The sequence below is a fragment of the Geotrypetes seraphini genome, chromosome 1, assembly GCF_902459505.1.
Source record: "Geotrypetes seraphini chromosome 1, aGeoSer1.1, whole genome shotgun sequence".
In the NCBI taxonomy this organism is placed as follows: domain Eukaryota; kingdom Metazoa; phylum Chordata; class Amphibia; order Gymnophiona; family Dermophiidae; genus Geotrypetes; species Geotrypetes seraphini.
Genome location: NC_047084.1, coordinates 193,809,222 through 193,912,079, shown reverse-complemented (window position 1 = coordinate 193,912,079; position 102,858 = coordinate 193,809,222). Strand labels below are relative to the sequence as shown.

General features: G+C 45.9%; 2 protein-coding genes across 8 annotated transcripts; both read right to left on the bottom strand.

Moving 5' to 3' along the window:
* Window positions 1-5,103: 5,103 nt before the first annotated feature.
* Window positions 5,104-29,361, bottom strand: ING2 (inhibitor of growth family member 2). 2 transcript variants are annotated; one of them, XM_033943138.1, is made up of 2 exons: window positions 29,277-29,361; window positions 5,104-6,856 (listed from the first exon to the last, which is right to left on the bottom strand). In XM_033943138.1, exons 1-2 carry the CDS (start codon window positions 29,344-29,346, stop codon window positions 6,186-6,188), a joined length of 741 nt encoding a protein of 246 aa, XP_033799029.1. In that variant the 5' UTR covers window positions 29,347-29,361; the 3' UTR covers window positions 5,104-6,185. The 2 variants fall into 2 exon arrangements, with proteins under 2 accessions (XP_033799029.1, XP_033799019.1); XM_033943128.1 differs by lacking the exon at window positions 29,277-29,361 and adding an exon at window positions 12,463-12,878.
* A 6,901-nt stretch (window positions 29,362-36,262) lies between these two features.
* Window positions 36,263-87,706, bottom strand: CDKN2AIP (CDKN2A interacting protein). Of its 6 annotated transcripts, none has more exons than XM_033943084.1 (5): window positions 87,187-87,706; window positions 86,600-86,699; window positions 53,694-53,766; window positions 39,504-40,192; window positions 36,263-39,464 (listed from the first exon to the last, which is right to left on the bottom strand). In XM_033943084.1, the coding sequence occupies exons 1-5, from the start codon at window positions 87,444-87,446 to the stop codon at window positions 37,002-37,004; spliced, it is 3,585 nt and encodes a 1,194-aa protein (XP_033798975.1). In that variant the 5' UTR covers window positions 87,447-87,706; the 3' UTR covers window positions 36,263-37,001. The 6 variants fall into 6 exon arrangements, with proteins under 6 accessions (XP_033798975.1, XP_033798993.1, XP_033798964.1 ...); XM_033943102.1 differs by having other exon boundaries at window positions 36,263-39,425; XM_033943073.1 differs by having other exon boundaries at window positions 36,263-39,478; window positions 39,518-40,192; window positions 87,187-87,705.
* Window positions 87,707-102,858: the final 15,152 nt, after the last annotated feature.

Genomic DNA, 102,858 nt, shown 5'->3' with positions numbered 1-102,858 from the left:
TACCCAGGAACAACAAAAAAAATTTTGTTGTTATGAAGTGATATTTGTAGTCAGCACCAACTACAGAAGTTAGCCAGACTACCCTCCCCCACAGTATGAATAGTGGCCCCCATCGTGAACATTACACTGAAATCCTCAGTTCACTGTAAGCAAGTCAAAAATGCAACGTTGGGTATTATTTATAAAGGAAGAAACCAAAATATCATAACTTCTACATATATTTATATGGTAACTGCACCTGAGTACTACGCAATTCTAATCATCTCATTGCAGATAAATAGAATGTGAGGAATGGTGCTCGTTCGCTGTGTGTGTGTGTGTGTGTGGGGGGGGGGGGGGGCGCTATAATGTGTTACTGGAATGGATAGTGTGCAAGACATGTTTGTGGAGTAAAAACGCCTGCTTTTCGTATGGTTCTGGGTAAAACTAGTTAGAAGTACATATGAAAGTTAAGGCCACGCCCAATAGAAACGTACAGAAAAGTGGATACATGAAAATCTGAATATGGATGTAGCCAAGGCCAGAAAAACACTACAGATTAATATTAAGGAAAAGCATAATAATATTATCTTTATATATTTTGCTGTTAAGCCAGACCATAGAGGAAATCAGGTATAGATATACATAATACACACAAAGAGGTCTTTGTGCAGTTTCCCGCCTTGAGCCTCATGGCCTAATTGATAACAGATGTGCTTGAGCTGGTTAGTTTGGAGCATATTTAATTTCACATTCCAATGTTGGGTATAGAAAGAAAAATCTTTCATAAATAGGCTTTGAATGCAGTATTGGTCAGGAACGAAATATGAAGGTGGCGTGTGTGTGTATGGGTGAAGGGATCCCTATGAATGATGTGTGAGAGAATGATTTGTATTTAATTTCAAATGTTTTACATATATAAGATTCAAGAAACTTTAAGGGAGCCTAAGAGGCAACATCTGGAAAAATGGTTAAGTTAAAGCCAAGGACATTGTTACCATGAAAATACCAGTCTTTGAGAGGCCCAGAGCACGAAAGGTCAGCTAGTTTGACCTCCAGCATAGGAAGGGGTGTGTGTGGGTTTTTCTGTTTGTGTGTGTCAGTGAAACTTGAGACTGTCAGTTTTTCCAAAGCAAGTTTTCGTCTGACACAGAAAGCTGTTTTCGATTCAAAGTTTTCTTTAGGTATGTTATAATGTTTTATGCATATTCAAAAATTAATGTAAACAAAAATATGATTTGTGAAACTTTTTTCTATGTCAAAAGGAATTTCTTTGTTCATAACTAAGGACAGCCTCTGTTGGCTGATTGGTTGACAAGTGTCATACTGGTCAGTGTGAAGATATAAAAGGAACGCACCAGTATAGGTTTTTTGAGAATCATATTTGCAGGAGAGATGTACATTTGACATGCCTGACTTTATATGATATCTCCTGACACAGATGCCTTCTGAAAGTTATTATGATAAAATAAACCCAATATCTGATTTGGTAATATCTGCGTCATTTGTCATTATTCCTAAGCACCTAGAAGCAAGGTTGGCACAGTGCGCAGTGCGTGTGCTAATCAAATGGTACTAGTAAAGGCATTAAGAAGAGCATCTTTATAAAGAAACGTTAGGACTCTTCAACTTGGCGAAAAGACAGCATAGGGGATATAATTTTATAAAAATCATGAGTAGTTTATAAAAATCATGAGTGGTTTGGAACAGGTTTAATTGAAAACTAAAAGAACTCCCCACCTTGTACGGGAATCCCTGCCTACTCCTTCTTACTGTAATCTCCGAACTCAAATGACTTCATTGTTTGTAACTTCTGTTTAAACTGACTTCCGGTCAGCTAACTCTGTTTAACTGACTTCCTAACTTCCCACAACTTCTTCATTTGTAACTTTGTTTAACTGATGTGAACCGCCTAGAACTCTCTGGGTATGGCGGTATACAAAATAAAAGTTATTATTATTATTACTTCTTGAAAGAGGTACAGTTTATTACAAAGTATCTGTTTTCACCCCCCCAACATGTCAATAGCTTGAATTGGGGGTGGCTGGTGGGGTTCTGCTATTTATAATTCAACAATTTTTGGTATTTTAAATTAACCTACCATGCTAGAAGACATGCAGACATGCAGTGGACATGCAAAAGACTTAATTTTTACTTGCTGCTGCAAATTAAGCCCACGCTAAATTTGGTATGGCTCTTTCCTTATCTTGTAGAACTGATTTTTTTTACTACTGAATGGGAGCAAAGGCCATCTGAGGTGAAGTGTGGCAACCCCCTATTTGTCTTAACACCCATTCACTGTAAAGCATTCATGCTCAATTAACTCTTCATCCCCCCTACTTGTCATGTTTGTCTTTTGAGTAGATTGTAAGCTCGTCTGAGGAAGGACCATGTCATGAATGTTGCAATGTACTGTTGTGTTTGTCTAGCAGTGCTATAGAAATGATTAGTAGTATTTATTTAAAAATTTATACCCACCTAAAATCTGTGGTTTCCAATACATAGTTTTTGTACATTACAAATACATATATTAACAGTCTTTTACCTCTCTATTACTCATCCCCTCACTCCCTCACATAAAAGTTCTTACAAACAACTGTGTCTTCAGGAATTGCTGCTCTATCAGCACATAAATGTATTGGCCCCGATAAAGCATTCCAGAGTTCTACTCCATCTGTTGAAAACATTAAGTCACTTATCTTTGCATGAAGTATCCTTGCTTCTTGATCTTCTGACAATCTCATTCTACCTTCTGATCTTAATGCCCTTCTTGGATGATGTACTTCCAACAAATCATGAAAGCATGCAGGAGCTATATGATACACAATCTGATGAGTTATTGACAGAACTTTGCATTGTACTCTCTGTTGGATCGGAAGCCAATGCAGTTGTCTCAAGACAAGTGTAATATGGGCTATCCGTGGAATCCCATTATCAATCTTGCTGCTGAATTCGTCAAAAGTTGTAAAGCTTTTACATTTTAAATTTTGTCACCCTAAATACATCACATTGCAATAATCCAATCTTCCAGTATCATCACTTGTACCACTGTACAGAAGTCATAAGGTGTTAACATTGGCTTTAATTTATACAACATGTGTAGCTGGCCATAACCTATCTGAATAGGTTTTGATATCTGGTGACTCCATCAAAGCTGCATCTAACCAGACCCCTAACACCCATCAAATTCATCTTCTCCAATTCATTCTCATTATCATCATCATTTCTAACTATCATCACTTCGGTTTTGTTAACATTTAACTTCAATCCATGACTTATTGTCCACTCCACAACTTCCTTCATACATTTAGCCGATTCTCAACTTCTAGCTCCGCATATATTCTATACTGTACTCCTAAATTTCAAAACACTACTCCCATATCCAGCCATGTAAACATTAAATAACAAGGCCGATAGACTGTGAACTCCTCTTTCCACCAACGCAGTCTTAGATACTTCTCCATTTTTTATCGGCACCCATGGGGATTGGTAGATGCCTGATAAATGTAGTTTCTGGTTGCTTGAGACTATGGCTGTCCTCCCACTCCAAACTCTGCCCCCCCAGGCTACTGGCGCTGCTACCCTCCACCCTAACCTCTTCCCACCCCCAGGCCACCAGCATTATTATCCTCCACTGCAAACACCCACCCCTCCCCCAAGACCACCTTCACTGCTCTCCTACCTACACGTCCATGATGATTGGCGCTTCTGTCTACCTCCTCCCCAACTGACCTGCAATGTGCTTACCATATGCGTGCCAGTGCTGAAAAGCCCGATGCTGATGTTTTATGCTGGGCCGCTGCGTGGCCTCGAGCATTTGATAAAGCTCAACGCCTTCCAGCTCCCACCCTCTCTGATGTTAAAGGCCCTGCAGTGGCCCAGTGTACAACATCATTAATCAGGCTCTTTCAGCACTGGCATTTGTATGGTAAGCAGTGCCGGTCAATGGTGGGGAGGAGGTAGACAGAAGCGCCAATCATCTTGGCTGTGAAGGGAAGAGAGCAGTGCCGGTGGCCTGGGGGAGGTGGTTTGGTTTGGAGGGTAGCCAGTTGTTTGAGAGTGCTGGTTGCTCAAGTTCTGATTAACAGAGTCTACTGTAGTATGGTTGGGTTTATAAAAGGTTTGGATATGGCGAATCAAAATTCATACTTACCATCCAGATAGACCTGGGACTTACCAATACCTTCATTTAGGAATGACAATGATGAACCATTGGTTTGACTCAGCATTGTATTTCACATGTTCACCAACACTTACCACACTTAACCTTAAGGTAAGCAAGTCTAGCAAATGTAAATTACTTTCCTCTTATGCCTACTTTTATCTGATTTGTAGATCATGACAAAATTGCTACTATATTTTGCAAGTATTACTTGCGTTAAATTTGAGATGGGGGTGGGGAACAAACCAGTTTCACTGCCTGTTGCTAAAAGTGCATCACCACAATTCAGCAGTTCTCAAGAGTCAAGAAGAAAGAAAACATGAAATTTAAGAAAACATCATTAGCCCACAACCTTAGTATAATTCCCCAAATAAAAAAGAATAATGGGAATTTTAAGTCTGAGCTTTCCTCCACTTTAGGGAACAGATTACAGGTTTATTCTCACTTTGGTGTTTTGGGGAAAAATGCTTGGCAAGTTCTTAAAATCAAACTTTCGTGAGCACTTGAGGTTTCCCTAGCAGAGTCATAATCATGTATATGTGAATAATGAAACATGTATAATTTATGTTTTATAAATGATATCTAGCATAAGAGAAAAGTAAATGTGTATTGGACAATAAGAAAATAGTAAAAGAAAAAAACGAGAAAAAGTATTTCTCTAATTCATCAAATCTTTTTATATAAGGGAAGTTTTGTCATTTGACTTTTTCTATAGTAGGTATAGTGATAGCTGCACTTCCATAGAAACATGACGTCAGATAAAGGCCAAATGGCCAATCTAGTCTGTCTATCCATAGTAACCATTATCTCTTTCACTTATAAAAGTTAGCAAGAAAAGGGCAAAGTAATGCCCTGATAAAATCCTAAGAAATACGGTACATGCCTAGTTTAACTAGTTCCACAGTTAGTTATACACTGGATTAAAAACTAGAAGCCCACTAAAGAGAAATGGCTCTTGCATGAAAGGTTTAAAAAAACAATTGCTTTATTGTCTATAATTTTTGTACAGTATTTTGGCTTTTCAATTATAATTACATTTGTACAGGCTGTAAAATATTTTAAGAATGCATGAGAGACACAGATTTGGTTACAGTGTAGCTAATAAGTTAAATGACAGGAAACTGAAAATGGGATCCAGTGTTTTTCCAAGAATTATATACAGGTCAGGCACAGAAGCTGCTAGTGTCCAAATTCAAAAAATTAAGTGCACAGAAATAAATCTGTAGGGAAAAGCATGACTATTCCCAAGCCAGCCCAAATGTGTTTTGCTGCATGATGAAAGCTGGAAACTGTTCAGAAATGACAAGAGACCAGAATAAGCAAAACCTTCCAAAAAACACACACACATAAAACAAACAAACACCCAAAACACACTGGACTTATTGCTTATGAGTTGAAGACTCTTTAAAAATATAAAAATATTTAGCAGTGCACTAAGGGGTCCTTTTACTAAGACGCCCTAGCCGTTTTAGCGCGTGCTAAACGCCAACACGTCCATAGACTATAATGGACGTGTTAGCGTTTAGCGCATGCTAAAACGGCTAGCGTGCCTTAGTAAAAGGACCCCTATGAGTCAATTTCAAATTTTCTTTCCAGTGATTAGTTCCCCTTTCCAATTTGGCATCTGAATATAGCTTGAACTGGAGGGCACACCTGGATTTCTGGTCTCAAGGCAAATAGTCATATTCTTCAGTTCCTCTAGCCAAAGGGCCAGTAAATACTGCTAACTCTTGTTTGCCCGAGAATATATTTCAAAATCTACAAGTAGCATTTTAGAATTTCCAGAAAAAGTTAAAAAACAAACAAACAATTAAAACCAATGAAACCAAATCCTTGAGTATTCTGTGTGTCAGTTTGAAAACATCTCATCATACATTTGAAGTCTTCTAATACAGAAAACAGTCCAGAAAATACAACAGTTTGTAATACTTGATAATGTTAGTTAAAAATTATTGCATAGCCTTATGCATTTATCCTAAAACACCAGTTCCTCCATCACATTGAATATTGCAAAGAAAATGAACACAAACTAATACATGAAGCACTACCTTGACCGCCTTTCTTTTTTCATTTTGTCAGTGCCTCTGTCCATTGTTTTCTCATTATCTCCTCTGCACTTAGGGCAATACCATTTTCCCTTGGGTTTATAAGAAAGTCCAACACAGGAAAAATGAAACCATTCAATGGGACATTGTCCGTTATCACATCCAATCATCTCCCCGTAAGACACTTGATTGCACAAGCAGTATGTGGGTTCATTGGGATCTACCGCAAAGTCTATGGGAGAAAGCTCCCTGTCCTGCTTTGTCTTGGATCGCTTCTTCTTCTTGGCCGATTTGGATCTCTTCTCCTTAGGTTGCGACTCCTCCCCTTCCTCCATTCCATTGGTCAAATGGCACAGGTCACGCCCATCACTGCTACGCTGTCTGCGGGGCCTACGTGAGGCTCGTTCTGGCAGGCTGGAATCCACTTTGCCCTTCTCTTCAGGCTGGTTCACTTCTGATGGATCTTGGAAACATTTATAATGGGCCTCCATTAGTCTAGCTCGGTTCTCCACTAGCTCAACCATCTGAGTGACTATCTGAATCTTCTCATCACCAAGTTCCTGGCTGCTGATCAGTGCTCGCTGAAGATGCTGCTGCAGGCGCTTCTTCTGAGTTTCATCATTTTCATTCTTATGTTTCTCACAGACATCATCAATTTCTCTCAAAACTTCTGTAAGAAGATAAAACCAAATGTAAGCTTTCTAGCAAAAAAGACTAGAATTAGATCTTGTACCTCCTAAGAACCACCTATACACAGTAACATTTTAACAAATTTATTTTAGCTTTCATATGTCTGATTATTATTAGAAGTAGGCAGCCAGAAATTTGTTTGTTTTTAATTTCAAAATTAAGGGGTCCTTTTACTAAGCCTGCTAGCCATTTTAGCACGTGCAAAAATGGCTAGCACGCCTTAGTAAAAGGACCCCTAATGTAGTCAATAGTGTCCATTACTTGTATATAGTGCACACTTAAGAATCCACACTATATGCACATAACTTACACTCTTTCCTGATAGTATACATATATATATATAATGGCTTATATATGTGTACACTATTGTTCAAATTTGGGTATCCAAGACAATTGCTTGCACAAATTAGTTAGCTGACACGGAATCAATCAATAATTGAGAATTAATTGGTAACAATTTGGATTTGCACACACCATTGCTCTAGTCATTATTCTATAACATATGTGTTTAAATGTCATAGCATGCAACTCATAGGGGACATAACTATGGGTGGACAAGGGGGAGTTCCTAGGAGTAAAGCATGATGTTATAGAATAATGTCATGTTATATCTAAGTTGGGCACCTGCATTACACCAGATTTCAACAAATCCAACACCAGTTTGCAGATCCTTTCCAAAATACTAGTTTAGTGCAGATCTTTTTGGTGCCATTTACTGAATCCAGCCCTATAAGTATATATTTTTATCAGCAAACAACATTCATTTAACAGCCAGACTTAGAGCTGAATACATGGAATATAAATACTTTAAGTAAATTACTTCAACCACTCAAATTTTAGTCGAATGACATGCTAGCACTGTTGTGCAGCAAAATGCATCAAAAACTTGTTTTGTTTTGTATCCTTTCTTGCTTCTCCCTCCCTCTCCCAATCAGCTTCTTCTCCTTGCTCAACTTTCATCTTCCCTTAAACCCTTCTTGATTATGGCCTCTACCACTGTACAGAAAAACAAAGAATGTCCACCAAGAAAGTTCCACAAAACCAGAGAAAGAACAGCAAACAAATGATATGTAACTGATGATCTCGATAAGAACTTTAATTTGAATACGGTGCAGTGATTGACAAAATAAATTGTTCAATAATGCAAAAGAACACAATTTATATACTGTGTTCTTTTACATTACTGAACAATTTATTTTGTCAATCTCTGCACCTTATTTAAATTAAAGTTCTTTTCGAGATCATCAGTTCCACATCATTTGTTTTCTGCTCTACCACTGTACAACAGCAACACCTAGCTGCTTAGGGTCCACAATTTCAATAGGTCAGGAGCAACCTAGACCTTTGCTGATGGTTGTTACTATAATGAATGAGTTATGCTGTACCTGCATGGACAAATTACCTGCTCAGCCCTTTTCTTCCATTTCAATGAGATGTTACTAAACAATATTTATTCTTACATTCCACAGAATACCAAGACTGGCCATATCTACAAAATACAACTAAAAACAAGCACATATAAAAATAGTAAGGCCCTAAGTAATTGCAGAGCAGGGCAACTCAAGGAACACCAGAACTAGTGAAGCTGGAAGTATAAGGAACAAAAAAGGAAACTTGTTTGGCCAAAAAAAGATTCTCCTTTTTTCTCATCAGTGATTTACTTGTAGCAAAACCCAATATATACCCATTAATCTTAAGGTCTAACTGAAGTCCAAGTCAATACAGAGTGCTGACCCTGTTTGACTTCTGCTTCCCCTAAGAAATCTGTGCTGCCGTAAATCCCAAGTCACTGAATTTAATACAGCATTGTTGGCATTACTGTTCAATGTTTATATGGCGCCATTGAGCATCCATTATAGACAATATACAGATGATATTTTTGTTTTCAGTTGAAAGACTGGGGAAAGTTCTGAAAAATAAATTACAATCCTGCATGTTGAGTTATGGATTGGATGGATACCCATGATTTGAGTTTGAACATGGGAAAGACTGAAGTAATGCTTGTGGGACAGAGTGGTGAAGAGATGTGGCCAGAGGTTACAGATGTATTGGATGTAGACTTATTGGTCAAAAAGGAAATGACAGTATTAGGGGTAAAACTGGACTCTGGTTTAACATAAAGTGTCAAATTGATAAAACTAATCAGGCCTTGTTTAAAGTCAATGCCAACACCTTTTGATTTTAGAACTGTAGTTCAGGGAATGGTTATCTCCAGACTGTACTAGTTATCTCCAGAATGAACTACTGCTTCTGTTTTAAGGCTTTGTTTGGTTTAGCTCCCAAATATATAATTGAGCTTTTCTCTTTTGCAACCAACAGACATAAGAGAAACTCACATCTGAATTTTGTTTTTCCGCCTGTTAGAGGATGTAAACTTAAAAAACATCATCAAAATATTTTTTCATATCGAGCAGCGTTATGGGGCAAGGATTTAGAACAATTGCTTTTGCTTACTAAAACTTATGGGGAATTCAGGAGACATCTAAAAACATCTGTTTTCGAAGTATTTAGGCAACTAATTCATAAAAATTTCATTAGGCACTATTTTGATCATTTTAGTGTCTCTAATTATTGGCTTTTAACTTTTTTAGTTCTATTCAAGTTCTTTTATTGGTTTTTTTTAAACTACTGTAAACCGCATAGAACTTTACGGCCTTGCGGTATCTAAATTGATTATTATTATTATTAAAACAAAGAGCAGTGCGTTGCTGTTGGTCCAAAATGCAGCAGCATGATTGGTTATGGATGTTGCAAGAAATGAGCACATAACCCCAGTCCTTTAAAGGGAAGTTGCACTAGTTACTAGTAGCAGAGAAAGTCCAATATAAAGTAATTTCGATTGTTCAAAACCTTTAACATCCAATACCTTTATATTTTAAGCAATTGCTGATGTTATACTGTGACGGTAGAACACTGAAGTCAGAAAATACCATGTTACGTGAAACATCAACTAAAGTGCGAAATGCTAGCTGCTTTGTGTGTGGCAGGTGTTAAAATGTGGAACACAATAATGGGGCAATTATGCCTATGTGCTGATAGATTGAAATTTAAAAAACTATTGAAAGCACAGCTATTTGTATCTGCTTTCATGTAAAGAAAGATTTATATTTGTGCAAGCAATGTCATAGAGGGGAGGAATGGAACACTGGAGAGAATGATAGAGAAAGGAAAAAGAGAACAACCAGAAAGTAGAAACAAAACCAAGAAGGAGGGAATGGGAGAGGGAGAGAGAGACCAAAACCAGCATAATTTGGTTCAGGTAGGGGTACGGGAGAGATTTATTCTGTACATGTTTACAGAAATTAAGTCATAGAAAAGGTAAAAATTATAAAAAGGATCACTGTAAACTAAAACACACTGCTTTAAATGTACTACTGAGGGCATAGGATGAAGTTAGGTTTTAGACTCTCAAGCAATCTAATACAGTGGAACCTTGGTTTACGAGCATAATTCATTCCAGAAGCATGCTCGTAAACCAATTTACTCGTATATCAAAGCGAGTTTCCCCATAGGAAGTCAGGGAAACTCGCTTGATTTGTTCCCCATCCCCCGAGGCCACCGGTGCTGTTCCACTTTACTTCCCCCCCCCCCCGCGATCCGGCATCCCCCTCTCACCACCCAAACACAATCGCTTACCCCACTCTGGCACCGGCACCAGCACCAGCACCAGCACCAACGCACAGGACATGCCGGTGCCCGAAGATCCTCCCTGTTGCTTGTGCTGGACCTTGAGCATCTGCGCATGCTCAAGGCCCTCTAGTTCTTGTTCTCTCCGAGATTGAGAGAACGAGAACTAGAAGGCCTTGAGCATGCGCAGATGCTCAAGGCCCAGCACAAGCAACAGGTAGGATCTTCGGGCACCAGCATGTCCTGTGCGTTGGTGCTGGTGCCAGAGCGGGATAAGTGATTGTGTTTGGGTGGGTGAGTGGGGGATGCTGGATCGCAGGGGGATGGGACGCGAGCCGGGAGATGCCAGATCGCAGGTTGTTTTTTTTTTCACAAATCGAGGCAAGCTCGGTTTTCGAGGCTCGGATTTTGCAAAACACTCGCAAACCGAGGTTTGATAGTATACTGAAATGGTGGTGAATATATGTAATGGCTTTCTGGTGAAGGTAACCCTCTCATAAAGTCACTTCATTGGCTTCCCATCCGTTTCCAAATATAATTCAAACTCCTCTTACTGATCTACAAATGCACTCACTCAGCTGCCCCTCACTATCTCTTCACTTATTTCCCCCTATATTCCTCCCCGCAAGTTCCACTCAACTGGTATCTATGCACTTATCTTCCTCTGCCAACTCAACTCCATTTCTTCTGTTTTGCTGCGCTGCATGCTTGGAACAAGCTGCCTGAATCCCTACAGTAGGCTCCGTCTCTGACAGTGTTCAAGGCCCAGTTAAAAGACCACTTCTTCGAGAATGCTTTCAATTCTTAACTTCTCACCTTGGGTTCTGCATTCTGAACCTATATGTCACGTCTGTATGTCAAAGTTAGATTGTAAGCTCTTCTGAGCAAGGACCATCTAGTAAATGTCAAAATGTACTGCACTACGCACGCCTTTCAGTGCTATATAAGTGATAAATAGTAGTAGTAAAGATTATTTGAATTCAAGAACACATGGGATAAGCAGGCATGATGTCTTAGGGAGAGAGAAAGAGTAGATGGTATGGAAGGAAAGACTGGATTTTATCTGCCCTTATGTTTCTAATAACAATAGCTTATTTTTTTTTTCCTTTGGTTGCATGCAGTGCTGTACACTGGGATAACTATTTAGGTACAATCGAAATGAGTGCGAGAAGAGACATCTACTTTGCTTTAGATTCATACAGCTAACACTGTACACTGGGATAACTATTTAGGTACAATCGAAATGAGTGCGAGAAGAGACATCTACTTTGCTTTAGATTCATACAGCTAACACTTCCGTGTTCTGACCCAGAGGAAGTGACAACACAGTTACCCGCCCTCAAGTCCCGACAAGGGGGAAAAAAAAAACCGATAACAGAAAAATGAAGAGTCTTTGCTATGGTAACGCATTGACCGGAAGTGTCCCAGGGTGCAGGGAAGACGCTCGAGACCAGTGACTCCGAGTTTTGAAGTCAGACTTTACGGTAGTGAAGGCTGAAGTGTCCTACCAGGAGTATTGTGCTACCTGTAGTGCTGCAAAAGGAGACAGAACTACAGCTACCACAAGGCGCTGGGCTCGATCCCAGACCCTGCACTACCCGCTCGTGTTCAGCAGCTCTTTTGCGCTTCTGTGAAGTGAAGGCGACAGTTCCGGGGTTTTAGCTATGGCTTCAGCAGCCGTCCTGGGGTGCCAGGGAACTTCCGGTCTGTATTTCTACTCAGATGCGAAAGCACTCGGACTGAAACCCAGATCCCACAAGACGTCCACAAAGACGGAACTATCGATCCCACAGCGCGCGCTACTCGTGGCAGCCTCGCGTCACCATCGCAGCCCAACAAAGTGACATTCTTCCTTCTCTGGGCAATAGCTCTCCCCGCTCCCCTCGAGAGGGAGGGAGGAAGGAAGGTCCTGCCCCACTTTTTTTTTTCTCCCCATCGTAACTGAATAGACCCCGGTACCTCGGTACTTGGTGTCGATCTCTCGCAGTAAGGACACGTTCCTCTGGATATCCAGGGGCAGAGACTCCACGCACTCCAGATATTCCTGTACGTAGTTGACTAGAGAGCTCCCGTCTGCCTCCCCCATGTAGCCACCACCGGGAAGATAACAGTGGTAGTAATAATAACTCTGTTGCTGTCCAAGCATGGTGCCAGTCGCCGCTCCACATCCAGCGGCGCCCAGTGCAATCACCGACAGAAATAAAAAGAAAAAAAAAAAAACAAATAAAAAGCGGTGGGCGCGTACCACCTGCTTCTCTGCACAGGACCAGCGAACCACTTCCAGCTCAACTGGGCCCCACTCTGCGCCTGCGCGCCGTTATTCCTAATTTGGTAATGCACCGGCTGTTCGCTTTTCCCGCACTTCGAGCAAGCAGCGCCTATTTGCTGCCCATCGGGGAAGATGGGGAAAGGGGCGGGGCATCGGAGCACGCGCCCCGCCCACTTTGCTTTTTTAAAGTGAAGCACCGGGGACATACCCAGCTTATTGGCCGCAAGTGGGGGAGGGTGCAAGGTATTTTAAAATAAAATGGGGCTTCATTTTGATGTTAGTGGTAGTTGTTATGATTTTAGGTTATGAAATATGAGCTTGTTTGGAAGTTGTTTTTTTCCAACACTAATTTTGGACACTGTGATACAAAGAGCCGCAAGGTGTAACTTCTCTCCAACCCCTCGCAGGTCTCTGCACCTCTCGTCCCTCCCCTGCCTCTCCCCCAACACATTTCTAAGGTTTTTCTCCCCTCCAGGCCTCGGTCCTTTAATCTCCTTCCCAACCCCACGATTCCCCATCCCCCGGGTCTACCGAGGTACTTGGTAGTCCTGCGGGAGTCTTTGTGGCAGCAACGTGGTCGTCTCGCGGCACTATAGGAAATGCCACTGAGCAGCTGCAAAAGCAGATGTTTTAGAAGGCAACCTCATTCCTGCCACGAAGATCCCTGCTATACCACCAGGTACCTCTGAGGGGGGGAGGGGCCTAGAAGGCTTTAGCCACACGAGGGCCTGAAGGGGGAGGGGCCTAGAGGACTTTAGCCACCCGAAAGAAATGCAAACAAAATAAATCGATCGTGGTAAAATGGTGCACTCCGAGAATGAGCCCCGTGCTGTTCGCGCGACTCGCGCGCTGCCTGCGTATCTGTATTACAGTGACAAATGCCCCGCCCGTGCTCGCTCGCTCGGCCCTGGGGCTTCTTGGCGGTGTATGTGCGGGCATTGGGCGGGGTGTGGGGGGCCCGTGGGACGAGCCCGCGGCACTTTCTGCCTGAGGTCCGGGGACTTTCCCCTAGGCAGCGCTGGACAGCGCGTGAGAAACTACGTCCTCCGTGCGTGGCCTAGACGACAGGTCTTCAGAATGCGTCTGAAAGAACAAAGTACGTGCACAAGCTTATATACACCGTGTCCACATATTAGTTTTAGCTCAGGGTGAGTAACTCACAAAAAATTGAAGGACAAAACAGCGAGATTTCTCCTGCATCTCGTGGGAAAACAAAAGGCGCTATGATCAGAGACTTTTAGATGGTTATTGTGAATAGCATGACTTAAAAGAAAATCATTTATGGAGGCAACAGATTACCTTGGCAGAAATGAATAATTTATGAAAATAAGCTTGAGCTCCTCCCTTGAAGTTCTCTCGTGCCCGATCTACATCTTCGTGTACTTTAAAATGATTATTTCCCTGTGCTAGTAAAATGGTGTGAATAAAGACATAGGCTTTATTTTGGATGACCAGAGAGCACAGCTTACTTCGAGTCAGAACGGGCCCTGCGTCTGACGTTTATTTACTGGCTTTTAAGGAAGATGGAGGACGGAGGCGGGGTGAAATAGCATGCGCCCTGCGTATTCAGGTTTAAGAAGACGCGCCACAGTATCCTAGGGTCTTTTAAGTGTTCAACGGCATGGTTTACTTTTATAATACAACTTTTTGGGCACCGATTAGGAATTTAAGTTGTGGACACGTGCGCTTCCAATTTTGAATACCTGGAGTTCGTGAACATGGCTGTTATGGTGTATTTATAAGTCATAAAAAATGTATAAATCAAAAGGATAACAAATAACACTATAAAAAAAATTGTCAAAACATAAACCAAAGATACTGGAACCACCCCCCCACAATATATGTGGAAGCTCCTAATTTCTTATTCTTTAACATTAAAGAATGAGAAATTAGGAGCATTCATATATATTTTGGGTGGTATTTATAGAGGCAGACAGGTGGAAAGTTGCTGTGGATTGGGGGCTTTGATTAAACACAACTGCCTGGCTGCCCAACCATTAGAATCTTACCTCCAATGCATCTTTTCCTCTTGAATCCACCTGGATTGTGTCTTTTGTTCCCACATTTCCCTTACGTTTTCCACTCTTACTGCTTTGATCTGCCAGGGGACAGGGTAAACACAGACCTCGTGGATCTCAGCTGCATATCCTTAAAAATCTGCTTCCCTCGGTTTCAGTAGTTGTGGTTCTTTGATTTCAGTTTATGTCAGTTCTTCATTTTCACATGGAGACAGTCCGATCTGTCATAGTGACAGTGAGTACCTTGCCTCTCTAGATCTGATGGAGGCCTACTTGCATATTCCCATTTTCCAGGACAACAGGAAGTTTCTCAGGTTTCATGTCTTGGAAAAGCATGAATAGGTCTTGGCTCTGCCTTTCGGCCTAGCGACATCTCCTTGCACCTTCACCAAAGTCATGGTGGTGGTGGCGGCAGCCCACCTGCACAAGATGGAGCTGCAAGTACATCCCTACCTGGATGTCTGGCTGATCCGAGCCACCTTGTTGTCCAAGAGAAGAGTCGGTACATGGTGGATCAGTTGATCTGAGTCCTGGAGGACCTAGATTGGATTGTTAGTTATCACAAGAGCCATTTAATGCCAACTCAATCCCTGGAGTACTTGGGAATCTTGTTCGACATGGCGGCTGGCTGTATCTATCTTTTGGAGGCATGCAGACAGAAGCTTTGCTCACAGATATCATGCCTTCTAGCCAAGTCAGCTCCATCATAGTGGAACTATCTTCAGGATCCTGAAGGGCATAGAAAAATTAGACAGGGACAGATTTTTCAAATTATGGGGAACCACAAGTACAAGGGGGCACTCAGAGAAATTGAAAGGGGAAAGGTTTAGAACAAACGCCAGGAAGTTCTTTTTCACCCAGAGGGTGGTGGATACATGGAACGCGCTTGCAGAGGCTGTGGTAGACAGGAGCACGTTACAGGGCTTCAAAGAAGGTTTGGATAGGTTCCTAAAAGACAAAGGGATTGAGGGGTATAGATATGTGTAGAGGTAGGCTATAGGGATAGGAGAAGAGGCAAGTATAAGGATAGGAGTGTAGATAGGTTATAGAGCTAGTCAGGGACCACTGCTCAGACAATGGGCCTGATGGGCCGCCGCGGGAGTGGACCGCTGGGTGAGATGGACCTCTGGTCTGCCTCAGCGGAGGCAACTTCTTATGTTCTTATGTCCTGGGGTCCATGGTGGTCGCAATAGATGTGGTTCCTTGGGTGAGGCAGGGATCACATGCGTCATCTCCAATATGCGTTGCTCTCATGTTGGTCCCCTCAGTCAGACTCTGCAGAAGTCTCTACTGTGGACGCTGGAAGCTCAGGCAAGCATGGATTGGTGGCTCTGCTCTCGCTCTCTGACCAAAGGCATGCCCCTTCAGATAACTTCTTGGGTGGTTGTAATGACAGATGCCAGTCTCCTGGGCTAGGAGACTCTCAAAAGTGGTTGATCAACACGCTGGAGCTACAAGCCATTCAGCTAACTGGTGAAATTGCAAAAACTTTGGAGGGCCAAGTGGTCAGAGTCTTCTCTGACAATACTACAGCGGTGGCACCAAGAGCACCCATCTGTGTCTGGAAACGTGGGCGGAACATCATTTGCAGGCGCTATTGGCAGCGCATTTAGCAGGAGTAGACAGACAGACCTTAGACCCGGGTGAATAGATGCTGTTAGCAACAGCATTTCAAGCCATTGTTCAACGTTGGGGTCAACCTCGATTCACCCTCATGGCAACACAAAGATAAAAAAGGCAGACAGGCTCTTCAATCAAAGATACAAGCCCAGAAGCGAGGGTCTATTTGCTCTAGTCCAGCCGTGGTCTTAGGGCCTACTCTTGTATGTCTTCCCTCCTTGGCACATGATAAGCCAAGTCATCAGGGAAAGGTCATTCTCCAGAGACAAGCAGGGGAGATGCAGGCATACTTGATGGTGAAGTCCTAAACTGATCCTATGTGCCAGTACTCTCCCCTAGTTTAAGTAAGATTTTGCTTACTGAGCATGTGCAGTGTCTCCCGCCTCTTACAGCTCCTCCCTTGTAAAAACATTTTTTTAGCCGCTCCTAACAAGTCACAGCTCTTCCCTCTCACACACAATATTTAATTTTTTTGGGGAAAAAATAATTAACGGGGCTATTCTTAGATAAGACTGATAGTTCTTCATTTAAAAAAATTGGAGACTTCAGTTTTTTTCCTCAGTAGACAACTTCACAAAAAAAGGAAAAAATCCCCCCCAAAACTTTTTAACAGAAGGCTGGCTCAGACTCTCAAAGGACCCAGTGACTTACTGGCTGTCTCAGCAGCCAGACCGTACCGTGGCTTCCAGTTCAAACAAGCATGGAGGTGAAACATTCTTCAGCTCTGTAAACCTCCTCTCCTCCTGGGCTCTGTATCAGCTTCTCCAGAGGAGGCAAACCACCACTTTCCTTTAAATGTTAAAGCAGCAGGTAATGTCGGTATGTCCCACAGCAGAAAACATGCAGAGACCTCCAACAGAGAAACTCCTTCACCACCAGCCTACATTCTGCCAACGTTTGAGGGGCCCTCAGTACTTATTTCATCCGGCTGACAGAACTCAGAGAAAAAGTTTCCTCAGGCTAGATGTCAGTTTCGAAGTCCTCAATGGCTCAATGTAAGCCCCAACAACTTCAAAATCTCTGTCAAAGGGTTTGTGTGCAGCGCAAGCGGATAAGCATTCAGCAGACCCTTCATCTCCTAAGTGTGCAGCTATGTCAGCTTTAACATCTGAATTACTTCCACAGCCTGCTCCACAACAAATCCCTATTCCCGATTCCAATAGCAGGATTTTTTAGTCTTTTCCAGTGTTTCATGTCAGATAGTACTGCTCTTTTCCAAGCAGCAATTCCTCCTCATCCTCAACAGTTTCCAGAGACACCTCCACTACCAACACAGGAGATTCCTGATCATCTATCTCAGGCTCACTCTACTTTATTTTTGAAGTCGCCTCTATCTCCTATATGGGTTGTTGATGCTTTACCTGGTTCAGCCCCTCCTCTAACTTGTGCACCAACAGAGGTCTGGTCCGATTGAGATGTTCATTTAACATATGTCCAAGACCTACCTCCTCCGCCTCAGCCCATCAATTCATCTCAACCAACACGGAGTATTCTTACCCAAGGGTCCTTCAAAAGGTTTCCACATTCCTCAGCCTCAGCCAATCTACACTACCTGCAAACAGAAAAGATTTTCAAACTATGCTGAAGTCATACTGTGAACACATGAGATCTTTATCTTTCCATACTTGGATGATTGTCAGACAAATCTGATCAATTTGTTTGACTGGGTGACCAGAGAATTGGATAGAGGATGTGGTGTATTTAGATTTTGAGTGCTCTTAGGATGGCTCCCAAAGTGACAGGCTGGGTCAGGAACTGGTTGAGTAGAAGGCGACAGGGTAGTGATCAATGGAGATCGCTCTGAGGAAAGGGATGTTACCAGTAGTGTGCCTCAAGGTTCTGTTCTTGGACTTGTTCTTTTTAACATTTTTATAAATGATATTGCTGAAGGGTTGTCGGGTTAGTGTTGCTGTCTAACTTCTACTATACAGATATAGCTCTCGGCATAGTCCTTAGGTTTTTGTATTGAAGCAAGGACTTCTCTAAGTTACTGGCCACTGTAAGTTTCCTGTTCAGCCAACCCCTAATTCCTTAATCTTTCATGTCTCCAGTCAGACTCTGAATCAATTGAACAGTTCTTTAATAATGAAGAAAACAACTTACAGTCAGATGATAGTTCAAGCCTGTACATTCCTTCTCACTCCACTAACTTATCACTCCAGCTAGGAGTGTCCACACTGTGGAGATGACACCGTTCTCCAGACTTAGAAGTAATCTAATCTGTATTTGATTGTCAGAATTAAAGGGGTGAAAAACCTGGTGGGAGAACACCACTCTCAGACTCTCACTATAGAACAGGGGTAGGGAACTCCGGTCCTCGAGAGCCGTATTCCAGTTGGGTTTTCAGGATTTCCCCAATGAATATGCATTGAAAGCAGTGCATGCAAATAGATCTCATGCATATTCATTGGGGAAATCCTTAAAACCCAACTGGAATACGGCTCTTGAGGGCCGGAGTTCCCTACCCCTGCTATAGAATGTGCTCAACAAATATGGCCACTGCTCTCCTCAGACTGAAAAAGGAGGCAGGCCCATGCTTGGTGAAAGCAGCCCAGACTACTGGAAAGCAAAGCCCTCTGGGAAGTTGAGTCCACAGAGCACCCATAACTACTACACATTTAAACAAACATTAACTGAGCAAAATGCCCATATAACATGGGAGCATAACAGTCAAATTTGTCTCTTTGCGTACGATACCAAAATCTGCAATAGACACACTGGATGATGTGAAAAACATGAAGACCTGGCGAAGCTTGAAGAATGGTTTGAAATTTGGCAGCTAAAATTTAATGCTAAGAAATGCAAGGCCATGCATTTGGGCTGCAAAAACCAAAGGGAACGGTACAGTTTAGGGAGTGAAGAATGTATGTGCACGACGGAAGAGTGGGACTTGGGTGTGACTGTATGTGATGATCTTAAAGTGGCTAAACAGGTTGAAAAGGTGACATTGATGCCTCTGTATAAGACTTTGGTGAGATCTCATTTAGAATATTGTGTACAATTCTGGAGGCCGCACCTTCAAAAAGATATAAAAAGGATGGAGTTGGTCCAGAGGAAGGCTACTAAAATGGTGTGTGGCCTTCGTGATAAGACGTATGGGGACAGACTTAAAGATCGCAATCTATATACTTTGAATGAAAGGTGGGAGGGGAGATATGATACAGAAGTTTAAATACCTACGTAATGTAAATGCGCATGAGTCAAGTCTCTTTAATGTGAAAGGAAACTGCAATGAGAGGGCATAGGATGAAGTTTTACGATAGTTACCCTTTCAAAAATGAAATGCCTCTACTGTACATTTCTTATGCAACGTCATTCCTGGTATCAGCTCAAATTTGATCACGTTATGATCACTGTTTCCCAGCAGAACCAACACAGTTAACTCTTGTAGTCCACTAAGGACCAAAAGCACAGTTACTTACCGTAACAGGTGTTATCCAGGGACAGCAGGCATATATTCTCACATGTGGGGTGACGTCATCTACGGAGCCCCGGCGCGGACAGCTTTTCAAGCAAACTTGATTGAAGTTTCAAGTTTGCACACTGCACCACGCATGTGCGTGCCTTCTCGCCCACTAGAGGGCGCATCCCACCTCGTGGTCCTCAGTTCCATAACTAGCAAGGAAGCCATCCCCGGGGAGGCGGGCGGGTTGTGAGAATATATGCCTGCTGTCCCTGGATAACACCTGTTACGGTAAGTAACTGTGCTTTATCCCAGGACAAGCAGGCATGATATTCTCACATGTGGGTGACCTCCAAGCTAACCAAAAAAGGGCAGGTGGGAGGATGGCAATTTAGGAAAACAGATTTTGCAAAACTGACTGGCCAAACCGGCCGTCACTCCTGGATAAAGTGTCCAGACAGTAATGAGAGGTGAATGTATGAACCGAAGACCAAGTGGCAGCCTTGCATATGTCCTCCATCGGAGTGGATCGGAGGAAAGCTTTCGAAGCTGCCATCGCTCGGACCTTGTGCCCCGTGACTCGACCCGGGGGAGGAAGGCCAGCCTGAGCGTAGCAAAAGGAAATGCAAGCGGCTAACCAGTTAGACAGAGTGCGCTTGGAAACTGGATGCCCTAATCGATTGGGATCGAAGGACAAAAACAATTGAGGAACCTTCCGATGAGGCCTGGTGCGTTGAAGATAAAATGCCAACGCCCTCTTACAGTCAAGCGTGTGAAGCGCCGTCTCGCCAGGATGGGAGTGGGGCTTCGGGAAGAACACAGGAAGGACAATGGACTGATTGAGGTGGAAGTCAGAAACAACTTTAGGTAAAAACTTAGGATGGGTGCGGAGAACCACCTTGTCGTGATGAAAGACAGTGAAAGGGGGGTCCGCAACCAAGGCTTGCAACTCCCCAATCCGCCTGGCGGAGGTGAGGGCAATTAGAAACACCGCCTTCCAAGTCAGAAATTTCAAGAGGGACTTGTTGAGTGGCTCAAACGGGGGTTTCATCAGTTGAGCCAGAACCACATTCAAATTCCACACGACAGACGGAGGCTTAAGAGGGGGACAAACCCTGAGTAACCCTTTCATGAAGCGTGTCACCAAGGGATGGAGTGACAGAGGGCGTCCCTCCAGAGGTTGGTGGAAAGCAGAAATCGCACTGAGATGAACCCGCACCGAAGAGGTTTTCAAGCCGGAGCGCGACAAATGAAACAAATATTCTAAAACCGAGGATACCGGAACTGATACCGGATCCAGGTGAAAAGACGAGCACCAGGTGGAAAACCTGGTCCATTTCTGCGCATAGCAAAGCCTCGTCGAGATCTTGCGGGAGGCTTCCAACACCTCCTTCACCGATTGAGACAGGTCCGGAGGAGTCAGGGAACAAGAAACCAGGCTGTCAGGTGCAATGACTGCAGATTGGGATGTAACATGGATCCTTGACTCTGAGACAGCAGAGAAGGAGAGACAGGCAGGGGAAGAGGCTCTCTGGCACTGAGCTGGAGCAGCAGGGAGAACCAGTGCTGACGCGGCCACCGAGGTGCTATGAGAATCATCGTGGCCGTGGACGATTTTAGGTGTACCAACGTTCGCATGATCAGAGGGAACGGAGGGAATGCATACAGGAACCTCCCTTCCCAGTCGAGTAGGAAGGCATCCGCTTCCAGACGGTCCTGCGAGTACATCCGAGAACAATATAGTGGTAGTTTGTGTGTCTCCGGAGAGGCAAACAGATCCACCTGTGGCGTTCCCCAGCGAGCGAAGACCTCGCGTAGAACTGCTGAGTGTAGAGTCCACTCGTGCGGTTGCAGAAGTCGACTCAGTTTGTCCGCCAGGCAATTCCGTTCTCCTTGGATGTAGACTGCCCGGAGGAAGATGTTCCGGGAGGCCGCCCACTCCCAGAGGCGAAGAGCTTCGGAGCAGAGGGGCCATGACCCTGTTCCTCCCTGCTTGTTCACATAATACATTGCCACCTGATTGTCCGTGCGGACGAGGACCACCTGGTCCTGCAATACGTGAACGAAGGCTCGAAGTGCTAGGAAGATGGCTCGCAGCTCTAGCACGTTGATATGACACTGACGGTCTTCTGACGACCACAGGCCCTGCGTGCGAAGACCGTCGAGATGGGCTCCCCACGCGTACTCCGAGGAGTCCGTGGTCAGGACCTTGCGAAAAGGCGGAGTGCGAAACAATAGCCCCATGGACAGATTTGAAGAGTCTGTCCACCAACGCAGCGATTTCCGCAAGGGCGGAGTTACCGAAATGAGGCGAGACACCGGGTCGCACTCCTGGCGCCACTGGGACGCGAGGGTCCACTGAGGGATCCTCAGGTGTAGCCTCGCAAACGGCGTGACATGTACCGTCGAGGCCATATGGCCCAGCAGCATCATCATGCGCTTGGCCGACACCCTCGATAGTTGGGAGACCTGGCGGCTCATCCGTACCAAGGTTTCCACCCGCTGGGTCGGTAGGTAGGAGCGTAGGCGCACCGTGTCCAGCACCGCACCTATGAATTGAAGAGACTGCGACGGTCTCAACTGAGACTTTGGAAAGTTTATCTCGAACCCGAGAGTTTGCAGGAAGGCAATAGACTGTCGGGTCGCTGAGATAACCCCCTCCCTGGTCGGGGCTTTGATGAGCCAATCGTCCAGGTAAGGGAACACATGGAGTCCACGTGACCTGAGGGCTGCTGCCACCACCACCATGCACTTCGTGAATACTCGTGGGGACGCGGCCAGGCCGAAGGGCAGTACCCTGTACTGGAGGTGGAGGTCCCCCACCTGGAATCGTAAGAATCTTCGACAGGCGGGGTGCACCGGAACATGGGTGTATGCTTCCTTCAGGTCGAGGGAGCACATCCAGTCCCCTTCCCCCAAGAGGGGGTACAAAACCGGGAGAGATAGCATTCGAAACTTCTCCCGGGCCAGGAATTTGTTGAGCTTCCTGAGGTCCAGTATGGGGCGCAGGTCCCCGGTCTTTTTTGGGACCAAAAAGTAGCGGGAGTAAAACCCCGTACCCCACTGGTCCTTGGGGACCGGCTCGACCGCCCGAAGCTTCAAGAGGGCTTTGGCTTCGGTTATAAGGGTCGGTAGCTGCGAACGGTTGCAGGGGACTAAACTTGGGGGACTGTCCGGCGGCGAGGACACAAAGTTGAGCGAGTAGCCCTCGGAGACGATCCGGAGCACCCAAGCGTCTGAGGTAATCCCGGTCCATGCCTCCCGGAAGAACCGAAGACGGCCCCCGATAGGAAGGGGTTCCTGAGAAAGTGCGGAGGGGAACCCGCCCCGTCCGCTCATCCCGTCAAAAGGAAGGCGCTGGCTTAGAAGGGCCCTGCGCCGGGGCTTGGGGTTGTCCCCCTCTGCCTCGCTGAGACGGACGTCTCGGAGGCGGTCTCGAGAAAGCCGGGGTCGACTTCTGAGGGTATCGGCGCGGCGGAGGCCGAAAGGGTTTCTGCGGCGGGGGCCTAGGTTTGGGGCGGACCAGGGATGCTAGAGAGCGCTCCTGTTCCGACAAGCGCTTGGTCGCCGCATCCAATGACTCGTCGAATAACTCGGACCCCACACAAGGCAAGTCTGCCGGGCGTTCCTGCAGGTTTGGGTCCATGTCGAGGGTGCGAAGCCAGGCCAAGCGGCGCATGGCCACCGCGAGGGCCGACACCCTCGAAACCAGCTCAAAGGCGTCGTACACTGCATGGAATAGGTACAACCGCAATTGAGACAGGTTGGACATAAACTTGTCGAATCCTGCTCTTTGGGAGTCCGGTAACGAGTTTCGATATTGAGGAAGGTCCTTCACCATACCCCGCAAAAAGGAGGAAAAGGTGAAGGCGTAGTTTAGAACCCTGGTGGCCATCAGGGAATTTGAATAGAGGCGGCGGCCAAACTTGTCCAGGGTCCGCCCCTCCCTGCCTGGTGGAACCGCTGCAGAAACCCGTGAGGGCTGTGATTTTTTAAGAGCAGACTCCACCAGAAGAGACTGGTGAGAGAGCTGCGCCTTATCGAACCCTTTAGGGGGAATCGTCCTATACTTCGATTCCATTTTTGAAGGCACAGACGTGACTGTAAGAGGGTTTGACAAGTTCTTCAGCCAGGTTTGCAGAAGGACACTGTTCAGAGGGAGTCTAGGCACCTCCCTAGGAAGAATGGGGAGGTCCTGTTCCTCCAAAAATTCTTTGGAATACCGAGAGCCTACCATCAGGTCAATCCCCAGGGCTTGGGCCATGTCCTGAACGAAGGATGAAAATGAGGACGGCCTAGCCTGGGGAGAGGGGGTTCTCGACCGCCCCACCGAGGAGAGGGGGGAGGCCTCATGGGAATAATGAGGATCCCTAACCGATCCCGAATCCCAGGATCCCCTCTCGAGGGCCCTCGAGGGGGAAGGGGAAGTTGTCCTCCTCGCAGAACCCTTGGGTGAGGACCCCGGGGTTCGTGGGACACTCTCCCGTTTCCTCGGCGAGGCGGCCCGGGAAGACTTCCCATGGGGTGAGCGGAGGAGCCTCGGGTTGTCGAGGCGCAACTCCGACACCTGCAACGCCTCGCCCCCGAACGACAAGGAACGGTCGCGCCGAGGCGAGCCTCGGGGCCGCTTAGACTTCCTCGATCGACGCCCCGTCCGAGGTCGCGTCGAGGGCGAGGCGTGTCTGGAAGACCCGGAGGAAGAGGAGGAAAGACGGCGCACTCTGCGCAACTTTTCTTTGGGCCTTACACTCCGCTCAGGGGGTTCCCCCGAGGTCGAGGTCCGGGGCGGGGCCGAGACCGAGGTGAACGGGGTCCCAGTACCCGAGACCGAGGTCGCCGAGGCCGGGGCTCCCGAGGGAGCCGAGGCCGGGGCCTCCGAGACCGAAGGCGTCCAGGCCGAGGTCGAGGCCGCCGGAACCGCAGCACGCTGCAACACTTCCAGGGCTCCCGACAGCTCCGATGAGATCAGAGCTCGGAGGAGATCCTGGAAGGCCGGAATCCCCACGAAGGTGGGGAGTTCCGAGTCCGGGGCACACTCCCTGGAGGGCGACCTCGGTCTCGAGTATTCCCTCGGGGTGTGCGGAGTCGAGGTCCGATGCGGGGCCGGGGTCGACCCACCCGCCTTGGCCTGACTCGAGGATGGCTTCTTTGCTGGAGGGGATGGAACAGAGGACTTACCCGAAGCTTGCTTCACTGACGACGCCTTCGAGGAAGAGGGCCGAGGCGAGGCCGAGGCCCCCGAGGACGCCGAGGCCGAGGTCAAGGCCGGGGCCGAAGCCGAGGCCGACGTCGAGGCCTTAGGCGGTGCGTCGACGGCGAACAATTCGGCCATTCTTGCCTTACGGCGACGGAGGGCCCTGTTTTGGAAGGTAGCACAGCGATCACACGAGTCTGTCGGATGTTCGGGCCCAAGACAGACAATGCACCACCGGTGAGGGTCAGTGATGGAAAGCAACCTCTCACACCGGCTGCACTTTTTGAATCCCGTAACAGGACGGGACATCCACGAAGAAAAAGAAGAAGGCCGGGAACGTACCGACGTCCCGCGGCCACGGCTTCCGGGAGCCCCCGGAACCCGACGAAAAACGAAAGACTTTTTTTTTTTTTTTTTTTTGAAAAGAAACGAAAGGAAAAGAGTACCGCGAACTAATTCGAAGGGAAAAACAAACTAAACGCGGCAGCTAGAAGGCAAAAACACTGGAGCTCAGATCCACAGGGCTTTCTTGCTCCGCGGAAAAATTTGAACTGAGGACCACGAGGTGGGATGCGCCCTCTAGTGGGCGAGAAGGCACGCACATGCGTGGTGCAGTGTGCAAACTTGAAACTTCAATCAAGTTTGCTTGAAAAGCTGTCCGCGCCGGGGCTCCGTAGATGACGTCACCCCACATGTGAGAATATCATGCCTGCTTGTCCTGGGATAATCTAAAATAGCTCCCCCTCGTCGTTTCCTGGACCAGTTACTCCAAGAAGCAGTCATTTATGACATTTAGGAATTTTACCTCCCTAGCACTCCCCGATGGTTGTGGGTTCAAGCCCATGCTGCTCCTTGTAACCCTGGGCAAGACACTTAATCCCCTGATTGCACCAGGTACATCAGATAGATTGTGAGCTTGCCAGGACAGGGAAAATGCTTGAGTACCTGAATTAATAGTAACAGTAGATGACATCAGATAAAGACCCGAATGGTCCATCTAGTCTGCCCAACCTGATTCAATCTAAAAATTTGTTTTATTTTTCTTCTTCTCCTTAGCTATTTCTGGGCAAGAATCCAAAGCTCTGCCCGGCACAGTTCTTAGGTTCCAACTACTGAAGTCTCCGTTAAAGCTCCCTCCAGTCCATCTACACCCAGTACATCTACAGCCATTGAATCCCTCCCCAGCCCATCCTCCCCCAAACAGCCATATACAGACACAGACCATCCAAGTCTGCCCAGTATTGGTCTTAGTTCTTCAATATGTACTATTATTTTCTGATTCTAGATCATCTGTGTTTATCCCACGCTTTTTTGAACTCCGTCACCATTTTCCTCTCCACCACCTCTCTCGGGAACGCATTCCAGGCATCTACCACCCTCTCCATAAAGAATTTCCTTACATTGCTTTTGAGTCTCCCACCCCTCAACCTCAAATTATGTCCTCTGGTTTTACCATTTTCCTTTCTCTGGAAAAGATTTTGTTCTATGTTAATACCTTTCAAGTATTTGAACATCTGAATCATATCTCCTCTGTCCCTCCTTTCCTCTAAGGTATACCTATTCAGGGATTCCAGTCTCTCCTCATACATCTTTTGGCGCAAACCTCCTATCATTTTCGTTGCCCTCCTCTGGATCGCTTCAAGCCTTTTTGTGTCCTTCGTCAGATACGGTCTCCAAAACTGAACACAATACTCCAAGTGGGTTCTCACCAACGACCTGTACAGGGGCATTAACACCTTCGTTCTTCTACTGGTTACGCTTCTCTTTATACAACCCAGCGTCCTTCTGGCAGCAGCCACAGCCTTGTTGCACTGTTTTGTCGCCTTTAGATCTTCGGACACTATCACCCCAAGGTCCCTCTCCCCATCCGTGCATATCAGCCTTTCCCCTCCCAGCACATACGGCTCCTTCCGATTATTAATCCCTAAATACATTACTCTGCATTTCTTTGCATTGAATTTTAGTTGCCAGATTTTAGACCATTCCTCTAACTTTTGTAGATCCTTTTTCAGGTTTTCCACTCCATCCTCGGTGTCTACTCTGTTACAAATCTTGGTATCATCCACAAAAAGGCAAACTTTTCCTTCTAACCCTTCAGCAATATCACTCCCAAACATATTGAACAGGATCGGCCCCAGCACCGAACTCTGATGGACTTCACTACTCATCTTCCTTCCTCCCAGTGACTTCTATTAACCACCACCCTCTGGCGTCTGTCTGTCAACCAGTTTCTAATCCAGTTCTCCACTTTGGGTCCTAACTTCAGCCCTTCAAGTTTGTTCAAGAGCCTCCTATGAGGAACCATGTCAAAAGCTTTGCTGAAATCCAAGTAAATAGCATATGTCCTCGATCCAGTTCTCTGGTCACCCAATCAAAAAATTCAATCAGGTTCGTTTGGCACGATTTACCTTTAGTAAAATCATGTTGCCTCGGATCCTGTAACCCATTAGATTCTAGGAAGTTCACTATTCTTTCTTTCAGCAACACTTCCATTATTTTTACAACACCTGAAGTAAGGCTTACCGGCCTGTAGTTTCCCGCTTCATCCCTGTGACTTTTGTGAAAAGGGACCACATCTGCTCTTCTCCAGTCCCCAGGAACCACTCCCGTCTCCAGAGATTTGTTGAACAAGTCTTTAATAGGATCCACCAGAACCTCTCTGAGCTCCCTCAGTATCCTGGGATGGATTCCGTTCGGTCCCATTGCTTTGTCCACCTTCAGTTTTTCAAGTTGTTCATAAACACTTTTCTGTGTGAACGGCGCAAAATATACTCCATTTTCTTGCGTAACTTTGCCAGACAATCTCAGTCCTTCTCCAGGTTTTTCTTTCATGAACACAGAGCAGAAGTATTTATTTAGCCTGTTTGCTTTTTCCTCCTCACTCTCCACATATCGGTTCCTAGCATCTTCTAGTTTAGCAATTCCATTTTTCATCTTCCTCCTTTCACTGATATGTTAAAAAAATTTTGTCTCCTTTTTTTGACATTTTTAACCATTTGCTCTTCCGCCTGTGCTTTCGCCAGGCGTATCTCCCTCTTGGGCTTCTTTCAGTTTCACCCGGTAGTCCTTTCTGTACTCTTCTTGAGTTTTTTTTAATATTTCAGGAACGCTAACTCTTTTTGCTTTTATTTTCTCTGCCACTAGTTTAGAGAACCATGTTGGTTTTCTTTTCTCTTGTTTTTATTTATTTTCTTCACATAAAGTTCCATAGCCATTTTTATAGTTCCTTTCAGCTTACATCACTGTTTTTCCACTTCTCTTGTGTCCTCCCATCCTAACAGCTTTCTTCAGATACTCTCCAATTTTATTAAAGTCCGTACTGTTGCATGCTAGGCCCCTGCCTAGGTCTGCAGGCAGCGCTAACAGCGACCTTCAAGCTTGGCATGGCTCCCCCTGAAAAATGAGGAGGCCTTCAGGAGTTTCAAAACAGGCAACCGCCTGATATATTCAGCAAATGCCATATAGTGCAAATGAAATATGACTCCCAGGAGACAATGTCCATTCATAAGGTTTGAATTTTATTAGGACCTTCAACTGGTCAATATTCAAAGTAGTCACTTTAGTCAAGCATGAAAATAAGCTGGCAAAACACAAAAAGGTCAACATTCCATTTTGGTAACAAAATAAAGATAATGCCCTTTTCTTTTCCCTGGGCTTTGCAGCTCCTTGGAGAAAATTATCTTCACCAGGGAACCAGGTTAAAGTTCTTTCAGTGCAAAAGGTTTCTCCCTTCATACAGGTGAATGAACTCAAACTTTAATCATGAAAAAAAAAAAAAAAAAAAGCAGCAAAAACTTTCAAGCTTTTAGTCCAAAAAGTCCTGCACTGCAGATTATTTGTGCTACTAGGCTTGAACAGTTTTGAACCAGTAGTAGGAAAATATAATGTTCTTACCACACAGTTCAAGCATACATAAACTGCACTAACTACTAAACCATCTCCAACTTGGGGTTTCAGAAGCCTCGGCCACGTTAGCTGCAGCAGGCAAATAATGGCAAATCTATTCAGCAGATAACACAGTGCAAACATTGAATTTCATTAGGCTTTAACCAACCCTAGAACAAGCAAAGAAAAATCCCCAGGAAAAGAAAGTCAAATGCAAACCAACATGCCTCTTTTTTCCTTGAAAGGAAATCACTACTTTATCTTTCAAGGGGGGACCCCTCCCACAGAGCTTACTTGCAAACAGCCAGTATTTCTTTCTGTTCCTGGTTCAGGATTCAACTTCCATGGAGTCCTGTAGCAGTGGCAGTTGTAATGAAAGTTCACCTGTGTCTATTGGTTTTCCAACCTCTGAGCACTGTATAGCTGGTCCCAACAGCGGTCCCTCTTCAGCCATTTCACAATCCTGCCCATGGCATAGTTCCTGAGGGAATTGCTTCCCCTCAGCTTCCTGTGGCTCTTCCTGACTCTTGTCTTGACTCCCTTGTTGCTTCAAAGCTTTCTCTTTAAGTAGGGGGATGGGCTGTAGCTCTCTGGGAACCAGAGCACGGCTCAACCTGGGCTTCCTGCTTTGGCCTCTTCTTAAAGGAACAGGTTCCATTTTAACACCTGGAACCTTAGCAGGTTTAGCACAAGTTTTACTCTGACAAGAAACATCCTGCCTAGTAATACTAGTCTCATAAGTGTCTTGCTCTGCCTCAGTAACAGAGGGGTAGTCAGCCATTTCTATCTGTGCTGTTTACCTGGTCAGCTCTTCTGATCAGGGACCGTGTTTTATTTCTGCTCTTCCTTGAGACAAAGCCAGGGCTGGCAATGAGTTTGTCACAGTATGTTTGAAATCTAGGATTTTAAGTATCGTGCGGCCGTCCTCCACTTTATTTGTTATATCAAACCAAACTGTTTGAAGATCGCTACTTCCCAGGTGAGCACCCACTTGTACATTTAGATATACTCTCTCCATTTGTGAGGACCAGATCCAAAATCACTTTTTCCCTCGTGGGTTCTGTCACCATTTGTCTGAGCAGAGCCTCTTGAAAGGCATCCAGAATCTCCTTACTTCTTTCCAATTCCGCAGACGGAACTTTCCAGTCCACATCAGGCAGGTTGAAATCTCCCAACCGTAGCACCTCCTCTTTCTTTCCAAACTTTTGGATACCCACAATCACATCTTTATCAATTTGCTGCGATTGAGTCGGAGGTCTGTAGACTACACCCACGTAGATAAAAGTTCCATCTTCTCTTTTCAGAGCGATCCATATCGCTTCTTCCTCTCCCCAAGTCCCTTGCATTTCAGTCGCTTGGATATCAATCCTTACATAGAGAGATACTCCTCCACCTTTTTGACCATCTCTGTCCTTTCTAAAAAGATTATATCCCGGTATGCATCCCATCCATGGGATTCACTGAACCATGTCTCTGTGATAGCAACACTATCCTGGTCTCCCTCTAATATCAGGGCTTGCAGATCATGAACTTTATTGCTTAGACTGCAAGCATTTGTGATCATCGCTTTCCAGTGTGGAGTTGTTGGCTAGGCCATTTGTTCCCAGATGGATAACATCAGCTTTAGACTTTTTAGTTTCTTCCTTAATTATAGACAGTATTTGTTGGGTACTCCTAGTAGCCAAGGATCCTGGGAGCCACTTCACTATTTTAGGCTCCTTGTCTTGTGTTTCAATGTTATGCCTCTGATGATAGAATCCCCTAAAAGCAATAATTTATTGGTTTGAGGTTTCTTACTCTTCCCTTGCAAGTGCTTTTCTTCATCAGTTACCTTCACTGGTTCCAGTTCGATTTCAGTTCTTCCTTGAAAGCTGTAATGGAGCAAAGGAATGTAAACCCTGGGAGAATGGTATAGAAAATAGAATGAACTAGATTTGCATACACTGCCTCTACTGTATGCAAATCTCTCATGCCTATTCATTGTGGATATCCTAAAAACCCAAATTGGCTGGGTATACCCCAGAACTGGATTGAGAAGCACTGGTCTATAGGAATCTCTATCTGCTGCTGGGAAGATACATAGAGAAGGGAGTAAGGATGTCTGTTGTTTTAATCAATAGTTTGCATATTCTAATCTAAAGCTTATTTTTAGTCACCCTTTCCTCCAAATTATCTAAGAGTCTGTTTTTAAGCAGTACTTAAGTTAGTTTTGTGGATGTTTCTTTTCCCAGATGTAGCTGTGACAACACCAGTGTTTATGATGGGGATACATTTTCTTTTAGTCTATTTGCTTCAAGATAAAAAATGTGTATAAGAAGTGATGGGTTAGGTGCATCTATAAACACAGAGGGGCTCATAATCAAAACTTAAACACATCTAAACCCACCCAAGTCAGCACTTGGATGACCTAAAAGACAGGTCATTCAAGTGCCGACAAACCAACTTTCTAGACGTGTCGAGAGACTTTTTATGTCTCTGAATGCCGCTGTGCGCCCAGAGCTGAAAGGGGCGAATCTGGAGGAGTGATTAGGGCGGAATGTGGGTGGGATGGGGGCCGACCTAGACTAAGGCATCCTGCAGGGATAATCAAATGTTTTACTAGACATCCTGGATGAAAATTAAATGTTGTGAGTTAAGACAATGTAAAAACAGGTATTAGTGCCAAAAAGGTATCCAAAATGACCAGATAACCACTGCAGCGACAAAGACCCCAATACACTCCCCCAGTGTTCACTGACCCCCTCACCCCCCAAAGATCAGAATGAAAAAGTACATACCCGTCTTCACATCAGCACCTGGTATAGGAAAGCCTAGTAGAGCTGCACACAGGTGTTTTAAATAGCCTTGGGGTGAGGGGTGGGCTAGTGAACCATAGAGAAGAGGACCCAGGCCCATTAGCCACTCTAACCACTATATTTATGGTGTAACATATGCACCCTAAACCCTACTTCTACTGCCACCTGCAGTCTAGGTGCCACCTGCCGCTATAACAGCTAAGGGGTTGCAGACAGGTGCGTAGAGTGGGCTTGGGGGGGAGGCTCACCATAACCTATAAGGGAGTTCTGGTGCGATGTTTATGTGGCACCCCTTTTGTGAATTTCAAAGCAGTGCCCTGTAAGTTGCCCCACTGCTCCATTGTCATGTTTGGGTGGCCAGGCCATTACAAGATTTGCCACTCCCACGTCCAAATTATCTTGTTCTGGGCATTTGGGACTTGGGACAAAATTTTGGCAGTCTGGACAAATAGCCTGGATTAGTGCTGCCCGATTCACGATTCGAATCGGTTCACTTCGGGTGAATCGATTCAAAATATAAAAAAAATCGGCTTCCCAATTTGGCTGACCCTCCCCCCTAAAACAGGAGTGGCAGCGCTGCTCTAGCTGGCTGGCCGCTGCTGCACCAGCTTTAGAGGACGAGGATCAGTCGGGAAGTGCTGTTGTCCGGCTTCCACCCCTGGCGTCCGGTTTCCCCCCATGGCGTCCCCACACCATTTACCTTATAGGAGCAGCCTGGAGAGAAGATCGCGGTGCTAGCGATCTTTGCAAACTGCTTCAGAGCTGTTTCATCTGCCACGATCCTGCCTCTGACGTCAGAGGAGGGGTGGGACTGCAGCAGAGGAAACAGCTCCAAAGCAGTTTGCAAAGATCGTAAGCACCGCGATCTTCTCTGCAGGCTGCTCCTAAAAGGTAAACAGTGCGGGGAGGCCAGGGGGGAAGCCGGACACCAGTGGGAGGCCAGGTGGAACATGCAGGCCTTCCGGGAGGGGTGTTGGGGGTGGGACAGGCAGGCGTTCAAGGGGGAGACACAGGACTTCAGGGATGGTGGCACAGGCAGGACTTCAGGAGTAGGATGCAGGCCTTTAATGGGGAGACAGGCCTTCAAGTGGGGACAGGCAGGCAGGCCTTTGGGAGGATGCGGGCCTTCAAGGGGGGGGGGACAGGCCTTCAAGGATGGTGGCACAAGCCTTCAGGGGGGACAGGCAGGTCTTCAGGGGTGGGATGCAAGCCTTTAAGGGGGGGACAAGCCTTCAAGGGGGAAACAGGCCCTCAGGGATGGTGGCACAGGCCTTCAGTGGGGACAGGCAGGCCTTCAGGGATGAGGTGCAGGCTTTCACGGGGGACAGACCTTCAGGGGATTGGGGCCCTGGTGTAGAAGTGCACGGAGGAAGGGAAGGGGAGGTTCAAAGAGACGTGCATAATATGTCAGACTTTGGGTGGAAAGAAATAATGGGTCTAAAAATAGAGGAGAGGGAAAGATGATGGACAATGGGATTTAAGGATGGAAGGAACAGAAAGGGAGAGAAGTTGGAAACAAGGGATGGTGTGGAGGGGGGAATAGAGATACTGGATAGGAGGGTAGTTGGGGAAAAGAAAGGGAGAGATGGTGGACCCTGGGGTGGTGGGAAAGGAGGGAGAGATGCTGGATGAAAGGGTAGTTAAGAAAAGGTGGATCTGTGGAGGGAGACAAAAAAAGAAAGATGCCAGACCTCCAGGGGAGAGAAGGGGAGGACAGAGATGGCAGATGGATGGTTAGCACGGAGAAAGAAGAAAGAAGGAGACCCTGGCAAGCAAGTTATCAGAAGACAACCAGAGCCTGGGACCAACAAGATTTGAATGATCAGACAACAAAAGGTAGAAAAACTAATTTTTATTTTCTGTTTTGTGATTACAATATGTCAGATTTGAAACGTGTATCCTGCCAGAGCTGGTGTTAGATCGCAAACGTGAGCTAAGAGAGGAAAAGTCTTTTTTGTTTGTTTATTTTGTTTACACCATAGCTCTAGTGTGGTTAGGAGAAGGCAAAGGGGGTGAAGCGGCTAAAAAATAAACCCACCAGGATGTCTGAAAAAAATACCCAATTGGGCAGGAAAATCGAATCGAAAAACCAATTCAATAGGCTGCATTGAATCAAAATTTTTTTCCTGAATAGGGCAGCACGAGTCTGGTTGTCCAGATAAGGTGATTTTCAGAAAAAATAAAAAATAATAATTCTAGACATATTTTTTTAAACCGGCATTTTCCCACTGCCGACTCTAGGTGTCTAACATCATCCGTCCAAATCAGATTTAGGGCTAGATGCACTAAATATACCGATTGGATTGCTGTTGGCCGATTCTCAAGCAGCGACTGATGCACTATCAAGTTTGCATGCAAACACGACCAATTGCTCAGTGTGTGACACATGCGCAGAGCCCTAACAGTAGTGACAAGGGAAGCAGCCTCTTGTCACTGCTGTTAGGGCTTCTTTTTTGTTTAATGGCACAGATGTGTGTTACACACGCACAATTTGCCCCATAAAAAAAGAAAAAAGCCCCCCCTGCGCCAACTAACCTGAACCAACACCCTCCCCTTCCCCAAAAATAGGCAGGAGGGATGCCTACGCCCTCCTGCCAATCATAACACCCTGCCAGGCACCCCTGAGGCACCATCCCCCCCCAATTGGCAGGAGGGATGCTTAATTCTTCCTCCCGAACCTCTGTGTACCTTTTTTAAAAGATGGAAGCAGGAAACCCGCTAAATGACGGGCCTTAGTCGTCTGAACCAATCAGGGCTTTAGGCTCTTCCCTTAGTAACCTGGATACAGAGGGAGGTGCCTAAGGCCTGATTGACTTGGATGCCTAAGGCCCCTCCCCTTGGGAGAGGCCTTAAGCAACTGAATCAATCAGGGTCTTTGGCCCCTCCCCGTGCATCACATGATGAACCGTGGAGGGGGAAGGTCCATCAATTAGGACTGGTGGCCCAAAGCAGGAGCCTCAGAGCGGGCTTCCTGCTTCCAACTTTTTAAAAAGGTACAGGGGAGGTTTGGGAGGGCATCCAGTGCCAGGAGGAAGTGGGCATCCCTCCTGCCATTTTTAGCGGTTTCAGGGGGCAGTGGCTCGGGGGTGTCTGTCGCAGGGAGTGACAATGGTATGGGGGTGTTCTGAATGGCAGGAGAGAGTGAGCACCCTCCTGCCAATTCTCTTCCATGCCGCATTGGTCAGGGGTAATCGGGGAGGGGGGACTTTTATTCATTTTTTTTATGAGACAGATATTTTGTGTGTTGTTTTTCCTATTACTAAACCCCCTCCCTTATTTATTTATTTATTTTGAATAGTGAAGTGATGTTAGTACATCAATTGCTTGGCTACTTTGCATGGGGTTTAGCTAATTTGCATGGCTGGATTGGAAAATAGGCGATCAAGGGGAAAAATATGCTGTGGGCCGTTTTGTGCAATGGGTCAGTAAAAGCAATTGTTGCTAAAGCTGTGAAAATAGGTTTAGCGACGATTGCTGACTTTAATGCATCTAGCCCTTAGACCAGGGGTAGGGAACTCCGGTTCTTGAGAGCCGTATTCCAGTCGGGTTTTCAGGATTTCCCCAATTAATATGCATGAGATCTATTTGCATGCACTGCTTTCAATGCATATTCATTGAGGAAATTCTGAAAACCCGACTGGAATATGGCTCTTGAGGACCAGAGTTCTCTACCCCTGCCTTAGAGGTATGTTTCAAGATTGTTTCTTTTTGTTTTACGGTTTATTTTTTTCTATTTTCTGGAATTATGCTCTCTCCCTGTACCTGGAATAAGTTTTGGGATGGTTTATATTTGTGTTTTTTTATGTACTGTATTTTCTTGTTGGGATGTTATTGAAATATACTTTCTGCTTTATATTTACTTTGTGTAAATCACTGAAAAATTTCAGAAGAAAAATCCCAATGTGATCACAATTTCAATTAGGCCAGCAGTACGCATACATGCCAGCTTTGCAAAACCACATCACTGGACCCCACTCAGGATCAGGCCTTCATTTCTTGATAAGATATCTGGTCTCTTTTTGGGAAGAAGAGATGACATTTTCTGCTACCATGCTTGTTTTGACCACCACAAATGGTAATCTCTTTAAACAATCATCTACACATATGGTAATCTCTTTAAACAATCATCTACACATACTCCACAAACAACCAAGATAATGAATATTTTATATAAGCTAATAGGAATATGCTTCAAAATAAAAAGGCATTTACTGGTTTATTTGAAAAACAAGGTGTAAATGGTTTTTATTACTTATGTAATACAAAATGCAACTTGTTTTTGAAGGAAAACAAATCAGCATATTGAAAATCACTGCAGTGAATTTTTAATGGTAACCCCCCTCCCATTATTAAATCTGACAACTTGCTCTCTTTAGAGTTATTGAAAATACTTTATACAACTGCATGAAGATACTAAACAGGTCGCAGCCATCATATTTTTATTGATCCACAAATATGAGAACAAATTGTTTCCAAAATTACATTTTTGTATGTTTTCAACTTTATTGTTTTGGTCCTTCACTTATTTTAATGAACATATTTAAAGAAACAGTACAAAAAAATTACATCGGTCTACCTTTTACTTTCTCTATTCTTAATTTTAAATTTTCTTTTTCCCCCCAATATAATTTTGTATGTCTTAGTATCATTTTTAAATTTTTTTTTTTCACGTTTCAAGTAAAACAACCATACTTTTTGCTGTAGAGCCTTCTTTTATTAAAATTTCTTTTTCTTGAATCTCGCTGAAGCAAATAGTGCTATAGTGCTATTTTAACTGAATTTGTGTAGTGCCTGCCTGCATGGGCTTCTGCATGGCATACAGCAGTACCTCATCATGGTGGGATAAGCCAAGCAGATTTAGAAATTCTTCTCCCTCCCCCCTTTCAAATGAAACACAAGAATAGAAAAGGAAAACATCAAGGAGCTAAAGGAGCTCGTTGTTTTAATAATGGACTTAATACATTGGCTAGTACTGCTACTTTAAACTCACTTAAAATATGGTAAAAGCCAGGACATTCTACCAATCCCAAAGGCAGCCTGTTACACTTCTTCATCTTAGTTAAAACAACCACCACACATGAGTGGATTATATAACAAATAAAAAATACACACAAGGATGCAGGGTTAAAGCATAGGTTATCTGTCAGCAAATTATTTCCAGTTGCTAGCAAGTAAAAAGAATCTATTTCCATAAAACAAAGGAATACAAAATACTAAGAAAATTAGCCTTTATGTACAAGATAAAGCCACAAATTAAAGTCCATTCTCATACTGTTTTCACACCACAAACAGTACCCCAAATCTTCTGAGTATTCTAGAATACATCTTGAGGATTTCTTAAAGCAGGAGGTAAATTTGAGGTTCGTGCATCTTCGTCAAGAAGTACCAAATCTTCAATTTCTTTTCCGTTATACTTCCTTTTACATATCTTTACCACTACTTTCTTCTTCAGGAACAATTTTAGGGCTTCTCTTGAAGCAACTGCTTTAGCATTTTCTTGACTTTTTCCACAACCTGTACCCAAATACACAGACTTGCACCTCAGTTCACAAACAATGTTTTCAGAGGAGTTTTTATATTGCGGTATATCTGCCAATTCTTTTAATGGCACAAATACAATATCTAAAGCTGCTTTGAGAGACTCAATGGCTGCTTTTAAAATTTCTGTATGATTCACTGTGGGACTAAAACCTCCAACTGAAACCAGCTTCCAAGCTACTGTTTTGTAGAGCCTGTTGAAGAAAGTCTGCTTTTCCTTAGCATCATCAGCTGTTAGTTTACGAGGCACTCGGACAGAACTTTCTGCTGCCTGAGAGTTGCCTCTGGAAGGTAAATGAGGAAGGCTATCTGACATTGTATTTCTTTCACTACTTCTGGATAAAACAGATTGATTTGGACAGTAATTTGCCTTTACCTCTGTTACAGCAGAATACACAGGAGTGAAACTGGTGTAGTTTTCAGAATTGTCTATCTTTAGCTCTGTTACTTGTGACAACCCTAAAAGCGCATCTCGCTGGTTGCTACTCAAGGATGGTGTCTCTCGTTGGTTGGTACTCAAGGATGGTACCACCCGCAACAGTGCTTCTTGCTGACTGGTGCTCAAGGACAGTGCCACTCTCAATGGTGCCACTTGCTGATTGGTACTCAAGGATGGTAATGCCCCCAACAGTGCTTCTCGTGGATTAGTGCTCGATGTTGCTCCCAGCGGTACCTCTCGGTTGGTACTTGAGGATGGTGCCGCCACCAACAATGCATCTCGTGGGTTGGTGCTTGATGTTGCACCCAGCGGTACCTCTCGGTTAGTACTCGAGGATGGTGCCGCCCTCAACAATGCTTCTCGTGGGTTGGTGCTTGATGATGTTGCTCCCAGCGGTACCTCTCGGTTGGTACTCGAGGATGGTGCCGCCCCCAACAGTGCTTCTCGTGGGCTGGTACTTGATGATGTTGCTCCCAGCGGTACCTCTCGGTTGGTACTCGAGGATGGTGCCGCCCCCAACAGTGCTTCTCGTGGACTGGTACTCGATGATGTTGCTCCCAGCGGTACCTCTCGGTTGGTACTCGAGGATGGTGCCATCCCCAACAGTGTTTCTCGTAGGCTGATGCTTGATGATGTTGCTCCCAGCAGTACCTCTCGGTTGGTACTCGAGGATGATGCCGCCCCCAACAGTGCTTCTCGTGGGTTGGTGCTTGATGATGTTGCTCCCAGCGGTACCTCTCGGTTGGTACTCGAGGATGGTGCCGCCCCCAACAGTGCTTCTCGTGGATTAGTGCTCGATGTTGCTCCCAGCGGTACCTCTCGGTTGGTACTCGAGGATGGTGCCGCCCCCAACAGTGCTTCTCGTGGATTGGTGCTCGATGATGTTGCTCCGAGCGGTACCTCTCGGTTGGTACTCGAGGATGGTGCCGCCCCCAACAGTGCTTCTCGTGGGTTGGTGCTCGATGATGTTGCTCCCAGCGGTACCTCTCGGTTGGTACTCGAGGATGGTGCCGCCCCCAACAGTGCTTCTCGTGGGTTGCTTGATGAGGTTGCTCCCAGCGGTACCTCTCGGTTGGTACTCGAGGATGGTGCTGCCAACAGTGCTTCTCGTGGGTTGGTGCTTGATGATGTTGCTCCCAGTGGTACCTCTCGGTTGGTACTCGAGGATGGTGCTGCCCCCAACAGTGCTTCTCGTGGGTTGGTGCTTGATGATGTTGCTCCCAATGGTACCTCTCGGTTGGTACTCGAGGATGGTGCCGCCCCCAACAGTGCTTCTTGTGGGTTGGTGCTTGATGATGATGCTCCCAGCGGTACCTCTCGGTTGGTACTTGATGATGTTGCTCCCAGCGATACCTCTCGGTTGGTACTCGAGGATGGTGCCATCCCCAACAGTGCTTCTCGTGGGTTGGTACTTGATGATGTTGCTCCCAGCGGTACCTCTCGGTTGGTACTCGAGGATGGTGCCGCCCCCAACAGTGCTTCTCGTGGGTTGGTACTTGATGATATTGCTCCCAACGGTACCTCTTGGTTGTTACTCGAGGATGGTGCCGCCCCCAACAGTGCTTCTCGTGGGTTGGTACTTGATGATGTTGCTCCCAAAGGTACCTCTCGGTTAGTACTTGATGATGTTGCTCCCAAAGGTACCTCTCGGTTGGTACTTGATGATGTTGCTCCCAAAGGTACCTCTCGGTTGGTACTTGATGATGTTGCTCCCAAAGGTACCTCTCGGTTGGTACTTGATGATGTTGCTCCCAAAGGTACCTCTCGGTTGGTACTTGATGATGTTGCTCCCAAAGGTACCTCTCGGTTGGTACTTGATGATGTTGCTCCCAAAGGTACCTCTCGGTTGGTACTTGATGTTGCTCCCAAAGGTACCTCTCGGTTGGTACTTGAGGATAGTGCCATCCCCAATGGAGCTTCTCTCTGGTTGGTACTCAAGAAGGGCACTACTCCCAATCCAGCCTCTTGTTGGTTGGTACTTGAAGATGGCACTGCATCCAATGATGCCTCTTGTGGGTTTGTAATCATGGATGGCACTGCCTCCAAAGGTACCTCTTGTGGGTTTGTACTCGGGGATGGTGCTGCCCCCAATAGTGACTCTTGTGGGTTTGTACTCATTGATGGTGCTGCTCCCAATAGTGCCTCTTGTTGATTTGTACTTGACGATGGCACTGTATCCAATGGTTCCTCTTGCTTATTGGTACTTGACAATGGGATCTTCCCCAAAAGTGCCTCACTTTTGTCGATACTCAATGAAGATGCCAACCCCCAAAATGCTTCTTCCTTAGTACTCATCTGTACTGCCCCTCGCTGACTGGTATTCAACGGTGTTGTCCTCAAATGTGCATCTTGTTGATTGGTACTTGATTGTACTATAGAGTTTGCCCCTTTCTCTTCCTTCCTCTGCATCAGGTTTCCCAACAAGCTTGGTACTTTTGACATTTTAATATCAACATCATCGATGATGATGATTTTAGAGGCCCTGTTGTCTTCGGATACTTTTTTCTTGGAAGGTAGCTCTATCCCTTCTAAATAAAAAATAAAAAAAAAACAAAATTAAAATAATGCAGTGAACTATCATTTTCTTATTCAACTAATTCCTTAGTCCCATCCAAATTATTTGGGAACATTTTCAAGCAATGCAATGAACATCTGGAAAAAAAGTACAAAATTGTAAGTTAAGTGTAACTTATGGACATGCACCAGTGACTGGAAGATGACTGGAATGAACTAGTTAATATTATTATAGCAAAGAACTGACCATATGAATATATTGTATGATTAAGAGAGTAGCAGAAATATCTCCAGGCAAAATGTCATTCTACTATCTCTAGTATACATGGCTTATGGAAGACATTAACAGCAAGTGAACTCTGGGAGCAGGGCATTTCTAAGGGTGTCATTTCACAGCCACACTAACTCACAATTTTACTTACTTCATGAGAGATGTAGACCCATGACTAGGGTTACCATATGGCTCTAGAAAAGGGAGAATGGATCGAGACATCCGGGTTTTACTTCCATTGAAAGCAATGGAAGTGAGGAGGACAGCCTGAGACATCTGGCTTTACTTCTACTAAAAGCAAGGAAGTAAAACCCGGATGTCTTAATCCGTCCTCCTTTTTCTGGAAGCATATGGTAACCCTACCCATGACCTATTTTTAAGGTAAATCAACAAGTCTTATGTGATTCTGATGAACTGTTTCAATTTCACCTAAAAAAGGTACAGAAGTAACTGTCGATGCCTAGGGTAGGCCATTATGAAATGACCATCAGAAATGCAGCCTTTAGATCTGACTATTTACTACCTATTGTGGGAAAGGCTACATTAAATGTCATCCACCTGGCTCCTCTTTGTAAGTGCTATATAACAGTGTTTCTGAACTTCTTCAAGCCAAGTACCCGCTAAATCTAACAAATATCAACCGAGTACCCTAATCCAAGCTCTGCCCCAGACTCCACCTCCATACTCGAAGACCTACCCTGAAAATAAGTCCTAGCATGATTTTCAGGGTAGGTCTTAATATAAGCCCTACCTCCGAAAATAAGCCCTCGTCAACAGCAGCAGCAGCGTTCCCCCTCCCCCTCCGAGACAGAAATAAATACCTTATAACAAACTAGCAGCATCATCAGCAATCCACAGACAGGCTGCTTCACGGCTTTCTATCTTCCGGACGTTCCTCTGCTGCGTTGCTGATGACATCATCAGCAATGCAGCAGAGGAACGCCCGGAAGATAGAAGGCCACGAAGCAGCCTGTCTAGATTGCTGCCAACGATGCCGGTTTGTTACAAGGTATTTACTTCTGTCTTGCGGTTCAGATAGGAGAGATGGGTCAGCGGGGGTGGGGGGGAATAGAAAGATGCAAGGGATGGAAGGGAGGGATAGAAAGATACTACACAAGTGGATGGGTGAGAGGGGGGGAATGATGCTGTACATGTGGGGGAGAGAAAGGAAATAGGAAAAATTGGGGTTGAGGAGTGGAAGGGAGAGATAATCATTGTACATGAAAAAAATAAGACATCCCCGAAAATAAGACCTAATGCTTTTTTGGGGCTCAAAATTAATATAATACAGTGTCTTATTTTCGGGGAAACACGGTAATAGTACATAATACGATTTTTTCCACTTGTTTTTCATACACAGATAATCTTATTAATACATAATGTTAACCACAAAATTAAACTACACAAAGCACAATATATGCAGAGAAAATGTTAATCATCATTGATATTCTGTTTTTTTCAAAGAGGTAAAGCAGATGACTTTAAAATATGCAATGTCACCTAAGTAACAGCTACAGAAAAATAGACAAATATAGTGCAAAATATAGACAGCAGATCTAAATTCTCAAAACTGACACTTTTTGATCACAAAATTGAAAATAAAATCATTTTCTCTACCTTTGTTGTCTGATGATTTTATTTTTTCTATTCATCCTTTCCCAGTCTCTGGTTGCACTTAAGAACATAAGAATGGCCATACTGGGACAGACCAAAGGTCCATCAAGCCCAGAATCCTGTTTCTAACAGTGGCTAACCCAGGTCCCAAGTACCTAGCTAGATATTAAGTAGCAAAACAGATTCTTCCTTCTGACTGTGCTGTTACCTGTGTTTCCAGGGCCTTCAAATCCAGACTGTTTTTCTTTCCTCCTTCACTTTCTGCCCTGCTTTTCTCTCCTTTTTCACTTTTTGCCCTGCATCCATCTTGGCATTAACTTTTTTCCATTTTTCTGCTTTCTTCTCAGAATCTATTTTTACATGTCTTCCCTTCCTCTCACCCTCCCCATTTCCATAGTCTGACATCTCTCTCCTTCCCTCCCCCCAGTGGTCTGACATCTCTCCTTCCTTTCCCCCCTTTCGACAGTTTGGCATATCTCTCCTCTCTTTCCTGCAGTCTGGCATCCCTCTCCTCCCCTTGGTCTGATATTTCTCTCTCCCTTCTTCCATCACCCTTCTCTGGTTCTAACATCTCTTCCTTCCTTGGGTCATATCCTCCCCCCCAGTGTAACATTTCTCCCTCCCTTCCTTTCTGCTCCATGCAGTTCAACATCCCCCTCCCTTCCTCCTTTCTGGCTCCTCTCCCAGTCTAACATTTCTCCTTTCTCTAGCCCAACAATTCTTTCTCTCTGCCTCCTGCACGCTTCCTCTTCTCCAGATCTCATTCTCTCCCCCAGCCAATATTTCTCCCTCCCTCCATGAGTCCAACTTTTCACTCTCTGCCCTCTCCCCGAGTGTGACATCTCTCCTTCCCTCCTTTCTGCCCTCTCCATCCAACATCTCTCCCCCTCTCTCTCCAGAAGTCCAATACTTTCTACCTCCTGCACGCTTTCTTTTTCTCTCTTTGCCCCTTCCCTCAAGTGTGACATTCTTCCTTCCCACCCCTCAACAATTTTCCTTCCTTCCCTCCCCACAACCCCACTCACATCTAATATGCTTTCTCCCCATGCACCATCTCATCCTCCCCTCCATGTCCCATTTTTCGGTCTCACCACTCTCATCCCTCCTGCAACATTTTTACTTCCCTCCCTCTGGGTTTGCGGCAGGCAGTGTGCAGCACCTCTCCCTTCCCTCTCCTTCAAGTCCAGCAGCACCTTTCCCTTCCAAGATTTACAATCCCTCGTAGGTCTCTGCACCTCTCATCCGTCCCTCCCCTCCTCCTCCCCATAGCCATGGTTCTCTCCTCTCTCTCTCCAGGCCTTGGGGGGCAGCCTACCGAGGTACCTAATGGTCCAGCAAGAGTCTTTGTAGCAGGAGCGCAGCCCTCTCGCGCCTGCCTTCTAAAATGGCTGACACAACCTCTCATGGAAGCTTGTGGTACTACAGGAAATGCTGCGAGAGGTTGCAGCAGCCATTTTAGAAGGCATCCATGAGGCAGGAGTGAGAAGACCACGCTCCTGTCACAAAGACTCTCGCTGGACTACCAGGTATCTCAGTAGGCCTGGGGGGGGGGAGGAATCATGGGGTTGGGAGATTAAAGGGTTGGGGCATGGAGAGCCGCAGCCACATGCGAGAAGAGCCTCAAGCCACAAATTGCCAACCCCTGCCCTATCAATAGCTCACTGTCTGTTTTTAACTTCCCCACACAGCTGCCGCTAGTGTTTTTTAGCGATTCCATCAGGCAGCCTCGGGGCCTTTGCTAGATCGGCCACCTCAGAGAAAAGAGGAAGTTGCCGCTGCTAGTCTGGGAGAGTTAGGGAGAGAAGACAATGGTGACAAAAGGGAGAAGACATGTGACAGCAGAAGGAGGGTGGGAGACTTACAGTGCCGCAAACCCTCTGACAATGGTGTATGTGTAATGTGTGTTGAGGACTTCTGCTCTAACACATTACTTAACCATTAAGTTTAAAAAAGCACACTACAGTGAATCTGTATTATTAAGAATGCCTGTCTACTATTGCCTGAGATGATGGCAAGGGATTCACTGCATCAAAGAAAAAGTCTCCCCAGCATCATGCTAGAAAAAATAAGTGTACATATGCATGTATATCTATTTAAGACGCAAAGCTGTGCAATTTGTGCATGTCTAAAAACAGACTATTTATTTCGTTTTATATCCCGCCCTCCCCAGAGTGCTCAGAACGGGTTACAATATAACATACATAACGAAATACAGACAATTAGAGCTATACAGACAATTAATGTATAATAGATGGTTATATAGACAATGTGTGTGATACAGAATATAATTAAAGTTATGGATTTCATAAACCATCTTTCTGTGCTATAACCGAGGCAGTTTACATATATTATATGCAGGTACTTAGATTCTGAGTCCATGAGAAACAGAGAAAGTACCTGCACACATTTATAAAATTACCTTAATGACCTTAGAGGCAACTATTGATGAACAAGAGGTCAACATTAAATGTTGACAATGCTCCTAACTACACTGTTTTAAAAAAATAAATGTATATTTAATAGTCAAATTGTGCCCTAATCTACAGAAATGGATAGCATGCAGATGCAATTATAATTTCAACCCTCTAGTAGATCCTCAAGATGTACAACTCTTGGTAAGGAGCAATATTTTGAAGAACTAGCTTACATCATACTGAGCTAGAATAGTCCCATTGTGCAATCCCTCTGCCAGTTGAATCATTGATTCTCTCAGGGTGTTGACTTTGTGGCATGCCGAGTCATCCCTCTTCCCTCTGCCCCCACCCTGAACCTTAAAATTGAAGATCGACAGGAGGGATGCACACTCCTTCCTGCCGGCAGACCCACCTCTTCAAAATGGTGGGCCTTCCCCTTTCCAGTGCATCCTAGGATGCACTGGGAGAGGCCTAAGGCCCCTCTCCCGGGCAGGGCTTTAGGCACCTGAGTCAATCAGGTATTTAGGACTGTGACCGGTGCATCCTTAGGGGGGAAGGGGTCCTGATCTGTCAAGCCTTACTTTCCTGTCAGTGTTTGAGCCAATCAGCACTCAGGCACTGACAGGAAAGTAAGGCTACAACAGCTTATTGATATCACGGGCATGCCCAGCTGCTATTAATAATTAAAACTGGAAAATAAAAGCATGCAAGGTGATACAAGGAGATTAACTTTGAATTATTTGGGGTAAATGAATGTGGACCATCAGTAAAAGGTTACGGGTCATTCCATGTCAAGTAGACCAATACTGAAAATCGCCCAAGCTCGACCCCCTTGAAATCCAACCAAATTTTATAGGGGTGTTGTCTAGGGTCTCAAATGAAACTCTGCAAAAAATTTTGGATCTATCTCAATTTCGTCAGGAGCTAGGGGTGATTGAACAAAAGCAATCGATCCACTCCCATGCCTCGTGTGACCTTGAAACACCAACTTTGCTTAAGCACTGCGGCAGAAGGAAACTACCTAGGAGTCTGAAATTTTGCAGTTTGGTACAACACCTTGGGGCAAGTTTCTGTGCCAAGTTTGAAATCTTTTACAAAGTTTGAAATTCTACTTTACGGAGAGGGTAGTGGATGCCTGGAATGCGCTCCCGAGAGAGGTTGTGGAGAGTAAAACTGTGACTGAGTTCAAAGAAGCGTGGGATGAACACAGAAGATTTAGAATCAGAAAATAATATTAAATATTGAACTAAGGCCAGTTACTGGGCAGACTTGCACGGTCTGTGTCTGTGTCTGGCCGTTTAGTGAAGGATGGGCAGGGGAGGGCTTCAATGGCTGGGAGGGTGTAGATGGGCTGGAGTAAGTCTTAACAGAGATTTTGGCAGTTGGAACCCAAGCACAGTACCGGGTAAAGCTTTGGATTCTTGCCCAGAAATAGCTAAGAAGAAAAATTAAAAAAATAAAATAAAATAAAAAAAAATAAAATTTTTTTTAAATTGAATCAGGTTGGGCAGACTGGATGGACCATTCGGGTCTTTATCTGCCATCATCTACTATGTTACTATGTGCTTCCATTTCTACAGGTCAGCAAAGTAGGCAAAAAAAGTCACGAATGAAAATTTTTGCCAAAGTCTGGCTCCATACTGCTGCTAGTAGGTAAGTCAGCTGAGGGAACAACTTTACCAGCAGACATGTACCATGAGGTACTTCCAAGATTTGCAATATGAGCTTTTACAGTCCAGTGAAGCTGAAGATATGACCTTCCAAAAAATATGGCTTTATGCAAATTTTCACTGTTTTTCAGATTCAAATCTCTCTAATTTGTAGTTTTTTTTTTTTTTAAATTTGTATATAATTTGAAAGAGCATGTTTTTTGCTACAGAAGCTATCCTGTTTCATCTTGGACCCGATCTGCCTTTGATGAGAATTGATGGTTTAAAGATAAGCATTACTTGCTTGCATAAACATGTTATGTTGAAGGGTCATTGGCACTTCATTGTAAACGTGCAGTGGAACTATATTGATCTGAAAACTCATAACCAAGCTTTGCTAAAAGACACTCTGGACTTTCTACTTTGTCTGTGGAATCTAACATCTGTACTCATCATGAGGCCTTGATTCTGACGAAGTTTGAATTTCTATTGAAAAACTGCCGTAATCCGTTCAGAAAACAGAAGTCACAGCACTATCAAAGGTCTATGCCCAATTGATCTTCCTGCAGCTGATCATTTAAAAGCTATCACAAAGCAAAGGTTTTGCCCAAGATGCAGGCAAGACTTGTGTGTCAAACTGCAAGATCTAAGTAGCCCTAAGTCTGATTCTGACAGTGATGACCCTACCAATGCATCTGAAAACCTCAATGCCAGCTTTTCACCACTAGGAATCTCTCCTCTAAAGATTTAACGGATTAGCAAGCAAAATTCCTACAGTTATGCTAAACGCAAATTCTTTGAAGCCCATAATGCAATTGCAGACCAAATTGCAGTTATTGGTGACTTAACTAGCTGATATCAAAGCAGAACCAGAAAGTGGTCAATGTAAAAAGTGTTCTATGACCTTCTTTTTTTAATTATTTATTAGCATTTCAATATTACATAATCTCAATCATAAACATTATTAAACAAATCAAGCGCTGAAACTTATCTTAGGAAAATTTATTATCCTCAAATTTTGCCTTCTTGAAAGGTTTTCTAACATTTCTAATTTGAAATTGATATTCCCATTTTCTTTCATCACAAGTTGATTTTAAACCCCAACTGTTTCCACTTTTTGTTTCTGTTGTACTAAATCCTTTTCAATCCTCTCCACTTTTTGTTGCAATTTGGTAGATTCTGAAAGTACTCCAGAGCAGTAAGTTGTCAAATTTTGCAATTTAATTCCCAATGAGGATTGTAACTGAGATATGGCATCCCAAATCAAATTAAGGTCTATAACTGGGGGCTTTTTTAAAGGTGCTATAGTAAAGTTGAATTCTACTGGTATTGGTTTCACAGTACCTGAAGCTGAGATTACTCTCAAAAGATTTTGGTGCTCCTCTAGCGTCTCCAGGAGATCACGTGGTAATTGCTGGATCTCAAGAACTTCTGATGCCCACTGTACAGCTGGGTCTTCGACTTCCTGGCTGTTCTCCGGCATCGGAGTCTCACTCCCCTCTCCAGCCGTGCTGCATGCCAACGGCAGTGGGAGTGGCCGCGGTGGTGTTCTCCGCTCCTCCGGAGAAAGACTGGCAACCTTGAAAAAGGTTTGAGGGCTCTTCAACAAGCTCTCTCCTCGCGCTGAGGATAACTCATCCGGTTCCCCTCGGAGTGCACGAGAAACGAGGGAATCCATTGGTCCTAATTGAGGTAACGGCCTAGGTTCAGTAGGAAAAACCCAGGTTTTTGATTTGCGTTTATCCATTAGAGCAGGAAAAAGATGGACGGCAATCTTCCGATCTCATTCAGGGCGCCATCTTAGTTAGGCTCCTCCCTCGACCAGTCTACCGACTATGACTTTCTATTGATTGAACGGAAGCTGAAGTTGGAACTATCTAGTAAAAGGGAAAAAATACAAATTCTCATTCTTGCTCCACACAGCTGGACTATTGAGAAAACTGCTTTGGAATTTGGCGATTCAACAAGAATGGTTAAAAAGGCCAGGAAGCTGAAACAGCAGGGTGGTATTCTTGCTGTTCCAGCAACAAAAAGAGGAAAAGTGCTTGCTCAGCAGATTACACAGAACGTCCTGGATTTTTATGAAGATGATGAAATCTCTAGAATATGCCTAGGCAAAAAAGATTGTCTCTGTTCGGATCAGGGGTGAAAAAGTGCAAAAGCAGAATTGCTATTATGCAATCTGAAGGAACTGTACACTAGAGAATGACACGGTGAAAAAATTGGTCCCCGTCACCGCCCCGTCCCCGTCTCACCATCCCCGTCACCGCCCCGTCCCCGTCTCACCATCCCCGTCACCGCCCCGTCCCCGTCTCACCATCCTCTTCACCGCCCCGTCACCGCCACTGCCACCCCATTCACCGCCCCGTCACCGCCACTGCAATCCCATTCACTTTTCTTTATTTACGTATAAAGGAAACATTCTTTAAAACTTTAAAACTTAGTTACCGGTAAATATTAGTTAATAACTATACAAAAACAAAACACGCAGAGAAAAAATTAATTAATATAAATTCCCTGACTTCCCTGCACTGTCCCCCCTTGAAGGTCTGTCCCCATCCTGAAAGCCTGATGCCCCCCCCCCCGACGTCCGATACATCCCTCCCCCCGAAGGACCGCCGACTCCCCAACAATATCGGGCCAGGAGGGAGCCCAAATCCTCCTGGCCACGGCGACCCCCTAACCCCACCCCGCACTACATTACGGGCAGGAGGGATCCCAGGCCCTCCTGCCCTCGACGCAAACCCCCCTCCCCCCAACGACCGCCCCCCCCAGCTTCAAAATGATGCCTGAAGTTACCTTGGGGGTTCTGAGCACTATTAATTTTAATTTATTACAGCACTCCAGAAATATTTTTCTAATTGTTTTAACTTGGAAAAGCGAACCAGGATTGTCTTAATGAAAGGCTTATGTTCTGCACTGCAGCCCTCCTGCCCTCGACGCAAACCCCCCTCCCCCCAACGACCGCCCCCCCCAGCCGACCCGCGACCCCCCTGGCGAACCCCACGACCCCCCCACCCCCCTTCCCCGTACCTTTGGTAGTTGGCCGGACAGACGGGAGCCAAAACCGCCTGTCCGGCAGGCAGCCAACAAGGAATGAGGCCGGATTGGCCCATCCATCCTAAAGCTCCGCCTACTGGTGGGGCCTAAGGCGCGTGGGCCAATCAGAATAGGCCCTGGAGCCTTAGGTCCCACCTGGGGGCGCGGCCTAAGGCACATGGTCGGGTTGGGCCCATGTGCCTCAGGCCGCGCCCCCAGGTGGGACCTAAGGCTCCAGGGCCTATTCTGATTGGCCCACGCGCCTTAGGCCCCACCAGTAGGCGGAGCTTTAGGATGGATGGGCCAATCCGGCCTCATTCCTTCGTTGGCTGCCTGCCGGACAGGCGGGTTTGGCTCCCGTCTGTCCGGCCAACTACCAAAGGTACGGGGAAGGGGGGTGGGGGGGTCGTGGGGGTCACCAGGGGGGTCGCGGGTCGGCTGGGGGGGCGGTCGGAGGTTCTTGGGGGGGGCGGTCGTTGGGGGGGAGGGGGGTTTGCGTCGAGGGCAGGAGGGCCTGGGATCCCTCCTGCCCGTAATGTAGTGCGGGGTGGGGTTAGGGGGTCGCCGTGGCCAGGAGGGTTTGGGCTCCCTTCTGTCCCGATATTGTCGGGAAGTCGGCGGTCCTTCGGGGTGGGGGTGCGAGTGGTCCTGCCGGGGGGGGGATGTATCGGACGTCGGGGAGTCGGCCGGGCAAGAGGGCTTGGGCTCCCTCTTGCTCCGATCGCGGGTGCGGGTGGGAGCGCGTGCGAGCGGTCGTTCGGGGTGGGGGTGCGAGCGGTCCTGCTGGGGGGGTGAATCGGGCGTCGGGCGGTAAATAGCGGTTCCTAGAAGGGGGTACATTGGCCCGCGGGGACAAACCTGTTCACCGTTTCCGCGGTCGGTGAATGGCCTTGTCCCCGTCACCGCAGCGACTGCTAGTTTTCTTCCCCGTTTTCGGCGGTGACCCGCGGCTTAAATGCGGTGGCCGCGGGTAAACCGTCACCGTGTCATTCTCTACTGTACACCACCTATTGCAGTCAGTATGGGCCTGAAATTGGGTTCTCAAAGTTCTGTGAGCTTCGGCCAAAGTGGTGTGTCACAGTCAGTTCATCATGGACTCATTCAGTCTGTGTCTGCACAATCCACCAGAATGTGAAACTTATGTTTTCAGCAACTGCAGTTCCAGATGACTACAAGATGCTTCTGAATAAAACTCTGTGATATGAGCTCAAAAAACTGCATGTTGCAGCAGTGTGAAATATGTCCTGGGCAGATCCCTCTGGAGGAATATTTTACTGAGTTCTTTGGTGAACATGATCCAGATGATATCATTGAATTTAAGCAGTGGATTCACAGTGATTGGGATACACTGGAAACTCGACAGTTATCCATAGAGGACTTCACTTCCGAATTAATTTGAAAAAAGTCTAATTTGGCCATTTTATTTCCACGTACCAAAGTGCTTATCTAAAGGAACTGAAAGCAAATATAAAGGAGGGGCATGCTATTGTTTTGATGGACTTAACTGAAAATTATTCCTTCATCATTCAGGATACAGTACAGGGGTTTCACTGGGAAAATAGCCAAGCAACATTACACCCCTTCGTTGTCTACTTCTGCGAACATGATATCCAAAGCCTATGCATACGCATGATCAGTGACTTCTTGCATCACAAACACTATTGCTGTTCATGCATTTTTGAGGAAACTTATTCTGCATCTAAAGGAAGTCTTGCCTGTCTTAAGCCATATTCACTACTTTAGTGATGGTTCTGCTGCGCAATATAAAAACTTCAAGAATTTCATTAACCTCTGCAGCCATGTGATGGGATTTGGGGGGGGGGGGGGAAACAGCCAAGCATTTAGCTGCCAATGCCAGCTTACAACGACCTCTCAATAACCAAATTTTGACATCAAGAGATCTATTTGAATTCAGCGATAAATCTGTCTCGGGAATCAATTTTTCTTCATTGCTAAGGAAGATATTGAAGCAATAAGATGTGCTCAGGAGCAAAGGTTTAATATGGGCCACACAGTGGCTGGAACAAGAGAAAATCACCAAATTTAAGCCCATAGGCACTGCTAGACTCTGCATTAGCAAAATTTCAAGTGACACCAGCTCATTTATTGCCATTGTCTTTAGAGTCTGACACTGATCCTGAACATGTCCCTACCTTTCAAGCTTCCAGCTTTCAACCTAGACAATACTTAGCTTGCATATATGACAATTCTTGGTGGATTGGTCATGTATGTGAAATTTCAATGGAAGAATGCGACATCCTGGTTAATTTTTTGCATCCACAAGGTCCTGCATGGTCATTTCACTGGCCTCCCTGCAGAGACATATGCTGGATCCCTGAACAGCATATTATTGCAGGCCTTAATGCACCTATGACCACTAGTGCTGCCCGATTCAGGAAAAAAAAAATTTGATTCGATTCAGCTTTCCTGCCCAATAGAGTGTTTTTTTCAAACATCCCGGTGGGTTTATTTTATAGCCTCTTCACCCTCTTTGCCATCTCCTAACCACACTGGCGCTGTGGTGTAAACAAAATAAACAAACAAAAAAGACTTTTCCTCTCTCTGTTAAATCCTAGCTCACGTTTGCGATCTAACACCAGCTCTGGCAGGATACACGTTTCAAATCTGACATATTGTAATCACAAAACAGAAAATAAAATTATTTTTTCTATCTATTGTTGTCTGGTCATTATTCAAATCTTGTTGGTCCCCGGCTCTGGTTGTCTTCTGATAAACTTACTTGCCAGGGTCTCCTTCTATCTTCGTGCTAACCCTCCATCTTCTATCTCTGTCCTCCTTTTCCCTCCCCCAGAGGTCTGGCATCTTTCCTTTTTTCGTCTTCATCCACCTTTTCTTAACTACCCTTTCATCCAGCATCTCTCTCTCCTTTCCCACCACCCCAGGGTCCACCATCTCTCCCTTTCTTTTCCCAACTACCCTCCTATCCAGTATCTCTATCAGCCCTCCACACCATCTCTTGTGTCCAACTTCTCTCCCTTTCTGTTCCTTCCCTACCTAAATCCCATTGTCCACCATCTCTCTCCCTCTCCTCTGTTTTTAGACCCATTATTTCTTTCCCCCTAAAGTCCGGCATATGCATGTCTCTTTAAACCCCCTCCCCCTTCCCTCCTTGTACTTCTACACCAGGGCCCCTCCCCCCTGAAGGACAGCACCCCCCCAAAAGCCTGTACCACCACACCTGAAAGCCTGTTCCTCCCGAAGGCCTGCACCCCCCTGAAGGCCTGTATCACCCTCCCCTGAAAGCCTGCAAGCTCCTCCCTGGCCTCCCGTGCATCCCTTTACCTAATTCAAGTTTATTAGGATTTTATATACCGCCTATCAAGGTTATCTAAGCGGTTTTTACAATTAGGTACTCAAGCATTTTCCCTCTCTGTCCCAGTGGGCTCACAATCTATCTAACGTACCTGGGGCTATGGAGGATTAAGTGACTTGCCCAGGGTCCAAGGAACAGCACAGGGTTTGAACCCACAACCCTAGGGTGCTGAGGCTGTAGATCCAACCACTGCGCCACACACTCCTCCAGGGAGCAGCCTGCAGAAAGGATCGCAGGTAGTTTAGCTATCCTTGCAGGTTGCCATAGGCCTCAGGAGCTGCGTCCTTCTGCTGCAGTCCTGCCCCTCCTCTGACGTCAGAGGCAGGATTGCGGCAGATTGATGACAGCTCCTGAGGCCAATTTTTTCTGTTTTTGAATCGATTCACCCGAAATGAATCGGTGAATCGATTCAAATCGTGAATCGGGCAGCACTAATGACCACTTCATCAAGCAGACAGTACACTTATCCACAAGCTATTTTGGCAAACATTGACCAGACTTTCAAAACCATGTGCAAGAAACTGAGTTAAAAGTTGAATTTATGCAATTTCCTGATCTCTGTCAGTATGTATGTGCACATTAAATAAGTGTAGTTTTTTGCACTTTTCTTTTTTGTCTTTAATAAAGCTTAGAAATTTATATGGTATTATCTGACTATTGGGAATGTCATTCAGACAATGAATCAATAACTGATATGTGGTCTCAGTATATAATACACTTCTCATGATCTTCACGACCAGTGGCAGTGGGTATATGAAAATGCAGGAAGGGGGATCATAAAACAGTAACAATCTGAACTTAACTGTGAAACTTCATGTATCTTGTTCATTTGCATATATGGTTTGTGTTAAACTTGCCTCTTTTCAATATTAAACATTCGTGCGCATATACAACTAATGCTTATATTTGAAGCTTTAATTCTCACCAAAGAAAGGTTGGGTCCAAGATGAAACAGGATAGCTTCTTTAGCAAAAAACATGCTCTTTCAAATGATATTTAAAAAATCCCCAAAAACCTACACATCAGAGATATTTGAATTTGAAAAACAATGAAAATTTGCATAAATGCATAAAGTCATATTTTTTGAAAGGTCATATCTTCAGCTTCACTTCATTGTAAAGGCTCGTAATGCAAATCTTGGAAGTACCTTATGGTACACGTCTACTGGTAAAGTTGTACCCTCAGCTGACTTACCTACCAGCAGCAGTATGGAGCCAAACTTTGCCAAAAAATTTCGTCCGTGACTTTTTTTGCCTACTTTGCTGACCTGTAGAAATAGAAGCACATTCGTAAAAGATTTCAAACTTGGCACAGAAACTTGCCCCAAGGTGTTGTATTAAACTGCAAAATTTCAGACTCCTAGGTAGTTTCCTTCTGCCGTTGTGCTTAAGCAAGTTGGTGTTTTAGGTCACACGAGGCATGGAAGTGAATCGATTGCTTTTGTTCAACCAGCCCTAGTTCCTGACGAAATTGAGATAGATCCAAAAAATTTTGCAGAGTTTCATTTGAGACCCTAGACAACACCCCTGTAAAATTTGGTTGGATTTCAAGGGGGTTGAGCATGGAATGACCCTGTCAAATCCAGGGAAGCCAGAAATTCCCCTGGTATGAACCCACAATGATTGACTGTACAGGCTCCATGTGGAACCAGTGTTCTCCTCAGAGCCTTTTAGCCGGGCGCTGCGTCCGGCTAATTTAGATGACCACCTGGATGTCATATATTGCGAATACTGCTGCTGCTGCTGCCGCCGCTGAACATAAAACAAAACAAAAACACCTCTCACCGGCTTGGAGACGCAAACTCATACTTCGGGGCTCTAAGGTGTGCGTGCCAGCTTCCCTTCTCTTCCCTCCGAAAACGGAAGTTACGTCCCAGGGGGGGGAGGGGAAGAGAAGGGAAGCTGGCATGCACACCTTAGAGCCCCGAAGCACAAGTTTGCAACGGGCTAAGGCAGGAGACTGGCCAACGACGGAGGGAAGCTTCCAACTTGCTTCGGGCCTTCCTCACTGCCGGGTTCTGCCTTCACGGAAACAAAGTAGGCAGGACCCGGCAACGAGGAAGGCCCGAATCAAGGAAGAGTAGCAAGTTGTAAGCTTCTCTCCGTCGCTGACTCATGGAAGATAGGTCAGCGATGGAAGGAAGCTTACAACTTGCCTAATGACTCTGCCAACGGGTGTGTGAGCTGGGAGGGATGGGAAGAGAAATGCTGCTGCTGTACCCATTTTTTGAAGGGGTGGGGGAAGAGAAATGTTCTGGCTGTTGCACCCAATTTTTTTTTGGGGGGAGGGGGAAGAGAAAAGCTGCTGCACCCAATTGGGAAGGGGAAGAGAAGTGCTGCTGCAGCAGCACCCAATTGGGGAGAGAGAGGGGAGAAGGAGAAGAGAGGAAAGAGATGCCAAGACTATGGAAGGGAGGGAGGGAAAGGAAAGTAGCTGCCAGACTATGGATGGGGGAGGAGAGATGTCAGGGCATATGGGGGGAGGAGGAGGAGGCAGATGCCCGACAGGTGGAAGGAGAGAAAGGAAGGAGAAGAGATACCAGATAATGGAGTGGGAGGGGGAGATGAGAGGAGAGAGATGCCAGGGCATTGGAGGAAGGAAGGGAAACTAAAGGAGACAAAATGCCAGACCAGAGGGAAAGAAAGGAGAGGAGGTGCCAGAGAAGGAGGGAGATGCCAGGGCATGGGGGGAGAGAAGGGAAGGAGATAGAGATGCCAGACCATGGGGTGGAATGGTAAGGAAGGAAAGGAGAAGAGAGAGATACCAGAACATAGGAGAGGGGGTGAAGCTGAAATGAATCATGTACAAAGGAGAGAAAGGGCACAGGATATACAGTTTATTGAAGGGACATAGAAAGAGGGAAGATGCCATATGGAACAGAGAGAGGGCGGACACTGGATGGAAAGGGCAGAGAGGGTGGATTGTGGATGCAAGGGACAGAGAGAGGGTGTACAGTAGATGAGAGAGAGAGAGAGAGAGAAAGAGAGAGGGCAGAAGCTGGATGAAAGGGGAAAAGAGAAAGAACAGATGTTGCATTAATGGAGTGAGGACAAACGCTGAATAGAAATAAAAGAGCGAAGTGAAACATAGAAACATAGCTGCCTGGCTGGCCTGGAACTTCCTCTCCGACGTCAGAATTGACGTCGGAGGTGAAGTCTTGTGAGTCCGGCGCTTGTACGTGCCTGGCCTGGCTCGGGAAAGCAGCAGGGAGAAATTGTCATGGTGGCTTGGGGGATAGGGAAAGAATCGCGGAAGTGAAGAAATTGGCGCGATGGCTTAGGGGGGGCAGGGGGGAGAGAGAGAAAGAAAGGCAGAAATAAAGAGGGGGCAGGGGGAGAGAGAAAGACAGGCGGGGGGAGAGAGAAAGAAAGCGAGACAAAGAAAAGGGGAGGGGCAGAAAGAAAGAAATATTGGATTTACAGTCAGAAGAAGAAGTGCAACCAGAGACTTATGAAATCACCAGACAAAAAGGTAGGAAAAATGATTTTATTTTCAATTTAGTTATTAAAATGTGTCCGTTTTGAGAATTTATTTCTGCTGTCTATATTTTGCACTATGGCCCCCCTTTTACTAAACCGCGATAGTGGATTTTAGGGCAGGAAGCCTATGAGTGTCGAGAGCAGCGTAGGGGGCATTCAGCACAGCTCCCTGTACTAAAAAACGCTGTCGCGGTTTAGTAAAATGGGAGAGGGTATATTTGTCTATTTTGTACAGTTGTTACTGAGGTGACATTGCATATTTTAAAGTCATCTGCCTTGACCTCTGAAAAAAACCCCGAATACAAATGATAATTAACATTTTCTCTGCGTACAGTGTGCTTTGTGTTTTTAAAAATTTTATTGCTGGTAGATCATTTTGTCTTGGTCATTTTAAAAAGTAGCTCACAAGCTAAAAAAGTGTGGGCACCCCTGCTGTACTGTCTTAAAGAAAGATTTGGCCTCTGAAAGCTAATTGAAAAATGGATTATAAAAAAAAAAAAAAGGTTATTTTCTTATTTCTCATTATTTATTTTATTTCTGTTTGTTAATTGTAAAGTGGTGATTGTTATGTAGCAGTTTTTTTTTCAAATTTACATCTACTGTCTTTATATTTTGCACAGTATTAGAGGACGTGTCACCGATTCTGTGGTGTTGCATTGTATGCAGAGTCTGGTTTCTTGGTTCAGTTTAACTTTTGTCTACATAGTTCTATTTTTAGTTTGTGATTATTCCATATTGGGCGAGGGTGTATCTGTCTGTGTGTATGAAAAGGACATGGCTTTCTGTTAGCAATGACTGTACAGGATCAATTGACTGTGCAGGATCTGGCTTGTTTAGTTTTAAAATGCATGTGTTAGTGTTCTAGTGCTCACTGCAGTGTTTAAGATGCTGCCTTTTCCTAGGTGCACCCTTGTTGTGTGACTCATGGATTATTACTAAAAATATATTTTTTATATAGAGGGGGTTGTTAAAAAATGATCAGAACTGGCTGTCCTATTCTATTAATGGCCCTAATCTAACTTTACTGTTGATGCAGGTGTTGTCCCCTCCACCCACTCTATAAAGAATTAAATTAAAGTTGTATTAACATCAATCAGCTTTCAAATGACATTATAAGCAAATAAAAATAAAATATTTTAATACATTGCTAATTATTACCTGCTTCTTTACCTAAACTGTTTTGCCCTAGCTCTCACTTTGCACTACACTTCCCCCTCTGTATTTGCAAATTCCGTATCTATGGATTCGCTTATTCGCGGTTTTAAACCAAAAAATGCATTTTAATTTTCAGGCTATTTTAAGCCCTTAAGCCTTACCTGGTGGTCTAGTGGGTTTTTGGGGCAGGAGCGATCTTCTCATGCTCCTGCTCCATGCAGATCATTCACAGGAAATGGCTTGAGAGACTACGGGAGCTCAAAGCAGCCTTTCCTGTGAGCAATCTGCACGGGGCAGGAGCATGGGAAGATCGCTCCTGCCTGAAAACCCGCTAGACCATCAGGTAAGGCTTAAGGGGGGGCTTTCAGGGCTTAAAATAGCTGGGGGAAGCGGGGGTTAGGGGCAGAACCGGTCTGAATATTATTCACAGGTTTTTAATATTCGCGGGCCAGCTCTGCCCCTAACCCCTGCGAATACGGAGGGGGGAAGTGTACAGCAAAAAAAGTAGCAGATAAAGATCAATCACACAGGTCTCCTTCAAGGCTCAATAACACCTCTCCAGAAATTATATGGAAGAGGTCTGGAAGTGGGGATCGCATTTATTTCATATCCTCAGTGAGACCTCAGGAAGGAACCTAGTGATCAAAACATTATTAGAGGTGATGTAGAGCCATTTCTTGTATGGCTGGATGAGCTATATGTATCTTTTTTTTAGTTGTTTAAATTCATGCAGAAATAAATGACTAGATTGACCCTAATGACTTCATTAACGCATTTCCCTTTTTTAAACCTCTATACCATTTGAAAGAGGGCAAATATCGAATTATTCCCTTCTAGAATTGGATACTTAAATTTAGTAAAAATATTCTGGCACAAGTGTCAACCCTTAAAAAAGGAAATCATATTGAACATTGGAAAAAACACACTTACCGTAACAGGTGTTATCCAGGGACAGCAGGCAGCTATTCTCACATATGGGTGACGTCATCCGACGGAGCCCCGATGTGGACGCCTCACAAGCAGACTTGCTTGAAGAAACTAGAAGTTTCGAGTCGCCCGCACCGCGCATGCATGAGTGCCTTCCCACCCAGTGCACAGGGCGCGTCTCCTCAGTTCAGATAGCTAGCAGAGAAGCCAACCAGGGGAGGTGGGTGGGTTGTGAAAATAGCTGCCTGCTGTCCCTGGATAACACCTGTTACGGAAGTAACTGTGCTTTATCCCAGGACAAGCAGGCAGGTATTCTCACACATGGGTGACCTCCAAGCTAACCAGAATGGGATGGTGGGAGTGTTGGCAATTTAGGAGAATAAATTTTGTAATACTGTTTGGCCAAACTGTCCATCCCGTCTGGAGAAAGTATCCAGACCATAGTGAGAAGTGAAGGTATGAACCGAGGACCAAGTAGCAGTCATGCAAATCTCCTCAATTGGTGTCGATCTGAGGAAAGCTACAGAAGCTGCCATTGCTCTGATTTTATGGGCTGTGACTTTACTATGAAGTGGTAATCCAGCCTGGGCATAGCAGAAAGAGAAACAAGCCGCCATCCAATTAGAGATGGTGCATTTAGAAATTGGATGTCCCAACTTATTTGGATCGAAAGAGACAAAAAGTTGAGGAGTTCTGTGTGGTTTGGTGCGTTCCAAGTAGAAGGCCAAAACATGTTTACAGTCCAGAGTAGGAAGAGCTGATTCTCTAGGGTGAGAATGAGGCTTTAGAAAAAACACTGGAAGGACGATAGATTGATTGAGATGAAATTCTGAGACCACTTTAGGTAGGAATTTCGGATGAGTACGAAGAATCACCTTGTCATGATGGAACATAGTGAATGGTGGATCAGTAACCAAAGCTTGCAGCTCACTGACTCGTCGAGCAGAAGTGAGGGCGATGAGAAACACCACTTTCCAAGTGAGATACTTCAAATGAGCCTTATCAACTGGTTCAAATGGAGGCTTCATGAGGTGAGAAAGGACAACATTGAGGTCCCAAACCACAGGAGGCGGTTTGAGAGGTGGTTTAACAATGAAAAGTCCTTTCACGAATCTGGAAACCACCGGATGAGCAGAGAGGGGTTTCCCTTCAATAGGCTGATGAAAAGCTGCAATTGCACTGAGATGGACTCGAATGGATGTAGACTTGAGTCCAGAGTTGGATAGGTGCAAAAGATAATCCAAAACGGATAATGAAGAATGTTGAGGCTCCTTATGATGAGAGAAACACCATGTAGAAAATCTAGTCCATTTTTGGTGATAGCATTGTCTAGTTGTAAGCTTTCTGGAAGCTTCTAGAACATCTCTGACAGATTGAGAAAACTGAAGAGGAGTTATGTTGAAAGGTACCAGGGGTTTGGAAAATCCTTTGCAGCTGAGAACAATGCTTATATGCTTCTGCCTTCAGCCCTGAAGCAGTGGACTAAAACGCTATATCCACGAAACGTTGGCAGGCAGTGGCAGTAATTTGACAGCATGACAGCACATAAAACTAACGCTGAGATAAGTACTTGGTTGCTAGTTTTTTCAGACTAAGGTAGTGTTGCATCCATAGCAGTAATCTTAAATATTTAAAACTATTTAAAAGTATGTACAGAAATTTATTATAAAAATGATCTGAGTTATTTATTATTAAAAATCTCGGGGGTTTTTAGCCTATGACTGGAACCACGGAGCAAAAAAAAACCACGCTGAAAGCCAAGTCTGTAACAGGACTTAGTGTGGGCTCCTATTCTGAGGCTTTTTCCTGAGTAAATTAGTATAATTCTTGTGAAAAAATTGAAAAAAAGTTTGAAAAATAAGTTCTGGTGGTTGCAGCTTCTTCATAAGTGGTGTTTCCTCACATTTTTTGTAGAATATCTTTCAGAGCCACTTTGAGTGAAAATTTTTGAAAGGTACCAGGCTGTCAGGTGTAGAGACTGCAGGTTGGGATGAAGCAGAGATCCTTGACTCTGCGTAAGCAGAGAAGGAAAAACTGGTAGAAGGTATGGCTTCCTGCTACTGAGTTGAAGTAGAAGGGAGTATCACGGTTGTCTCGGCCACCGAGGAACAATTAGAATCATGGTGGCATGATCGTTCTTCAATTTGACTAGAGTCTTGAGAATGAGAGGGAATGGAGAAAATGCGTAGAGGAATAGATTTGTTCATTGTAGAAGAAAAGCATCTGCCTCGAGGTGGTGAAGAGAGTATATCCTGGAGCAGAACTGAGGGAGTTTAAAGTTGTGGGGAGCTGCAAAGAGGTCTATCTGAGGTGTTCCCCACTGTGAGAAAATGTGATGAAGAGACGAGGAACGGAGAGTCCATTTGTGAAGTTGCAGAAGATGACTCAAGTTGTCCGCCAAGGAATTCTGAGCCCCTTGAATGTAGACAGCTTTGAGGAAGGTGTTGTGACGGATTGCCCAGTCCCAAACTTCCAGAGCTTCTTGACAAAGGGAGGCAGATCCCGTCCCTCCCTGTTTGTTAACATAATACATGGCGACTTGGTTGTCCGTGCGGACGAGGACTACTGTGTCGTGAAGGAGATGTTGAAAAGCATGGAGAGCTTTGAGGATCGCTCTGAGTTCCAATTGATTGATATGACACTGACGATCCGTATTGGTCCAGAGGCCTTGAATATGGAGACCATCGAGATGAGCGCCCCAAGCGTAGGTCGACGAGTCTGTCATGAGGACCTTCTGATGAAGGGGCATGTGAAAAAGCAAGCCTCTGGAAAGATTGGAAGAGAGCATCCACCAATGGAGAGACTTCTTCAAAGAAGGAGCGACTGTGATATGTCGAGAAAGAGGGTCGCAAACCTGCATCCATTGCGATGCCAAGATCCACTGAGGAATTCTGAGGCGAAGTCTGGCAAAAGGAGTCACGTGTACTGTGGAGGCCATGTGACCTAGAAGTACCATCATGTGTCTTGCTGAGATGGAAGAGCGGGAAGACACTGTATGACAGAGCTGAAGAAGAGCTTCCAGAAGTTGTTGTGGAAGGAATGCTCCGAGTTGGACAGTGTCCAGAACAGCTCCAATGAATTGTAGATTCTGAGAGGGTTGAAGTTGAGATTTGGGAAAATTGATTTTGAATCCCAAACTTTGTAGAAACCAGGTAGTTCGTTGGGTCGCTACAATAACCCCTTGAGAGGTGGAATCTTTGATCAGCCAGTCGTTGAGGTAGGGAAATACCTGAAGACCATGATTCCGTAGAGCTGCCACTACCACAACCAGGCACTTGGTGAACACTCCGGGAGACGAGGCCAGGCCGAAGGGTAGTACTCTGTATTGAAAATGCAGATTCCTCACCCGAAATCTGAGGTATTGACGGGAGGCCGGATGAATGGGGTTACGAGTATAAGCCTCCTTGAGATCCAGAGAGCATAACCAATTGTTCTGCTCGAGAAGGGGATAGAGAGATGCCAGGGACAACATTCAAAACTTTTCTTTGACCAAAAATTTGTTGAGAGCCCCGCGATCCAAAATGGGTCGCAGATCGCCCATCTTCTTTGGAACAAGGAAGTAACGGGAGTAAAACCCCCTGCTCTGCTGTTCCAAGGGAACTGGTTCGATGGCATGGAGATGAAGCAGAGCTTGAGCTTCCTGAAGAAGGGCGGTCTGGGAGGAACTGGAAGGATACTCTCTTGAGGAAGCTCTGGTGGAACCTGATTGAAATGAAGAGTATCCTTCTCTGATGATGGAAAGGACCCAGAGGTTGGATGTTATGACCGTCCATCTGTCGTAAAAAAGATAGAGATGACCTCCTATAGGTGGAAAAGGAGTCAGAGACAGAACGAAGGATGTTATGCTCTGGTTAAACAGTCAAAAAGGCTGAGAAGCCTTAGGTGGAGCAGAAGGTTGAGGCTTTTATTGCTTCTGAGGTAGCTGTTTCTTCAAAGGAGAGCGAGTGTAAGGCGCCGGCTTTGGAGGAAAACGCCTCTGGTAGATAACAGGAGGACGTATAGGCCTAGAAGGAGCTGGCTTAGGCTTTGGTCTGACTATGGAGGCAAAAGATTTAGCATGGTCAGACAACTTTTTGGTGGCTGCCTCGATGGACTCATCAAAAAGGTCATTGCCTTCACAAGGGATATTCGCCAGGCGGTCCTGGAGATTAGAGTCCATGTCTATGGTGCGAAGCCAGCCTAGACGATGAATGGCCACAGAGCAAGCCGCTGCTCAGGCAGAGAGCTCAAAGGCATCATAAGATGATTGCAGAAGATGGAGATGTAACTGAGAGAAAGAAGCAATGAATTCTTGAAATTCAAAATGCATGCTATCATCCAAGTAACTTAAAAATTTTGATAGAAGAGACAAAAGAAATTCAAAATAAGTGATAAAATAAAAATTCTAATTGAGGACCCTCGAGGACATCATAGCATTTTGGTAAATGCGACGTCCAAATTTATCCATGGTCTTTCCCTCCCGGCCAGGAGAAACTGTGGCATACACTCTGGAAGGATGGGATCTCTTTAAAGAGAATTCCATGAGCAAGGATTGATGTGACAATTAGGAATTGTCAAAACCTTTATGATGCACCATTTTATATCTGGCATCCAACTTTCCTGGAAGTGCAGGAATGGAAAAAGGAGTCTCCATGCATCAAATAAAAGTCTGATCGAGAAGCTTGTGTAGTGGCAGCTTGAGAGACTCAGCCGGAGGTTGAGGAAGGTGCATGACCTCGAGGTATTCTTTAGAGTACTTGGAGCCAGTGTCCAGTGGAACGCTCAAGTCCATAGCCATCTGTCTCAAAAAAGAGGAAAAAGATAACTGGTCTGCAGTTGCATGGCCTCGAGAAGTACTCGAGGACGTCGAGGCAGCTGGAGTCAAAGAAGTAGAAGCCTCGGCAGGAAACCATGGTACGAAGGAACCTGGAGACTTGGACGAGGCACTGGACATCGGGATATCCTCGAGAGCCGTCATCGGAGACTTGGAACGAGGAGTTGGAGGTCTTGTCGAGGCCGGAGAGGACCGAGGCTTTGAGGTATGATGTCTCGACGAATGCCTCAAAGTAGGCCTCGAGTGATGTCGATAACTGTGTCTCGAGGTGGATCTCAAAGATCGAGCAGAGATTGCCTCGGAAGCAGTAGATCGAAGATCTATAGGTGTGGAGGAGCCCTGAAGGAACTTCGAAGACTGGACCCCCTTGGTAGAATGGGAGGTATCCTGTCGATGCACTCGCACAGACTCTACTCTATGTGTTTTGTGCTTGGAAGCCCGATCAGACACTCGCAGAGACTCTGCTCCCTGCATCGAGTGTGGATGATCAGACCGGGGCACAGGCGGCTTGACCTCGCAGGAGACTTCTGCATGCCCAGGCTGAAGTAGAGTGAGCAGTGTGGGTCCCATGGTAGTAAGGACCTTAATAATCTGCTCCTCCAAAGAGGTCTGGGTACTGCGTCTGAAACCGGCCCAGCTGCCTTGGCTGAAGGGTCCCGCACAGTGATGTGAGAGTGTTTAGACTTGGGAGGCTTCGACACCTTAATCACCACTGGCGGAATCGAGTGCTGAGCTATCTGACCTGAGGAGATAGGAGAAGATATGGCATCCGAAGATGTCGAAGAAAGAGCCGCTCCAAAAGACGAAGGTCTCATGAGGCTCGAGGTGGAAGCAGCAGAAGGGGAGGCTTTGACGGGGGTCGATGCTGAAGACACCTCGAAGAGGCTATCCACCAGGAAGCAACGAGGCTTAAGTGTTTGGCAAGGCAAGCACGAGGTAGGATGATGTTTCGGCCCAAGGCATTTGAGAAAGCGTCCGTGAGGGTCCGTAAGAGATATCGTGCACTTGTACCCGGTAACAGGCCGGAGCATAGACAAAAATACAGCCGACGCAAAGTCGAAGCCCGCAGGCCGCGGCTGAGCGTTCTGTACTGGACAAACGGACGGAAGTAAAAATTTTTTTTTTTGAAAGAAAGAAAAAGACGAATACAGCGATTCGTGAGAAAAACAAAACACAAACCGCGGTGAGAGAAGGCAAAAAGTTCGGTTTCAAATATAATGAGGGGGGTTACAACCCCCCACAACGCCAGCGCGATGTCTGTTAAGTAAAATAGGGGGGTTCCCCACCAACACCCCCCGTCGGAACCCTTTAAAATAGTGCTTTTCTTCGCTCAGTTGTCGGCGCGCCGTTGTCTTGCGCGATTTTGTCTATGAACCGAGAAAACCTGCCTGCTTGTCCTGGGATAATAATAATAATTAATAAAAATAGTACACATTTAGGGCTCCTTTTACTAAGCTGCGATAGCGGTTTTAGCATGCACTTAGCGCATACAGAATTGCCGTATGCACTAGACGCTAACGCCAGCATTGAGCTGACATTAGTTTTCCTGTGTAGTGTGGGGGTTTGCGCGTGCTAAAAACGCCAGTGCACCTTAGTAAAAGAGGGGGGTTAATTTTCCCCACCAAATTTCCCCATCCCGCCCCACCCGGCTACTTTTTCATGCCACCTGGCTGGAAAAAATTTCTGGGGAGAACACTGTGGAACCATGGAATCTTCAATTTTGCACTGAGAGACTTCAGACCCAAAATCTGTCTCCAGTCTTCTGAGTCTTTTTTTGTGGAGCACTACAAAAAATATAGAGTATCTGCCCAAACCAGATTCCACAGGCGGAACGGAGTCTATGGCTTGAATGTCAAACAGCCTGTCTACTGTAACTCAAACTTTGATCGCTTTTTCTGGCTGTCCGGCCAATGAATCCACAAAATGGTCTGCCAGAGGGTAGCCAAATTTGAGTTGGTATCCTTTTTGGATTATGTCCTGTACCCAGCTGTCCGAGCTGATCTGTGCACAAGCCTCCCAGTAGTCCATTAGCCATCCTCCTAACTTTGGGAGTCTGGCTACATCCCTGGCATTATTGGGACTTCTTGGAGGTTGTGATGAAACACAGACCAGAGGACTGGGTATACCTAGATTTACCAAACCTTTGTCTGGAACCCAGAGATGTTCCCGGAGTTGAGGATCCTCTCGAGTACTGTCGAGAATGCCTGGAACCATGAAAAATACTCCAAGTAGACCCTCAAGAATTCCTAGGTCTGCTATCCGGAAGTGTCTTTGGTTGGCAATTGTCCAAACCATTTCCAAAAAGCATATGTCCCTTAAAGAGGAGTCTGCTTAAAGTGGCTTTGGAAGCCAAATTTCCCGCCCACTGTCTAATCTACAGCATTCTATGGGTGAAGATGAAATAAGTGAAACCTTGCTCAATACTCTTGATAATGTCATACAGGGCATCAGTCACATAGTCAATCCCCTCAATGACTAGCTGGGGGCATACTTCCGTCGTCCGTGCTGTGAATCCGACTAGAGAATGACACGGGGAAAAAAAAATTTATCACCGTTCCTGCCCCATCCCCATGAGCTCGTCCCCGTCCCCGCAAGCTCAGTCCCCGTCCTTGCCCTGTCCCCGCAAGCTCAGGCCCCATTCCTGCCCCGTCCCCGCGAGCTCAGTCCCCGTCCTGCAAACTATCAGATCCCATTCGCATAAGCTTCGAAAGCACAGTTACTTACCGTAACAGTTGTTATCCAGGGACAGCAGGCAGATATTCTTACACATGGGTGACATCACCGATGGAGCCCCACAGCGGACAGCCTCGAAAGCAGATTTGCTTGAAGATCTTTATAAGAACTTTCAAGTGCTGCACCACGCATGCGCGCATGCCTTCCCACCCGAACTAGGGGGCGCATCTTCTGTGAGGATCCTCAGTTCAGATACCTAGCCAAGAAGCCAACCAGGGGAGGTGGGAGGGTTGTGAGAATATCTGCCTACTGTCCCTGGATAACAACTGTTACGATAAGTAACTGTGCTTTATACCAGACAAGCAGGCAGCATATTCTCACACATGGGTGACCTCCAAGCTAAGCATAAAGGGTGGAGGGAGAGTTGGCAATTTAAGAAAAAAGATTCTGCAAAACAGATTGGCCGAAATGGCCATCCCTTCTGGAGAAAGTATCCAGACAGTAATGAGAGGTGAATGTATGAACCGAGGACCAAGTGGCAGCCTTGCAGATTTCCTCAATTGGAGTTGATCTGAGGAAAGCTACAGATGCCGCCATAGCTTGAACTTTATGGCCTGTGACTAGACCCTGCATAGGAAGACCAGTCTGAGCATAGCAAAAAGAGATGCAAGCAGCCATCCAGTTGGAGATGGTGCACTTCGAGATAGGTCGTCCCAACTTATTTGACGAAAAGGAGACGAAAAGTTGAGGAGTCGTTCTGTGAGGTTGAGTGTGTTGTAGGTAGAAAGCCAAGGCATGTTTACAGTCCAAAGTATGAAAGCCACTTCTCCAGGGTGAGAATGAGGCTTTGGAAAAAATACTGGCAGAACAATAGATTGACTGAGATGAAATTCTGAAACAACTTTAGGTAAGAATATTGGATGAGTATGGAGGACCACTTTGTCATGGTGAAAAACTGTGAAAGGTGGGTCCGCAACCAAAGCTTGTAACTCACTGACTCGTCGAGCAGATGTGAGGGCAATCAGGAACACTGCTTTCCCAAGTGAGATACTTGAGGTGAGCTTTATCAATTGGTTCAAATGGAGGTTTCATCAGTTGAGCTAAAACAACATTGAGATCCCAGACCACTGGAGGCGGTGTAAGTTGTGGATGAACATTAAAGAGACCTTTCATAAATCGGGAAACCATCAGATGTGCAGAGAGAGGTTTCCCATCAAGAGGCTGATGAAAAGCAGCAATCGCACTGAGATGGACACAAATAGATGTAGACTGAAGTCCAGAGTGCGATAAGGGAAGTAAATAATCCAAAACAGAAGCCAAGGAGGTAGACTGTGGCTGTAATTAACGGGTGGAACACCAGGCAGAAAATCTAGTCCACTTCTGGCCGTAACACTGCCGAGTTGACAGCTTTCTGGAAGCTACCAAAATATCTTGTACAGACTGAGAGAACTGTAAAGAATCGGTTAGGTTGAAAGGAACCAAGCTGTTAAGTGTAGAGACTGCAGGTTGGGATGGAGTAAGGAACCCTGACTCTGAGTAAGCAGAGAGGGAAAAACAGGTAGAAGCAGAGACTCCCTGGTGCTGAGTTGAAGTAGAAGGGAGTACCAGGGTTGTCTGGGCCACCGAGGAGCTATCAGAATCATGGTGGCCCGTGCTGACTTGAGTTGGACAAGAGTCCTGAGAATCAGCGGAAACGGAGGGAAGGCATAAAGAAACTGATCCCTCCAGTCCAGGAGAAAAGCATCTGCCTCGAGACATTGGGGAGAGTATATCCGGGAGCAAAATTGAGGCAGTTTGTAGTTGAGAGGGGACGCAAAGAGATCTATCTGCGGGGTCCCCCAACAAGCAAAAACTTGACGAAGTGTTGGAGAATTGATTGTCCACTCGTGAGGTTGTAGAAGGCGACTCAATTTGTCCACCAGACATTTGTGTTGACCTTGAACGTAGACAGCTCTGAGAAAGATGTTGCGATGAATCGCCCAAGTCCATATCCTCAGAGCCTCCTGACACAGGGAATGAGAACCCGTTCCTCCCTGTTTGTTGACATAACACATGGCCACCTGGTTGTCCGTCCGCACGAGAACCACAGTGTCGTGAAGAAAGTGTTGAAAAGCTTTGAGAGCATTGAAGATCTCTCCGAGTTCCAACAGATTGATATGACGACGGTCCCGCGAAGTCCAGAGACCCTGTGTACAAAGGCCGTCAACATGGGCTCCCCAAGCGTAAGTGGAGGAGTCCGTGGTGAGTACTTTCTGATGAGGCAGAATGTGGAACAGCAACCTCTGGAAAGATTGGAACAGAGCATCCACCAGTGGAGAGACTGCTTGAACAAAGGAGTTACTGTAATCTGTTGAGAAGGCGGATCGATCGCCCATTGCCACTGGGATGCTAGAGTCCACTGAGGAATACGAAGGTGAAGTCTGGCAAAAGGAGTCACGTGAACTGTAGAAGCCATGTGGCCGAGTAGAATCATCATTTGCCTTGCAGAAATAGATGGAAGACGATATACCTGATGACAAAGGCGAATAAGGGTATCTCGACGTGATGGAGGTAGAAACGCTCTGAGGCGGACAGTATCCAGGGTGGCTCCAATGAATTGGAGAGATTGAGATGGGGTCAACTGAGATTTTGGAAAGTTGATTTCGAACCCTAGACTTTGGAGGAATAGGATAGTCTGTTGGGTCGCTGCAATAACCCCTTGTTGAGAGGGGGCTTTGATTAGCCAGTCGTCAAGGTATGGAAAAACTTGAACACCTTGAGTGCGGAGAGCTGCAGCCACGACCACCAGACATTTTGTGAAGACCCTTGGGGAAGAGGCGAGTCCGAAAGGGAGGACTCTGTACTGGAGGTGAAGATCTCCCACCTTGAATCTGAGATATTTTCGAGAGGATGAATGGGAATATGAGTATAAGCTTCTTTGAGATCCAGTGAGCACATCCAATCTCCCTGGTCCATCAGGGAATACAAGGTTGGCAAAGAGAGCATCTGAAACTTTTCCTTGACCAGGAATTTGTTGAGAGCTCTGAGGTCACAGATCCCCCATCTTCTTTGGAACTAGAAAGTAACGAGAGTAGAACCCCAAGTTCCGCTGAGATAGAGGAATCTCCTCGACAGCTCGAAGGCGAAAAGAGCCCGAGCTTCCTGAAGAAGAGGAAGTTGCGACTGATTGGAAGGACACTCTGTTGGAGGGTGATCTGGAGGTACCTGAAGCAAGTGAAGAGAGTATCCCTCTTGCAAAACAAAACGGTGAGAACCCAGAGATCGGAGGTGATCATTTCCCACGGATGATAAAAATGGGAAAGCGACCTCCTATGGGTAGAGGAGAATTGTGATGCAGAAAGATTGGAATGCTCAAGCTGTGATCATCAAAAAGACTGAGCTGGCTTGGTGGCAGCAGGAGTTTGAGACTTCTGTTGACGTTGCTGCTGCTGAGGACGGCGAGGCGGAGGCCAGGAAAAAGTAGGAGTCGTTTTTTGAGGATAACGACGTTGAGTCTGTTTATATACCCGAGCTGGAGGAGTCTTGGCTTTCGGTCTGATCAGAGAAGCAAAAGAGTGTTCATGTTCCGAGAGGCGCTTAGTAGCCGCTTCAGTTGGAATCATCAAATAATTCATTTCCCTGACATGGTAAATTGGCCAATCGGTCTTGATGATTGGGATCCATATCAACAATATGTAGCCAAGCCAGTCTACGCATGGCTACAGCAAAGGCAGATACTCGAGATGAAAGCTCAAAAGTATCATATGTAGCTTGTAGCATGAAGAGTCGTAACTGAGATAGAGACTGGAGGATTTGTTTAAATTCCTGAAGGCGTGGCTTGGAAACATCAGGATAATAGGAAGGCAACAATTTCAAAAAATGGTTGAAATAGGTGGTAAAAGTGTAATTGTAATTCAGAATCCTGTTGGCCATCATAGAATTCTGGTACAAACGGTGTCCAAATTTGTCCATTGTACGACCCTCCCTGCCAGGAGGTACTGCAGCATAAAGTTTGGACGGATGAGCCTTTTTTAAAGAGGATTCCACAACTAAAGACGGATGGGATAGTTAGACTTTTCAAATCCCTTACAGGGGAAAGTACGGTATCGAGATTCCAATTTGGATGGAATAGCTGTAATAGAGTATGGAGTTTGAGAACTGGAGTCATAGGAAGTCTCAAAGTCTCTTTAGGTGGATGAGAGAGCTCCATGTCCGCCAAGTATTCTGGAGTATATTTTGAATCAGAATGAAGATCTAGTTTTAGAGCTTGTCCCATGTCAAAGACAAATTTAGCAAAGGAAGTAGTCTTTGAGGTAGAGACCTCATCTGGAGATGGCGAACGAGACCTTGGAGCCACAGAGTATGAGGGAGAAGCCTCTCTAGAATATTGAGACAAGGGTTCCGACTCGAGACGCATGGTAATTGAAGAAGCTGCACTGTCTACATGAGGCGGAGTCAGCGAGTGTCTGCGTTTCAAGCTCCTCGAAGGAGAGGTCCCCGGGGTTCGAGGCACAGAATGTGTCGAGGCAGGAGGGGAAGAGTCTCGGAAATCTGGATTCGACGGAGAAGTCCTGGATTTTGAGAGGCTTCGAGTCGAGGCATCCGAAGGGCGAGACTTGTGCTTCGATTTAGAAGTCCGAGGCAAAGAAGCTTCTGTGTCTCGAGAAGGAGACTGGACTGTCAACCCCTCACGACGAAGTTTAGAAGCAAGATGCCTCGAGTGCTTCGAGCGATGCTTCGGACGAGGTGGGGGAGACGTTGATGGAGGCTCAGGTGAAGAATCACTGGAAGATAGCCTCTTCAGCTTGCAAGACCTGCCTCGAGGCAATACAACTGGAAGATCAGATTGATGCCCAGACTGGTCTCCAGGAGGCAGGGTCGAGGACGGAACCAGTTGAGCCACGAGAGAGGAGATCTGTGTGGTCAAGATGTTCTTCAACAGGTCCTCAAGCATCGGCACCGAGACAACAGGATCCAATCTCGTAGATGCAGCAGTGCGCTCCAAAGAGGGCGACCTCGAAGATGAGTATTCCTTACTCTTGGAGGCACGCTTAGGAGGAGGTCTCAAAGAGGGCTCTGGTGGATTCTTAGGCACGGTACCTGAAAGAGAGACAGGAGACTTATCCAACGAGGCCTTCAAGACCGAAGTCGAGGGCTTAGCTGTAAGAGCCGGGGCCGAGGTCGAGGCCTTTGAGACCGAGATAGCCGCCGAAGTTAGGGGTGAGGTCTTCGAGACCGAGGCTGTCTTCGAACTCGAGTCCGACCCTGGGGGCAAGGTCGAGGCCTTGTCAGGGACTTGTTCCATGCCGCCAAAAAGTTGCTTAAATTGGTCGCACCGACGGCGAAAGGCCTGAGATTGAAGAGTCCAACAGCAGGAACAATCTTCAGGGTAATGAGAAGGCCCCAAACAACCCAAACACCGAGAATGAGGGTTGGTGATGGAAATTGTCTTTTTACACTGGCGACAGCGTTTAAAGCCGGTAAGGGGCCGGGACATAGAAAAAATAAAGTCCGTGTCGACAATACGAGCAATTGGGCCTAGGCCCAAAGCCCGCTGACCGGACGAAAAAGAAAAAGTCTTTTTTTTCAAGAATAAAAGAAAAGAAACGAAAAGCACAGCGACCGAAAATAAAATAAAATAAAATTCAGCCGCGGTGAGAGAAGGCAACGAAGTTTGCTGTAGAGCAAAGATGATGAGGACTTCTCGGCTCTGCGGAAAATGTTGAACTGAGGATCCTCACAGGAGATGCGCCCCCTAGTTCGGGCAGGAAGGTATGCGCGGTGCAGCACTCGAAAGTTCTTATAAAGATCTTCAAGCAAGTCTGCTTTCGAGGCTGTCCGCTGCGGGGCTCCGTCGGTGACGTCACCCATGTGTGAGAATATGCTGCCTGCTTGTCCTGGGATAATAGTTATGATTTTATACTGAACTTATTTTATTAAAGTATAAAAAGAGACAATATTCTGTACAATTGTCATTTTATAAACACAAATAATACAGAGTATCAACAAAACCCATCTACCCTCCCTTTCATAAATATCCCCTTCACTATTGTGAAAACTGAACAAACCAAATTACTACAGAATGCTACATAGAAAAATCAAGCTAACAGAATACTTTAGTCACACATGGCAAGAATAATGTTAAGGGAGTGCAACTAGGGCAACTGTCCCTTGGTCAGAGAGAGAGCCCTAAGCCAGCTGGAAGCTAAAGAAGCACATCCTGGACTTTGCGGTCCCCAGTTATGTCTAATACCAGCTCTAGCAAGATACATATTTCAAATCTGAAATATTCTAATCACAAAATATAAAATACATTTTTTTTTTTTCTTTTTGTTGTCTGGTAATTTTATTCTTCAAATCATTGTCTCAGGCTTTGGTTTTAGGTTCCTTCTGTCTTCATCGTGGCATGACTAGCTCCTGAAGGTAAAATAGGCACAAGAGGAGCTGGGAAGAAGATGCAGAGTCTGACACGGGCACAATTTTTTTTACCAGAGGTGTAAAATTTTTCACCGCTCCCACAGGGCGGTAAAAGGTCTTGTCCTCATTTCTGTGGTAAACCAGTTGCAAATGTCTCCATTCCTACAGATTTACTGCGGTAAACGGTCCCCATGTCATTTTCTAAATCCGACAGACTCTGGCATGACAGGCACATGCCAAGAAAGAGGCTGCCTTAAACCCTAAGGCTTCAAACTGACATTTAAGGAGTAGTCCACCCTGCGGTCCTGCACATCCTTCAAGACTACACCCCCTCCACTATGCTTGTTAACCTGAGCTATCAGTAAATCCACCTTAGGCTGGATGAATAGCTGCTGAAATTCAGAAGTAATGAGATACAGCTTTGTCATCATTTTAACCCCCCTTAAGGAGCCCTATGGGGACCTCCCAATGCTCCATAATTAAAGCAGTCAGTTCTGAACGCAAGGGAAGAACTTAATTCTGAGCCTGGGAAGCACTCATAATCGAGCACTGCATAGCTACAGTCTGCGAAACCTCTAAGTTTGCCTTAAACAGGTGGCATACTGTTGGGTCCTCTCCCTCAAGTGAGACGGTTTGCTCTGGGCATGGAATCTGACTTCCAGTCACCTCAGTTTTTATCTGACTGGTCCTCTGGTTCCTGCTCAGGAATATCTGCCAGAGAGAGCACACTTGGGAGAGGTAGGTCACCTTGCGGGGCCACCATTGCTCCCTACCCAGTTACAGGAGAAAACTGGCAATTTAAGTAAGTTTTCCAGAGCAAACTCACAATTCCAGGGTAAATACCTGACCAGGGGCCTCTGCAGTGCCCTTCAAGGCTGCTCTTTGCCCTCTCCTCGGCTCCACGCAACTGCATTTCATTTGATCACCCTCCAAAGTCTCCCGCAGCATTCATTTTGCCCAAATAAGGAGTCTTCTGAGATACCCCAGCCTAAAGGGTACCAGAAGGGGCTAAGCCCGAGGCTCCTGCTTCTTCTTCATGTGCCCTGCGGCATTTATCATACAATCGCTGTTCCGTTGGCCATCTATCGTAAATATGGCATAATATAGGGGTATCTCCACTAGAGGAATCCATCTCAACAAAACTGAGGGGTTTTTGAGGCAGATGGAACCTTTTAATCAAAATTGGGAAAATCCAAGATGGCTGACAAAGCAGCATGATCACAATAAAAATGGCTGAGGAAAACCTCCAAAGGTTCAAAATATTCAGAGAAGAGGTTTTTGGAGGTGGGGAACCTTAGATACGGTCCCAGAAATACTTAAAAACCAACAAAATCAGCCCCTCCTTCTCCCCCCCTAATGTCCCCATAGACTTCAATAAGCAGTACTCACTGTCACCAAAAGTGGAACTAGAGAAGACATTGCCTCAATCAGCAAACCAAGTACACTTGCTGGGAGCTCTGCGCTGCCAATCAGATTTAAAGTCCAACCGAGGCCTCAACCCCCACAAATCCACATGTGAGCGGAGGAAGGAATATATGCAGCTGGCACCCGGTAAAGCAGGGCACTGGACTGACCCCGGAGTCAAACAGTCTGTGCTCAAGTACCTGATAAATCAGAATGTGAGCTAGCTTCCAGGGAAACAGACACTGAGCTCCACAAGTCCAAATGCAGGCCAGACAGATGAGGGTTACCTTGACAGCTGAAGACTACTTTCAGAGTCTGCATCCTTTCCCAGGCAGAGCTGCCCCAGAGTCACTGGGGACTTCTCCAGCACCGAAAGACTCAAACTCAAAATAAAAAACCCCAAAATAATAAAAGGACATCAGAGCAGATCAGAATCATACATTCTCAACTTGATTGCAGAAGGAAATAATGAAGGGGCTCTACAGTAGTAGAGAAAGAGACGGAGTTGAAGAATGTACATTTCATCCTTCTGAGATACATATTTTAATTGGTGAGAGCAAATTTTTTCTGGTCAATATACAAAACTATTTAACCAGCCAGAAATGGCCACCGACTAGTTACAACACTTGTTTGGGGCTATCTGCTAATTTTCAGTGGCATTTAACTGGTTATTGTCCCTAAAAATTAGTGGTTAGCACCTAAGTGAAAACCAGCTATTTTGGAGGCAATATAGGGGTTGAGTCAACACTAAATTGGCCAGGTTAGCCACATGCATGGGACTGCATAAAACAGTGCCCTATCTTTATGTGGCAACCCATGGCCAGTTAAAATCTGAATATCAGCTAAATCAGCACCACATAAATTGGATTTTCAATGCATTTGCTATTTGAGAATAATGCCAGCAGTGGTCAACAAAACACTCACTGCGACTGAATATTTGCACCTTTATTTTTTACCTGGCAAACACCCTGGACAGTCTCTCTGATTGCAATTGGTTCACATGTTAATGGGTTAACTCTCCAAGGGGAAAGTTAATATCTCTCGAGATGAAATCAACCTGAGGGTCCCTTTTATAAAGCCACGGTAGCGATTCCTGGCACAGCACATTTGCCATGCCGGAACTTGCTACTGCAGCTTTGTAAAAGATGACGAGTAACACATCTAGTGAAGTTTAATGCACCCTGTGTTTCTCATTTTGTTAATGGAAGATTAGATTTATACCTTTGATAATCTCTGTTAGCCCCTGTAGGATTCCATACCTTAGGTGTTCAATCCTAACTTGCAATCCAGGAGTTGCAGAAATCCACAACTTTTCTGAGCACATGCTCCACCCCCGTAGCCTGAGAGCTAACAAACATATCCAGTTAAGTCCCAAAACCAAGAACCATACCTGAACAAATCCATGACAAGGGGGTATGGGGGAGGATCCCCAGCAACATATGTAATTTTTTAACTGGTTTGCTCTGAAAAATATTAACAAGTGATAAACAGGCATGAATGCATCTCAGAAAAAAAACACTTGAGGAACAGTGTAGAACTAACCTGATGTGTGCAACGAGCACCTCAAGGAAGGCCTTTGGTAATGCGTATACTCACAGAAAATGCTCCACAGAATCTGTCAACTGGCTGGAAAGCATTCAAGCCTGTAAGGAGAATCATCAAGGCAGAAAAAAAGCAGGCTATTCCAAACAACCGAGTGTACACAGAGAGGGCAGGTCATATGGAATCCTATAGGGACTAACAGAAAGAAGATTATTGAAGGTATAAACCCGATCTTCCATTCTGTTATGTTCCTTCTGGATTCCATACGCTAGGTGACGTACCAAAGCAATAGTAACATCTAGGGAGGCACTGTATCGGAAGCCAAGGACAGGCCTCAATGACGAGAGCAACAGACACACAACGGAGGAGTCATGAGGATGAGATGTCAAATAGTCAACCAAGGGTATAGTGTTCAAGTCACAGACCCCAAAACACTTCCAGTGTCGAGTCTATGAGCCCTCGTGGCATAACTATCAATAAAGTGACTTTTGAACACTATACCCCAGGCTGACTATTTAACATCTAGGGAGGGACAGAAGAGCCTGCCCTCAACACCAAGGTCCCAAAAAGCGACATCCAAACGAACCGCCACATCCATTTGGTAAAAATTGGGTAAAAGTATGAAGAGAGGACCAAGTAGCTGCCCTGCAAAGTTCATCAGGATAAAACGTGTAAGACTCCGCCCACGACGCAACCACACTTCCAGTTGAGTGGGCTTTAAGCAAAATTGGCGGCTGCCTGCCATGGGTGATAGAAGTCTCAGAAATGACCATTCAAATCCACTGAGTGAATAAAGCCTTGGCCACCGACTGACCAAGGCAAGGCGCAGCGGTCAGGACAACTATGCGATCAGACAGCCGGAAATCATTAGTCCCCTTCAAACAGTAAAGCAAAACTCTCCTGACAGTCAACTAATGTAAGATCTGATCCTTTCGTTCTGAGCCTGTGGAAGGAAAAGCAGACAATCCAACTTCCTGGTTGACATGGAAGGCAGAAACCACTTTGAGTAGAAAGGAAGCAAGGTACAGTACAGAGAAAACTCCTATGTCCAGAAAAATGGATAATGAACGCCCTGCACGAAAGAGCCTGAAGCACCGAAAAGCACAGTTACTTACCGTAACAGGTGTTATCCAGGGACAGCAGGCATATATTCTCACATGTGGGTGACGTCATCTACGGAGCCCCAGCGCGGACAGCTTTTCAAGCAAACTTGATTGAAGTTTCAAGTTTGCACACTGCACCACGCATGTGCTAGCCTTCTTGCCCACTAGAGGGCGCATCCCCACCTCGTGGTCCTCAGTTCCATATCAAGCAAAGATAAAAGCCATCCCAGGGGAGGAGGGCGGGTTGTGAGAATATATGCCTGCTGTCCCTGGATAACACCTGTTACGGTAAGTAACTGTGCTTTATCCCAGGACAAGCAGGCATGATATTCTCACATGTGGGTGACCTCCAAGCCAACCAAAAATGGGCAGGGGGGAGGATGGCAATTTAAGAAAACAGATTACGTAACACCGACTGGCCAAACCGGCCGTCGTTTCTGGACAAAGTGTCCAGACAGTAATGGGAGGTGAACGTATGAACCGAAGACCAAGTGGCAGCTTTACAAATCTCCTCCATAGGCGTGGATCGGAGGAAAGCCACCGAAGTTGCCATCGCTCGGACCTTATGCCCCGTGACTCGACCCGAAAGCGGGAGATCAGCCTGAGCGTAGCAAAAGGAAATACAAGCAGCTAACCAGTTCGACAAGGTGCGCTTTGAAACTGGGTGTCCTAAACGATTAGGGTCAAAGGACAAAAACAATTGAGGAACCTTCCGATAAGACTTGGAACGTTGAAGATAAAAAGCCAACACCCTCTTACAGTCAAGCGTATGAAGCGCCGCCTCACCAGGATGAGAGTGGGGCTTCGGAAAAAACACCGGAAGGACAATGGACTGATTGAGGTGGAAATCAGACACAACCTTAGGCAAAAATTTAGGATGGGTGCGAAGAACCACCTTATCATGATGAAACACCGTGAAAGGAGGATCCGCCACCAAGGACTGCAGCTCACTAATCCGACGAGCGGACGTGAGCGCAATCAAAAAGACCACTTTCCAAGTTAGAAACTTAAGATGAGACTTGTCGATGGGCTCAAAGGGAGGCTTCATCAGCTGAGCCAAGACTACATTAAGATCTCACACCACCGGAGGAGGTTTCAGAGGAGGATGGACATTCACTAAACCCTTCATGAAACGAGTAACCAGAGGATGAAGAGGTGCCGATGGAAGGCGGCAATGGCACTGAGATGCACCCGAATGGAAGTCGTCTTCAGGCCCGACTCAGACAAATGCAACAAATAATCTAGAACCGAAGACACAGGAACTGAACTAGGTTCCAGATGTTGCAAAGAACACCAGGACGTAAACCTGGTCCACTTCTGGGCATAACAGAGCCGAGTCGAGACCTTGTGCGAGGCCTCCAAAATCTCCCTCACGGCCTGAGACATCGGAATCGAAGTCAGAGGGAGAGGAACCAAGCAGTCAGATGTAAAGACTGAAGATTGGGATGTAACAGCGAACCCCGACTCTGAGACAGCAGAGAGGGAAATACCGGCAGAAGTAGAGGTTCCCTGACACTGAGCTGAAGATGCAGGGAGAACCAGTGCTGTCTGGGCCAACGAGGCGCAATGAGGATCATAGAGGCTCCGGTCGATCTGAGATGAACCAGCGTTCTCAAAATCAGAGGAAAAGGAGGGAACGCATAAAGGAACTTCCCCTCCCAATCGAGAAGGAAGGCATCTGCCTCGAGACGGTCCCGGGAGTACATCCGAGAACAATAGAGGGGTAGTTTGTGAGTCTCCGGGGAGGCAAACAAATCCACCTGAGGAGTCCCCCAGCGGTCGAAGACCTCGCGCAGGACCCGGGAGTTCAGAGACCACTCGTGCGGCTGAAGAAGCCGACTGAGTTTGTCTGCCAGCCGGTTCTGCTCTCCCTGGATGTAAACTGCACGCAGGAACATGTTCTGGGAGACCGCCCATTCCCAAAGACGAAGAGACTCCTGGCACAGAGGCCAAGAGCCCGTACCCCCTTGTTTGTTGACATAGTACATTGCCACTTGGATGTCGGTCCGCACGAGCACCACCTGATCGCGCAGTAGGTGGACAAACGCTCGCGCAGCCAGAAAAATGGCGCGAAGCTCCAGCACGTTGATGTGGCACCGACGGTCCTCGGGCGACCACAGCCCCTGCGTCCGCAGACCATCCAGATGAGCCCCCCACGCGTACTCTGAGGAGTCCGTGGTCAGGACCTTGCTGTATGGCGGAATGAGAAACAGCAAACCCCCGGACAGATTGGAAGAGTTGGTCCACCAACGGAGCGATCGACTCAAAGAAGGAGTCACTGATATCGGGGAAGACACCGGATCGCGATCCTGCCGCCACTGAGAGGCCAGAGTCCACTGAGCGAGTCTCAAGTGCAAGCGGGCGACGGGCGTGACGTGAACCGTCGACGCCATGTGACCCAGCAAAATCATCATGTGCTGGGCTGACACCACCAATTGCTTCCGACAGTGGCGACTCCACCGCAGCAGGGCCTCCCGTCGAAGAGGGGGGAGGAAGGCGCGGAGTCGAACCGTGTCCAGCACGGCTCCAATAAATTGGAGAGACTGCGCCGGGCTCAACTGAGACTTGGGAAAGTTCACTTCGAACCCCAGACCTTGCAGTAAACTGATAGTCTGTTGGGTCGCTAAGATAACCCCCTCCCTGGACGGGGCCTTGATCAGCCAATCGTCCAGGTAGGGAAAGACCTGTAGCCCCCGAGAGCGCAGGGCCGCCGCAACCACCACCATACACTTGGTGAACACCCGAGGGGACGACGCCAGACCGAAGGGAAGAACCCGATACTGCCGGTGCAAATCTCCCACTTGGAACCGCAAGAACTTGCGGAAAGCGGGATGCACCGGAACATGGGTGTATGCTTCCTTCAAGTCCAGGGAGCACATCCAATCCCCTGCTTCCCCTGATATAAAACCGGAAGCGACAACATACGGAACTTCTCCCGGACCAGGCACTTGTTGAGCCTCCGAAGGTCCAAAATGGGGCGCAAGTCCCCTGTCTTTTTCGGGACCAGAAAGTAACGGGAGTAAAACCCCCGCCCCCTCTGATCCGGCGGCACCAGCTCTACGGCGCGGAGGCTCAACAAGGCTCTCGCCTCGATCAAGAGAAGGGACAACTGGCTCCGCGACTGCGGCCAAGCTCTGGGTGGCATGTCCGGAGGCTGCACGGAGAAGTTGAGCGAATAGCCCTCTGAGATGGTCCGGAGCACCCAAGCGTCGGACGTGATCCCAGACCACGCCCCGGTAAATGCGCTGAGGGGACCCCCGATGGGGAGGGGGTTCAGCGAAACCACGGAGGGGGCCCGCCCCCAACCGCACACCCCGTCAAAAAGACGGCGTGGGCTTGGCCGCTCCCTGTGTGGCGGGCTTAGAAGGGCCACCCCTACCCTGCTGGGGAGGACGCCGTGGTGGTGGTCTAGAGAAGGCCGGCGTAGACTTCTGAGGATACCTCCTCGGGGGCTGCCGGAAGGGACGCTGCGGAGGGGCCTTAGGCTTCGGACGCACCAAAGAGGCCAGGGAGCGTTCCTGTTCGGAAAGCCGCTTGGTTGCCGCATCCAATGAGTCGTCAAACAGTTCCGACCCGACGCAAGGCAAGTTAGCCAAGCGCTCTTGTAAATTTGAATCCATCTCGAGGGTACGAAGCCACGCCAGCCGGCGCATGGCCACCGCACAGGCAGATACCCTCGAGGCAAGTTCAAACGCGTCGTAAACTGCGTGGAACAAGTAGAGGCGCAGCTGGGAAAGATTAGAGCTGAAGGTGGCAAACCTGTCTCTATGGGACTCCGGTATCACCTCGCGAAAAGAAGGGAGGTCCTTCACCATCGTACGCAAGAATGACGAGTACGAAAAGGCGTAATTCAGCACCCTCGTCGCCATGAGAGAGTTCGCATAAAGGCGACGGCCGAATTTGTCCAGGGTCCGGCCCTCCCTACCCGGCGGGACCGCTGCCGACACCCTGGAAGGCTGCGTTTTCTTAAGTGCCGACTCTACCAGAAGGGAATTGTGAGAGAGCTGCCCCTTCTCGAACCCCTTGATGGGAAGGGTGCGATATTTTGACTCCATTTTGGAGGGCACCACTGCGACCGTCAAAGGAGCCTCAAGATTCCTAAGGAAGGTCTGATGGAGGACCTTTTTGATGGGAAGGCGAGGGGATTCCCGAGGGGGGGCAGGAAGATCCTGCTCCTCTAAAAACTCCTTGGTATAAGTGGATCCCTCTAACAAGTCCACACCCAAAGCCACCGCCATATCCTGCACAAACCTCGTGAAGGATGACGGTCTAGCAGGAGGAGAGGGTGACCGAGACTTCCCTGCCGAGCCGAAGGGAGAGGCCTCGTGAGAGTACCTCGGCTCCCTCCCCGATCCCGATCCCAAGTAGGCACAGTCCTGTGACCTCGAAGGGGTTGGAGACCGAGTTTGTCGAAAGGAACCCTTGGGGGATCCCCCCGGGGTCCGGGGCACCGAAGCCCGTCCCTTCGGCCCCGGCGAGGACGCTCGGGAACTCTCCCTGGCAGGCGACCTAAACAAGTTGGGATTATCGACCCGCAGGTCCCGTACCCGTAAGGTATCGACCCCGGCCGGCGACGAGCGACCGCGCCGCCGAGGCGAGGCCCGAGACCGCTTGGCCTTCCTCGCACGGTGCCTCGCCCGAGGCTTGCCCGAAGGTGACGAACCTCACGAGGACTCCGAGGACGACGACGAGAGCCGCCGCACCCGGCGCACCTTGTCGCGTGGGCGCACGCTACGCTCCGGCTGTCCCCTCGAAGCTGAGTCCGAGGGCAACGCCGAGGTCGAGGGCGCCTCGGGAGCCGAAGCCCCGGTACCCGAGGCCGAGGTCGCCAACTGCGGGGCCATCGAGGCCGAAGCAGTCGAGGCCGAAGCCTGCTGCAGGTGCTCAATGGCCCCGGTGAGCTCCGAGGCGATCAACGCCCGGAGCAATTCCTGGAACACCGGGATCGACATCCATTGGGGCAATACCTGCCGACGCTCCTCAGAGGGCGACCTCGGTCTCGAGTACTCCCTCGGGGCGATCGACTTGGGCATCTTGGGCTGAGCGGAGGTGGACCCTCCCGCCGTCGAAGAGCCCGAGGATGGCTTTTTTGACGATCCTGGAGCTGAGGAGGGAAGTGGAGACTTACCCGAGGCCTTGGATGCAGCAACCTGCTTAGATGGCATCGCGGGACGAGGCCGAGGTAGAGGCCGAGGCCGAGGCCGAACTCGAGGCCTTCCCAGGCGGGGACTCGACGGAGAAAAGTTCCGCCATGCGGGCCTTACGGCGTGTGAGTGCCCGCTTCTGGAAGGTGGCACACTTGCCACACGCGTCTGTCGGGTGCTGGGGCCCCAAGCACCGTAAACAGCACCGATGAGGGTCTGTTATTGAAAGTAGTCGGTCACAACGACCGCACTTTTTAAACCCCGTAACAGGCCGGGACATGGGCCTACAACGTGGCCGGGAACGAACGAGGTTCCCGGGCCGTGGCTACCGGGAGCCCCCGGAGCAACGGAAAAAGATATATATTTTTTTTTTTTGGGGAAAAAAGAAAAACAAAGAAAGAAAGAAAATCTACACGCAGCGACCGCGTCGAAAAACGTACACAGCCGCGGCGACAGAAGGCAATTAGAGCACACAAATATCCACAGGGCTTCTGGCTCCGCGGATGAATTAGAACTGAGGACCACGAGGTGAGGATGCGCCCTCTAGTGGGCAAGAAGGCTAGCACATGCGTGGTGCAGTGTGCAAACTTGAAACTTCAATCAAGTTTGCTTGAAAAGCTGTCCGCGCTGGGGCTCCGTAGATGACGTCACCCACATGTGAGAATATCATGCCTGCTTGTCCTGGGATAAAACGCCAACCAGAAAGAGTCTGGATTGTCAGATCCAGAAGAGACGCATCATTCAGTGGTTCGAATGGGGCCTCTCCAAGGCCTTGCAGAACGATGTTAAGATTCCATGAAGGGAAAAAGAAGATGCATGGGAGTTTGCAAATGAAATGTCCTCCTAGAAACCTGGACACAGCTGGATGAGCAGTAAGAGAACTAGCACCTCAGCATGCTCTAAACATGAGCAGCCTGCAACCTGATCTTTAAAGGAGGCCACTGCTAAACCTGTTTCTAGGCCCACCTGAAGAAAAACCAGGATCACCGAAAAGGGAGCCCTCTCAGGCTCATAAGAAAAGCATTACTGGATCAGACCAATGGTCCATCAAGCCCAGTAGCCCGTTCTCATGGTGGCCAATCCAGGTCACTAATACCTGGTCAAAACCCAAGAGTAGCAATATTCAACAGGATTCTTAGCACACCACTGTTGAAAAGAATTCCAGGATTTGACATAAGACGCCATAGTAGAAGGTTCCATCAAGCAAAAAAAAAAAAAATAATAGAAAGAATATTATCCAAAAAATTGTACTTCATCAAAGCTGAGCGCTCAAGAGCCATACCATAAAACCAAAGTACTGTGGGTTCTTCATGGCCACCGGCCCCTGACTGAGAAGATATCAATGAAGAGGGGGCCGGAGTCTCTAATCCCACAGAAGATGGACGAGGAAAGTCTGAAGCTACTAGAATCACCGGACCAGAATGCATTGCTATCCAGTGGAAGACATGATCGATCAGAGGTCACAGAGGGAACATCATACAGGAGCTCGTGAGCCAGCCAGGGCCAAAAGAAGGCATCTGGTCCTAGATTCTTTGCCGTTTGTCGATGGAAAAAGCCCCCGGCCTTTGAGTTCTCTGCCAAAGCTAACAAGTCTCTCTGCGCGAGGGACCATGCTCCTGGTTTCCAGGATCTGTCGGCTGAGGAAGTCTGCCTGAACAGTGTTGACTCCGGCCACCGAGAAAGACAGAAGATGTGCTACCGCCCAGTGGCACATATGAGCCATCTGGCCCAAGAAACACAGAAACATGATGGCAGATAAAGAGCAAATGGACCATCTAGTCTGCCCATCCGCAGTAACCATTATCTCTTTCTCTCTCTGAGAGATCCAACCTGCCTATCAAAGGCCCTTTTGAATTCAGATAAAGTCTCTGTCTCTACCACCTCTTCCGGGAGACTGTTCCATGCATCTTCCACCCTTTCTGTAAAAAAGTATTTCCTTAGATTATTCCAGAGCCTTTCAACTCTTAACGTTATCCTATGCCCTCTCATTGCAGTTTCCTTTCAAATGAAGAGACTCGACTCATGCGCATTTATATTACTCAGGTATTTAAACATCTATATCATATCTCCTCTTTCCCACCTTTCCTCCAAAGTATTCAGATTGAAATCTTTAAGTCTGTCCGCATACACCTTATGTTGAAGACCACGTACCATTTTAGTAGCTTTCCTCTGGAGCGACTCCATCCTTTTTATATCTTTTTGAATGTGCGGCTTCCAGAATTGTACACAATATTCTAAACGAGGTCTCGCCAAAGTCTTATGCAGGGGTATCAATACCTCTTTTTTCCTACTGGCCATACTTCTCCCTATGTAACCTAGCATCCTTCTAGCTTTCAGTCACCTTTTCAACCTTTTTTGCCGCCTTAATATCATCAAATACTATCACACCCAAGTCCCATTCTTCTGTCGTGCACGTAAGTTCTTCACCCCCTAGAGCCCCTTCGTGATGTACATACGCCACCACTGTGGTGTTGTTGGAGAAACTTGCACTGCTGGTCCTTTCAGAAGGGGCTGGAGAGCGAGTAGCACCAGCCGAATTGCCCAAAGCTCCAGACGATTGATTAACCAACGTTTCGGACCAGGAGTCTACTACCCCTGAATGGAGCGGGCTCCACAGTGAGCCCGCAACCCAACAGGCTGGCATCCATCAAAAGAGGAATCTACTCAGAAATCCGAAGAAGCAAGCCCTGGCAGACAGTTTCCCCTTGAAGCCAAGTTGCTGCCAGCTGGCATTGTCCAGGTGGGGAACAGCATCTGAAGGGGAAAACTCTGCAGAGACCACTGAGATAAGAGGGACTCCTATAAAGGGTGCATGGGCGCTCTGGCGATACCCCAGAACCCGCAGATAAACCCAGTTCAAGGGAGCTGGACAGTCCAGGAGAATTCTGATCTGTTGTCAAAGGTTCTGGCTACGTGCTTTGAGAAAAAATAAAAGAATTTCCACCAAAAATAAAATTAACTGAAAATAAAAAATAGCAATTTGGGGTCTGGGGAGGTGTGGGACCTGACCCCTATCCTCAGAAACTGTGAAAAATGACTTTAAAATCATTTTACAAGCCACCCCCAAAGTTCCCATAGGAAATAATGGAAGTTTTCTCACAGTTATGCAGTGCCAGATTGTCATCAGCTTTAAACAGCATTAAAATGGAGGAAAATGATTTTCTGCCTCAGAAACAGCTCCAAATGGACCAGACTTGAAATTTTCAGACTGCCAGCTGGCCAGACATCGACTATAACCTCCTCCCCCAATGGATCCTCATCCACGCGGTCGGGGACGGGAAAAGCAGCTTGCATCTTGAAACACATGACAAGGTCACCAGCAATCAGATGAAGGGATTCCAAGTCTAAAAACGGTGGCATACAGCAGGCTGGCTCCACAGATCCACAAGTTTCTCTGTGAAGCAGCAGTCCGGCATCGTGGGACTGCATCCTTTTCTCCAACAGGGCACCACCTGGAAGGGGATCTCAAGACACTGAAGTCAATGAGAAAATGAACTTTAAGTGGGGGGGAAAAAAAAAAAAAAGAAGAAAAGCAACTGCAAAGATTTCTGCACAGATTGCTTGCAGAACTTGTAACTGGATGTTTGCTAGCTCTCAGCTAAGAGAGTGGAGCATGTGCTCAGAAAAGTTGTGGATTTCTGCAACTCCTGGATTGTGGGTTGTAGCATATGGGATCCAGAAAAACATATACATATGTAAACCGCTTTGATTGTAACCACTGAAAGGAGGTATATCAAGAACTATCCCCTAATATTAGCACAAGACAATCAATAAAACAAATACCAAAAAGGCTTTTTCTCGGCTACATAAAAAAATGAGCTTAGCACACGGAGAAGACCCGTGTAAGGGCATACTAAGCCTATTTCTTAATGCATCTTAGTTGAAGAGCCCCTCAGTTATTTAAAGTATGCTCTGGTTAAAAAAAAAAAAAATCCTGTATTAAATTACATTATTGCTTTAACAGCAGCTTAATAACTATACTCCATAAGGTCTAAGTCTTCCAAGGACAGGGCGATACCTACTGTACTGGGCTATAACTTGGCTTGAACTAAACAGGTCTAAGTCCAAAACACTACATATTACAGAGAACAAATCTATGGGCTAGAAGCAAATGCTGAATGGGCCCCAGCAGCACTTCTCCTGTGTGTATTCTGTCGGAAAAAAAAAGTGCCTGAGATAAGGCGGCAGCAGCTCCAGAAGTCAGATGGAAATCTTTTCAATGTCCTTACGTTTCTGCTGGATAGCTGATGCTATCTTGAACGGGGTGGGGTGTAACTCAGTTCTTGTATAAGCTCTGGCATTTCTTTTCGGGGTAAAGAAGAGCTAGCCTGCCACACTTTAGACACTTCCATATTTTAGGTATATGTTGAGTGGCATCTTGGAAATTTCCAGTTCTGGTTATATTGTGTCATATGTATCTTTATAGTAGCCTGTTTCATCATAACCCTGCACTCTTTTCACTCACACATTTGCAAAACATTATCTAAATGCTGTCATTTGTAGTATTAATTTTCTTTTTAATGCTGTAGTTAAGGGTGAGAGACCAAAACAGCAAGGATGAGGATATTCTCCCATATCTCAACTTTCTAAACTATAAAATACTCAAAATCCGGACAACTCTTTAATCCGTTATCAAATTTTAGCCATTCCTAAAGAACTTTATTAGTTCCCTATTGTGTGTGAGTGGTGGGGGGAGGAGGGTCTAGAATACATCTCTGGGTGTCAGGTCAAAGGCGCGCGCAGACAACTGAGCGCAATGTGGAGGCGCACGCCGAAGAAAATGACTGTTTTAAAGGGCTCTGACAGGGGGTGTGGAGGGGAACCCCCCACTTTACTTTATACAGATTGCGCCACGTTGTGGGGGGTTGTAACCCCCCACATTTTACTGAAAACTTAACTGTTTCCCTGTTTTTTAGGGAAAATGAAGTTTCCAGTATAATGAGGGCGGTTACAACCCCCCTAGCCCCCCACAACGCCGCCGCGATCTGTATTAAGTAAAGTGTGTGGGGGGGTTCCCCAAAAAACCCCCCCGTCGGAGCCCCTAAAAACACTTTTTCGTCGGCGCGCGCTTCCGTCTTGCACTCAGTTGTCGGCGCGCGCCTTTGTCTTCGGTGGTTTTGTCTGAACCCATCTCTGCCCTACTGGTCAGTCCAATCATTCATATAATTGTCCTTACATATTTCACTTTCCTACTGTAACTCCTGTAACTGCTATACATCATTGCTCAAGTTTGAAAAAAAGAAAATAGATTTATATAAGTCTGTATTAAAATACTTGTTATAAAAATAGTTCAATACCTTTCTGTACTCAAAAAGCATAAACAAAAACATTGCTTATTATGAACATTTGTTGTAAAAGCATTCACTATTAAAGTCAGAAGATATGCTTATTTCTTCAAGTCCCTAAATATGTTTACATCTATTATCTGCTAACCATTGCTACTTGATATCCCTCTTTTCTTCACCTTGGAAACCAGTTCATCTCTTGTTGTATGGGTTGGAGCATCGTTCACTTCAATGCCTTCTCCCATAGTAAGTACTTTTTTCATAACCTCCACGGGGTACCTGTAAACAACCACAATCACAAAAAGAAAACACAACCTATAAAATCAACTACTTTCTATTGCCATATCCATACAATCTATCATCAAAACAGCGCAATCCCAACACCAACGTAAGTACACTTTACATACATCTTGACACTGAAACACGAGGAGGTCGCAACTCTGATTAAAAAATCATAAATAAATCTCAAAAGCTCAACTACATCACATGTACATACCATTCGAACTGGTCCAATAAAAATAAATCCCGTTTTTCTCTAAACTCAACACAGCTATTAATGATGTACCAAAGATAAAAGAAAATGGCACTTAATATAAAAACAGATTTTAAAATAGCTATATCTGCTGTGGACAGCTGCCTCTTCTGTATTTTCTTCTCCCACTGATCAACTAAACCCTTCTTATTCATAATAACCGACTGTACGCTTTTTAGACTGTAAACAATTTCCACTACCCTACCCCGCACTTCCTGTTTCTTCCCCACTCACCGGCACCCCATGAAGAAGTGGTTGGCCCAGACCATGGAGAAGGCGAGCAGGCGGTTGAGCTGGGAAGGAGGCAGGGCCGAGTCAGAGCCCGTATCGCCGGCACCGAGCTTCTCCAAGTTGCGCAGAATGAACTCGCGCCGATGGGCCCAATGCTTCTTAGGTTCGTTCTCCCCGCGCTGCTCATCCACCCAGAGCGCCAGTTCTTGGCTCCGCGGGGCCTGATTCTCCTGCAGCACCTCCGGAGCCTGGTCCGCTGCCATCGCCGGAACGGGGGAGAAAGAATCCAGACGCGGCAAGCACAGAACGCAGGGCGAAGAAATGGACAGACCCGACTACCCGCCTCTCACAGCGCAATGTCCTCGCCCTAGAACGTTCCACAGCAAACATAAGCGACGCTTCGAACAACTTCCGTCCTTGGTCGTGACACCGTGAACGTACTTCCGCTTCCGGATTCACGTTTCCTTGCGTCAGTCTAATACTGTTAGTTTGCGGCGGCTGTCGCGAGCCTGGAATTGCAGTTACAGAAGTTCAAAATATGTAAACTTTTTCAGGCTGCTTTTAGACTCACGACGAGGGAAATAGTCCATTATCAAAATTTTGCATCTGCTGCTTTAATCACTTTATCCCAGACCCAGAGAGGTCAGAGATTTGGGTGTTAGATGTTAACGTGACCATTATTTTTTTCATCAAAAGGGGACATCTATTAATTGTCAGTCCCGCCCCCAATCCCACCCTAGCCCCGTCCCCAATTTTTTCCATCCATTTTTCATGTACACATTATGTCTTATTAATTCATAATGGTAACCATACATTTTTTTAAAAAACTACAAAGCTCACTATATGCAGAGAAAATGTTAATTATCATTTATATTTGGGGGGTTTCAAACATGTCAAGGCAGATGACTTTAATATTTGCAATGTCACCTCAGTAACTATAGAAAAATAGACAAATATAGTGCAAAATATAGACAGCAGATATAAATTCTCAAAACTGACGCATTGTGATCACTAAATTGAAAATAAAATCATTTTTCTTACCTTTGCTGTCTGGTGATTTCATGAGTCTATGGTTGCATTTCCTTCTGACTGTGTCGTTTCATTTCTTTTTTTCTGCACTCAGGCCCAACAATTGTCCCTTTCTATTCCCTCCGTCCTTCCTTCCTATGTCTTTAGTGAACATAAGAACATAAGCATCGCCTCTGCCGAGTCAGACCACAGGTCCATCGTGCCCAGCAGTCCGCTCTTGCGGCGGCCCCCCAGGTCAGTGACCTGCAAGTGATCCTCTACTGAAGACATTTTGTCCTGTATAGTACCCCCTCTATCTATATCCCTCAATCCCTTTTTCCTTCAGGAACCTGTCCAACCCCTTCCTGAAACCCAAAATCGTACTCTGCTCTACCACCTCCTCTGGAAGTGCATTCCAGGCATCCACCACCCTCTGAGTGAAGAAGAACTTCCTAGCATTCGTTCTGAATCTGTCTCCCTTCAATTTTCTTGAGTGCCCTCTTGTTCTTGTTTCCCCGGCCAGTCTGAAGAATCTGTCCCTCTCTACCCTCTCTATACCTTTTATGATTTTGTAAGTTTCTATCATGTCCCCTCTAAGTCTCTGTTTTTCCAGGGAAAAGAGCCCCAGTTTCTCCAGCCTCTTGGCATATGGAAGGTTTTCCATGCCCTTTATCATTTTCGTTGCTCTTCTTTGGACTCTCTCGAGTGTCGCCATATCCTTCTTAAGGTACGGCGACCAGTATAGACTGATATAGTGGCAAGATAACTTCTTTGGTTCTGGTAGTGATTCCTTTTTTAATAATGCCCAGCATTCTGTTCGCCTTCTTTGAGGCCGCTGCGCATTGTGCCCCCGGCTTCATTGTTTGGTCCACCAGAATCCCCAAATCCTTTTCTAGGTTGCTTTTCTCCAATACCATCCCCCTCATGCTATAGTTGTACATCTGGTTTCCTTTCCCTATGTGCAAGACTGCATTTCTCTACATTGAAGCACATTTGCCATTTATTCGCCCATTCACTCAGTTTGTTCAGGTCCCTTTGTAGCTCTTTACATTACTCAACAGTTCTAACCCTGTTGGAGAGTTTTGTGTCATCCGAAAATTTTATAACCTCGCACTTTGTCCCTGCTTCTAGGTCATTAATGAATATATTGAATAGCAGTGGTCCCAGCACTGACCATTGCGGGACACCGCTCATAACTGCTTCCCATTCCGAGTATTGTTCCTTTACTCCCACCCTCTGCTTGCTGTCCTCCAGCTAATTACAGATCCATCTGTGCACGTCTCCTTCCACTCCGTGGTTCCACAGTTTTCTTAGCAGGCGCTCATGGGGTACCTTAGAAATATAGAAACATAGAAATAGACGGCAGATAAGGGCCATGTCCCATCTAGTCTGCCCACCCCAATGACCCTCCCCTACCTATCTCTTTGAATAGATCCCACATGTCTATCCCATTTGGCCTTAAAATCAGGCACGCTGCTGGCCTCAATAACCTGAAGTGGAAGACTATTCCAGCGATCAACCACCCTATCAGTAAAAAAGAATTTCCTGGTGTCCCCGTGCAGTTTCCCACCCCTGATTTTCCATGGATGCCCCCTTGTTGCCGCTGGACCCTTGAAAAAGAAGATATCTTCTTCCACCTCGATGCGGCCTGTGAGATACTTGAATGTCTCAATCATGTCACCCCTCTCTCTGCGTTCCTCGAGTGAGTATAGCTTTAATTTATCCATCCGTTCCTCGTATGGGAGATCCTTGAGTCCCGAGACCATCCTGGTGGCCATTCTTTGGACCGACTCAAGTCTCTGCACATCCTTGCGGTAATGCGGCCTCCAGAACTGCACACAGTACTCCAGGTGGGGTCTCACCATGGATCTATACAATGGCATAATGACATCAGGCTTACGGCTGACGAAACTCCTGCGAATACAACCTATGATTTGCCTTGCCTTAGATGAAGCTTGCTCCACTTGATTGGCAGTCTTCATGTTCTCACTACGATCACCCCTAAGTCTCGTTCTGCTTCAGTTTTTGTTAGGATCTACAAGCAAAAAACAAAAGGAATTGACCCCAAAATATCCACAAAGAAGAAAATCCAGAGAAAACCAAAAAAACTCTGTGGAGTGACGATGTTCCCAAATGGACTTTATTTGAAAGTATCAAAGTTCCAAAGGTACACTAAAATCATCCACATAAAATAATTCCATCCACATAAAAGTAAATCATCCACATAAGAGCCTTAAAAGACCTAGTCCGCTAGGGATACAGGACCCAAAAAGGTCCGCGTTTTGATAAAAAGTCTTCTTCAGGGGCCCCGGGGGGTCCTATAAAGGTGAGTACGTGGGAAACAATTGTGTGGTGAACCGGAAGTGAGACACTGCTTGCATTTGCAACGGAAAAGGTGCATGACTTTGCATTTTTTGGCATTGAAGTTGAGTTGCCAGGACCTAGACCAGCGCTCCAGTAGTAGTAGGTCGTGCATCATGTTGTCGGGCATTGAATCTATGTCCGTTGTGTTTTTGCCCACTACATTGCCCAGTTTGGCGTCATCGGCGAATAATGTCATTTTACCTCGCAGCCCTTCCGCTAAGTCTCTTATAAAGATGTTGAAAAGGATCAGGCCCAGGACTGAGCCCTGCGGCACCCCACTGATCACCTCCGTCATTTTGGAGGGGGTGCCATTCACCACCACCCTCTGAAGCCTACCTCCAAGCCAGTTCCCAACCCATTTCGTCAAGGTATCGCCCAATCCCATAGAACTCATCTTGCTCAGCAACCTGCGGTGTGGTACGCTATCGAATGCTTTGCTGAAGTCCAGGTATACAATGTCCAGGGACTCCCCAACATCCAGCTTCCTCGTCACCCAGTCAAAGAAGCTGATCAGGTTGGATTGGCAGGATCTCCCTTTAGTAAATCCGTGTTGACGGGAATCCCGTAGATTCTCCTCGTTCAGGATCAAATCCAATTGGCGTTTGATTAGAGTTTCCATTAGTTTGCTCACTATTGATGTTAGACTCACCGGTCTTTAGTTTGCCATCTCCATCTTGGATCCTTTCTTGTGAAGTGGAATGATGTTAGCCGTCTTCCAGTCCAACGGGACGTTACCCGTACTAAGGGATAGATTGAAGAGCGCGGATAGCGGTTCTGCCAAGACATCACACAACTCCCTGAGCACCCTGGGATGTAGGTTGTCAGGTCCCATTGCCTTGTTAACCTTAAGCTTGGACAGCTCGCAGTAGACATCGCTCGGTGTAAACTTGAAATTACTAAACGGGTCAACTGCGTCATCCCTTGTCTGTAGCTGAGGGCCGAGTCCCGGCGCCTTGCGGGTGAAGACTGAGCAGAAGTATTCATTTAGCAGTTGGGCTTTTTCTGAGTCCGTTTCTACAAAGTCTCCGTCTGGTCTCCTAAGACGTACTATCCCGCCTGAATTTCTATTTCTTTCACTGATATACCTGAAGAAGGATTTATCTCCTTTTTGGATGTTCTTCGCTAGAGACTCCTCCATGCGGAATTTGGCCTCTCTAACTGCTGATTTGACGGCTTTTGACTTGGCCAGATAGACTTCCCTAGAGTCCTGTTTCCCTGATTGTTTGTAAGAGATGAATGCTTTTTTCTTCTCCTTGATGATGGCCGAAATCTCCGCAGAGAATCATTGAGGCTTATTGTTTCTTCGCTGTTTACTTACTGATTTAACATAGTGGGTTGTTGCTTCCTGTATGTCAAAGGTTTTTTGGAAGTCCAGATATATGATGTCTATGGAGTCACCATGGTCCAATTGTTTGTTTATCCCCTTGAAGAAGTACAGTAGGTTCGTTTGGCAAGATCTTCCTTTACAGAAACCATGCTGGCTGGTTCTCATCAGATTATTTCTCTCTATATGCTCATTGATGCTGTCTTTGATTAACGATTCAGCCATTTTCCACGGAACTGAGGTTAAGCTCACTGGTCTGTAGTTCCCCGGGTCGCCCTGGATCCCTTTTTGAAGATAGGTGTAACATTCGCTATCCTTCTGTCCTCCGGGATTACCCCTGTTTTCAAAGATAGGTTGCAGATCTTTAGTAGTAACTCCGCTATTTAATCTCTGAGCTCCTTCAGTATTCTCGGATGGATTCCATCAGGTCCCGGCGATTTGTCTGTTTTTAATCTATCTATCTGTTTGAGTACGTCTTCGAGGCTCACCTCTATTGACAATAGTTTTTCCTCTTGGTCCCCTTTGAAGGTTTTTTCTGGCCCCCATTGCCTCCTTCCCATGTCCTTAGTGCCCTCAGTGCCTCCTTCCTATGTCCCTCTTACTGCCTTCCAGACTTTGTCCCATCCCCACCCCCTGAAGCCTGCCTGCCTGCCTGTCTACCTCCCTCCCTCCCTCCCTGGCCAAAGCCAGCCTGCTTGCCTGCCTACCTCCTTCCCTCCCTGCAGTGCAAAAAAAAAAAAGCCTCCCTCCTTCCTTTTCCCCGGTCCGCTGCTATCTTACATCGCTGCTGCTGCTAATCGCCGACATGAAGTCTTCTTTCCGACATCAATTCTGACGTCGGAGAGGACGTTCTGGGCCAGCCAATCACTGCCTAGATGGCCCAGAACGTCCACTCCGACGTCAGAATTGACGTTGGAAAGAAGACTTCGTGTCGGCAATTAGCAGCAGCAGCAGTGAGGTATGATAACAGCGGACCGGGGGAAAGGAAGGAGGGAGGCTTTTTTTTTTTTTTTTTTTTTGCATGGCAGGTAGGGACAAGAAGTGATCGCTTGTCCCGTTGTCCCCGCGCACAGCTTCGGGACGCTGTCCCTGAAAACAGGACATTTTGGCATCCCGAAGCTGTGTGGGGACAACGGGACAGGGGGTCTGAAAACGGGACGTATGGTCACCTTAGTAATACAGTACTGTAATTCCATTGCTTCTGTTTATTTACTCATTAAGACTCAGGTTACTTGGTAAACAAGTTGTTCCCCCCCACCAACAAAAAACAACAACAACAACAACCCTGAAATTGTAGGAGCAAATTGTCTGGCCCAAATATTAGATAACACTAGACAGTTACTCAAGGCATCAGTTGCTTGGGGGCAGTAAAGAGCAGGTGCAAAACAGGAGCCCTCGATAGCCACATACTCAACAACCATCAAACACATAACTTTAACTTGCAATTTTATTGGATGTTTATGTGATGATCATGATTGTTGAGTAAATTATTTTGGGGGGGAGAGGAGGGGGGGAAGAAGATGGCTAAAGGTTAGAGGACCCTGACAATGAGGAGGAGGGGATATAGCTGAAGGTTCATCTAGGGTAGAGAATGACACCAGGACAAATTTGTCCCTGAGAGGTTTGTTGCCCCATTCCTAAGCTTTATATATATATATATATATAAAATTCTTTATTGATTTTCAATTCAAGTACAAAGTGCAAAAAATTTTACAAATAAGAAATACATTGAACAGCACTTACATCCAATTAAGTAATAATACAAAATATATCTCCCCCTCTCCCACTACCTCCAATTAAATAATAATTCAAAATATATTTCCCCCCTACCTCCCACCCTCCCTGGATGTGTGTGAAAATCAAGTGGGAACTGAAGGCTTATACAATTAATCAGATTTAACAAATTCCATTAACGTTGCTTTAAATATTTTATTATGTCCCAATATTTCCGTATTCATTTTTTCATATGTGTAACAATGACACAAAGTTTCCCACCAAAAGGAAAAGTTTAGCCTGTCCCAGTTTTTCCAATTCCTTGTGATCATTTGCATGGCAATCCCTGTCATAATTATAAGAAATCTGCTTTTATACCTGTCTAATGGATTTTTAACTTTCAGCAATGTCCCACATATGACCACATAGGACAATGGAATCCATCACTTCCCAGAGCGGATCCAAAATTACTTATGATCTTAAAGTGTTTGAGGCTTGTGCAGATGAGGACGGAGCTTGCAGGGAAAGGAAAAGAACTTGCCGGGATGGGACGGGAAAATGAGTTCCCGTGAGGACAGGGAAAAATTTGTCCCCGTATCATTCTCTAATCTAGAGCACAGGTTCTCAATCGAGTCCTCAGGGCATATCCAGCCAGTCAGGTTTACCACCACCCTTCTTCACCGATATGGCCACTGCCTTGATCTTGGCTTCTTCTCCAACTGCTCTCTCTTTAACTTTTCTATCTCATTGCTTCCCATTTCTGATCATCATCTGATAACCTTCACAACTGCCCTCCTCCCCACTCACACCGTCATTACCAAGAGGTTTTGAAATCTTCAAGCTCTCAATTCTTCCACGTTCTCAACCACTGTTTCACCTCTCCACTATGTTATCCAAGTCTGCCCATGAGACTGTCTCGTCGTACAACTCTATTCTCTCCTCTGCTCTGAACACCCTTGCTTCCCCTGTTCCCTGCTTTATCAGACATACCAAATTTCAACCTTGGCTTACTCCCAGTATCCGCTGCTTACGTTCCTGTAACCGCTGTGCTGAGCGCTTTTGGCATATGCTGGCTTTCTTCACTTTAAATTTATGCTGCTCTCCTTTAATTCTGCTCTTACACTGGTCTAGCAAGACTATTACATCCAGGGCCGGATTTAGATGAAAAGAGGCCCTAGGCTATTCTACTTATGAGGCCCTTTCACCTCCCATTTTTAAGTTTGTAAATTACATGAGAGATAATAAAATACATCATTACTGTGATATATATCAATATGTTAAATGAAACATGTTGTTATTGGTACTAACCTTTATAAAAAATGTGACACGGATAATAAATAAAAAAAAGTCGAGAACACTTATTTGGACATTTATTCTCAGCACCATATATAGTACTTGTAACAATAACTAATCAAACATAACACACAACATTGCCCCTTCCTATGTCCATAGTGCCCCCAGTGCGTCCTTCCTCACCTCACCCCTTCTCCGATGCCCGCCTTCCTCCCATCCCCCTTCCATTGAACACCTCCCCATGCCATCCTGCCTGCCTGCCTTCCATTAAACCCACCCCCCCCCCCCCCTCCGATGGCAGTCTGGGCCGTCCTGTCCTGACGGATCCATGTTTTGCCTCTCTCCCTGCGGGGCTGGGCTTTGCCCAGCTGTTTCCGGACTGACGTCTTTCCCTCCCCGATTCTCCTCCCAGGGCGAGAAAAAGAAAGGGAGAAGCCGAGTCAGCGCCCCGTTGCGGCCGGAGCCGGTTCCGATCCCGAAGCGTAGAATTTATCCTTATTTTCGGTTCAGTGTTTTAGTGTTCACTGTTTTTAGAGTAGTGTAATTTTAATTTTGCTAACAATTTGAATGTAGGCCTCTCTTGATCTTGAGGCCCCAGGCTGAAGCCTAGTTAGCCTATAGGAAAATCTGGCCCTGACTACATCCAGCTAACCCCCTTTCTTCCAACCCCCGCTGTCTCTTTGCCATGCTGAACTCCCTCCTCAATGTGCCTCCAACTCCGACCCCTCCATATCTCTCTCACCAGATGATGGCTGAATACTTCCATGATAAGGTTCACAAGATCACCCTTGAATTCACTGCTAAGTCACATTCTCCCCTTTCCATCCACTCTCCTGACCTTCAAACTCATACCATCCCTTCTTCCTGTGCCCAAACAATCCAGGAAGCACTTCCCCTTGCCTGGTCCTACCCTCTCTACCTTCTTTTAACTACTGCTAACTTTTCTTCCTTCTCTGAAATCATGGAGGAAGAAACCGCACAACTTCTGTCCTCAGGCAAGCCTACTACATGTCCCTCAGACCCTATTCGCACCCCTCTACTTGACCCCATTTCACTTACTGTTATCCCTCCCATTTGCCATATCCTCAACCTATCCATTTCCACTGCAACTGTCCCTGATGCCTTCAAATATGTGGTGGTTAAGCCACTTCTCAAAAAAAATCCTCCCTGGACCCCACCTGCCGATCCAACTATCACCCTGTATCCTTTCTTCTGTTCCTAGCCAAGCTGCTCAAGCATGCTGTCTTCCGTCGCTGCCTTGACTTCATTTCATCTCGACAGACTCTTGATCCTCTACAATCTGGCTTTCACTCCCTACACTCCACAAAGACTGCTCTCACTAAAGTCTGCAGTGACCTGTTCCTGGCCAGATCTAAGGGCCTCTACTCATTCATCCTTCTTGACCTGTCTTCTACTTTTGATACTGTTAAACACTGCTTACTCCTTGATATGCTGTCCTCACTTGGATTTTCCAAATCTGTCTTCTACTGGTTTGCCTCCTACTTCTCCCATCACACCTTTAGGGTATGCATTGGTGGGTCCTCCTCTGCTGTTATCCTGCTAGTGGTTGGCGTACCCTAGGATTTTGTCATAGGAGCTCTTCTTTTCTTTCTCTACAGACTTGGCATCTGTGGCAAAGCGCTATTACACGAACACCCCTGGGCCCTCAAAGAAGCAAAGACAATCCCTGCAGGGGTCCTTGGGGTACTCTCGACAGAGATTTACATTTGATTTTGTGAGTCTGATATTTGAAGCCTATCTAAATTATAGGGGGTCTGTCATCATCATCTGAGGGCATGCTAGTGCTTGCACATGAGGTTGTACCCTCAAAGAGCGTAGTTCCCCCTTCACAGTTTCAAGGGCACAATCCAGAGGACCAGTCAGAAAAAGACTGGGAGGAATATGGCTTGGAGTCAATTCTGTTGACCCCCCCCCAAATGAATCTTCTGTATTAGATGATTCATGGTCTCAGGTGGAAGGCATCATTTAGGAAACTGGCAGCCCTGGTTCAGGGGAAGGATATGCTAGAGATTATTACAGAATTGTAGGAACTAAAGGTAGAACACCCACAGACCCCAGAAACTCAATGTTCTGTCATGAACAATTTTAAGGATCTGATTACATTCTTTCCCTCACATCCTTATATTACAACTATGCTGACAGAGTATTGGGAAGCCCCAGAGGGGCCCTTGCAGGTTTCCAAGACCATGACAAAAATGTATACAATGGCTCTTGACTGTCAGCAGCTGTTTGTCCAGCCTAAGGTGGATTCCTTGGCAGCTCTGGTTACCAAGAGGACTTCATTCCCCAGTGAAGGGAGAGTGATATTAAAGGATGTGTAGGACTGCAGGGTGGATTTAGTACTCAAAAGGCAGTTTGAGGCCTTGACTTTGGATCTGAAAGTGGCAGCAGTGGCTTCCTATGTTGCACATGCCTGCTTGACCAGATTACGTCGGATGATGACTTTTACCCCCATTTTTTAATTGCCAGGGTAGATTATGTGGCAGATGCTCTCTGTGACATTTTTAGAGTCATGAGCAAGGTTTCTGCATACTCAATATTCACCAGCAGAATGTTCTGGATTAGGCAATGAGCAGGAGATTTGTCTTCCATGGCCACTTTGAGCAGGCTACCTTTTAAGGGCCAGATTCTCTTCGGGAAAGGATTGAATGATCTCAGTGTGTCATATTGTTGGAAATAAGCCTTTGCCAAACAGTAGACCTCGGACCTCGAGTGGACCAGGCCATGGTAATTTTCAAGGTTCTCGGAGATTTTGTCAGTCCTCAGTGAGGTTTTCTGCTCAAAGATCATATTACAGCTCAAGGCAGAGATACAGCAGTTACAGGCAGGCTTAGCCCACTGGTTCCCATCCAGCAGCAGCCTCCAAAAAGGTCCAATGATGCCAGGTCTATATCCACCCTTCCACAAATAGGTGGGAGGTTGATGGCTTACCAAGAGGCTTAGGCGCAGATATGCTGAGACCACTGGTGTTAGACATCATTCTAATCTAATCTTTGATTTTTTATACCGATTCATCCCAACAGGAGGGCTTGACTCGGTTAACAAAATATTAATATACAGATTAGAACAGAAACTATATTTTTAGGCCAGAATTTTATCTTTTATGATTGATTATTTGAAAAAGCAGGGGGATAATATGCATATCACCCCAATACATTTTTTCTGGAATGTTCTGCACATAAATATTGGCATGCAAAAATTTCATGTGCAAAGAATTCTTGTGATGCCAATAATATTGGTATGCAAAATAACATTCCCAAACATGTCCAGATGTGTGCTGAAATTTTTCATTTTCCTCTAACATGTGCACTGTACTAGCTGTCTTTGGCACATATTGCCCTGTTTGACACACAGGTTTTGCTACTTCAAATTTGCTTACTGCATCAAGTGATCAAAATTTGTGTTATATTCACATTAGGAACCCTATGCTCAGCCATCAATGCATAGTTTTCTGCATTGTCCCCTCAGGGAGATGAATTAAAGCCGCACATTTAGGTAGGGCATTTGTAAGTGGGGGCAGAGACAGAGAAATGCTCATGCTCTATCTGAAAATCTTTTTTTAAGTTCCATGAGAATAATTTTTTTGAACATTTGAAAATACACCAAATGGAAGCTGAATATCTCCTTTTATAATACTGTATTACAGTAGTAGAAATTAGGGGAAAACCCTGCCTATGTACTGTACTGTATGCCTTGTAATCATATTTCAGAGGTCAAACCACTAAGGTGATTTTTTTTTTCTTTTTTATTTGGGAGGGGGAAGGCGTAGACTTTACACTTTTCATGTACCTTCATATCGTTTAGTGCAGCAGTATTTTTAAAATCCACAAGATGGCACTAGAGACAAGTTTGATGCAAGTAGAATTTCTTTAAATAGTTCACTTACACACAAATATGAGAGACAGATGTGCTGTGGATCTAAGTTGTTACAGCAATCTATTAAAAGCTTCAAAATGAAGTTAAACATTTGTTTTACCTTGGAAAATCAGTGTCACTTAAGGGCATCTTTCAACTCTATTTTGGATGCATTTTTTTACAGCTAAAATTCTTCAAAAATAAAAAGGACCTCTTCATAAATAAAAAGGCTCAGTTGGTCCAGTAGCAGTGGGTTTTCAAAAATAAAAAGGCTCAAAATTCTAAAGGGTGTTTTTTTTTCTTTAAAATTGGATTACTATAAATATTTAATTTATAAGGCAATCCTATAACTTGGTGCCTGGTAGTGTGCCTATATAACATACACAATTGCTAAATAGTTCATGCTATTTAGTAATGGTGCATTCTTTTTAGTAATATTGGTGATAATTCTACATTGGGGTCCTTTTACTAAGTTGCACTAATGGATTTAGCACACACAAAATGCTAAGAAACCCATACCTATTGACTTCTTAGCATTTAGAGGCCGATTCTATAAACGGTGTGTAAATCATCCGGCGTCTAAAAAAAGGAGCCGGCCACGTCTCAATCACACTTAGGCACTATTTACAGAATTGAAGCTAGCGGCGCCCATGTAAAAACTTAGGGCTAAATTCACTAAGCAAGCTGATCGTGTACCGATCGGTTTGCGAGTCCTTTGCAACCCGATTTCCCTCCGACCCGATTCACTAACCTGTGTCCCGATCATCCTCCGATCCGCGCATGCAAATGAGGGGAATCGGTATGCAAAGCAGGAAGGATGCAATTCACTACACTTTCTGACTGGCTAGCCGATCAAAAAACAAGCGACTGGTGAGGACCAGTCACTTGTGCTAAAACCCTGCTCTCTGTCCCGATTCTCCTGCTCTAGCTGCTCTGCTCTCTGCTCTCTATCCTGATTCTCCTGCCTGCCGCCCTGCTTTTTGCTCCCTGCCCTGCTTCTCTGCCCCGATCTCCTGCTCTCAGCCCCATATCACTCCTGCTCTCAGCCCTGACTCTCCTTCACTTCTCCGCAGTGCAAGCCCGTGGTTTTAACCCCAGCTAAATTGAATACCAAACACATGCGCAGACCATCTACAGGGAAAGCAGATGGTCTGCGCATGTGTCAGGATCGCACAGAAGCGATCCGTGTTGGTGGTTGGGGGCATTCCTCCGATCACCCCCATTAGAATATTACTGGTTGCAGATTCCATCGGACCTGCCAGGATCAGACACGTATTAGTCATGATCGGGCAGGTTAGTGAATCTAGCCCTTAGCAACTGAAATGTAGGCGAGGGTTTTAAACACCTACATTTCAGGTGCCTATGTTTTTGGAGAATCTTGCTATTTGTGTGAGGTGTTAGGTGGGGCAGAATCATAGAGGAAATCAGGTATAGATATACATAATACATAGAAAGAGACTCCATTTTGGTTTTTTTGTCTTTCTATAAGTATCTTCTTCTTGGCTTTACTCCATCTTGTGTTCGGTCTTTGTCTCTTCTGTGTCTTTGTTCAGGTTTCCCGCTTTGAGCCTCGTGGTTCTAATTGATACCAGACCTCTCAGCCTGGCTTGTGGAAGATATATTTTTGAATACAAATAGCTATATGTATTGTATGAATGCAATATACCGTGTTGTGTGTGAATGGGGCCCTGAATGAATGATGAATGGTATGAATGATGTGTGAAGGTATACTAAACATGAGAGTGGGTTTTGAAAACATAATTTTATATATTTTAAACCTGAAGAAACTTTAAGGAGAAATCTGAGAACAACATCTAGAAATAGTTAGAATCAGAAACACTATATCAGTCTTTGAGAGACTCAGAGGGGGGGGGAATAGCCCCTTCTCTTTTTTCTGTGCTGACAGGGACATGAACTTTTCAGCAGATGCTGAAAACAAATGCAGGCTGACTTTAACACAGACAAGCTGTTTGATTTCACCATTTTGAGAATGCCAAAAAGAGTTTTGGATATGTAATAATATTTAGAAATTAAGGTAAACAAAATATGGTTTCTGAAACTTTTATTTTGATGTCAAAAAAAATTTTCTTTGTTCAAACTTAAAGGCAGCCTCTATTAGGGGATTAGCTGACAACCAATGATGTCAGATTGGACTGAAAGTATATATTGATGAATAACTATCATAGTGTGGGTATTCTTTGTCAGAAATGCTAGCATTTGGTGCCTGTAAAAAAATCCTTCCGGTGACGCAAATAATCTTTTGATGAATTGTTTTGGAAATAAATAAACTTAATACATTTTTTGGAACCTTTTGCATCATGTGCCATCATTCATTTACACTTTACCCACCCATGAGCAAATCTGCCTGCTCATAAACACATTGCAATAGGCGCCTTTTATTGAATTGGATAGGCGCCTATTGCACAATCACATTTTTTTAACCAATTATTGAGGCTGTCAAGGGTATTTTGCCAATTAAGTGGTCTTTATAGAATCAGCTCCATAATGCATGCTAATCAGTGCACATTAAATCCATTAGTACACCTTTATAATAGGACCCCACAGTGTGCCATAAATTAGGTGCAAATTTGGAGCCTAATTTTAGGGATGAAAATGGCAAATAATGATAGGTACCAAAATGGGAGCAAATCAGCAGATTTGAAAGTGTGCTTAGGTACCATTCTATAACTGCAAAAATGATGTTCACCTGAGAGAGGCATAGACATTTCCATGATTTTTCTGTGTGTTTTACAGAATTCTATATTTATGTCATTTACATTTAGGTACAGCCATAGACATATGCTGTCCTTTTATCTATTTCTTATGTAATAAGTTGTACTCTCACTTCTTGCATTCTGTAATTCGCTGATTGTCCAGCCTTCTTCGATGTGAACCGCCTAGAAGTCATTCGATTGTGGCAGTATAGAAGAATAAAGTTATTATTATTATTACTACTTACGCTAGTATTCTATAACAGATTTGGTGTGTGAACATGCCATTATAGAATGTTGGCTGAGTGCTCAAGTGTTGGGTGCCTGAGTTTTGGCACCCTTTATTGAACTGACCCCATTGTGCACTATTACAAAATATTGTATGTTATTGGAAGGATAAATTATGCAAACACTATTTATTTATTTATTTAAATATTTATTACCTGCACTATCCAATCATTCTAAGTGGGATACAAAATAAAACATATGCAATAAAACAAAACTTACAGCACAAAAAAATAACCTAAAACAAATATTATTCACTAAAACCTGATCATACTTCAGTGACAAAGTTTAACAAACTGCTGATCTAAATCAATAAGCACCTTATGCCACATAAGCTTGTCCAAATAGATAAGTTTTTAGCTGTTTCCTAAACTGCAAAAATCTTGGAGCATTCCATAAGTCCACAGGTAAAGTAATCCATAAACAGGCTCCTTCAACATACAACATTGCATCATGATAAAGAACCAATCTGATGTGTTTGAAAGAAAGCATATCTAACAGCAGTTTATCTGAAGATGATTGATTACATAATGGTCTATAAAGACATACCCCCTCTTCTACGAAACTGTGATAGCAGTTTCTAGCACAGAGAGTCGCGCTGAATGGCCCACACTGCTCCTGACGCTCATTGAATTCCTATGAGCATCGGGAGCAGTGCGGGCCATTCAACGCGGCTCCCTATGATAGAAACTGCTAGCACAGTTTTGTAGAAGAGGGGGATAGGGCTAGATTCACTAACCTCACGGATCCAGTCCGTTAGTGTTCTAATCCATGAGGTTGCCGAGCGCCCGATTCACGATGCGTCCTCATGCAAATGGGGGCGATTGGAGTCACGCCCCCAACCAACTGCACAGATCGCTGGAGAGCGATCCTGACACATGCGCAAACCTGTAGATGGTCTGCGTATGCGCTTTTGTTCTCCGGGAACAAAATTGCTTTTTGCGGATGATGGGATGTATCAATAGAAGCTTCGTCAGCCGTAAACCTGAAGTCATAATGCCACTGTACAGAACCATGGTGAGACCTCATCTGGAGTACTGTGTGCAATTCTGGAGGCCATATTACCGTAAAGATGTACTTCGAGCTGAGTCAGTCCAGCGA

Excerpts from the sequence above, each read along its gene's own strand:
- ING2 (XM_033943128.1), bottom strand. The coding sequence starts at position 12,649 with ATGCTTGGACAGCAACAGAGTTATTATTACTACCACTGTTATCTTCCC. Across the intron at positions 6,857-12,462 it reads GATCGACACCAAGTACCGAG|AAGTTTTGAGAGAAATTGAT; the intron begins GTACCGGGGTCT and ends ATCTTCTTACAG.
- CDKN2AIP (XM_033943066.1), bottom strand. The coding sequence starts at position 87,446 with ATGGCAGCGGACCAGGCTCCGGAGGTGCTGCAGGAGAATCAGGCCCCG. Across the intron at positions 86,700-87,186 it reads CACTTCTTCATGGGGTGCCG|GTACCCCGTGGAGGTTATGA; the intron begins GTGAGTGGGGAA and ends GGTTGTTTACAG. Across the intron at positions 53,767-86,599 it reads GAGATGAACTGGTTTCCAAG|GTCAGCAAAGTAGGCAAAAA; the intron begins GTGAAGAAAAGA and ends CTATTTCTACAG.